General features: G+C 40.0%; 1 protein-coding gene across 2 annotated transcripts; it reads right to left on the bottom strand.

Moving 5' to 3' along the window:
- Window positions 1-22,673: 22,673 nt before the first annotated feature.
- PXYLP1 (2-phosphoxylose phosphatase 1) lies at window positions 22,674-76,803 on the bottom strand. 2 transcript variants are annotated; one of them, XM_082767661.1, is made up of 6 exons: window positions 76,732-76,803; window positions 60,381-60,512; window positions 39,144-39,305; window positions 38,157-38,283; window positions 27,704-27,843; window positions 22,676-25,120 (listed from the first exon to the last, which is right to left on the bottom strand). In XM_082767661.1, exons 2-6 carry the CDS (start codon window positions 60,457-60,459, stop codon window positions 24,189-24,191), a joined length of 1,440 nt encoding a protein of 479 aa, XP_082623787.1. In that variant the 5' UTR covers window positions 60,460-60,512; window positions 76,732-76,803; the 3' UTR covers window positions 22,676-24,188. The 2 variants fall into 2 exon arrangements, with proteins under 2 accessions (XP_082623788.1, XP_082623787.1); XM_082767662.1 differs by lacking the exons at window positions 60,381-60,512; window positions 76,732-76,803 and adding an exon at window positions 44,652-44,966 and having other exon boundaries at window positions 22,674-25,120.
- Between the last annotated feature and the right edge of the window lie 35,386 nt (window positions 76,804-112,189).

The raw sequence follows: 112,189 nt of genomic DNA on the forward strand, positions 1-112,189 counted from the left end.
TCTTCTTGCCCTCTGTTCTGTCACCCTTCTCATTTTTGCAGAGCTCCCCTGCCAGTCTCCTGGGTGCTCTGCAGCCCTGGTTCTCCCAAAGCATCAAACAGTGTGTCATTGTATACCAGCCTGCTCTCAAAACTACCACGAAACATTTCACAGCTAATCATACCTGTAAGTTCAAGTATGTTTTCTACATTCAGAGGTCCTGATTCTGATTTCATTCACATCACAGTAAATTAAGGCAATGCCAGTGGGGATACACAGGTGTAAAATTAGTTTAAGTAAGATGAAAAAGAACTCTATTTTCTACCAATAACATCAGTATTAAAGGGCTAAAAAGGAAGTCGGATAAGTCAAAATCCAGCAACTGATCTTTTGAGAATGAAAGGCCCTGGAAAATTGGAGGATCGTTGTTTTCTTAGCAGAAGCGTCATAAAGAAACACTCCCTGAGCTCATATTATGTAGTCCCAGAGACCGTAATACAATGGGATATGTCTCACTGAGTACAAAAGACATGAGAAAAACATATTAAAAATTTGTACAAAATCCAGTACAAATACAGTTCACTCCCCTGGGACCCCTCTCGAGGTTCACACACAAGCACCCTAACTAATGGAACTAACAGGCAGAAAAAGTGCTTGCAACAAATGTGCGAAGCCATAGAAACAATGAAAAAACAAACGCAGACAACATCAGATACATGCATGGGCCTTGCTCTGTTAGCAGCCATACAAGGCAAGAAAAGGTAAGGCAGATTAGCTTTAAGGCAGGTGGGGAGAAGAGCTCTTGGAGCTGATTTGATGGACAAGGCATCCACAAGATCTAATAGACCAGATGAAGCTTTAACTTGGACCAAAGGAGTCAATGAATGAAATGGTCCAATCTAACGGTCTTCAGCATAGAGATGGTCGTTGGAGAAAGAAAGATCTTGTAAGGGGCAACTAGAGATGTAGCAGGAATGCAAGAAAAGGACAGTCAGGTGATATGGCACAAATGGGACTGATGGCAAATGGAAATCCAAGGAGAAGAACACAGTACCTGCACCCATGGGGTAACAACAGGCAGGAGGAGGACTGAGACATGGGGAGCACAACAGTCTTAGCCTAAGAATGACCGAAGGACAAAACAAGAGAGAGTCTGAGAATTCATTTAGTTCCGATTAACAAATTTAGAAAAGAAGACCAAAAGATCTCGTATTTGTCAAACAAGCAACAAACATAGAAAATACCACACGGTCAGGGGAAGGAGGAGAAAAAAAAAAAAAAAAAAAAAAAAAAGAGAGAGAGATCTAGAGGGAATGTTAACACTACGCAGTCACTTATTATCATTAAGACAAGAGTCTTAACAAGTAAATGGACATTGCAGATCAAATTCCAAAAACTGACCACAACGTTGTGCAGAGGTTCTCTTTCAAAGAGAATGGAGGAAAAAAAAAAAAAAGGAAAGAAAGAAAGAAAGAAAGAAAGAAAGAAAGAAAGAAAGAAAGAAAGAAAGAAAGAAAGAAAGAAAGAAAGAAAGAAAGAAATTACAGTGGTTAATCCATATAAAGAATAGAAAAAAGAAATGAACAAATACAAGGAGAACTGAATGAGCAAAATCAAGACTTCTGACAGACTCAAAGACCTGCCAGAAAATGCTCAAGGAGCCAGCCATTATCACAGAAGAAGAAATAGCATGATTTTGCTTCCACAAATAGCTACCACATCTTGGAGAGCTTGAAATGCATTGAAGTGAAACCCAATGGAGGCCAATGAGAGAGGAAGAGAGGGCAACAGAGGTTATTTGAACCCAGAAATAGGAGTCTTAACTGAGAAGCAGTCATGTTGAGGAAATGTTTTGGAGGTAATGGAATGCAGATTTAAAGATCACCGAAGCAGTAAGGGGCAAATGAGTTCAAAGAGACCTCATTGACTCTGCCATTCATTCTTGACCTCTGAAGTACTTGCAGTTCATGATGAAAGCAGTGACACTAACTTTACCATAGCCTTGTTAATTAACTAATTATCTAAGGCCACAATCATAATGAGCGCTACACAAACAGTATTCAGAACATATTGTCATTTACCAGATCGAGTTACAGTCAAGGAAAACTATTTTTTTGTGGTTTATTTTCTCCCTTTCAGATTACTGCAGAACTATGATGATGTGTTAATGGGTTAAAAGTACCCTTGGCAAGTTGGTACAAGGCTCAGCTTTCACTGATAATCAGCAGCTCCAATGGCCCATAATGACGCTTCAGATTCAGTTCTGAGGGGCTGAGCGCCTTTCCTCTCTCCAGAGCATTCATATGGTTTTGATCTTGTTGCCTTTCCAGAGGAGACTACCAGTGGTTCCTAAGGAAGGGGGAGAAGGGGCTAAGGGTGTCGTTTACATTTCTGGGGGGTACTGTTCTGGACTGAATGTTCTGGAAGCATGGATTTGCCTAATGCACTTCAACATCTGAACAAAAGAGATGTTGGCTCCTTGAGCTTTTGCCCAGAGTGGCTGTAGATGCCCCATCCCTGGAGGTGTTCAAGGCTAGGCTGGATAGGGCCCTGGCAAACCTGATCTAGTGGGCGGCATCCCTGCCTATGGCAGGGGGTTGGAACTGGGTGGTCTTTAAGGTCCCTTCCAACCCAAGCCCTTCTATGATTCTATGAGATGTCTGGATTTTAAGTTAACTGTAACCACACAGCAAGGAAAAAAAAAAAAAAAAAAAAAACAAACAAAAAAAAAAACAAACAAAAAAAAAAAAACCTGTGTACCAGCAGATACCTCCGTTCAGTGTGCATGAGGTTCTAAGAAAACAAACCTGAGGCTGGTTAATGAATAGTAGATACAGAAATACTAAAAATATTACAAATTGCATCAGTTACTGTTAACTTTTACTGTGAAAAGCTCAGTTATGTTCTGATTAACCTATGCAATAACCAGGAATAGAAGTTTTGCAACAACAGTGACGGGCATAACTATAGCTACGAACTGGCTGCTAAAGAAGAAACGAGTGGAGTTACTCAGACCCATCCCTCCGGTGCAGCTGAGCCCTACCACACTGCCAGGCCAAAGCAGGACAAGGCCTGTGGGGTGGGAGGCGCTTCTCCACCAGCACTCTGCCAGCTCCGCTCCACCACACACACAGCACCACAGCCACGGAGCTGAGGCTGTCCTTCTGTACCTGGCAGTCAGAGGCACAGCACACAGCTGGAAAGGTTATGTTCAAATAGGCAGCAAACACCTGCATGCTGAAAGAAATTATGGGGGTGGGGGAGGGGAGAGGGGAATGTGTGCACATCAAAAACAAACAAAAAACCTACCACCTTTCTGAGGGACCCAGGGGACTGCTAGAGGAGTTTTTGCACTTCACAAAACCATTGAAATGAGTTAAACTAAACACAGAAGCAAGAATTTACTTGCAACACCACATGGTGGGTGGGACTGTTCAAAAAAATTTATATATAAGTCCTATAAGTCCTTTGTTTATATTCTGTGTTGGACACTATGACTTTTGTTTATTTAAAAAGTTAAGTATCCTAACCTATGTTGTAACAGAATTTGTTTGTGTGTTATTAGCCTGAAGTCTTTGTTTTGCTTTGGGAAGAGGAGTTTACAAGAGAAGGATCTGGCACTTTTCTCCTAAAGCTCTCGCCAACTTGGGATCCTGTCACTCTCCTTTACAATGCTAACAGACGCCTGCAAGCCCACTCCACAAAGTCTATGGTATTTCATTTTTTTGCTGATATTCTATAAATGATGTCTCATTAAAAATGCTCTTTTGTGCTATATTTCATGGCAGAGGCTAAAGGGGAGACAGTTTTCTGGAATTATGTTTGAAAACCAGTCTCAGATTTCTATTGCTTCATGTGACAGATAGAATAACAGAGATGAAAGGACGCCTTGGAAGATTTGACTAATGAGAACATGAAATGTAGTTAGCTTTTGGAAATACCTTAAAGCAGCAATTCTATATATCACCCTGCGCTCTTTCCTAGTTAAGCACACAGCTTTTATATAGGATTTACTACTGTAGTCCCTCAGCATATCAAGTATGTCATTTCCACAGCATTTTTTTAAAGTACACCTGTTTATTTACGCATGCCCACCTTGGACATGGAAGTGCTCCCAATGTGGAGTCTGACCAGTCCTTCTGAAAAGTCGACAATTATTCAGGGTGTGCTAAGCATTGCTTGCATCTCTCTTCAAGAGACCTGGGTGCTTCCTGGGACACATAGCAAATACAAAACAATGCTAGAAATAAAACTTCAACAGATTTAATGGGAGGCTGGTGTTTTAAGCCCCTGTTTCCTATCATCTTCCCTGACCAATGACTGAAATCAGGCAGTGACAGAAAGAGCTTCCAAGTGGTCTCAGGAGATGATTCACAAGCTATCATGCTGCTGTCACTCTGCATAGCTAAGCAGGCACATTAGCAACATAAATCTATCCAGATCGTAGGCTCTGTTTAGCAAATAACTTGTTTGAGGCAACTCATACTGCCTTGGGAAGAAGGAACAACAATAACAAAACAAAAAAAAAAAGCATGGATATTTTTTTAGCTAACTTTTCAGTGGATGATCAGAATCATTTGATCACCTACAAGTTCTCAATACAGCATTTAAAAATATGTATTTATGTTATTTAACTCACATTAGGCTAGAACTACTGGACTGAGATCCTTTATTTAAATCTTAAGTGGTGCACGTACTGTTCGGTGCATCTGACAACTTTAATTTTCAGTGGCAGCTAACAAACTTATTTTTTGTTGTTCTTCAGAAGATGGCTGGTATTCCCTGGAAGTTAGACTTCTTGAAAGAGCTAAAATATCTTGGCCAGTCAAAATCTTTTGTTTTCTACACTCCTCATCCAAGAACGCTAACATTAAAATTCACATCTCTCCTCATACGGGCCACTGCTTACATGACTATCAGCATGGCAAATAAAACAGAGTGTTTGACAGAGTATAATTCTGAAAAGAAACAAAGCTTTCATCAGTTTTTCTCACACTACTGGTAGAGACTTTTAATGGAATAGGAAAAAAATGTTTCCAAGATGTGAACTCCTTCAGAAAAATCAGCAAAAACATGGACTGTTTGAAGGGAAGAACAAGCTTCTCACTTTATTTCTTTGCTCTTCTACCTGACTTCCAGAATACATCTCATAGCGTGATCATGCTGTTACACTACTAAAAGGGTGCAAGTCACGCGCTTCTTTCATTTCTGAAGGGCAGTACTACACGTCTACACTGTATGACCATGATCAGACACTCTTTCACAACTGGACACCTCTGCTGTAACATCAAATCCTTGCCACACCAATTGAAAACATAAAGACAAAATTATTTTTTAAAGTACCAAGCAGACAAACTGTGATGGAGCATGGTCACAATGTGGATATAATACACCACCAGCTGGTCTCTAAGAATGTTTTTTTCATTCATTCTGTTGTGAAATTTGTATTTTTGTGACTCAACTTCCTTTTCAGACTCAGGACTGCATGTCGTTTGTGCTGAATTTCCAGCTGCCACAGCTCAAACAAAGGCTGTTGCATGTGAGAGTTTGGAATTAAACGTGTAGAATGCAGTGAATGGTTATAATACATCTCTTACGATGAGAATAAAAACATAAATAAGGAAATTAAAAATCCCACATCTAAAGTAAAAATAGCAGTCACCACCACAGAGACTGTATGAGGCAAAATGAGAACTACATTTCAGCAAAACTGCACATACTCCTGTAGCCAGACAAGAAAAACCTTCTTCTTCGCTCAGTGGGATATTAAAGTTTATAGCTTTACCTCTTATTTTTAGATAGTTCTTTGAATGCATAGCTTCTGGCTTCCGTAATTTCTTTTGTATGTATTTTATTTTATTTTATTTTCAAAAAAGAGCTGAACAGACATAAATCAGTCCAAGCTGTGGAGGTCTTAAAAAATGTAACAGTTAAAACTGTAACATTCATAAATATTTTTATTATTCTTTCTAGGCTTGTGGAATGGCTTGACATTCATGTCTTAACTTGGCACAATAACCAGCATAATTTTGGAAGCAAGCAAGCACACTAACACCATCTCATTTCAGGCTGTATAAGCAAGTAGAAGAGCCTATGTACAGTCCTCATGTGGAACAAGTGCTGTTAGTGCCATAAAGTGTGGGTGACATAAAGCAGAAAAGGAATTTCTTACTCTTTCTTTTTTTTTTATATGGATGAATCACAATTGTTAAAGACTGACATGTTGCTGACAGACAATTACTGCACACCTAAATGCAATCTGGTTGCTGCTTCGAAAGAGTACAGGCAAAGCCGGGGAACCTTGCTGAGTGAGTGCTAATGAGCCTTTGGAAGAGACAGCATCACAGTTCTCCATATGAGTCGGCTGATGATCTTTAGTTCCACCTATCAAAGAAATTAAAATGAGTCAGTACAAATACAGGAACTGTGATCCATATCAAGAGTCAAACAAGAGCAGGGAGAATGGCAAGTTTTCTTGAGATCTACATTATACAGCATTATAATCGATGGGTTTGTGTTCAGCTGTGAATGAAGATCAGAGTCACAGCAATTTTGAAGTCAAAGACATTCTCAGAAAACTGCTGCAAAGACCCACCAGAAAATTTCAGTGAGCAGAGCAAAATATTTGTTTCCTTGATGCCATCTTTTCGAACGGACACACACAAGCATAGGGATGAGTTTGATACCACAGACAGTGAGTCTCTCAGCCATGCATTCTATTAAACGTTAAACTTCAGATATATTACAGGCTCATGCTATAAAAATGCATCTAATTTTATTTTTTCAGGTAAGACAATTACCTTTTTATTGTTTCTAAACTAAACATCTCTCTAATTTAATAAAGTTCATTTGGTTTAAATGAATGCCCTGCACTTGTGGGAAAGATCTGAAAGAATTAATAGCTGTTTTGCAGGAATCTCAAAAAATATTCTGCATGGGGTCCTTTGGGACTGTTGCACAGCAAAGGCTGGGAAAAAAAAAAGCACAAAAGAAAAGTCCATGAGGAGCTATACTCAAGCTCACACATGATGCAAGGTGTGTTGGCTATTTCAGGAGACAGGGAGGGCAAAGATCAGCTCTAGGAAACAGAGCTAGAATTAACTGGAGAAAAAAATCCCAAAACTACATATAACATTTGGAGAAGCAACTGAAGCAATTGCCAAGTACAATAATGTAGAAATTGTACATGATACATATCATGCCATCAGCTATCCCTTTAAATCAAAAGATTTGAAGATCTGGGTCTGGATTTGATTGTAGCTACAATTCATGAGCCAAGTCAGGGCTAGAGCTTAGATTCAATCCAATAATACCAACTTCAGTTATTTCCATGACACCTCAGCACCAAAGAACAGAAGTCTTGAGATTATCTGTTCTTTTTTAAATGACTCAATTCAGCACAGAAGACTTCCTTGATTTAGAAGTAGTGTGGATTCCTCTAAAATTAACGTTTACTATCATAAAAAATAATTGTAAATGCCAATAAGGAGGCATAAAACACTTGTGACTATCCCGAGAATGTTTTTGCAATATAATATTGATTATAGTAAGGCTCCTATGACACAAATGGTGTTAGTATTAAAAAAAGACATTCTATAAAAGAATGATATAGAACCAGAAGAAATCAGATTATGGCTCCCACTCTTTGCTGCATTTGCAATTCATGCCAGATATGTTCGCTGTCAAGCTGTCATTTTATATTAGAAGTTCATTTTCTTGCTATCGATTCTCTCTGCTTTTTCTCATTCTTCAGCTGCCAGGATTTGGGAAGAGCAATAACAACAAACTATAACGAAGAAATTGAAGCCCCAAATAAATTTTGCAAACATTTGTTTCACAGCCATCAGCTAGACTGACTCTACAACCTTATGCAAATTGTCATTAAAACTGCCATGCATTTGAATAATGAGCCACTGTTTAAAAAGACGAGCAGAAAGGCACCTTGCTTTCATGTTGTAGAGGAAGGTTAAATTAAACAAAGGTACTTTACTGTGTGTGCCTATATAACATAGCAGTTGCCATTCAGAGCACATCTTGCTTGTGAAAACAAAATCAGACAAGGATAGAAATATGGCCCACAAATCAGGTGTTAGATTTCAGGAAGGAATTAATTAAATACACCAGACTGTTACATAAACAGAAAAAGAAAAAGAATGATGATACGTGCATTCAAGCTAGATCCTATGTTCATTAACAGGCTCTGTAAGTTTGGATAGTCATGAAAGTTAAGTGAAACAGCTATACATACAATATTTTATCTACCTTTTCAAATACATCCTTTCACTAAGATTTGTTGTCTTTGCATTTCTCCAAGCTGTTTTCTGCTGCAACGTAACATTAGGAAAAGCAGAACCCAGAATGCTTAAGCCCTGAGCGTAAGATCTTTCTGGCCAGCAGTGATGGGACACCCTCTCCTGGAGAAAAAGACACACTTTCCCTGCTCCTTCAGTCTGAGAATAGGAAACGTGATATTACTGGTGTATGGAGCCAAACAGCCACAACAAATCTTGACATAATGAAAATAGTTTGGCATTTTTCCCCCTGATACACGAGATTCTTCCCAAGTCTGACAAAAACAGTTAGATACACTAGTCTTCAGAAAATCACTCATTTACATTGAGAGAGAGAGAGAATGAGGGGAAGAGGTGGAGAGAGGGAGGGAGAGAGAAGTTAGGCTATATTAGAATTACTACAGTATAAGGCTCTCTAGATCGGTCATGAAATGAATAGACTCAAAGTGAGATTTTCCACAAGAGAGATCCCACTGGTTGTCCAACTCCCTGCATTTCGAACTAGGTCACTTGGAACCTTACAGCATCACCTGTCAGCTGGTTAGCTCCCCAAACTAAAGAATAAAAAAGCTCAGACAGAAATACATATACAGGGTCATTCCACTTGGCTAAGTCTGAGTCCTAGGCATTTCCTCTTCTCACTTCTTTAAGATGACATGAGTACAAGCCTTTATGGATTATGATCATCTCGTTGATACTTTCATATTTTTGGGAAGCCATATGTAAAATTTATAGAAGTTTGCAAATCTCAAAGCGATGGATGCAAGAGGCAACCTCAAAATAATAATTAATATGCTGCTGCCCTGTGGATGAATTACCTTTTAAAAGAAGACAAATAGAGCAGGGATTTGTGGTGCCAATAACCAGCCCTGTGTACGACAGAATGTAAGAGCCTGAGTGATTACACCATTCAGAAATGAAATAAATCTATAGCAGCAGGCTCCCAGGTGAGCAGCCTGGCCTCCAACATGGCACACTTCCATTGGCAGCAAGATGTACTGTTCCTCCAGTACTGTGGAGCAAACGCCTACGGAATTCGTTGTGTGCGCTGAGATGGCTACCTGGGATGTTGTCTGCAGAAAGACAGATGGCTTTCAGGGGAGTTTCTCACCTGGACACTGCTGATTTGTATCTTCATTAGATGTCACCATGAAAAAAAAAAAAAAAAGAGAATGGAAGGAAGGAGAAGAGTCACAGCTCAGAGTGGTTGCTGACATGAATTTGACATTAGCAATATACTTCTCTCATTTGGAGAACTTCTTACCGCAGCCTTCCTGTGCTATGACATGTTTTTAATAAAGGTACCTCAGTTTGCAGCCCAATGTACAAACAGTCAGCAGAGGTACCGAGCAGGAGCACACTGCCCAGACTGTCTGATCAAAGGGGGGTGATTCCTCACGGCTTGAGGAGTGTTCCATCACCGTTTACCTCAAGGCAGGAATGAACAGCAAGGGCATGGCACTGCAGCTCCTAAGCAGTCCTTGTAGCCCTCATGAAGCCTGCAGAGAAAATGTCTAAGTTGCATTAAACACAAAGGTTCTCACTGCCCAAGGCAAACTGGAAAATGTTCCCTCTCTCAGGTTATTTGAGCATTCAATAGCTGCATGCAGGCTGAACCTGTCTTTTCCCGCTGAGTAGCATCTTGGGGTGTCTGTAGTGCTACTCAAATCAGTTACTGTCCCTCACCACAATGCACACAGTGGTTTCTTATAGAAGGAACAGACACTGAATCTAAGGAAAGAGTGAAAGTTACATGAATGTATAACCTACATTAAAGTTCTGATTAAATTCAGCAGTTGCCTTCCAGTCGCTGTACTGGGTCTGGCTGGAATGTTAACTTTCCCGGCAGCAGCCCATACAGTGCCGTACTCTGTACTTGTAGCTGGAACAGCAGTGTTATCACACCAGTGTTGTGTCTACTGCTGAGCAGCAGTGGCACAGCATTGGGCCTTTCTCTAACCCTCCTAGGGGGTGGGCAAAAAGTGGGGAGAGAAACATCACTAGGGCAGCTGACCTAAACCAATCAAAGGGATATTCCATACCATGTGGTGTCACACTCAGCAATAAAAGGTGGAAACAGGAAGAAGAGGGGAGGGGTGGGCTCTCGTTGAGAAGACGTCGGTCCTCCTCTCGAACACCGGCTGCGTGCGTTGAGGCCTTGCTTCAAGGACGTGGTCAATCATCGCTCATTTGTGGGAAGTAGAGAGTAATTTCTTTCCTCTGCACTTCCATATAGCTTTCATTTATTTTGTTTGTTTGTTTTCCTCCCTTTTCCCCCTTTTCCCTTTTACTTCCCCTTAGTTAAATTGTTTAGTTCATGGTAGTCTTTATTTAATTATTATAATTATTTCCCTTTAATTAAATTATCCTTATCTCAACCCGTGAGTTGTTCTTTGCTTTACTTCTCCCCCTCCTCATCTAAAGGAGGGGGAGTGAGAGAGCGGTTGTGGGGTTTGGCTGCCCAGCACGGTAAAACCACCACAGTCGCTTCAAACAGTTCTACATTCAGTTGTAGCTTGGGGTTTATGAAAGAAGTTCTCAGCGTTTCCATGGCCTAAGCTAAGAATGAATGGTTGGGGCTACAAACAGTCAGAACAGAGCTTAATGAGCTGATCCTGGTGGTGTGAGGCTCAGCGAGGTGAGATGTAAGTTGAACACAACCACCTCAGAGATGGATGGTCCTGTACTGCGCGGTTTGTAGGTGCAGACTGGCATTAGGGAAGCAGCTGAGGTTCTGGTGAGGAACAGCAGCCAAGACTTCTTCCTGTGACTGACTAAAGCACTTGACTGTCTAATTTTGGTGAAAGGGCCATCTCTCACTGAGTAAACACACTGGCATTATGGCAGCAGAATCTAATCTCACTTGGTAGCCTCGTGACTAAAAATACAAATACTTTTAAAGGTGATCATAAGCAGGGAACTCAAATTATCCTGACCATCTGTGATTTGCATTAATGGAGAAGAACCAACACAACAAACCACTATCAGACGAGGGCAATAGCACAATTTCTGAGTTAGATGCAAGAAGTTACTGCAATCTGTAACATTACACATCCAGTACTACAGCCAAAAATCAGGCTACAGATGTCAGAAGCCCTGTACACTGCTGCATTAAGGGTAGTGTTCAACTCGTAAATCATCATGCACAGAACAGTGAAGACTTATTTAAAAAGAAAGCAATCCAAATCTCTTAAATCTTCTGTGCCATAAATCATAAACTGGCTCTGTGAAAAAAAATTCCTCATAAAAACCTGAAGAGTGTCAGCAGTTCACCACGCAGAGCAGCCCTCTTACATCACGACCTACAGAGAGATACTGGGTAATGTCTGCATTTACAAAAATACCCGCTGTGTACACCACAGAGGGATGGCACACACTTGACATCACCCAGCTGCAGATTACCTGGTTTTTGCTGCCTTTTCTCAATATAGATGATTAAAACCCTTTTATTCAAGGTAACAGTACAGTGGGAACACAGTCTTTCAGAGCTCATCTGATCAGTCTAGCAAACAGAAATAAAAAATCACTCCTACATGATTAGAATTGAGATTTTAGTTCACTTACTATGTGATTGAATTATTGATGATGATCTTTTCTAAGAAGTGTTGACCTAAGTTCCTGGACACTGGTCTGATATCCTTTTCAGATGTACAGTGTATTTATATTCTAAGCTTTACCAAAACACACAAGTAACCATAAGGATTTAGCATCCCCCAAAAATTAACTCATTAACCACATTGATGAAAAGTCACTCCTCAAATAGTGCCTCATTTCTGCTGACTATTTTATGCTGAAGAATCTTGAAGGGGCTTTGAAAAATGCACCAAAACATTGCATAAGCTATATACACGATTTTACCTTTTACCTGTCTGATGAACTCCAGCACCTGTTTGACACTGAGCAGCGTAACTGCATGGCAGGCTACAGCTCGAAGCAGAACAGCTTTTTATATTAAAACTGCAGGTGGACTTCAGAGCTAATGTAATTACAGAGTCTGGAATTTCATCAGAACACCAGGGTTAAAATTCTTTTCCCTACTTGTTGTAACAGTCTGTAGAACTTGAATTAATACAGGCTTTCCCTTTAGCCACTCTCTGTTTCAATTGACATTTCTTCACTCATCTGGCAATTTCAGTGGGCAGTAAGGTCACAGAGGAATTTTATTCCCAGTTTGAGCTTCCCGACAGACACTGCACGTTGGAATAAGCTCGGGGCTTTTAACCGAGGTGCAGGTGAGCCTTTTCAAAGGTCTGTTCACAGTTGTGAAGGGGCCCTGCTCATTTACCTACCTTGTTAGTGGCCACCAGGTGGATAGCATGTATCATTTCTTAATGCAAATACCCTGCTGGTGTTTCCACAAAGATTCATTTGAAACTGCCTCTTCTCTTGACACCAAGGAAGCGGAGTCTCATGCCAAAAAGTTTGTTCTTTTGGAACTTACCTGTCTGCCCACACCCTGCGGAGCAGATCAGCAATCTGACAGTATGGGCACAAATCTGGAAATTGCACTGCCTTTATGGATAAATGTCCATTGATGGAGAACAAGAAAAAACCAAGTAGCTCTGGAATCTAAGAAGCTTGGTATCTGTATTTTTTTTTTTTTAATTTATATTTTTACTCTCATCTCTGATCAATTCAATTCCAGTGCCTTCAGAACATGCTCTAACTTTCCCTACAGATGAAACAATCTCTTTCCTCCACCTGGTCACATATTTTCCAAGAATTCATAGAAACTTAGAGACTTTGACCTTCCTGTCAAATGTTGCTGAAATCAAGCCAGATTTAGAAGATACCAAGAGGAGATCTCTCCCCAGACTATTGCAGAGTATGATTCCAAAAATTTCACTTCTGCATTAAAATACTACCAACAGACCAGATTCAGTCAAGCACCAGATTAAAGTACAAAAAAATTATGTTCTTTTCTTCCACCTAGCCAATAAACAGGTGATTTGTGGAGCTGGTCTGCAAGGGTAACAGCAGCCCATTGGCATTTAACCAGGCTGAGGAAAACTCTTCAGTAGGAAAGACAGCTGCTGAAAGTGTTTGATAAAAGGCACCTAACTCCCCTCTGCTGGCAAATTCATTTTCCTTTCCTAGCATCTCAAGAAGGTAACGAGCAGTATCTCTGTCTAGCTTTGTGCAGATAAACTACACACCTCCCGGGAGTTCCAAGGGGAGCTGAAAAGATGAAAGCTGCAGCAGCTTGAAATTTTAGATCAATATTTAACAGGACAGACTGTAATCTCCTCTTGCAGGGAAGTGTTTTCATTACAGAAACTACTTTCCCTACAGGAAACTTTGCTGGAAAAATGCATAAAGAAACTTCGAAAATTCACATTTAGGAGGGCTTCAGCAAAGAGAGCAGTACATGCAGAGCAAAGTGCACTTTGATTCAAGCATGAATCTGCTTTGACAGATTTAGGAACTTGATATAAAGCTTTCTTCCCCCCCCCCCCCCCCCCCCACTGTATACATATTTATGAGAATTCCCTACAAAAAAAAAAAATCATATTTATATACAGACCCATATACAAACATGCATGAACTCACAGAGGTAGCATTTGGATTCTGGGAAAATCAAATTTGCAACCAGTTTAAATAAGAAATTGAAAATAACAATTTCTGAAAATGGTGGATCAGAAATGCAGTAAGTCATACTAAATTCTGTGTCTGGAAAAGAAGACCCTATGCATAGGCCAATATTTTGAAATTACCTGAGCTGTCAGTGATTTAACAGAAAAATATTTCTACTTCTTTAGAAAGGGAGAAAACAGAGAGAAAAAAAAAAATTAATGAAAGGTAGCAGGTTGAGACAGCATAGGTTTTTTGTTTTTTTTTTTTTTTTTTTTTTCCCTGAGGAGGTTTTTGGCAGGAACCCTGGAAAGAAATCTACATTTGCACACTCCTGTGGGAACTGAGAGAAACCCCTGCCCTGCCAAATTCTGTGGCTTGTTTTGATAGATGGAAAGCCATCATATAGCTGTACATGACCTGAAGACTTTGAAGAAGTGCACAACTTCCGAATTCCCAAGTAGTTTGCCAGGAAACTACCACAAATACATCAGCAGTATTTTATGCAGTGAATCTTCAGAACATATTTTCAGAGAATCAAAGAAAAAGGAAAGGATGAAAGAGAGATACAGGAGATAAATTGGTGATTTATCTCCTAGTTGCAAAACAAAATCAACTGATGCTGCCAGGGACATATTTTATTTGTATCCCTGTTCCTGAAGACACTGAAGGTCTGTGACTTCACCATCCCCATCCCACCAATCCATTCCCCCACTTTGCTAGGTTTTCTCCTGCAATTTTTTTCTTCCCAATTTCAATCTTATTTTGTTACAATTATGTCTTGTCCTAACCATAAGGAAAAGATTATTTCCTTCATTTTCAGGGTTACCATTTTTTGCATTTGGTTAAATCCTTCTCCCCTGTCTCTGAAGTCTATCTCACTCCAGGTTGTTCAATCATATTTTTGAGCCTTCCCATTGTTTTTGAGGTTGCAACTCCAAAACTGAATGTGCCGCTTGAGATAATATCTTAGCAATGCTGAGAAAAGTGAAAGGATTACTCCACACGTTTCATAGCCGATACCTTTTCTTTAGCATACCATTCTTTCCTCCCTCATGAGTCTCTCCTGCAGTCCATAGGATTATAATATTACTTGGCTCTGGTTCCCTTTCACAGAATCATTGAATGGTTTGGGTTGGAAGGGACCTTGAAGATCATCTATTCATCCAGTCAGCCAGTCATCCTAAGCACAGAATTTGGCAAAACAGCAGAAGGAGCTACCCTGTAATACCACACCTCAAAAAGGAACACGCTTTGAGCAGAAAATCTTGAGGGGAAGGCTATAAGAGAGTTTCTGGAGTCCCCCATATTAATGAAATTCACCAAAAGACCAATGGCCTAGACTTTTTATTTAATTAAACAATATTTGGGGGGTCAGATTCTGTTTCACCTGCCCTGTTTCATCAGTTTGAAAATATTCTCTTGACATGGAAAGTGGAATAATCACATAGAAATCAAAGGACAGGTATTTATTCATTAGCTGCCCACTTAACCTTGAGCAGTTACTGAGGACTGTTTGTTGTTTTTATTGCTAAATATTTACATTTTGTTTTAATTGGTATAACCTCCATAACACTTACTCTTTAAATTATCCATAGAGTCACTTCTAATAAATGTAGATAGGAAAGAAATCTTCAAAGATTACACCAGTTATTTTGATTACTTCTTTTAACACCGCTTCATATTGATAAAATAACACATTGAAATGTGCTCGAGAGCTTGAGGAGTGAAGAGAAATTCTGACTGTTTCCATGGTAAATTGAAAGCTTAAGAGAATTAGGATAAAGTTATGGCTGTGTTTCATCCTACCTATATTCATCATCTAAAAGCACAGAAGAGTGGGAAAACCTGACCTGGATTCTGTACCGATGAAACAGAATGTAATTTTAAAAAGAAACTAAAGCAACAGTACATCTCCCATTCCAGAGCAGTAAGTAAATGACTCATATTGCACTTAGAGCTGAAAGTATTCACAACAAACCATTTATTAACAAAGCCCACCGCTGCATTTGTGGATTGAAACATCCACAAATTAACCACAAACCAACTTCTTTTTTAAATTTCAAGTGTAACATCCAGAAGTATTCAAATGGATTTCATGACACATTTCAGTTTTGAGCTTTCACATAAAGCGTTCCCTGCACCTGCTGTTTCCAGTTCCCATATTTGACATTTTGCATCTCTCATTTCATTCACATGCTAATGGTAATATTTCTGTTCCCAAAGTCCTCCACACAGCTACCAAAGTACCTTCATGATCACCAAAGTCAGATGAAATATTTATATTTCATATTTATGTGGAAATATTTATATTTCCACATTTATAAGGAAACGTAAATTTTTACAGAAGCTGATGACATTCCATCACAGTGTGCCAGTGCTGGTTTATGCTCTCTACAGATACATAAGAAAAATTCTCAGCTGATCAAAAATCAGTGGGGGTGCAACATCAACACTGGACATGAACTCGACTTGCATCCAGATTTTTTGGAGGAAGCAAAAAGGTTGATTGCGGTGGCAGTCACGTCACAAAGAAGAAATATCTTCTGGGGAGATCTCTCTTCTCTGGGATAAGAGATGCTCTCCAGGAGAAAAATAAATAAATAAATAATAAAACATACTTTTTACCATAAATTATAGCTGCTTAGCTGCTAAGATTTTGTTTATGCTCAGTGAGCAAACAAACACACCAATTCCCTTTGTGAATCCTCAATTTTGTTACTTTCACAACTTAAATGCTGCCAACTTTGTAATGTACTCCATTAAGACATTCTTTTACTATGTGTTTGACACATGAAAATTAAAACCTGGTTGATTGTAGCTTTTTTTTTCTTTTTTCCCCGATTTTGCTTTTTGACAAGACTGTGTCAATCTCTGCAGGGTTACAGTGATGCTGGAAGCCCTGGCAGAGGGGTGGACAGACCTGGACCCCATCAGCCTGCCATCACCCGGCAGCCCATTGGGATCTTGCGGTCCAGCCCAAGGCCAGCTCCTACTTCACTCTCTCAAATGCTGGCAGCTCCCCACGTGCCCTGCAGCTCCTCCGTTCAGGTGACTGTCACCCCATGGCCATTGGAAATGGCGCCGTGGGGTGGGGCTCACGCCAGCGGTATTCAGGCACAAGAGGCCCCTCACAGCACAGGCCCCGTGCTGCCCCTGAGGGAAACCACAGGCCCAATAGCTGAAAGTTTTACAAAAATTAAGGGTGACAAGCAGTCAGTCCTTCATGGAGAGGGAAGTTTCAATCCTATCCTGTGGTTTCACAGAAATAGCAGGACACAGAGGTACTGCAACAACCATTAATTCCCGTTCCCTGCCAGTAAGAACTCCTGCGCGCTGCCAGAAGTACCACAGAGGCACAATAAGCCCTTGCAATTAACGAGCCCTGTCTATCTGCGTGTATTTAAGCTAGCTGCCTTCCTCCCTACAACAACCACTTCAGCATGAACGTCTGGCTGGTTCCATTCCCCTATTAAATGCAAAATATTTTTATCGCTCTTCTGCAAGCTGATGCATTTTAATGTTCTTCCTTACCAAAAACCCAATTACCACATGGCAGACGGAAGGAGAAGTTGTTAATTAACAGGTAAAACTTTCCATAAACCTACTTAACTGTGGGTTAGCATCTAAAGTGTTGGGAACACAGCTGAGAGCACAGTAATTGCTGACAAGTGTCATCTCACACCAGCTCTATTACTGTGTAATAGCCATCATTTAAATGCCTACAAAAGACGTTTCAGCAAAAAGATACCTCTCTGGCGCTTGGGATAGGAATAAGAACACACTCAAGACATTATTGGGGCCCACTTGACAGCCAGTGATGTCAGCGGACATTAATTATCCTTCTGATGCCTGAATTATGCTTGTAGGAATGTAGCAGAAGAGGTACACTGAGGCCTGTTACTTACTAAGGGGTTTTGTTTTCTTTTTTAAAATTAAGGAGACATTGAATTGGTCAAAAGCCTGTTGTAACTAGCATTGTCAAAGGAGAATATTAAATATGCAACCAGTTCAAAATGGAGAGTGAAGTTAGAAACCAGCGGACTGATACCAGTTCATCAGAAACTAGGCCTGGCTGCCTCGCTTTGCTCACCACTTTGAGGCAGACAGACTTGCTCAGGGAAGAAACAATTTTATCACTATTACTGCCATCCTTCCCCTTTTCTAAATCTGCAGAATCACTTTTTAGAACACTCTGGATTCCAAAATTTGAAAGTTTGGACTTGCCAGATTCAGTAGTCCCATAGGAGCGAGACAGCATGCCCTCTGTTTGTCCAGTTGCCGGCCCTGGGCCCTTGAATGTCCCGGTCACCTCACGCCCCATGTGCCTGCGCCCACTCGCAGACCTCTGCTCTCATCAGGAGAAGACACCTCAGGCACGCAGGCCCCTGCGACTTACGGTCCTCATACCAGTTGCCTGGACTGCGTAGGCCTCACGTGCACACAGAATAGAGTCCTCTCATCCAGAAAAAAAAAATGGTTAGAATTGGAGCTTAATACAACGACAGGACATACTGCAGCGATCAGGCACAGGGCACAACCAAACAAGCGTACTGACCACCAAAGTCTTTTCAGGCAACTAACCCTTTTTGTCCCTTTATCCTCTCCTCTATTTTCTCTTGCTCATTCCTCCTCAAATAACCTTGCTTCCTCCTTTTCAACAGCTTTTGTTCCTGCCCTATGCATCCCACAACAGGTTTTGTACAATCCAAAGATGCTTTTCTTCTGCTTGCCTGTACCCTAAGTAGGCAGCGACACCCCTCCGGTAGTGAGGTGCTCTGCAGAGTCTTTTCTGTTGACTTCATGGTTTCACGTCTGGACAATGGGGCTAACCCCTCTCCTGTGCCCGACTTGGGAGTAATCAGTGAACAGTGTGCTGTTTCAGGAGTTGGGGTTCCTCACTGGTTTTATACTCCTCTGTGTTCACAGAGATGAGCCCTTTATCACATAACCTAATAAATATCTTGACTGCAGTGAAAAGGGGATTGGATCTTGGCTCAAGATCCAGATGAACATCTGGAATCTGTAACTTGAAATCCACCTGTTGTCTCCTCCATTCCCTTTCCTCTCTCTATTCACTGAAAGGCTTTGCTTCTTTGGCAATGTTGATGTGAACACTGAGGATCAGTAAAAGCAATATTTAAGCTGGCCTTATACTGAGATGAGATTTTGGTATGCTTAGAACAGCCTCCTGTTGTACCTGCTCTGGTGCAGATTCATGTGAGTGTAACAAGAGAGACTGTATTTTCTATTTCTGCTATTTCTACTTTTATCATGTTTGTCCTGTTGTGGAAGGGCCTTCAGCAGCAACAGCTTCAGCCCTTAAACCCCCCTCTGCTCCCACGTTCCCCAATAACCTTTTTTCAATGACTGACACAAAGATTTAACCCCCCCCCCCCCCAGAAAAAAAAAATAATATATATTAGAATGAAATCTGGACTGTCTTAGATTTCAAATGACATCAACTTTTACTCTTTATTTATTATTATTTCCTGATTTTTTTTTAATATAAAAGTATATGAAGAGCTTTTGACAACGATTTCTCCCCACACACCTCCCCCCCCTCCCCCCCAAAGGGCATCCCAAATGAATAGCTTAAATGTAGGGCTAAATCACTTTTGAAAATGGCTGTCCAGGACTTTTGGAAACAACAGGCTTAATGGTATTTGTGTTCAGTTTGAAGGAACAACATCCCAAGCAATCCTCTCAGTTTCTGTCCTGTGAATGAAGCCCTGGGTGAACAAAAGCCCTGGCAAGGGAGACATGGGATTCTTATGCTAGAAGTGTTTACAGAAATGATCTAAGGTCAATGGTAAGAAGTGCACCTCGATATACTGTACAACCTCTAACAAGAGCCAAGTAACTGAGGCTAGCCAATTGTTTAAATGTCAGTTCTAATATATTTGGCTTTCAGTCAGTGTTTTTAAGAACCTCAGAGGGGGTGTTTCTTCGGAAGTCAACACCTGCCTGGAAATGGCTCAGCAGTGCAACCTGCACTGGTTACTGCCTAGCAGAAGGATAAGAGAAGGATTTTCCCCCTTCTCTTCTCTGCAGCAGTAGCTGACTCTTCTGGCTTCAGAAGTCAGGCTGTGGGCCAGCACAGGACAAGCCTAACTGCATAGACACAATGTGCTGGGCCTGATGCATGATGGATCCCTATGGATGCCAATCTTTCTACTGTATTGTGACACTAGTCACAAATTTCTCAGAAATTGGAGGGGTTGGGGAGGAGGAAAGGATGGCTATTCCCCAATTATCCAAGGGGAAAGTGAGGCTAAAGGGAGAGTCAAGAGCTGAAACACACTGCCATCAATAAATCTATGGGTGGTCTCTAACAAGAAATACACAAATACAAACTAATTGCAATGTGTCAAGGGAAAGACACCACTGATAGGTAAAACATTCACATTCATCCTGCTCCATGGAAGGGAATGCTAACGAAAAACATCTTATCAAAAGTACGAACAATACTTATATTACAGTGCTGGTGACAGTGGAATCAACCACAGAAAGACAGAAAATCCCGGTAAGAAACACAACAATCCATTGCTTACATGCACAACAGACAGCATTTCAGTTGTATGATACTTTCAAGCTTACCACAGAGAGATAGGGGCCACATTGTTTTGATTTGTTCTCATGCTTTAAAGATTATAATGTTAGTTGTGATGTGAGAAAGGGAGAGGGGGAAATGGGGCATTGACTACATGCTAGCTTCTGTTAGAACAACTAGACTGCATGGAAGAAGCAGTCAAAAAGTTCTGTCCCTCAGTGTACTAAGTCTTGTGCCTCAGTTTACCACCTTGGAAACTTAAAAACAAAACAAAACAAAAAAGTAGAATTCATTTACCTGAGATATATGTTCTGAATTGCTGCATCTCATTACATATTTATGCCATAAATAAGATAAAAAAATGAGTAAATAAGATGCCATAAATCCACATTACTGTTCGGTCATAAAAGATCAGAGAGAATCTAACTGGCTCTTCTATTTCTTCCTTTCAATTGTTTTAAACCTAAGTTCTCTGCAGGAAGCGTCCAAATACTGTCAAGAACAGTTGTGCTTCCAAGGCAGTAGTGGAACTGATATTGACTGTGCAATTCAAAGCCTGTCATATCCCACCTACTTGAAAAATGACACAGCACACACACGTGGCATGGCTCCTTTCATGTGGAAAAGGGAAAGAAATCAAACCACAAGGCAACCAAACCACCAGAGACCAAAACAGCAAACTGTCAGGGAAACATTCTGCTTTATAATCCCATACACTATCAGCTTTATTAACTTCAAAACTCACTCTGCTGAAAAGAGTAGGGCTGAATGGAATACACGGGGCAGCGAAGCTGTACTGGCCTGGAGAATACACTTAGGTTCAGCAACATGACCTACTTAAAATAGCTGTCACAGTTATTATTATCCCCACTTCACCCCACAAGGTTTTGAGCATCTTGTATAAATAACTGTCCACTTAAGAGTGGAAAATTGAGGCCTCTTTTCCAGTCTGCAGGATGAAAGCCATCTGCAGCTTACCTGTTGTTAACTCTACTCTTCCACTGTGTTGCAATTTCAGAGCAAATACATTTGCTTTTTTGTTGTTGTTGTTGTTGTTGTTGTTTTGTTTGTTTGTTTGTTCCCCTTGGTTAATTCACATGAAACCACTTTTGTGTAACAGAAACTCCACAAGAGGGCACCCTATTTCTTTCTTTCATCAAATCTCTCCGACAGCATTTTCAGATAACTTTCTCTCTGTGTTACTACTTTGCACCCAAATATTTTGCATTTAGATGCCTTCTCAGACTCTCCTAAATAAAAAATACAAAACATGAGAGCTCAAAGTAAGTAATTTGGCATTCCCAACGTTCAGGGAATATTTAACTGAAGCTTTCGTAACTACCAGAACTGAAACAGAAGGCAAAATACGGGACTGCACATCAGCACTGCACTGAACAATTCCACCTCCTTAAACACAGCAGAATTTTACACGTAACAAAGAAGCAAAGCTGAGAAAGACAGGAATGAGAAATTAAATATCAGTTCTCATTATCCTCCAAGGATAAAGAGAACTCTGGCAAGAGCAAGTGCAATTTTGCTGTCCTGCAGAAAAGCTCAGTATGGAGAACAGCTGCAGTATCCACCAATATCCACCATCTCAGGGCTTCTTTGAGCTCTAAAGTAAGAAATCCATCCAAACTCACGCACACTCCAGCTTACGGCTGCATCTCAAAACCCCTATAACAGACAAAGGGAATTTTTCTGCACAGGGAAATGAAAACAAAGCACTTCTGTGGTCTGTCTTCAGATGATGAAAAGTGATGCTGCTCCTACCTCGGGCTTTTGAAGGTACCAAAACTGGCATCTGCAGAAGCTGTTAAGGATTCAAAACTGCTAAAGAACAGATGTGAAACACCAATAGCATGCCTGTGGTAACATTTTCTGCACTTCAGCATCATTCCTATAAATGGCCACCAAAGAGCATCAGAGTTCCAACAGGTAACACTCTGAAGAGCTAGAGCTGCCTTTTGCAGACAGCTCAAAAATTCTTTGGAGCATTTGATGTTTATTTTAGACAAATGGTCTAGTTAACAATTTATACAGAAGTGAGCTCAAATTTAGTATTTTCTCTTTCTGTTTGCCCTCCAGCACACAATCACAATGATTACAGTCAGTTCCTTATAGACAAAAAGAAAACTTTTTCAGAAGTTATACATTTTAATGAGATAAAGCAGACCCAAATTTGCTATTGTCATTTCTAATTTGATATTGATGAAGTATTCACCTGCTTCTCCTCAGATTGGGAACCGGAACATATGAAGCACTACAGTGAGCCAATGCAGAAGTTATTGGCACTACAAGCAGCTTAACAAAATACACTTAAGCTTGTTATCGCTAACAGCTAAGGAAGTCAGAATAAATATATCACACGAGTATACAAAGAGTCCCCAAATTTTTATTTAAAGAAACGTGTTCAAATACAGCATTGAAAACAGAGAGTGGAATACCAACAGTTAGAGAACCTATGCTTAATTACGCTTTCTTTGATAAACTAGCACCACTGAATCACACGTCACAGACTAAATTATTTCTAGATGTGTAAAAAACCTCCAGAACTATAAAATTTCTATAGCGTCTATTAAAAATTGGTTCTCAACTTACTACTCCTAAAGAGATGAAATTGGTTTGAATACAAGTTTTCATACATACTCGTTGCTCGTTACCCATAAAAGACAGTTTATACTTAAGTCCGCACATCCTGATCAAGGGAAAAAAACATCTAAAAGTCAGCTTTTCACAGCTCTTTACAAACTGAAGTAGTAAGAAAGTTCTACTGTGTTATAAATACACACAGTGCAATATGTACAAGTCTGATCATACAAAATAAGAGCTTCCTAGTCCATAAAAATACTAAGTCAGCTACAAAATTCTTAGTGTTCAGCCAAGCTGTCTTAAGCAGCCACGATATCAAATTCCTAAAACTGTTTTGTTTATAGCGCAGCAGCTTGAGCACGTTCACAATGGGAAAGAGCCCAACACTTCCCTGTAAGACTGATTTATAATGCTAATTTCCCACTCAGATTTAGCAGTAATGTTAGTGTTTGCTATCTACTTCATTGTCACAAGACCTTAACATATTTCTAGATTGTGTTTGAACTATTCAAAGTGCTGAAAGTGCAATCAATAGAGTTTTGCACACATTTTCCAGTACACCCTTCTCTGATACAGGTAACAAAAGTCTCGTATTTGTAGGTCTGTGAGGTCAAAAAGGCACACACTTATTTGTACATGCTCAGGTACGTATGCACAGGTAAAGGTAAACAGTTTGCTTTAAAGACCTGTCCCTAAATATTAAAATGCTTCTATTTGAGTAGGGAGCTTTAAGAATATCTTACAAGGGGTTTAACACAGATGCCTGGAATTTTATAAATATCCTGATACAGCTGCTTAAAATGATTGAAAGTTGATGGTAAAAAAAAAAAAAAATAAAATAAAAAGATTTTTCTTGTTTTTAAACTCACGGTATCCAAGTATTGCTCTGGAATATAGAGAAAATCAGTCTGTGCTCTGTCAGTCTATCAGAGAAAGTCCAAGGCTACAGTAACTCATGTGGTTTATCGGTTCATGACAGTTAACACAGCATATGTGAGCATACACAGACATAGCACTCCCTCAATATTTGTTCTTCTACTGGAGACCACCTACAGTTTGAATGAAAATAAAACTATTTGAAGAAGGTTTCAAGCAACATCCTTTTGTACTTACAGGTACAAGAAACAACAAGACCAAACTGTGCCTCAACCAAAATACAGACTTTCACTTAAACAGAAGTTAAATATTTTCACTTTCCTTGCCTACAGTGGTCTTCTACGACACGCATCATAATAACTAGTGCTGTTAAAAACTAAAAACATATCCCTCTTGACAAAGCTAACAAATTTTTCTAGTGGGCACATAGGCTTGCTGGAACGTTTATAATAATCCTTGCAAAATGAGGTCTGGAATGTGACATCAGCACCATTGTACAGGATGCGGATAAAGTGTTCTTTGGGTCTCTTCCCATCCTGCCACAGCTCAAAAACTAATCTGGCAGCGAATCGTGGAAATCTGGCCTCTGTAATGCCCAAGGCACTAAGAACAGGTGACAACGTGACATCATGTGCAGAGTAAAGAACAAATACTTCTTCTTTCTTGCCTTCTGCAATACGCTGCAGCCGATTAACAGTCTGGTTGAGAAGAGGATGAGTGGCCAATAGTGCATACAGGAAATAAAGTTTCTTTTCCTGTCGTTCTCTCTCATCCTCCAACTGATGTCTTTTGATTACTTTGAAGTGTTCCATACCAATGCAGCCAGTTTTGGTACAGGGAAAACTGACATTGTGGCAAAAATAGCACAAGAGAGAATCTATTGGGTTAGAAGCTCTCAGCTGCCTTGTGGGAATGCCAACTATCTTGGCCATATCCACATATATCTTCTCCAAATCATTGTTCTTCACCCGTAAACTGTACTGCCTGCGCTGTTCCTCTTCTAGGTAGTGGTTTCGCATAGGACAGTCGCAGCTTCCAGAACAAAAAATGGTGCTCCACTGATGCCTCATGTAAATTTTCTTCCAGTCAAAATCTGGCAAAAAACTGTAGAGCAGCGCCAGCGCACTCTGCAGGGTTCGACTCTTTCCCGTTGTCTCCAAGTAGAGCTGTTTTGCTGTCCAGTCGCTCAGAAGCAGTTTATGTTTGTTTATATAAATTTCTCGCAATAGTTGTCCATTTCGCAAGTGCTGTACAACGCCTGAAAGAGAATTTTCATTTTTATTAGTTAAAACACATGATTAGATTCTTCTGAGTTTTAGAGGAAATAAAAATACAGTTATTGTCCTACTGTTAAATGCATGGTTAGTTAAAAAGTTATGAACTGGACTTCACCCGTGCTCGACTACTATGAAAACCACAGGAAATTAGATACATGCTATTCTTTCAGTATCTCTTGGACTCTAGGAGCTAATCTGACATGCAGATAGAAAAAGCTAGTTCCATAAAATTAGCTTAAATCTTTAGCAGTTTAATATTTGTTCTTTGGACTAGAAACACAGGACTAAATGGATGTACCATGACTATAAAAATAGGACAGTTATGACAGTAGATTCAGACTGCACCTGAGTCAGCTTTCCAGACAGGCCATGAATGCTGGGCTCCCTGCGCATTTATAGGAGGCAATGGAAGTACCAGCAGGCAGGAAATGAATACACAGAATGTAAGCCAGCATACAAACTCATAAAACTGTACGGTGAGGTGTGGCAATGACATCAGGCTTCCCCATCTTCCTTCAGGAAGTATGCAAATTGCTTGGGAGTTCTTTATTAATGCTTTGGCTTTCCCCAGCTGGAATGGAGGAGGGCATATATCCTTCTCCTACACCAAAACCTCTACTCCAGAATACACCTTGCTTAGATTATTCTCTCACAGCAGCCAACAAATATATCTGAACCCATTACACACCAGACCATTTGTATAAATTTCTCCAGGCAATAGGAGTCCCAAATGCTACCTCAGTCCAGCTGTGCAGAGTGATGAACCCCGTTTTACATGCAACCTGCTATGTCAGTGGGAGTTATTTAGCAATCTCACAAGACGCCTCCTGAGGTCACTTTGCAAGACTTAACACTGATGCCTAACAGGTATTTCCTCTAGAGGGGCAAGAGAACATGAGGATTTGACAGGCATTTTTTGGACTCAAAAATATAGGGGAATCTCTGAAAGACAACTAGCAAGAGGGAAATGGTAGTAAACCCCAAAATCTTCGACACTGATTTCATTCTGTCTGGTCTCTAGACCTGTTGACTACTCAGATCCATTGCAATATGCTCCTTCAGCCACTGGTACTTAGGAAAAAAAGACTAACAGTTAAGGTGTGGGAAAGACTAACAGCAAGGTGTGGGATCAAACGGAACAGACCAATGTTAAAATTGAAAAGATGCAGGATAAAAGTACCATTAATGCAAAGTTTCACATACATAACAGAAGAGAAAAATCAACATATGATTAACCCTTTTCACAATCACATTTCTGTCCAGTTGTGCAAGAGTTATATTTCTTCATGCTTATGGGCAAGCACTTGTTATTTCTGAAGCACTGGTGAATACATTAAGAAGAAGAAGAGCAGCAACCAAATACACTGACTTTGACTTCTATCATCAGTTCAGCTGGTTATTCTGGGTAGAAAATATGAACAATTCTGAGCTGTGTAACCTCTGCAAATCTGTTTCTTAAGGAGTTATTTCTATACCTCTCTCATGCTTACCTTTTGTTCCCCTCATATTTTCCATCATCTGCTGACAGCAGTCCCAGATCCTTCCCAAATGCCCCTTTTACCACAGCCCTGTTCCCAGTCTGCCTCTCCAGTCCCAGTCCCCTTGTCCCTGTCATTAATCCCAACAGCCCAGCACCACAAAAACCCAAGCTCTTCGCATGCTTCCTTCTATGTGCTCCTCTCCCTGACTGCAGCACTTCCAGTTACCTCCCATCTCCCTGCTCTCTTGGTGTGGACAGACTGCATGAAGCACACATTCACTAGCAGAGGTCAGCAGCCTCTCTCTCAGCAGTATTGAGGAAGTCTCAAAGCTTTAAGTGCTGGCATTTCTACCCTTTCTCCCAATAACTAAGTTCATCAGGAATGACAGATATAAGTGAAAAACTCCATTTTCCTGTGGTAAAAATATACATAAAGAGGCCAGAAACCAGCAGCCCAACAAATATCAGCTCAGCCTCCTTAATGCTCGTGAAACTTTGTATAAAGCTAAGGAGAAAAAAAAAAAGCAAAAGCAAAAAAAGCAAAAAGCACCAGATGTTAGAAATAGTTATTCTCCTTCCCTAATACAACCATCAAATTTGTCTGCTACATCTGAATCTCTTGCAGTGGACACAGTCACATCACAAATGAAAACTGGCAACCAAGTGTTCCAGTGCCCTTCTGACTCACTAACTCATCAGCAGGAGATTACCAGGTCTTCCTCAGGAGGGATGGAGCAATGTCATTTTTCACACGGGTGACAAAGCAATTTTGTGGTGGAGGGCAACATCAATGAAAGTTGCTGTAACTTGTTAAAAATAAAGTTAGAAAAGATGTCAAGGGTGATCAATCTGTAACAGAACGCAGGCAGGCTACACGATAATGTTCAGTTTCTAGAACTGCCACTACTTTTCTGGTAGAGTTTAATACTTTATTCATACCCCAGCAAAACCTAGGCTATGACCAACATGAGGGGCTTCCCACAGAAAAGCATTTATTTCAATATGAAGAAAAATAACAGAGATGGTTTCAAGTGGACTGTATTTACAGAGCAGAGTGAAATGTAAAGCTGATGTGGAAACTTACCCGTCTGCGTAAGCTCTCCCATCTCGCAGAAGGAATGGCTAGGGTAACGAGGCAGGCTGCTGAGGGTACCATCCATTTGGGCTGCAGACCCTTTGGACATGTGTTTGATGAAAGCTTCCAGCTGAGGATGAGAGGGTTTCCTAAAGAGGTAAACCAAAATGTGAAAACTTCCAAAAGCATATGGAAAAACAGCTCAAAGAGTGAAATATTCTAAGAATGTCAGCTCAGAAATTTCATGGTGAGATGTTATTTCCCACTGAGACAACATCTGCTCTTACTCAAGACTTTTGCAAGCATGCAGAAGAAATCTAACCACTTCATACCAAAGAGTTATGGGGAGACACATGTCTTGGCATGTTAAAATTATGATACCTTTCAGAAAATGATTTTTTTTTTTTTTTTTTTTGAAAGAAGTAACACTTTTGTGATTTTTAAAAATTTAAATCCTTGGGGGCAAGAAAGAACAAACATCCAGTTTCTTTAACGACACAGCCAAAAGCACTAACAATCTAAAGGGGTTCAACTGACCAGTACTGTAAGTAGGCGATCTTGTGGGAATTCTCAAGTTTTGTGACATACAATGCTGACTACAATCTCAGACTTCAGGCTTCAAATCGAAAAGCTTGTAGCCTCCTCAATCACACGAAACCTGCAAAGTAGTGTCCAGTGGCACCAACTGAAAATAGAGCCCCCTATTTTGGGGGTTGTACTACTATCCAAGAAGAAAGAGTCCAGCACTGCTGGACACCTTAAGTGGATAAGATTAAATCAAACTAGGTCCTAGGTTAAGAAAAAAATATTTATGGACTACTTAACATAGCTAATTCACACAGCCTCCACGGTTGATAAAACATGATAGAAAATTAGAGATAAAGAGATGAATCTGATGAAACAGCAACACCAAATTGTCCGTTTTATTCAACCTTGTTGAATACATACTACTTCAAAAGCAGTAATTAAAGTTGCCCATATGATCAAACCGCATTCTGCGAATGTAACTCAGACTTCTGACTACAGACGTGAATACCATCTCATTAATGGCAACAAAATTTTTCAAATCCAGTACGCTGCAAGTGCCTGTGCAAGCACTCCATAAGCATCCATTCCATCTCCCCTACTGCCAATGCTGCCTCTGAGCAAAAAAGCACAGCTTAGGCAGAACCACCCCTCTGCACAGCCGTAGCACATAACACAACTTCATTCCTGCATTGTTCCTCAAACACAAGATTTGCTAAAAAGAATGTTATGAGAAAAATATACATACATACATATATATACACACATATATTTGCCTCTTTAAAATGCTTCCTTCACACCTTAAAAGAACAAAACAACAACAACAAAAAACAGTAGTTTGAGCCTTTGCTAATTTGACACTTCAGCAATGACCTAAGGAACCTGGGAACACAGAGTACCAAGAAACCTCTGTACCTGGCCAGTGCCCCAGACAGCATGGCATGTCATTGGCATGGTCCTTGGCAGGACAATGCAGCAATGTGACCACTTTGCCCCTTTTTGCACACGCACAGATAATCATTGCGGAAAGCTGGCTTGCCCAACACAGCTTGATAGAGACTGGGAAGAAAAGGCTATTGCAGAGCTCCATAGCCTTGCCCTGAGAATGCTGGATTTTCACCCCTGTATTTGAGTTTATTGATTTTAATGCAAAAGTAATAACAACAACTGACTGTAAATGCCCCCACAATGCAAGGAAACGATACAATTGGAAAAGAGGATACAAGCAAAAAGTCCAGGTTAACTCACTGAAATAGAATCCAAGCCATTGAAAGCATGTTTAAGACCTCCTGAACTGTTTTGCAGCCTTCAAATACAAGATCGACTCCAGTTTGTTGGTGTATGGTTGTGCTTAAAATGGCATATGCAAAAAATGCTCCAAACAATGCAATCAAGAGGGATTTAAACTGAAAATAATCATAATAAAAAATCTGACCCCACTGTCACAACAGAACTTCACCTAAGCAGTGTTTCATTTGTTAAAAGTCAACACTTAGATTTTACAAATAATTGAAAATGCATGACTTAAGTCCCCAGACAACAATACACATAGCATTGTACTTCAAGACTATCTTTCCCCACCCCAGTTAAACACTATTATTCCTTTTTCACCTCTCCTCTGTGAAGAAATGTTCTGTGTTATCCACACACAGGCAGAGGTACACAGCCACCTCCTTACTCTCGTGTAGAACTAAATCAGAAACAGTACAGCAATCCATTTTTGCCCCAGATGGTTGCCATTTTAATTGGACTTTTATCCTGAACAGTGATCTGTTTGTTTGTTTGTTTTTTGATGTTGCTCACAAGAAAATTGGAAAAAGTATTTTTTTTTTTAATTTCCAAGTAATTTGGAAAAAAAATAAATTTTGTCAAAGAACTTTTACAGCTGTTGGGGCTGTATATTTATTTCTCACATTCACAATTTGATAGAAATATGTTCTGTTTTGATACAAAAGACTCAGATCTAAAGAAACTTCCTGAACTACAGAAACCACAAGAGGGAGCAACACAACTACTAAAGTGTAAGTAAGTGTCTGAATATCTTGGTCCTGACAAATTTTGATTCCATGCTTACATAGAAGAGCCAACAGAGAATCTCTTAAATGAGAAAGGACCTACTACAGAGCTATGCCCACAGCAAGTATATACAGGACATCTCATACAAAACAGTCCTTCATTCAGCAGAAAGGTAGGCCTTTGAAACTATGTCATCTTACCATTTTATAAAATTTGAATTTGCCAGTATTTAATTTACCTTCATGAGAGAGAAGAAAACAACAACAACAACAAAAAAGGACAACTATCAAACTTACAACCTTCTTGAAAAGAAAATGTTATTCTAAATTTTGGTACAACTGCCAGTAAGACAAGGGTTAAACGAACAAAATGAGAGGAAAATATTCAAAAGTTTGGGATTTCTTTAATATTTTTTTTTTTTAAACTTCAAATTAAAAGGAAAACCAGTCAAATTATATTTTAAATTCACAGCTGCTTCTGTATAGTATGATTTTAATAACCCAAAAAAAGATTAATACTTGAGAAGCAGAGCCATGTAAAAGGATTTGTTGCCTTCTGCATCAGTTGAGGCTTCCTATTGTACAAAGCACACATTACAAAGCTTAATCCAGTTTCCAGATGTGAATTTTAAAAACAACTTCTCGGGCATTTTGCTATTTTCACAGCCCAGCAGTGAAAAATGGAAGAATTAAGTTGAGAATATTAAATAAATCCATTAACAAATGGCTTTTTAAGCTTATACAGATACAGCACATCTATGGCTGAACAACAGAAAAGTTTAGATTTTTTAAACTTTTGCACTTCGTATAGCTCTAAACATGAGCAAAATGTCAACCAATTTTCCTTATTGTTTTACCTAATTAGCAAGTTCTGCAAATACGTGCATGAGAAAACAAAACAAAAAACAACACAAAACACAACAAAAACTGCACTATCCATCATTCTGCTTCATTTGCTGCTTAGGTTACAAAAACCTGCATTTTACTGGAACCAGACCTAGACCGATGAAAATCAGCACTCACTTGTGGGAAGGAAGAACAAAAAGAGGGAAGAAAATCATTTATCAGTGCACTGCAAAAAGATCACTCTAAAAAGTGTCAGGCAAGTCCAACGAGTATCCAGAACTTGATAAAATTTACATTCCAATGTATTAATATAGCTTTTCATATATGTATGTAGATGCAAGTTGCTTAACTTCATAGCTTTTATTTATTTATTTATTTAAGTGAGCACAAGTTAAACACATGCTAGCAGAAACAAATTAAAAAATTGACCGTTAGGCACATTTCTGTACACAAAATGAAAGCTTACTACTTGTTAAATATATTTAAGGGAAAAAAAAAAAAAAAATCAGACAACAGAAGTACGAGCCATTCTGCCTGAATGGGACAGACATCTCAGGCTGTAGTACACTTCTGTTCCTAATGTCATTGTCACATCTGCAACACAATTCTGAATACACCAGCAATTCTCCTGATTAACCGCATAAAGCTGAACAAACAATTCTTGCTGTTAAGAAAAATAATTTTTTGTTGTTGTTGCTACACCACTTACTAACTAACAAATGACTCCCCATCCCCACCCCAAAATTTCCCCTTTATCCAGAATACGAATCCTGCTGTTGCACTGGCCAATTTACCGATGCCGCAGGAGACAGAGTATCTAGGCAACACAGCTCAGACTGCTGGGACCGTCTGAGCTGCAAGCAAAGAAAATTACTCAGTTGTATAGTTGAAAAGACTGAAATATCCTTAAAATTGTATTCCCATATAAGTTATAAGAAAATAAAAGTGGATTAAAAAGACACCTACTGTAATTTGCTGGACACTATGACAGTAGATTTCTGCACTTGGGGATGTATGAATACAGTAAGTATTTCAAATTTTGTCAGAACAGGGAATGGCTTATTATTTAACATCACTAGTAATAGCCATACATTTTCCTGGTTTTGAACGTTTATTTCCTATTTTTCACAAATGTTAAATTGCCTTTTAAACATTTTATTATGCAATAATGAAGTATCTGTAACAAAACTGAGGATGTTATTTTTTGCTTGAATATTAAATTCACCTTTTTTTTTTTTTTTTTTCCTTCAAGTAAACACTGGAGAGTAGATCCCAGATTTAACAGTGCAGTTTTCACACACTAGCATTAATGTGGACCAATATTTAAACCCTTATTCAACATTTAAGTATCTTATTTCGTAAAGGACTTAAAAAGCTTTAATATTAAAATATGACATCATCTCCTCATTGCTACACTGGAGCCTGTGTAAGTGAAAAGATAAAGCGGTGCTCGGACTGTTCGAGTGCATGGAAGCCTTTTTTGGTAGAACCATTTCTCCAAGCAAAGGTATCTTTGTTTAATAAGTAAATAAATACAACTTAAAAATATTTTTAAAAAATCAGCATGAAGACAAACGTCTGATTTTCCATCACCTATGCCAGACTGGAGTTAGTTCACTGAGCAAGAAGAAAACAGTCTGTGCTTCTCAGGGCTATTTGTCCCTGGACCACTCAAAAATATATTACCAATGATTTATATTGTCTATTTGTGAAAGTTTTTCATCCATTGTAATCCTTTCACATTCTTTCCTACCAAAGCTATTGGAGCACTAAACCACAGCCTTATTTCTATTGTGTATAATGAAGTACAGTTTAAGCCTTGTTTCAAACATGATGTTCAACAAACCACAGCATTCAATCTGTCCTCTGACTCATTAAGCTTAATACTCCTTTGAACCACCTACAAATTTGAGGCTACAGATCTATGAAAATTGCAAGGTTAATCTAATTAAGATGAAGTACGGTCTTTAAGAAACAGATGTGGAAAGATATTATCTAGAAAAGACCACATGCAACTACAGTTTATTTTTTAATAATTGCACAAAAATAGAAGAGTGGCACAAATAATATAACCTCACCACCATATCAGGTGCTACAGATAGACAAAATACATTTGTCAAGGTTATGATTAAAAGAGAGATTGCAATAGAAGACTAATTATTGAGACCAATTGCTAAACAGTCATTTATTTAAAAGCTAAAATGGAATAGTTAATCCAACAGAAAATGACCAGTTAGCAGATTACGGATGCTTATCAAAATTGAGGAGAGGTAATCTTTTTATTCCTCTTACCTCTGTTACTGCACAGTGCTGTCCTCTGACAGCATTGCGCTCTGGAACTGTGCAGGAGATCTACATGCCTCAGCAAAGAACTTGTGGTCGTGGACATGATTACACTAGAGATAGATTTTTTTTCCCCATAAGAAAATCTCATTTATCTATGCAAATGTCACTTTTTTTTAAAGCAAACATAAAATTTGCAAGAGCTAAGAGGGCCAATCTTCTGACAAAGAGCTGCAGAAACCTCAGCATGTCCGTCACTGGGCAAGTAAAGGGATGCCAGGGACACACCAAGCTTCCGACAAATGAACATCACCTCCCCGTAGTTGTGTCACGCCGGATTGCGTCTGCTAACTGCACCAAAAGCAAATCCATTTGCTCTTCCACTTAAAAGGCAAAAATAATATTTTTGTAACTCCAAACAAAAGCTTTCTGTGAAGTTTTCTGTGCCTTCTGTGAAGGTCAAGTAGCCGAAATAATTCTTAGTCAGAGGACTATACTGTTTCTCTTTTAGAATGTAAGTGAATGAAAAGAGCCACTAAAACTAACAACGGATTACAGTAGTCTGCAGAAGAGATCCTAAAGACAGCATTAGTATTTGGGGGGGGGGGGGGGGGGGGGGGGGGGGGAGGTTTGTTTATTTGTAGAAGTCGTGCAGCTTGTACATCTTTATACCAAACTTTCCAGTGATCTGGTCTACTTCACTCCTCTTCCGAGTCTTTAGAGAAGTCAGAAGAGGCCCTGAGATCTTTATTCACCTGACTGTGGTCTGGTTCATGCTTTAACCTCAATCCACGTAAAATCCGCACCTGCTTTAGCTCACAATATACTACTCGCCTCTCTCATGCTTTCCTCTTTCATTTCTTGCAAGTTTCAAGACATGTTCATATTGAACCTGAAATTCAAGTATTTGTTACTAAAACTCGAAGAACATGACAATTAACCCAGCATACTATTAAGTTATAGCAGTCTTCTGAAATCGTTTTAGCATTTTCAAGAAAACATTTCTCCTCTATCTCAGATAAAAACCTGAGAGAAGACACATAGTGTACCTGTTATTTCTAACACTCAACACGTAAGGTACAAAGGGAAGGGAAGTGGGAGGTTAATTTATTCCCTCAAAATCAAACACCACAGTAAACAGATTTTCACTAACATCATTCTAATACTTTTCTTGGAGGGTGGGGGGAATACATGTATTATTCAGTTCCCCTTGGAAATTTACATCGAGAACAATGGAAATAATATTAATTGAAGTTTTAGGTGGAAGGAATCTCCAAAGCATTTAATCCGTTTGCTTATATTCATTCCACACTTGTATGTCACAATCCATAATTCGCAAAACCCAAGTGTGACCTCAAGGCTATTCTGCATATCCATCAAAAGTCCATGGGGCTGTAGCATAATCTGCTTAATTAATGAATTCCATCAGCTGAATGCCAAGTCGAATAAAGAAGTATGCTGCTCATATTCAGTCCGTTATCTGAAACTAACATACAGAAAGCTTAAACAAGCCAGACTTTTAATCAGACATCTCAACGTAATTATAGAGCATAAAGAAACCTCCAGTTCAAAGGTAGCAATTCTATAGCTTGTAGCACTCTCAATATAAATACATTTACAATCAAGCACCAAATTTACATCATAAAGGAATATAAGCCTAACAGCCAAACACAGCAAATAGTTTCCTGATGTTAAAATAATAAATATTCCATCAAAATAATGATAGAAGCCTTAACAATTGTATCTTTATTCAGAAAGGTCAGCTTTAACCCATCAGGAAACAATGGTACAGAGCCAACTCCTTTAATCTTTCTGCTGTCCTTTCAAAGTCAGCCAGGAGATTCATAAACTTTGTTCTCAAGGAGACAAAGTCTTTTTGTTCTCTACTCATTTTTACTGGTGGCGCATGGTAGTGGATATATGATTTGTACATTGATCTTCTCATGCTTCATAAATTAGTAACAGCCAGGGTCATCTATACTGCTGGCCTCCGCACATCCTGAGGCTGTGCCCTCTTAACTGCATTACTTGGCCGCTCTTGTTGGCAGTGGCAGAAGCTACACTACTGCCTTGCCCTTTTGTGGATAGTTGTCCTGATTGCATGGCTTTCACGCTGTTGTTGCCTGAAACTGCAGAAATACCTATAAAAGCTTTTCCAGCAAAAACAAAAACGAGGTCTCATGTGGCACTGTAATACTGAGAAACACCGCAACTCATCCAATGTTGTCACACCTCTGCAATAAAGATTTCTCACACACATTCTAACATGACAGATACCGAGTAAGATCAGAGGATCAGAGCCTTTAAGAACTCCAAAAGGAACCTGGATCATACCACTTAACTTTGTGCTTTATTCTGAAAATAATCTCACCCCTCAGAGGAGGATCATTAAAAATGTTACCACAGCTATTAACAAATTGTTCATTTTCCATCTTGTTAAATAAATTAGTTGGGCACACGACTCTATGGCTCAGATGTCTGTCTGCAAACTTGGTGTGGCGTGCTGCATCTCAGGCAGGCAGCGAGCTTGCAGCGGATGCAGAGCACTGCTGGGGTTGGGCACCTCTCAGATCAATTCAAACTTCTCTTGGAGGATGTTTGAGAATGCCAATTCTTGACAGAACAAATATTTGGTGGAAGTTGAAGTATGAATAAAGAAGAAGAGTCAACATAAAAGTAGGTGAAAGGTCTTTAAAAAAAAATGAACTACATTACAAGTGACTTGGGTCTTTATACATGTAAAACTTTTTCAATAACAGGAAAAAAAAAGTCCTTTATATTTGTGTTCATGACAGGCACTGGAAAAGTACTCTTTTCTAAAGACTTTGATACTTGCTTTAAACAGTAGATAATATGAGTACGTATATACACTAAAAATAACAAAATTAGAAGCTATTTTTATCTTCTCAATTCCAGTGCCATGTTTGCTATAAAAAGCAGATTTCTTCTGTCTACTTTTCCATGCCATTTTAATCTTAAGAAGTATTTATTTGTATATATTATATACAGAAGTGTATATTCATGGAATATTGTATAAGACTAAGAACAAACATAAAACATGTAAGATTTTTTTATTTAAAAGCACAGCTCTTCAATAGAGGCTTAATTTCACTAACAGAATGGAGAAGAGTATTACAGTTCAGGTGCAACTGAAACTTTGCATCTCTGTATGTGCACACACACGGGTTAGAACTGCTCAGCTTTCAAGCTTTTGTAGGGTCACCCCCCAGCCACAACAGTAGCTTGGTCAGCAATACGGCTATTTCTCAATTACACGTGCCAGGATAACATTAGAACACTGACAACAACTGAAGACAGCACTGCAACCTTGCAAATTTCAGGATCTTTATTCACAAAGGCAATTTCTTTTATCTTTACCTTTTTAAAGATAAAATCACAAGCGCTCTCGATGATAGGAGGCTACTGAAATTCTAAGGAAAATGGCCCATTAATTTATCAAGACAAGAAGTACGTACTTGATATATCTAATACTCAGAAAAGCACTTTCAGCGTGCCATTACATTTTCAGCTTGACAGAGCAAAGCTACTTCTGAATAATTCTACAAAAGAAAAGCAAGAACATCATCTCTCTTTAAAGAAAGAGATTCCATGCTTTTCTGGGAAAAAAGGTATTTATGGTAATATCAGCACTGCTTTGTATAGCAGTAGATCAGGAGGCCCACTATGCTCTCTCCCTTAGTAGTGCATGCAGGTACACAAATTGGATGCAACTCCCAGTCATGGAAAGCTGCACACCTGATGCTGTTGAGTGAGCAGCAGTATAAAGTTGCCAAGAGATTTTATTAATGTCTGATAGTTTTTCTTGATGTTTTTCCTTCAACTGTAAACATTCAGTAGGTTCACTGGATAGTCCTCTATTGGGACAAAAGTAATGAAAATACCACATATCCTACTTAAAAAGAGAAAAACACATGTAATCAAGCAACCTAGGATGACTCAAGCTGCCAATCTTGGTCCTGTTGCTTTCTACTGCTCTGCTCTACATCTTTACCAATGAAAAGCTCTAAACAAGAGAGAGAGGTTCTTCTAGAAGAAGCTCAAACTGATTCAGGTATCAAGACAAGCATCAGCAAACTACAAAGATATGATGTTGGACAGAAGCATGATACACTGAAACAGAAAGGTAAGTGACATTTTAATGACAAACAAGTATCAGATGTGTGACAGTGTGAGAATGTTAGCTACAGTACACCTGCAGTTTTCAAGTAGCAAGCAGTTTACTTTGTTTAACTTGCATTTTTATCATTAAATTTTTGTTTCACACTTCCCTAGGGGAAGTTTGAGACAAATCATTAATTTAAGAGGAAACTCTGAAAACCTATATTTATATTACTTTTTCTTTTACTTATCAGAAAACACAAATATCAATTTTCCTGTGGTAGTGACCCAGACATTTTTGTGTTCACACAAAAGGAGACGTATAGCTGAAATGGAAGAGATATTTTCAAACAATGCAATAACATTTTGGAAGTGTCTAGAAGCTTATCTAAGAAGAATGGTAACCTAAATAATTAAGTAGCTTTGGCTTTTTAATAGAAATTTATGGAATTTATTCTGATCAGACTTGGTAATAATTAACAGTTCCTGTTTCACAGGAAGTACCATACACCAGTCACACAACTTCCCTCCCTGTGCCAACTTTCATCCACCACAATACACAAACATCAGAAGCCACACCGTGCTTTAAGCTGCAGAAATTGTTTCTTGGAGATGAACAAAATAATTATCAAGCAAACCATGCATTAAGTAATGGTATAAGCCAGAAATTTTACCTGCTAGGCTGCAATGTACAGTCAATATCTGGTCTTTTTGTCTTGGGAATGGCATATAGTGGATACCTATCTCCATGTCGAATCAACACTTGAACTGATACTAGTTTAAAATAATGAGGTGCATGACCTGAAGCACAAAAAAAAATATATATATATATAAGAAAAAACGTAGATATAATTAGTGTTACAATGAACGAAAAACCCCAGAAGGGATGATGAGTTCTTGTCACAGGAAAAATTATACAAGACTTAGGTACTCAGCACATTCTCCATACTACATCCAAAGTCCCAAAGCCATACAAGAAATTATTCAAGCACTGGTCTAGTGCTTGAATAGCAAGCACTAGATTATTCAATTACTCAAGCACTGGTCTAGTAAGGCTACTCCACTTCTATGATGCCTCTTTCCATACCCTTAATTGTAACGATGCATTTTGCAGCACACTTAATTTGGAGCTTTTTGATATATTAGTTTGTGATTTTATGTTAGTGGGCTATGCACATGAGGGAACTCATGCTGCAACCACCATGAAGTAAAGAACACAAATGTGCCTTCAAGGTGACTATGTCTAATGGTTTGGAGTTCCAACATGAATACATTCTTTTTGTTTGGGATTTGTGGTTGGTTTTGTCCTTTTTTTTTTTTTTAATTTTAAGTTAATTGTTTTTCAGACATTAATAGTAAAATTTGCCGTGCAGCTCACATGTAATAAACATTATTAGTTCAAACATTAAATACCTCTATCACTCCCACCCCTTCCAATTTTCCAATTTTAGAATTCCAGTTGACCATTGACTGGAAACAGAAACCACTTCCAAAAATCAAGTTATCAAAGGGGATATTAAAAAAAGGACAGTGCATTTTGAATGTGTTAGCATAATTCATTGACCAGCTGGCATTTGCTGTACCTTGCTTCAAGCACTGAAGAACTGACGATGCACAGTCATCATTTCCACTAAATTATCATTTGCACGCAGAAAGCTTACCTTCCATGCTGCGTTCAGCAATGGTAGGAATATTGCAGTAAACACGAGCTTCGTAAACAGGATCTATTGCAGGAGGTTCAGTTAACAAGTCAGGCATTATTCTTTTTCGGCTCTTAGGATTCAACCCATCTTCCTTGATAGGGTTGACCGGGATTAAATGTACTGAAAGACACAAAACATGCACAATTTACCCTTAAGGACATATAGAACTATGCCTTTAAACAAACAAACAAAACAAAGTAATTATTCACAATGCCTACAGTTTCCATGAAAGGATTCCACCCTAAAATATAGATTTTTTGTTTTGAATTTTTCATGTTTTTACATAATCAAGAAGGCAACCCCAGAGAACTCTTTAGCAACTTCGATCTTGGTTAAGACCACAGAAATCTATCTGGCTGCAGAAAAACTCCACCTTTTGCACTCATGAAGATGCTTTTTCAGTCAGTCTCTCACTAAGCACTAGGAGAATGACAGAAAGAAAAGTACCATAACAGGCCCATAATTTTCACTTAAAAACTGATTTGAAGGACATCAAGCAAAAGACACAGCACAGTTATGATGATGATATTGCAAACCACCTGGAAAACAAAGTAATGGAAATTCTCTGACTATGAGATCAAAGGGACTAGATTGCCTACCATTTTCTCTACCGATTCCTCCCCCTCATTTGGCTACCCTTCCCAGTCTTAAGTAGCCCGACTTATCTAAAGAAATGTATTTATTAAAATGCAACTGAAACTACCATAACAAATTTCATTAGAAAGAAACGCAGTTAATGCTCAGACAAAGCAGGGAAATTAACAGCAATATCACTGCTACCATACAGACATGTAGAAGCATGCTTCTATAACATCTGAACATAAATTTGGAGTTCTATTGACAAAGCTTCTTTAGCTTGTTCTGATGTGAAAGCATTAGTTAATTTACAAGCCTTTCAAAATTATACTTGTGATAATGAGCATGCCCCTGCCCTCCCCCCCAACACACCTTTCCCCCCCCCCTCTTACTACTACCATTTTCTGCTATTTGAACAAGGATAGATTTATAGGTGAGAATGAGGAGGGAATTTTTTTTAATTGTTTTTTACCACTATTCATCTTCTTTGGAGAGAGAAAAATTAAATAAAGGAAAGAAAAAAGATGAGAGAACAGATTTCAAAGCAGAATTTCACTAATTCTTCTGGCTCAGTTTCTCAGTTGCATCTTGACTCCCAGTCCTTATTCTAGAAGTGAATTTGTTCTACGGTGGAGTTGTGTGCACAAAGAAAACCAAAGACAGCAGTAAACTGAAGTGAAATACATACACATTTAAGAGCACGTAGCTGTTAATATAACACAGACTCTTCATTCTTACACTACAATATGCTAGTTTAATGTGATTACTCTTTGCCTGCCAAAACCAGAATTCAAGCATTTTTCCATACCCTTGCTAGTGTTGTTGACATGGTTAATACCCACAAGCACAGTGACTTCAAACTTTTCCTTCAGCTGCTCCACATTTTGCATATAATTGCCTACAGGACTGTGCTTGGCAAGAATATTAAGCTGCAGTTTTGACTTTGGACATTGAGCTGTAGGGCTCAGCTGTCATTCCAACATTCATTTATTTATCAGATTCTTTTTTTTTTTTTTTTTTTTTTTTTAAGTTCTCCCACAGAGAACTTAAGACTGGTGTAAATTATTGCAAGTCATTGCAAACCACCGCTGAAAGAAACTCTAGTAGCAACACAGAACCTTGGCAATAGCCATTAGAGGTCGATGACTATGGCTTGAAGGGTGCTTGCAGCAAATTTATAAATCCCAACCCTAAGAATGCACTACAACAGCTGCTGGCCTCTGCAAATAGACAGCATTACAATACATTGCCTAAAGAGTATAAATGGGGAATTACAGCAGTTATGTTATATTGGTCAACTTTCCTAGCCAGAAAAGGTTATAAGCAAGAACTTCCAGCTTTGTATTAACAATTTTCTCAATAGCAACCCACAACATTGCTACTCCTCACTTAATGTCACAAAAACACAGAGCTGGCTTTAGCGCCCATGGGCTTAATATAGCTCAGCTTTGACCCAAGATTGTTTTAGAAGACAGAAAACAACATACCCAAAAGCAACAGCTTGGAACTCTAGGGCTAAAATTCAGTTTGGAGATTTAAAAGCAAAATAATGAACTTAATTTTTGATCAAAGACAAATACAAGTACCAGAGCAGACCACATTTTTGCATTGAAACTATTAACTACAGCACAGACGTACATATTTTCTTATTAGGATCAACTGCCTAGGATTGATGCCACAGAATGCTTTATTCACAGATAGCAAGTCTTATTTCTAATCAACCTAGTCAAAGAAATACTTTAACTCTGCCAGACAAATTTAAGAACAAGCACTGAATCTAACAGAAAATAAACAAATCGTTAAAATTGCACATTCAAAATAGCACCTACATGAATATCACGACACATTTTTAGTTCACAAAACCACTGACAAAACATCCTAAAAGGACACTGAAGTCAAACCAGACATTTGTGATGCAACATTAACACTAGCTTGTGGACTGGAAACAGTCTTAGAGATTAGGAGTAACAATAGTTGTGTAATTAGGGGAAAAAAAAAAAAAAAAAAAGGTACCTACCCCTAAATTTCTAAATGCTGCTACTAACTGCATTTATTACTTCATAATATGTGGTAAAGATTGCCCTTATTTCTTAGAGAATAAGCTTGGATTATACCAGGGAGGAAGAAGGGACACAAGATTTGCAACCCCAAGTACCACCACTCGGTCCACTTCCAAGTACCTGACACAGGGTCCAGGACAAAGGAGTTTCTAACTCTGAACCTACCTGTGGCACAACCATGTGGTCTTCCTTTCTGAACATGCTTGACTTAAATGATTCAAATTATTTACAGGTTTCTCAAAGAAAATTATCAATGACCAAAAAGCTCCAGACACCTAAACAACCACTTCCATTGCATGTTGTATTTACTTTCAAGAGACATGGAATAACATATAATGGAAGAAATCATCCAAACTACCTGCAAATACCTGGGTCTTCTATTTAGCTGTTAAATTTAACAATGTTAAACACAAAAAATATCTCAAAATCTGGGCACCAGTCTAAGCAGTCCACTGGAAATCTCCACCAAATGTATCCATATAAAAATGACTATTATTTCAGAAGGGACGAAAAAAGATCAAGGAGATGAATTCTGGTCGGAAAGCTGCTTTCTGTTGGCTCAGTTTCGACATGGTGACCCCAAAGAGCCCACCTGGCAAGATTGTTCCTCATTTCACCTTGTTAAATTAGCTCCTCACAAGCTCTAACAATCCTGTAGTTTCAGTGCTTTGGAAGGAGGGCCCGAAGTAACAGAGCCCCAGTTTGTACTTCTGCTTGTTCCAGATAATGACAGAGGTATTGCTGCTATCCTGGCAGCTAACGTCTCAGATGCATCTTGTTTTCTCACCTTTCACTATTCCCTGAACACTGTTCGCATCTTTCATATTTATGATGTCTTCTCCTTTCTCCCTCCCTTTTCATTTCAGGTCCTTGGGCTTTGTGCTCCCTTGCTGTCTTCGTTTATCTCCTAGCTGCCAAATTCTTCTTTGCACACCTGCCTCCGGCTCCCTACTGCACTGGAAGTTCGGTTTGTGCTCTTGTTCTGGTAGCCCTTACACCACATGGAGCAGCTATGTAAAGCTCCTCGAAGACCAGATGATCTCCCCTGTATCCCAGTATCTCCTTACTGACAGCTCCTCTGCCCTGTCAGTCCCACCTCCGTCTCCCCAGTGGGGTGGGGGCCCTGGTCCCTGCCTAACCAACACATTACACACCTCCAGGTAACGCTGCACTGACGCAGCTCAGGGCAGGAAAAAAAATGCCACTCCTATGAAGCTGAAATTCATTTTTTTTTCCAATCTCTGTTCTTTCAGCTGTAAATCATTATAAGATCAGTATTCAATTACGTAGCTTTACACGACTTTTTATTACTTAGCACTAGTTTATACGACTTGTTCTGTTAGCTCAACGTGCACTTGCTCAAAACAGAAGTCTGCTGATGTATCTATAATCATACTTAAATCTTTGATTAAGGGAGCTTTTGAACAAGATCTTTACACTGCTCTGCCTTTCAAAACTCATGTTTTACTATAACAGGAATGCAACAATGTAAAACAGAGATTAAACACATGATTTTGATCTATGTGCATTTCCCACACCCAGGGCAGTTAATGAAGTACATCTGAAACATATCAAATCAGCTATCTGGAAGCTTTGCCAACACTGAAGCTATAAAGAACACGTACATATTTTTATAGAGGTTGTTTGACAACAAGAAAATGTATTTTACTACCCAATAACCTTTTTAGAAAAAACTAAAGTTAAAGTTAAAAAACTAAAGAAGCTACAAAAAAACTACTTCAGAACATTACATCTGAAAAAGCTATATCTAGGAGAAAAAGCCAAAAGGCTTGCAGAAACAATAAAAAAGACCTCAATGTAACTCTGATTGGCGTACCAAGTTAAAATTGTTTAAAACATGAAATAAATTAAACACATTGACTGGTACCAGACACAAGTAAGGCTTGACAGAACAAACTGCAAATGGAGTCCTGTGAGAGACAGACGGGCACTGCTCACCCAGCCAAATAGCTCCATACTGCTGCAGAACCTCTCCTTCAGGAATCTGTACATCTCCAAGTTCAATTACAGTTTTCTTTCTTAAAGTTAAAATTAAGAGGAAATAAAATCTAAACTTTGATATGAAGCCAATGGAGCAACCAGTCTTTAAATAAGTCGGTCTTCATTTTCCTCTCTCCTAATTTATTAAGAATGCACAGTTTAATTAAACAGAAAATGTCCAGTAATTTATTTTTAAAATCAGTTACCCTACAGAGCCTGAAAATGAAAATAAAATTTTAAACAAAGTTAACTGTTTGACTAAGAAATGTATTTATGAACAAAACCAGCAGCGTCAAAAAATTACAACATATGGTTTTATTTTCAATGTACATTAAGTATGACCTATTTTTAAAAGTAAGCAGCTAATTTGTCTATTTCCAGACACCCAATTTCTGAATGCCAGAATATACATCAAAAAATGCAAATATTGGAAAAGTTGTTGCTAAACAACTAAGAGAATCATTCAAAGGTAATTTCAGTACAATGAGCAGAACAGCCTCTGCGTAGCAGCTAGTCCCCTGTGGAAGAATGTCAAGTTTATCAAATCAACTATTGTATTCAGCGGACCACGCAGGGAGCCAGTCTGATGTGAACTAGGGATACAAAGCTGACATGAATTTGATAGAATTTAGTACAGCAGAAAAACACACAAGCCAAAACACAACTCACGTAGAAGAAACACCAAATTAAATGCTAAATCACTCCAGTACCAGCTTCTCTCCCTCCTGCAGTCCTGGTTTCAGTTTAAAAGGCACAAAAGGTATCACCACTGTTTATCCAGAACAAATTCATCCATGAAAAAGAAAAAAAAAATCACTTTAACATTTACCTAATATCAGAAAGATAGGGAATAAAATCATTCTCCACTTCTGTTTTCCTTTATAACTCCAAGCCGTCTGAGAAGCAGCACCACAAGCAGCCATCTTAGCCTCAAGTTTTCCCTGACTAAACAGGGACCTGGAGTTTTCATCTGTTTTAAGACAGAAGGCTCTTTCAGGTCCATGCAAACATACTATTTAAAACAGTCACATGAAAATGAAGCCACGTGGCAGAAATGCAAAAACTACCCACTGTAGGTAACCTTATGCTAACGGGTAAGGAAAAGCAAATGTGCATGACAGAGAATACAAAACGTTATTTATTCCTCTTCTACCTTCCCCTCCCCTCCCCATTCCGCTCCTACCAGGGCACCAGCAAGGCCCAGCAGAGAGGAGAACGAACACGCTCCAGCTCCTGGGATTCTGGTGATGGATGGAGACGTTTCTTTCAGCTGCAGTAAAGAACAACCAGAAAAGGTAGGAATGCTCCAAAACAAGTGAGATGGGGAGAAAAGGTGAAGATGTGTACAGCGACAAAAATGATCTGGCAAAATGGCTTAGATGCTCATGGGCTGAAGAGCTCGACCCAAGGCACGCAGCGGACTCCTGCCTGAGCTGCCCCATGGGGCTGGGTCCTGCCACCTGCCCTCATGCCTGAGGAGCACATCCCCAGGGCCACTTGCAGAGGTTTTGGCTACAAGCACGTCTGAACATCAATGAAGTTCAAACACACCTGCGTGACACACCACCCACCCGTCTCATTTCATCCCTTGGCACAGTCAATACAGGTTTTGCACCTCTCTGTTGTAAGATCTGCGTTAACAGTCAGCGCCTTGATCCACAGGGCACAAACACCGAGGTGCTGCATTTGAATGGCCAATCACACAAACTAAAAAGGCTTCTTAGCTACACAGCGGTCATACTATCAAGTACTATTAAGAAAAAGAAGCATAAATATCTCTAAAAAGGCTTGTTAAGCCTGTGAACACACAGCCTAGAAGCAGAAAATAGCATGTATTATCGGTCCTCCTCTGAAGAAGAGCCAGTCCTCAGTATCTGCCCATTAACCATCCCCATCTGAACCTTTTTACTTCCCACATCTCTGCTTCCTCCAGCAGTTACCCTCTCATTTTCTCCATTTCTGCTGCCTTCTGCCTGCTCCGAGCCGAGGGCCCCCGAAGCACAGATGTTTTCTCTGCAGAAAGCCCCCTGTGAAAGCGCTGCCCTTTCTATCATCACATGGGCTCCGAGCTTCAAGGCTTCCTTCCCACAGTGCTGCTAATGTCTCTGCGCACCCCTCCAAAGCAAAAAGAGGGAAGGGAGCTATGGGGGAGGTGGGGAGCAGGAAGAAGAACAGCAGGGGAGGTGGGGAGAAATCTAAATTCATCCTAGAGCAGCAACAACAAAAAGCTCTTCTGTGACAAATTCCTGACAAGCTAAAGGAGGTTACCTGGAGTGTAATTTATCCCCAATAATTCCACCTAGCAATAGGATATTTTTCAATGTCACACAGGCACAGCTTTCAGCTTGCAAGAGTATCTGGGCAGCAGAGATAAGCGCTTCCCTTCTAATACACTGAAAAAGGCCATGAAAACAAAAAGGTCTGGAAGTAGACGTACAAACTCCTCAACCTTACCACAGATGCAGGCAGGAATTTCTAACCTCACGGTATCCACAGAACAGTCAAATGGGAGCAAACAGCCAACACAGACAACAGATCTTTTCTTCCAAGTTTCCAAGAATTTGCAAACATTCAGCACTAGTGGAGAGTTAATTTTGGACTGAGATGTGCTCAGACACATACACCTACTTGACATACATTCAGTTTCTGGATTGCTGCTGCTCTTCCTCCTTCTGTAAGGGAGATCACGGTAATTTAGGCGATTTTCATGCAGTCTGTTGATTTACAGCACAACCTTATTGCCAGCAACCTACATTTCATGTTCAAAGAAAGACTATGTCAAAAATATTCAGGAAAAGTATTTAGAAGTGCAGCAACCAAGTAGTAGCTACTGAGGTATCATTGAATAAACATTCTTTTCAAGTCAGTGCCTAATCAAAAGTGCTGAAAAAATCTTTGCTATGGCAACCTTGAACACATGCATTTCGTTCTGCAGAAACACAGATTTCTGCGATAACCTTCACTACACCATATTTTGACCTACTAAAATAGTTCTATTGATCCAATCAGGTAAACACACATACCCCTTCTACAGGGAAGCATCAATTTTTGGTTTTGAAGGCAATGAGGGATGCTACAGCAGACTCGTGAAAGAGAAAAATATTCTCATTTCTTACATATAATTATTAACCTCACAAACTCTGTCCCCCTTGCCTCCCAAATTTTGACGCACTGGTTCTTGTAAATATCTGCATTACCTGAATGAATATTGGAAATGCACTGCTTTTTAAAATCCTGTTTTCCATTGCTGCGTTGGAATTTCCTCATGTTCCTCAAACTGCATCTTCTGTTTCCAAGTGACTACACAGAAGTTTCCCTTTTTCTTCCCAAATTATTACTTATGATTTAATAAAGACAAGGTGGATGTCCCTTTTCCTTTGCTCTTGCAGGCCCAGACGCCACAGAGCCAGAGGCAGCCGCTCGCTCCCTGCTCTCTCCTCACCTGCAGAGCTCAGCCATGGCCAGACACCACCAACACTTCTTGGTTTCCCTCCTCCACTTTCTCAGACATCCCATTTAACTTGCAGAATACCACCTGTTGAAGGCTGAGAGGAACATATCCATTGGAAACATTAAATCTAACAAAATGCTACCTAAAGGTGTTTTTTTCCTTTGTATTTCATGGTTCCTTCAGCTTTGATTATTATTTTTTTTTCAGTAACTTGTCTAGGTAATTTTCTCCTTAGAGACCTAAACCACTTTTAATTACCCAAGTAAATAAAAAAGCTGCTTTTGTTTTTAAAGCAGAGGAAAGATCACTTTTCAGAAGCATCCTGCATATCAGACGCTTACTCAGAGGAAATGGACACTTAGCAGGGCTGCTGGGCTACAGGAGAAAAAACAAAACAAACAAACAAACAAACAAAAAACACTAAAAACTTCACCAAAATCTCCCACCATGCATAAGCTCAAACGTAAGGTAAGCTAAATTTCAGCTGAACGCAATGGCAATCTACACACATGCCCCAGTACCAGTTTTCACAACAGAGCCTCGTCTCTTTCCCCTATAACAGCACTAATATGATTGTGGCTACAACTTGTATCTTTGCTAATCACTATTTACGTAATTTTGCTGCATGCAATGGAACTGAGAGCTTATTTTTCAGTCTAATTCCAGAAGAGTTTTCAGCCTCCTTGGTTTTCAGATCCCTCAAGTTTTCCACTGGAGGTGCAAATCTCCACATGGACAATTTATAACTACTGTAAATCGGCTATTTTCTTAGCTGCTTTTCACAGGCTTGCTCAGAAATAGTCCGAATTACCTGTTTCTTTCCAGGAATGGGTCAAAACCTATTTATCAGCCTATTTTCTGGATCACAGGTTAGGAACTTCCTTAAAGCTTTTCCTCGTCTCAGGAGAATTGCCAAAAATCAGCCTTCTGCCCATCATCAGGCAGACACTGACTCTGGGCCTTATTCCTCTTTAGACTCGGTGGAAAAGGCCGGAGTGGCTTGTCCACATATTCACGATCAAAACAAAACAGCTACACACAACCAGCATAAGTGGCAGCTTTACCAGCCTGAAACAACTCGCTCCAGTATTGTTGATGAGACATTTCTTATTTCTACCCACATTAGCTGCATATTTTGCTGATTTTTCACACAGGGTCCCTATCTGACTTGCACAAAGAAAATAAATATGGTAAGAAAATCAATCTTGCATCAAAACAAAACATGGCAGACCTACTAGTGTTATGTTTTTGAGGCCAAATTCAATCAGACATTAAATTTCACAATGGGCGCTTGCGTTTTTATTCAGTCCAGATGGGGTTCTGAAAAGAGCTTTACAGTTTCAGTTCCCCCCACCCCAATTTGTTTCTCAATTGACAATTCAGGAGGGCATATGGCATTGCTTAAACAGCATCCAGGATTTTCAGCTTGACAGCAGTAACGCAGCCCTGCTGACTGCAAGCTCCAGCCTTTTCAAATTCCAGAGACGACAGTCATTTTCCACTGCTCCTACCAAAGTGAAAACCTACCCTGTATATTTTATTTTCCTACTATGCTGAAACACTGAGGTTTTATAACATGGAAAAGATTTATATTTCCATCAATTACTTGCCCTCTTTTCTTGTATGTGTGTGTATATATATATATATATATGCATAATGAAGCTTCTCCTTGCAAACTTCTCACTAATTACCTCACTGCTTGGCTTCGCAGTCCAATTGAAGGAGAGTGGGAGGAGGTTCCTGCTAGACATCTAGACAGATTTCCTGCCCTTTAAATGTTTCACTCAAGTCAGATACTGCTCACACTCCAGGTTATTTAGTGACAAGATAAAAAAAGCCCGACCGCTGCTTATGATTAAACTGTTCTGTTCATCCCCAGCACACCAGGGGCTTGCTCAGGACACACATGAGAAGCATTGCATAAACACGATGCTAAAATGAAGTCATTCCTACCAACACATCTGCATAGCTGCCGTGTCTCACCAGGCCGAGATCACTTGATGAAATCCGTGTCCTGAAGACTACCGGTTAAGTAAACAAAGGCTAGAGAGGTTTTATGCTGAAAGCATGGCTTTATAAATACAGCAGATGCAGCCATTATTACTTATCTGAAAAGATTCATGAGCACACCAATAAGATGTTAAAGCTCTGTCCTGCTTCTGTCTACAGAACCCAGCAACTGGTAAATTAACTAATCGAGTTGAATTATCCTGGAACAGATTTTCAAAACAGCTTCTATCAGCTGTATTCAGATTGTTATCAGCTGTTCCCATTTCCATACTATTGTCTCAAAATAAAGGTCAACATGAAAAGGTAGCTCCAGGACACAAAACGCTGAACGCTACTGCCGTAATTCGCCTGTGGGTGGTGACCTTTGTTTCAAGTTAAAGACACTCGTTTCTTTTTCTCCTGTATATTTAATGGATCTGACAAAAACTGGAGCAGGAAGCTGTGCAGCACTGATTACATAATGACTGAAGGAAAAAAAAATGCTTGGCAGATTCTGCATGAGAACTGTGCACAGAGGCCAACTACACAAAGTATTCAGCACAACAGAAGAAAATATGTATTTTCTCAAGAACATGGACTGCAAATCCTCTGTCTTCAGCATTCTTTTCATCTACAGCAGCTGAAAATTACACAAAATGTGGCCCATACAGAAGAGTTCATGTCAGTTCAGCAGCTGCTCCTGCTCTACCTGCAGTACATTGCTAATGCTCTACAATTTTGGCAGGGTCTCTCTGCTGTTGAAACATGCATACCCTCTGGCTTATTCTCTAAGGAATTTGCTAACTCTGGCTACTAAGCTCACATTCTTCAAATGGATAAGAACTGGAAGTGTGCAGTATTGCTTATCATCCTAGATAAAGTGCTTTTCCCCTCCCTTTGAAGACCAAGCAATAGGAGCACAGAGCAATTTAGAGCTTCAAGAGCAGGTGGCTGCCTCTTTTCCTTAGCACCCTCCTTAAATGCCATCCCAAAAACTCAGAATGACTTCTTGAGTCAACTTTTATTCTTTTATTAAAGCATACACTAGAACATCTAGATACTGAAAGAGAAAAGCAAAAATATGTAGGCAAAACAAACCAACAGAAATAAAAGGGCTCAGAAGCACAGCTTTGCCTGCCCACTACGCCCTTACAAGCATCGCTCCCTCAGTTTCAGACAGCACATCAGCAGCTGTTGCGGCTGCAGCAAGTTCTGTCCATCAGCTCCCCAGACCAAGCATTTTGTCACCTCCCAACAGAGCTGCTTGCTGCGGTTCTCAGCGGCATCTCCATTTCTTCACACCTGCGGCAGTTACAGTAATCTCCCTTTCTCCCAAAGGACTACCACCCGAAAGTCAAGATAAAACAGAAAGCCTGCGGTTCAGCCACAGCCTTTGCAAAGGCTCAGGATGCAAACTGTTTAATATGTTAATGTCATCAGTCAAACACAATCCACAGACATCTGGTGCTTCCCTTCATTGGTGTCCTTCAAAGACACAGAGCCTTACAAATTCAAATCAATATTTTAACTACCGCATTAAATTAGCACCTTTCTGTTTCACATCTAATCCCAACTGTTTTCTGTCCACAAGGCGACCTGCTCAAGGAAGTGATCTCAACACCATATGCCACTGCAGATCCACGCCAAGCCAGCTCACTTGTTTGTCCAGAGAGCTGCCACAGCCCGGCTAGCAGGAAACCCCACCACAGCAGATTTAACGCAGTAGTGCCTGATAGATTTTTGTGCTGGGGAACCTTGTAATGAAAGACGCAGTCATCAGTCTTAGGAACTCGGAACAGCTCCCTCTGGAACAGAATTATCGATGTCTGTAGCTGTAAACCAGGTTGGAGGAAGCCGGTGAATCATATTTCTTGTCTTCATCCAGTATTAATGTGCACAGTTGGTAAACCCAAATTACACCATGGACCTAGGGCTTCCAGCTCTTTTAATCCAACCATCTCCCAAAAATCATAAACGGAGATCACTTCTATTTTCCAAGATTTCGTATTTCCCTGCAGCAAGTCCACAAAAGCCTCAGCCTTGTAAACCCCCCACCTCATTAGCAAGCAAACCACAATGCTATTTAGTATGTGTAAGCACTGCTCTTCTCCCAGTGAGCTTCAAAACCTTACAAGGGAAGTAACTTTGGGAACAGAAATTACATGCTTCTCAAAAGTCTTCATGGTCAAATGACGAGACACTTTGGATCAAAAAAGCCACTCTGTCATTCAAAAATGAAAGCCCGGCAAAAACAGAGATGAAAGGCCAAAACCACCAGCAGACAAATTGCAAGAGGAAAATTAGGAGGACTAAAGACAAACATGAACAACCATCTGAAGAACATTAACAACTGAAGACCGTTAAGTGTATCTCAAACAAAGGGCAGCGAGCAGTTACTGTATGAGGAATCTGCCCACAATTAATAGATAGCATTTTAATAAAAGCTCTGATAAAAGCAAGTAAGAGGGCTAATGCCACTGCAAATGATTTGATTGTGAACTCTCAGGAAACTGATCTCACATTGGAGTGGTCAGCAGAAATTAACAGAGGGCTTGTACTAAAACAAAGCAGCGTGACAAGGCTGTCATTACCTTAAGTGTAACGTCATAGCTTAAGACACTCAGGTTTTGCTTTGATCACATCATCTTTGTAAAACACGATAAAAACAAATGTACAAAGGAAGACAGCATACAGCAAGGGAACAAACAGCTGACAAACTGTACCTGGAAAAGAAAAAGCCTTCAGGGATGAGAACCACTTTCCGTTGCCTAGCCAGCAGAACAGAAAGGCTCACCAGGGATGGAAAAAGAATGGCACAACCAGGTGCCAGCAGTCTCTGTGGTCCCCAGCTTGCCCACAGGCAAGAAAAGACCAAAGCTGCACAAAGCGCATCTCCCAGGCAGCCTGGAGCAGGCAGCGGCATGGGGGTTGCATCCATGCAGCTGCCACCACACTGAAATCCGAAATCTTGAAAACACCGAGGCAGAGCTAGAATCCAAACTCTGCATGGAGGGGGCCGTACCCTTATGAGAAGTAAGGGCTTATATAAGGCAGACTTCACCTACTTGAAGTAAACCTGAAACACCAAACCAAGTGTAAAGAATTTAACAGCTACAAACAGAAACAAAACTATCCCACACTATTTATCAGTAAGGCCCCACAACTCGGGATCAAAGACCATAAAAGAATGAAGAGCAGAGAACTGCACTGGCTGGCAAGTGAGTGTTTCCTTCAGTTGATCAGGGTAACGCTCCTGAAATTATAAACAACAAAGAAACAAGGTATTCATGCAAAAAAAAAAAAAAAAATCAAAAAATCTATCTGATCTACTGCTACTAATATTTTAGGTTTTAATGGACCTCTGCAGGTCACCTGGTTCACTCAAAGTAGGGCTAAATCAAATCTGGCTGCTCAGGGCATTGCCCAGTGAAGTTCAGCTACAAACAGCTCAAAAGTTACCCGGTGGGCTAAAGCAGCCTGCCACTGGGAATGACAGCAGACAGACAGCCCTAAGGCCTGGTTATGAGTGAGCAGCCTGTAAAGGAAAAAAGTTCTGATTTCTTTGCTGTCCCACATCTTAGTTCAAATTATTCTTCATCAAACTGATAAGAATTAAAATACAAGTACCCTCATTGGAAAAAATATAGAAGTCAGTTACAAACTGCTGGCCTGTACAAACTGGATGAAAGCTAAAAAAAAAAAAAAGCATAAGAACAAGAAATGCACTCCATACATATAAAAATAAAAAACAGCCAGCACTTCTGACAGCACCACAGAAAATCTGAGCTACTTATTCTGTGTACTGCCTGAGCTACTTATTCTGTGTACTCCATCTCAGATTGTCTGCAACTGCAGTGATGTCACTACAGCCCCGTGCAGTGATTCCCCAAACCCCCACCGAACTCAGAACAGACTAACACAATGCATACAAGCTCACAGACCTGTAAATCAATTACATACCTAAAGAGGTATGGCAAAGAAAACTGCAAGTCACCAGCAGAAAACACTGTGCAGTCATCCTCTCCCGGCTTTCCCCAAAGCCTACTACACCTCCCCATAGAAGTGTGCACGGGCAGGAGCTGTGCAGAGGGCTGCTTCAGCATTTGGTCTAAGACTTCAGTGGCAACAGAGCTTGCAGCATTTACACTGGCACAACACCGATTTAAAAAAAAAAAAAAAAAAAAGGAGCCCAGTTCACTTAAGAATAAACCTATTCCCCTCCTATTATTAAAGTTCATTTTCCTTCGCTGTTTTACCATTCATGTGAAATTCAAATAATTGAGCACAGGAACATACTTTTGGGACTGTCCTTAAACTTCCTTAATTTCATAGTAAAATTTAAAAAAATGCAATGTTTACTAATTATTAAAATATTTAAGAAATTTCAACGCTTCTAAACTTTCTTGCAGATATTGGAACCATGATTCAAGTTGGATTTTGAGTAAAAAGATGCTAGATGGTTTTATTATTTTCCAGTCTTATTTCCTTCCCTGTAGGATTTAACCCATTACCGTAGTAAGGTTTTGTAGAAGCCTAACTATTGACTTGCAGTTAGTTCTTGTGAAGTTTGGGCTTTATATACAGGAGCCTTCAACCAAACACTTTAATGGCTCCTATTAATCTGTGTACATACGGCTCAACTAACTGTCATGGATGGAGCCAAAACATACATTTAATTAAGATTTATGAAGTTCCATAGCCTGCCAAGTAACTTCTACTGGTCAAATCCCATCTGAAGCAACTTAACCTCACCTATACTTAAAGCAGGTGTTTTAAAATGATTTTTCTGTTTTTGTGGGAGAAAAATCAAGACTGTCCCACAGTATCGTTCTGATGTATTCATTGTGTCTCATCCCCCTCCAAGTGAGATATACTGCAAAATGCAAACATGCACCCTGATTCCAAAACAACACATTACAGAGCTTTTTAAGTATCACCAAAAAAGCAGCTACACTTCATTTAAATCTCCAGTTACAACATAAAAAACTATCTTTAACAAAAAAAAAAAAAGCAAAACATGCTTATGAGTAGATTTCTTCATTCACTACTAAAACGTACACAGCCTTGGATATATTATTTGTGCATTGCCTTTCCCTTAAATCTTAAATATAAATTAGTACTTAAAAAAAAAAAAAAAAAAAAAAAAAAAAAAACACAAAAAACCACCAGTCTTATTAGTGGAAAGTCTGTCATGCTTCTGAGCTTGAAGGCAAAATTCAGGAAGGGAGATACTGGTCTCCTTTTAATTCAGTATGCTGGCAGCACATGACAAAAACCAAGATGTCTGCTTCAAGACTTCCTATGTTGCAATTTGTTAGATATGGTTCATTGTAATAAATAAGAAGAATGTGACACTCTTCTTACATTGGACCTATTTTAAGTACATAATATGTTCAAAGTGCAACACAACTCCAGCTTCCTGAGCTGAGGAAGCACACCCTGCTCTGCCAGTGGAAAGGCTCGATAGGGGCACTACGCCCCTCGGTTTCCAAATCTATTCCCATCCTCAAGTCCCTGCTGGGTCCCCCTTTCTCAGACCTGCTGAGCACCCACCACACCACAGCTTCCCTGCAGCAGGAGCTGGAGTGAGCAGAGATGCTGAGCTAAGCTCCAGCTGCTTCCACCTGACTCTTGCACAGATGTATCTGGCCACAAAGCAGGCATGCACACAGCAGCAGTCACGCCAGAAGGTTTGGGATTATTAAAGTGAACAGGCTTCCAAAAGGGGCTGTGCAGCAGCACAGCGATCTCCTACAGGCAACCACCTGATGGGATCGCATATGGTGCTCTTCACCGGTCCTCAGAAAATACGAGATGCCCGTAGCACCCAGGCCAATAAAAAAACCTCACTACCTTTCGTGGTGGAGAATCCTGTCTTCTGTTTCATATAACTCATATATACAATCAAAATCTCCAGTGCAAAACCAGGCAACAGGAAGTACAATGAAATAAAATTTATTGGAAAAAAATAAAAGTCACATCCAGATGGGCAGAAAACACCAACACTCGAGACCATCAAGGCAGATTGAGCCCTTAAATAAACGAGGCTCCCCACGCTGTATGTAAGAGCTAACCAGGTTAGCAGCTGACATTTTAGAAAGCAGTGGCAAATACTGAATTTTTTTTCTATAGAAAGACAGGCCTGAGACTGGCCAAAGTATCATGGTACTGAGGGAAACAAGTGTCAAGTAGAGGATCCACATATGCAGGCTCTGCCTGAGAGCCAGAGCCTTAACAACTTCGCAAGCGCCTGTAGCAGGCTCAAAGGAAAGTTTATAATTTACGGCCACCACAAGGGTGAAGAGCTAGTAGAAAGAGATGCTTTCCCAGTGTAGTTTTAGTCCTTTTGTATTGAATTTTTTCTTTAAATACATTTGCTTTATTAAAAAATATATTTACAAGCATTTGACTAAAAAATAAAAATCCATAGTAATTGTCAAGTCAACTTTATAGAGATCACGTACTGTATCATAACAGCTCACTTATAAATTTCCTTTTAGTTTGGTTTATTCAAAGTAATTTCAAATATACGTAACTCATTGAAAAATTCTGTAGAGATCCACCTTCAGGCTGCTGCAGTCAGTCTCAGATGTTTTAATTTACTGTAAGGTTTGTGCATGCCCTGTAATTGGGTCCTTATGTACTACACCAATCTTAAGGGGTGAAAAAAGAAAGATAATGTCCTGTTCCTGTGCTGATCTGAGCTCTAACCAACATAATTGATGTTGACAGGGTCCTAATGGATGCCTTTCCCCCCCTGTGAGGCTGCATGACCACAGCCTGACTGACACAACCCTGACCTCAAACCCGAATCTAGCTGAGTTGCCATCCTGTTTTGGTACTGTAGGAACCCCTCCAGCCACTGCATTTGCAGTCTCTTTGCACTGCTCTTGTCGTTTTACCAAGCACAAAGTAGGAATGAAGACCTAAATCACTGCAACCTTCTCCTCTAGTGGAAAAAGAAGCACAAAGTATCACAACTTGCATTCACTCTGTATGGAAATAAAATACCCAGTGTTGGTCAACGTAATTACAACCACAATTTAGAGAGACAAAAAGGACAGTCCACTATCTAGGACAGGTCATTTCTCCATTCTGCAGTTTTTCTGACAATGCAAAACCAGTAAGTTTTTAGTTGTGCCACCAGGACATTAGGAGAGCAATATTCCAGCACCCGATGGAATGGCATTCGATCCAACAAGCCAACCCAGCACATGTTTGACAAACGTGAGCTGCCTGCTCCACAGAGCTGCCTTCCACACCACTGGTACCACCGTATTCCAGACACAAAGCAGAGGACAGCTTCTGCTCTGGTAATAGGGGGCACTGACAACTGGTTCGTGTCAATCCACTGCAACTATTACAGGGGCAAAACACCAACAGCACTCAGAACCGTTGGCTACTCTCAAAACAGATTTGGAGGAAGCTTTCTCAATGGTCTACCCTGTAAGTTAAGCACCAGTAGAGAGCATGCTCTAACTGCATAGAGCACCAGCCATGGGAAAACCACAGGAAAGAAGATTAGTTTAGACCAGAACTCAGAAACCACTGTACAAAAGAAATGGTCTAGAAACAAACATGAAAACAGGAAGCAAAGTGACCTGGGTCTGCCCCAGCCTACCAGTATTGAAGGCTCTGATGTCCAGTATCAGTTGTTTTCCCTGCTGTTTGTCTTCCTTCTGTATAAACTTCAGATGTGACAACCATTAGCCCTGAAACAACTGCCTTGGGACTTGCTCTTACAAGGACGGATGGACTTGCATTAAGACTCTTGACATGTATGACACCCATCATCTCCACTTCATCGTGGCTGCAGAAATCGCTGCTTATGAAGCAGCTCCAGACCTTCTGCAACACAGTCTATTAAAGTAAACCAGCATCAATTTTCACCTGACCTGAAGTACTGGGCTGCCAAGTGCCGCAAGCAATGCCTGAACCCTTTCAGCTCAAGCAGATAGTAATCTTGTCAGACATCCCCACGTGCTCTGTGTGTGACACTGAGTGGGAACCTATGGAAAACCCTCTGAACCTGGGCATTCCCTGCTTGCTTCAGTGCAGAATCAGCCACAAATCACAGGGCTGGCTTCAAATTGCTTCAGTTCTAGGTATGGACAAGAAGGAAAAGGTATCATGTTTATACAGGAGCTAGGCTCTGCCCTACAGCAGAAGGTAAAAAAAAAAAAAATAAGGAAGATATGTCCCACTTATGCAATCATGCATTTATGTTACTGTTTCACTTTTCTAAACAAAGTTAGGATGTGGAAGAAGAAACACTTTCAACACTCTCTTCTTAGGAAAGCAGTAGCATGTTTTAAGACAACCAGCCCTCTTCGTCAAACCTGTGTGCTGCTTGCTAACAGAGAATCACAAGCTCACAATAGCCTAGAACATTCGTTCCCATACCAAATGCTTCAAGAGACAGCTCCCATCATCCATGGGTGGGGCATTTCCAAAGTCTAAATGTATGAACTCTCATTTTCATATTATATGCATATGAAAATTATATACACATAATGAAAATGAAATGTATATTACATATACATATCTACACATTATATACACATATCATAGCCATTCTATGCTGATTCATTTTCATTCCATGATCTGACTCAAATTACGAAGCAACATCACCAAAATTTGCATCAGGAAGCTTGGAGGGGATCAGAATTTGGAAACTCAATTCTACAGTCTGATGAAAAAGAAAATAAGCACATTGCTTTCAGAAAATAACTTTCTACATGAAACAAGACTACATTACTACCACACTGCGTAACAGGGAGAATCAACAAACTTCTGAAATTTGCGTTATCTTAGGGTAACAGATTCAGTGCAAGGGAAGATGTTCAATAGGAAGGACCTCACAATAGCTAAGAAGAAGAAAAATAGTAAATACAGATCTACTAAGTATGTAGTGACACAACAAGTAGTTTGAATTTAAAGCAGCCGTAAGTTTTCTTAACAACGTTCTGAAATTTCTCAGGTAGTGATTACTGCTTTGTTGAGTCAGCATGTGGGTTATGTTCTAGTACTTGGGTCACTTTTATCAAAGCATCAGTTTTACATACTGGTATCAGTCATACTGACTTCTGCTGTGAGGCAGAACTGAAACCATGCTTGCACTGACAATGTATTACAAGTATTTCCTTAAATATTTGCATTTCTGTTTCATCAAAAGCTCTAGTTCAGAATCAAGTATCTCTTCAGTTTAATACTATTTGGGAATAATTTATTCATATTTATTTATATTTATATATTATTTAGGAATAATAAATTAGAGGAGTATAAAAATTTACAGCTATAATTTATTTGAAAGCAGATCATGACGAACTCACAGAATCTGAACAATTTTGTTGGTGGTTGTGATAGAAGAGAATTTTGCCTTGGCTTTGGAGATGGCCTTTGTGACAAGCTTAAATTAACATCTCTACAAGCTGAAGTTGGCAGGAGTTAAAATATTAGGCTACTTAAACTACCTGGTCCCTGCTGGCCTGCACTGCAGCTCTCATTTTGTAAAAATTTCTATATGCATTTTGGTATTGGCCCTAAGCTTTGCAATGCCTGCTTGCTGTAGCTTAAGTGCTTTTTAAAGCACTCCTCCAACTTCTTTAGCTCCTGGAATCCCTCTTGCACAAATGTTATCTCCTAATTAATTGGAAAATTAACTTGCTCTTTCAATAAAAAGTAATTTACTCTCCTGTATACCTACTTCTCTAAAAAAAAGCTCATTTTGGTGAAAAAGTCAGTTTCATATTTCAGCTGAAGTTCCTCCAAGACCTTAGCTCTACACACAATTCTTATCAAGCATACAATATCAGGCTTTAGCTATAAAGAGCCTAAACTGATTGCAGCAAAACAAGCTACACTCAGACCCAAAGGCATGTACTCACAGGAGGCTGAAAAAGCCATTTGGAGCCACAGGTTTCTGTATTACATGCAAACGAGTTTAAAGACAAAAAAAAAGATAGTAACAAAATCAAAGTTTTCTTTGTTGTTGTTGTTTTGTTCCTTTTTCAGTATTTAAATAGGAAGAAAGAAAAAGAAACTGTTCAATATACACAGAAGAAACTAAATCATAAGTAATCTCTTTTTTTTAGCCACAAGCCAGGAAATTACTCACTCTATGCAAACTGAAAAAAATATATACATCTATATATAGATCGGTAGAAGGCTCACAGAGCTTTAAAATATTCTTACATTAAAATCAGATAATTAAGCCATAAAATGGTCTGGATTAGAAAGGACATTAAAGATCATCTCGTTCCAAACCCCTGCCCTGGGCAGGGCCCTCCCCCCAGCCCACGCTGCCCCCAGCCCCATCCAGCCTGGCCTTGGCACTGCCAGGGATGGGGCAGCCTGGGCCAGGGCCAGGGCCTCACCACCCTCTGAGGAAAGAATTTCCTCCCAGCATCTAATCTAAAGCTACCCTCTTTTAGTTTAAGGCGATTCCCCCTTGTACTATCACCGCACTCCCTCCCCAGCTCTCTTTTTTCTCTTCAGCCCCCTTTAGGTATGGGAAGGCCGCTGTAAGATCTCCCCGGAGCCTTCTCTCCTCCAGGCCAAACAAGCCCAACTCCCTCAGCCTCTCCATAGGAGAGGTGCCCCAGCCCTCTTATCAGCAAATGACCACCCTCTGGATTGATCTATGATTAATTCATGTGAAGCAGAGACCATGATTTATCTTTTCTTAAATAAACCTACGGATAAGCCAATTCAACTGTTAAAAGTTTCCCAATGCAAGGGCACAAATAAGGAGAAGTTCCAACCTCTTTCACAGCAGTTTTCTCAATCCTGTCTAGGCTGATGCAATATAAAATATAAATTGCAGCAAGTTTTACCCAAATGTGTTTGGTTTTATTTCATGGAAGGACTAAGACACTTTCAATTACTTAATTGCACTACAGAACTAAGAATTTCTGAAATAGCCTTATTTGAAAAGATTCTAGGTTGTATGGATCCCTACATGGCACACAAAACTGTTTTAATTCTTACATTTGCTTTCCTATTTTTGAAAACAAGTATTTAAATACACAAAAAAATGCTTGAGTGACATGTAAGCATGGCTACTTTTTAAAACACATCCACAGAGAGATGCAGACAAGACAAGGAGGACACACTTACAGAACTGTAGACTGAGGCTCAAAAAGGCAAGTAAGGCTGCCAAAGCCAGCAAGAACAGAAAACGGTTTCGGAAAAGCATTATTATTCGTTCTGCTTTCTCTTCATGGTTTCATCTTCACGTGTCAACAATTTCTGCAAACAACAAACAACAAAACATTGGCAAATATACTTCAGATGTGGGAGTATCAGCTAAATCAAAGCAAATTCAAATAGCCTTTTGACGGCATCAAGTTACTTCTTAAAGGCAAACACGAGCCAATTCAAACTGCGAACAACAGCATCAAGAAGTTGTCTTGACCCAGTTATGAAATTACATTTCCACAATGCAAAACTTCCAAGTAAATAAAACTCTGCCTTTTCCCATCAGATTCTTTTCTCTTGCTAACACAGGGTTAATGCTCATATCAGAACATTGGCAACAATTAACAGAAGCCTCTTACCCCTAAAGAGAGCAATTCACAACAAGAACATTTCTACCTAAGGGCTGTCAAGAGAAGTTTTGTTAAATTATTGCAAGGGAAAACAAAACATACAAAAAAAACCATAACATTAAAAAGTTACATCCCTTCTCCCTTTTAAATAAAGGTTAAAAAATAGGTTCTCTAACTGGCAGCCCTTTTACAAAGTTCACAATTCTTATTTAATAGAATAAAAACTAAGAAAAAACTGCCAGTAGCACTACACAGAGAATAGAAAAGTATATCAATTTAGGAATAACACCTTCAGTAATTCTGGAATATTTTTAAATAGCTGTTTTGATGAAGATCAGAATAATATATTTCATATCAATAGATATTTAGGCACACTTCAAAACTCAACTAACTTGTTGCAAATGTTAAAACAAACAAACAAAATAAAACACCCTCTCCTGAAAATATCCAAATATGTCAAGCGCACAGAATTTGCTGAGGTGCTCTATTTTGACATGCACATATTTTCTATTGGAAAATGGTCCCATATAAGGAAGAGGGGGGTGCTGGGGTTCTCCTCTTCCTCTTTGTCTTAAGGGAAGGAAAAAAAAAAGGGATGTGAGATGCTCTTATGTGTGAAAGATGCCTTTTCCTAATACTGACAGCATGTTCATGAAATCTGAGATTCTGGGGTCCTTTGAATTGAGTTGTTTATGACAGCACATCCAAATCAGTTGACAGAAAATAACTTTTTACTTTACTCCAAAGATTTTTCTCATTAGTATTTGAAAATGTCTCCTGAATGACTGAATTTCTTGTTTTATCTATTGTGGTTAGTCCTAAGAAGAATTATTGATCTATGCATTGAGCCAAAGCAATACCTTAGTATTAAGCAATTATTATTACCTTAGTATTAAGCAATAGGACCCAGAGTGTAAGCAGTGATCTTTCAGAAATGAAAGAAGTGGCACTAGTGGTGAGATGTTACAGACATGTACATTTTACTGGATTGAGGTCCCTGTCTCATTTTACTTGGAGAACTATCTTCACAGCTTTTGCAAACTGGAAAAACTGAAAGAACTGGAGGTTCTGAGATGAGAAGTAAGAAACCAGATCTATTACAGTATTTTTCCAAAATGCCAAGAGCGCCATAGTTGGCATGTGCAAGCCGTAATAAAAGAAAAGTCAAAAAAGAGACAGAAGGAATGACTTTAGCAGTGTCAGTTTCACTAAATCATAGCTCATCGGGGAACATCTCAGTGAAAGGTATGCTGAATCTAAACTGCACTAAGCCACTGAAACTAAACAAAGCTGTGAAGGGTGGAAGGTATAAGGGGCTTGGTGAATACAGAACACTAGGAGAGAATGAAGCAGTTAAAACAAACAGATGGGAGAACAGAAGGGGAACCACGGGAAAAGGCAAAATTAGACTTAGACAGGAGGAGAAGGTAAAACATTAAAAAGCTCTCACGAACAAGGGCTCTTGTGCACAGTCCACGCACAGGAACACAGCCGCTGCACAAACAGAACTTCCATAAAAGGGGAAGATCACAAATCAGGAGGAAAAGGGGTAACACCTCTAATTGCCAAAACAGTTTAAGTGTTTAATTAGTTTTCAGTCTAGTCACAAGATCAGAAGTTTCAAAACGTTTAGTTTTAATGCAATTAAGAACTGCATTAAAATGCAATATTTTGCATTATATTGCAATAATATAATTATTATTATAATTGTGTAATAATGCAATAGTTAAGACATTATTAACAAGGTAGAAAGATTTTCCTTTTAAATATATTTGGCCTGCTAAGTTAGAAGATGCTGTGTTACAATTCATTAGGAGAAGGAACAGTTGCTGTTGAGTGACTGTTAAATAAGAGCCTGTCAATACAACTTGTCATCAGCTGTCACTTGGTAACATCAAACTGCCAGGAATAAGGTGAGCGTACAGAAGGCTGAGACCTGAAGCCTCTGCTCCTCAGTGCTGGCACCCGAGGAGCTCCCAGGTAAAACAGGACAGCAAATGCTAAGAGTGAAGACAGCACAGCAGGCATTTCACCCAGTGATGGGAGCATTTGGAAGCATATCATAAGAGGGAAGATAAGATTAAAAAAATAAATAAATAAAGCCTGAAGGGGAGAAAAAAAAGAACCAATCTTACCTCCCCAAAAAACCTCTTTTCCTACACAGACTGATCACAAAAGAAGCCACACAGCAGACCACATTTTGGGTCTTCACAGAACATACTAGCACATAACCAGAGGCTTGTGTGTTGCAGAGCATCTGCTGCGAACATGACATTTGGAAAACATTGATCTATTTACTCTGCACACAGGCCAGAGTGCAGGTCGTGCCCCGGTCTCGCCATGTCCCCTTGTGAGCTCTCGGTACTCAAAGGTCAGTTTTATCAGCATCTGACAGCTCCACGTTCCTGCTCCCAGCTATGGGCCGTGGCTCTTTTGGCAGAGCTAAGCAAGCAGCTGCTGCTTTCAGGGGTGGCTGCACCACGCTGCTGCAACTGGCAGAGCTCTGCACCTGGAGGACAACCCGGGCAGTGGCTTCTGCAACATGCCAGGAAAGCACTGATTGATAATCACCTCTGGCGAGGATCTTCTGCTCAAGAGAGAATGCAGGTCTGGATAAAGAAGCCCTACAGAAGCCAGAGCTTATTTAGACAACGCTAATTGTAAGCATGACATACATAAGCAGCCTAGATATTCTGAGGAGTAGTTGTTCAGAAAACACCCTATAACTAAAGGCAGATAATTGCTACTTCTGAGGCCCCTTTTGCAGTAAACCTACCTACCTGCAGGACTTTCTTTGCTTTTCAACTTATTCCAAAAGTCTCAGCTTACCACAGCACGCCAGGATGACTCACAGCGTTTAGAGCACCCTCAACCCTTACCTACTTTCACAAGACTACGCCAAACCTGTTCTAATGTAAGGCTCTAGCTGCTGCACACTCAAACAGGGACAAAAACAGCCTTTCAATTAAAGGCCAGGCCTCGACTAACCCGCAGCTCCCCAGTCCAGCAGCTGCCATCCCACTTAGCTTGGTACCAGCAGGGCGCTGCCCCGTGGTGCTCCACATGCAACCTCCCACCCCGGCACCGCCTTGGCTGCAAAGCAGAGAGACTTTTTTTTTTTCAGGGTTAATTAGCCAAGCTCTCTCTTTTGATTATTTTCGGTCAAGCTCTGAAAACACTTATAAGATTAATGCTTTCAAAGCTCATGTGAAGTCTGATGTGACACTAAACCACTGCTCCTGAACTCCCATACCAATGTACTGATACTATTATGTCCTCTAAATTATCTGTATCCATCTAGAACGCAAACCTACTACATGGCATGAAGTGCAAGCACATTATTACACTGAATCACCATGACAGCTTAAAAAATTGATTTGATTAAAATAGCATGTCTCCATAAATAATCAATAGCACTCTTCAAAGCCTGCCCCAATAGAATCACTTTATTTATGTGATATGGCACATCAAAATGACACACCCCTGAAATACAAGCAAACAAAAGTGGTCGCAATGAAACAGCAAAGAGAAATAATGCTGTCTTCCTTTTCTGGAGTCACTAAGTCTGAACCTAACTATACACTGAAGACAGATACAAGTGTATTTTGTTGCACACTTATACAGCCTACCAGGGAAAGCAGAAAGCCTACAGACATAAAGTTGATTTGGAGTAACATTCATAGATAGCTTCAGAAAAACTCATGGAAGAACACAGGGACCCACTTAGTAGTATGATGCCTCCATACTGCAGAAGACTACAATCAACTTGAGAGTTTTTTATATTGTAATTGTTTTTTAATGCATCTTTTATCTTTCTTCTACATCTGCAATTTATTTTCCAACACAAGCCCTGTTTTGAAGGAATCCAAAATGAAGGTGACAGCTCCAGACACAATTATAATGAAGACTGCTGCCTTTATTTTCACATTAATGAGTGATGTTCCATCAATTATTCCCCAGTCATTTGGCAGCTGACTACCAGGCAGTATATTTGTCATCTACTAATTGCCTGAACATTGGATTTCTGGTTCATTCAGACAGCTGAAGAACTTCATGCTCTTAAATAAGAAGCTGCAAAAAATACCTGAGTAAGCAAGTGGCACAAGCCAAACCTTTTCTTTGGTGATTCAGAGGACTATTTTCTGTTGCTTTTGGTTTTTCATTTTGTCCTGGAGAAATGAAAAATAGTGGCTGGTATCTTGTGGTTATGACCAAATCCACCACTGCTACAAATATCTAGGAAAAGCAATAGAGGAGAGAAGGAACAGGACACTCAGCAGAACCAATGCTGAGGTCAGCACAGCCTGCTTAGCTTTTCGTGCTTGTAATGGTCACATTGAGGAAACCCTCACAAAATCCCTGCAGCTGACTGTAACTTCAGCAATTTAAACTGGACTTACTATTCCTGCACCACTGACATTGCATTTTGCACAGCATCATGAAGGAACAAAGCTAGCACCTGCAATATTGTTAATCATAATCCTTCAATTCCTACCAGGAAAAACAACAACAACAAAGCAGGTATTCAAGTTTTTAAAAGCATTTATGAGAAATTGGTTGCATCATTTATCATTAATAAAATTAACTAAAACCTGCTTGGTAACGTTACTCATGTTAGCCCACCTCATGACTTAAACTGGAAGTAAGCAACCACAGAAAACACAGAACTTGCTGGAGAGTACAAACAGGTCAGCAGCCTGCTGAGCCCTAATAGAAAATAAAAGAGAAGGAAAGACAGGATAACAAAAACACAACATGTACTACTCCAAAACAGAAAGGAGTGTATTGAACACAGCCACATTTTAATATGTGCAGAGTAATTGTTACCTATGAAATGTTTTCAAAATTTTATTTTTGAGCTGCTTAACATTTTAGCTACTGTTTCAGTTACTCAAGTTTAACATTTTCTGGTATTTAGAAAATTAAAATATCTACATCTAAAGTTCTCTTTTCTCCTATTCCAAGCGTCTTCCTTAACTATTCAGTTCTAAAATTCTCCTGCTGACACATCTGGTCGTGAGACTCTTGAAAGCTATTGAAAAAGGCACAGCGGCACTGCCCAGTCTGTCAGAGCAGCCAACACAAGCTCTCACTTCATTAAAGCGAAAGGATCAAACAGAGCTCTTACTCTAATAAGTTTTGTCCCTCTATACAGAACTCATTATTTTCACTGTGTAAGTAAATCTGCGTCAGTTTCAAAGCCTTCCCTTTGCTGTAGAGCCGAGATACAGGTGGTCCACTGAAAAACTCCATCACTTCAAGCATCTAAAAGCTCAGCTGGAAGAGATTTAGAACTAACAGAGCAGTAGCAAGCATCTGAAAACAAGAAGCAGGTGGTAGGTCAGCCCAAGGAATCGAGATTTCAAGTCTCCAAAATCCTAGGTGTGATAAACTACTTCCACTGCTCAGCTCCAAGGGTTGAAAGACTGAAGGAAGCTGGGACTGCCACAATAACTATGTTTGATGAGGCTGAAAATACTGCTTCGAAGGTCTCTCTCCCAGTAGTTCAACTGGTATTAACGAGTTAGAGGGAAAGCTTGAGGGGTGAGGGAAAGGCAGAAGAATGATGCTTTTCTGAGGGGAAGAAATCGCTTTAACTGGTTAATGAGAGATACAGTTATCTTCGTGCACAAATTTGTTTATAAAAAATAATTTGTCTACTGTGTTTTAAGCATTAAAAAAGTGGGGAAGGAGAGAAGGAAGGATGGAACAATAAGTAACTAAGAGACAATCCATCATCACCATAAGGAAATATCCCAGGAAACCCCAGGCTGTCTCACATCAAAAAGAACCTGTAGGCTAATGAAGCAACATTTTAAGATGAAGAGACTGCTCCGTATGCTCCTACATGAACGTGATCTTTTGTCTGTCTAAAGTCACCCCAAAGCCACTCCTCAAAACCTTCTCCCTCAGGGTTTTCTGTTTCAGGGTAAACCCGTTGGCAGAGCTGGGGCTGAGAACAAAGTTATTCACCACATATATACCATTCACCATATATATATATGTGGTTATTCACCATATATATGGCCGTATTCATATATATTCACCATATATATATATGGCTGGATTCTCCATTCCTTCCAATTGGGGCTGGAAGAAAGAAACAGGGGGCTGGGGAGTGGGATGCAGGATGAAAAAGTGGGAAGAAAATAGAACAGATTTCTTTCTTTAAAGAAAAAACATATATATGTTTTTTTGGCTGATTTCCTACACTGCACATTCTTCCCCTTCAAAATAACCACCACTTAGCCAGTAACTTTGAGAACCAAACATTCAGGCTGAACCAATATCAACTTCAAATACCAAGGTTTTGTTTTGTTTTTCAATAGAATACTCAAGGTTATATATAAAAAAAAAAAAAAAAAAAAAAAAAAAAGCTGGATTGGGGGAGAAAAAAAGATGCTGTAACAGGACTGGCTAAGAAGTGAAAGAGACATAAAACTAATTTTTGTTGCAAGTTTCAGAAAGTTCACCAGACATGGTGTCACAATATCCCAACTAGTGATGGAGCAACAGGAGACATCAAGCTGTAGGCAGGCAGGTTTCAGCAGTTCTGGTTCCCACAGAAGCATTTATCATGAAGTATCTTAATATTTTTATGAAGCCACGGAACCACATAAACATAATTAACTCATCATTGGTACAATGCCAGCATAAAGGGTAGTTTGTTAGACAGAAAAGCATATTCCCAAAAGCTGTTTATGTCAAAAAAAAAAAAAAAAAAAAAAAAAAAAAGTCACAGACTTCAAAGACACCCTGTATGCCACTCGATTTTATAATCGAGAAGAGCTGCTTTGCATTCAAAGTGATGAAGGGACTACTGCTCGTACTGCAATTTGATTATACCTTGTAGATTATATCCTGCTCTCAAAATAAAAGGTCCACTGGACTCTCAAATCTTAGCTTTTAAACGCCAAGGTACACAAGCATGTAACAACGAACATTTTATATAGCATCTCCAAACCTGTCTCAAAACTTTCAGACTGGAGCAGGACTGTCATACAGTTTTCTACCACTAATTCTGGGAATGCAGTTTTTGGGTTACAGCCAGAGTACATCCTTGAAAGGGTGGTTTCCAGCCTTTCAGTTCTGTCCTACTCAAATCACCAGCGTGAGTTCCCTACAGGTGCAAGCAGAACAAGTTTTCCGTACAGTTTAACTTTGCATTTAATTTCTGATGGTCCAAGTCCTTTAGAATTCATTTGTTTTATTTAAACTTGAGCCTCCAAGTTGATGAAAATTTTAAAACTGAATATAAACACAGCCATGCAGAGACTTCTACATTCAAGTTCTGTTTAGCACGTGAATGTTGCAGCTAACGTAATGTTCTCTTAGAACAACTATCTTTTATGGGTTTCCCAGCACTGGAAGTTGACTTATTTTGCAGACAGGGATCTCCTTGTTTCTGGAGGCTTAGACTTCTATCAGCTTTCTGATGAAATCATGCCCACGTTTTCTTGAACAAAGTTAAACTGAAAAATGTGTGGGAACTGTTAAAGAGCACAAAAAGATGATTAAGTATTTGATTATTTTATCTTTTTCACACTTCCACAGAACAGTTTAGATGTATTCATTTACCTCCCCTGTACTCTGACCACTACCCATCCTACAAGGGATCACTTCTAAAAGTAAATGCCTTTGACAATCCAAACAAGGCATTTTTGAAGAAATGTGATCTGCATGACTTTTAAATACATCCCTTCTATTCAGCAATGCTTCAAAATTGCACCTTAAAACACTTGAACACTGAAAGTGTTTTGTAAGACCTAACACAATCATTTCTGACATGTGGTCATTAAAGAATATCAGCACTGCAATTACTTCTGCGCAATCACTAGCACTATTACTAAGAGAAAGCAAGTAAACACATGAGCTAACATAAAGATGAAGGGAAGCAGAGTGCAACAATACTACCTTTTCCTTCTCCGATCTCTCTGCTATTCCTAAAATGCTCAGTAAATATATCAAAGAAGTTCTGAAGAGCTGCAACTGAGATGTCATCTCAACATGTTCTTCCCACAAAATATACATATGTATATATATGTTAGTCTCCTTTCCCCTCTTTCCAGACCACTTCCCCTTGTAACAACCCAACACAGAGACAGCTCGCTGCCTTCGTGCCCTGGCCCTAGCAGCATACTGACAGCAGGGGCTTTTCCTCCTACCAGCTTTGCTACTCTCTCTGTAAAGAACATCGCTTGCTCCCATCAGCCGTGACACAGAGATGACGTGCACATGCCTGGAGGAACTTATTAGAGTCTAAATTAGCTCTGGCAGTAAACAAATGAGAAAAACAGGATTGCTCGTAGAGTGCATTACACATTCTGTAAGTGTTTCTGTCTGTAGGCTCCTTTATGTCTCCTTACTTTGTGCCAGATTTAGACATCCGCATAGATCACAGGATGAAGCAATGGTCACCATCAAAATTTATGCTTGCCAGCTCATTTATTTTCCCATTTTCCATGAGTGCTTTTAGTTACTCGTGTTAGTCCCTGATGCTCAGCCCTCCCACCTCCCTCCAGGGCGCCGAGAGCCAGCAGGATTTCGCTGTGGAGCTCCGCACAAAGGGGAGCAGGCAGGTAGGGGGGACACGGCACCCCTGGGAGCTCCTTCAGCAGAGATGCACACACGTGGACAATGACCAAGCACTGACTTCTCCAGTGATCACTGCCTGCCCCTCCCCAGCTGTCATGCTGATCACATATTTCATCAGGCGTGCAGAGGAGCCCCTTGGCTTTTACTTGGTGCTGTGCAGTTCTTCCCGTCGGGGCTGTCTTCCAGAGGCCCTCGTTTTGTCACGCACCACTGCAACCCAGGTCTGCTCCCTCCAGTCTGGTCCCTTTACAACACCTGGACAGCCAGGTATTTCCAAGTCCCACCCGACTGATCCCGACTGATTACTTTTTCACCCTTGCTAGTTGGCTTTGGGCAACCTCAAGCCTGTCAGTATGTGTATGTTCCAGGGACCACCTACCATGGTTCATATATACAGCACGTCCCTGTACCCAAGGCAGATGTAACACTTCTTGCACAGTATTTCTCTTTTCTTGGTTATTTGAAAAAAAAAAAAAAAAAAAAGTACGTGCAAAATTAGGAAACAGATCCCAAGAGATTACTTAAACTCTTGTGGTCAGCAAAACATTTTTATTTAAGGCAGTCCTTATGTCACTGCTTGCGAGCACTAAGTATGACCCAAGCTTTAAATAGGGGCAAATGCTATGATGCCACACAACATACCTATGTTATCTTGCTGGCCTTCTTTCTAAACTAGTCCTCTACCAAGGCAGACACCAAAACACAGGGACGAAAACATGCTGGAGAGGATTACTACTGTTTTTATTTCTGCTTCACAGTTTACAAAGACCAGGCTAAAGCCAAACATGCCCTCATTACAGCCCTTGTTACAATCAAGTTGCACTGCTGCGTTTTTGTTTTTTAAGTTGTAGTGGCTGTATTATCAATTTCTACTAACATGAGAAGAAAAAAAAAAATCACACTCCCTCAGGCTTTAACACCTATGCACTTGAACAGAAAAAAATGCAACTGAACTCAATAGGACGTATACGTTAGCTTGTTATAATAATGAACACAAAATACAGATTTGCTACATTCCTATCAGGTAAAATAAAGAACAAAGCCTACCAAATAACAGGAAAAAGCATCACAGAAAGCTCATTAATGACATACCCTTCCACAGCAAATCAGAGACATTCAGAAAACACACTGTTTTCTTTCCAGCTACACAGAGGAACTGCACACCAGTAAAAAAAAAAAAAAAATCACATTCTCCAAGCCACACTAGTCTTCCTTTGACCACTGCTTTGAGGACAGGCTTTATAAAGAAACATATTTGTAGCAGACTGATTCTCTGCTATAGATAAAAGATTTTCAGAACATATTCTTCGCATCAAACCATAAGGAAAAAAACGTTCTCTATTAATGGCATTAAAACAAACACATGCTGCTGCCATCTGCATTTCTTTTCTAAACACTTCAAAGAACCAAAATCTCTTGCATTCTGTTCCCAAACCCTCTTTCCCTCAACTTATCAGGACTATCCATTTTTATGCTGTGCCAGCTACAAACCTGTCCAAATGATTAATAATAATAGAAACCAACCGAACAAAAAACAAACAACAACAACACACAAGGCCCCTAGTTCTCAGGAATCTACACATTTTTGATTGCCAAAATGATGGCAGAGAAAGATCACTTCATTCAAAAGGAAAAAACACCCCTATCTCCCACATTGCTCAGAATGCACCAAATAACATGAAGATGGATAAGATTTTGCATTTAGGATGCAGATTTTAAGCTACGTTTTGAACATGATATATAGCATGGGCTACTTTCTTTCAAATCAGAGAAGCCTCGCTGTTGTGTTAAAAATCTATCTATATAATCCAGTCTAAAACCAAATCTGCCAAATGAAAAAGCATTAAACAGTATTTAAATAACTTTGGAACATAAATCATTCCTCCTTTTACAAATCAGACTTGATAGCTCACCCAAATCATCAGTAATTAAAACACTACATCAATTCCCCTGCTAGCTTAACATCTCTTCTCTCATTTGCACATTCCTTTCAGGAACCATTGAGTTTCCTCACTTTGGTTTTCCATTAGGTCTCATTCGGTTTCCTTGTTTCAAAAGCAAATATATGAGAGCATGAAATATTTCCAGGATGAGGTGTCCTTGACTTTTTGTTTTTCTTTGACCCGTTTAAAACCTTAGTTGGAGAGATCCTTCCATTCAGGCAAACTTCTCTATACATGCTTTGACCTGGCCTTGACTAGCTCTTTTTGCTTGGAAACTAAGTCACTGTCCTACCACTTAACAAAATTTTAATACCTCAGAAAACCTGTCATAAGCCCAACTCTTAGACAACCTCCTCAGCAGTATCACCACATGCCTATTCCTTTTCCCATCAAGCAATAGGTCACGCACTTCTGCTTTGCTGAACTGCAGGGAAAGTAAAAACAAAAACAAAGGAAGTGTTTGTGCTTCCTTAAAGGAAACCGAGCAACTCTTTTTCAACATTATTATAGAACTTGAAAGAAACCTTACGATTTTGATGGCTCCAAGCCAGAACTGAATCCTAATTGGCAGCAAAACCATTCCAGAACATACACAATTAAATAAGTCTTAAAAAATAGCACCAGAATTTAATGATTTTTAATTTTAAAGTGGTATACCATATGCTCATAATTGTATGAGCATAGATCGTAATCAGACACAGATCACAGCCAGTGGCTGATCAGATAACCCTACAGCTCCAAAAAGCACACAGAGGCAAAGCAGTTAACATACTTTGTTATCCATTTTATTTTATTTTTTTAGTTAATATTTTATCGTTCACAGCTTTAATTGTTTGAGCAACTCTCCTGCCTACTGTAATGCTGCCCTCTGCGTGCATTTCCAATACGAACCATCAAACGCTCTGGACACGAACCCACCTCCCCCTGGCAGGGTTTGTAAGCTGCTGCAGAAACCTCTTCCTGGCCCTAACTTTGAGAGAAAACATTGTGGGGATACACTCAATGCTAATTGCAATCAACCAGTGAGGTCAGGTTGAATAAATAGATCAGATAAGAGATTTAGATTGGGAAGCTCCTAAGTGGAGGATGCAGTTTATGTTGCCACATCAGGTCTGATTCATCCTACCCCACATTTGAGATATTTGTATGAAGGAAAGTACCTTCCTCTGCATATCTGCCCTGCCGCTCAAGTTAGATCTGAGGATAAGACCCGAGCTCCCAAGTCTCTCCTTATTCTTTTCTTTCCAGATGATCTTATATTGGGCCTGGTTTCAACCTGGGTCTGTTTCAGCTCATACTGACAGAAAAGGACTAGGACTTTATTCAGCAATTTAGTCATTTTCCTGCAACCTAACCCCAGAATGGTTATCAGACATGCATTAGTGGACACTCAATATTTCCTGCTCCTCTTCTTCCCCACAACACTCCATATAACTGCCAACTCGCCTGGGTGCTGAGCAGATGAATGAGGAACAACGCAGGCATCATCCTGGGAGCGCTGCCGTGCTGCTTTGCAAGGTGGGACGGGACACCCGTTCTTTCCCCGGTCCTCATGGCAGCAGCACAAATTAACCCTGAGATCACGTCATCTTACAGTTAGAGACAGCCTGAGCACAACGGTGTGGGCAGGCTGGTTATTCCTTCAAAAGGAAACATAAAAATAGACTTAGGTAAACAGTGCTGGCGTTAAACGTTACGTCCCAGCATTTCATTTGGAAGTCTGATCGCAAACACTTTTGTTGCTTAGCTCCAGGAAGTTTATTTCAGAATGTATTGGCCCATCAGAAGCTTCTCACGAAGGTAACCCAAAGTCTTCACAGGCAGAAATGCCTGCCTGCGCTACCTCCAGAGCAATTAGCTAGTCAGCACAACAGCCAGAAATGTGAGGAAGATGAACAAAGCATAAAAAAATATAGAGAGGTAGAGTGTCAATATTGCTTGTCCTTTTAAAGTAACCTTTGACAACATAATACACATGATATTCACAGGATCTCTTTTTTTAAAATCACTTCAGAGTATCAACCAACGAAAACAGTACAGTTTATTCCACTGCATAAGTGTGGAATTTCTTATAGGGGACGTGGAGTCAAAGTTATGGTGTTTTGTTTTTTCCCCTCAACGGAAGACATTTATCATTTGACAGCTTTCTGGGGGAAACTGACTTCATTCTTGTCACATGAAAAGTTTCATGGTGTCATAAGAACTATGGATGAAACAGCTGGAAAACACTTACTGAATACTATGTCTGAACAGCATTTCTGAGCAAGTCTTTATCAAGCAGCGAAAAAAAATAAGCCTAATTATTTCAGCTTCCAAAAATCTGTTATGTGCAAGAAATACGCCAATTCTGTAGCTTTTCAGTGCCCAGTTTATCTCTTTTTAATCAATACGAAGCAGCCTGTCAATCTTGCTCTGAAACTGTTCCCTACCATCAGCACCATTCAGTGATAATCACACATTTATCACCCACCTTTGTAGCCCTCCTGACGAAGGCTCCTATTTCATTATAGCACTGCACAATACAACAATGCTTTTTTTTTTTTTTGGCTCTTCACGACCAACCATTACATTTTATGACTCAGGCATTGACTGGGAACACTAAAAATGACGTTATCTGATTAAAAAAAAAAAAAATCATACAGAAATGGTGATTCTAACAGCACCCTTTCCCACTCTGTTTCTTCAATGAGAAAATCTCACCCAGCTGTAACCAGAGACCCCTCCAGTACCTTCCAGACAAACAAGTGCATTTAATTTGAATGCTAAAATACACCCAATGCCACAAAGCAAGCTATGTGGTCAAAGCTCACATGTTCCCGTAGAGATATAAAACCCATATATATCTTTCAGTAGGAAATTTTATTGTTAAAAAATTAAAAACTTCCTGCCCTGAATGATTTACAAAACCAAACGCTTGCTTAAGGGGACTCCATTCAGATTTCATCAAAGCACAGCCTGAATTTAACAGAACATGAAGCATGTCACAGTCTGTATCACATTTCTGATATCTTTCTGGAAAGTTCGACATAAACCTTCAGCCATCATCATCCAATACGGAGCTTTACAATCAACTGTTTCCATTTATATTTATACTTCTGTGCAATTTATACCATACTAGAGTCTGCATTTATCATAGAAGGCGTTCTGAAAATCATTTCAAAAGACAAAGTGTGTTTTACAGCACAATCTTTGTACATTATTTTAGTACAATTCCAGTTAAATTACCACAAACCTAAAAATCATGCAAGTAGAAATCCTGTATGGAATTTACTTTTCTAGCCTCCTCCCAGGCATTTGTCATTCCTTCTCATTTTTCAACACAATTTAAGCTTTTATTTTCAAACTCAAGCTAGCTTATTTCTAAATACAACCTTCTAAGCACGAATCAATGCACTGCTCGCTTACTGACTCTTCTCACAGCGAGTCAAGACTACAGCTACACTCAAACACTGTTCCAATCTAACCTCCTGCCTAAACAGTTTTGAAACAAACCCCACTGAACCACTGACATCCTCTTTAAACAAATCCTTCCTCACCTTCAAGGCTGCCGTCTTGCAGCACTTCTCTGTGCTGGTCAAGACCCTGCCAACACAGCTGAGCTTCCAGGCTCCTCCTGACCCTTTTGAACAACCAAAGCACCACCACCTCCTCTGTAGCATCTGACATAAACCCTAAGTCAAATCATACCTAAATCATGAAGCACATGTTAGTAGGTGGCTTAGCATTTCATTCCTATACTTCTGTGATGCATGTTTGTCAGCAACATGCATGTCACAGTGGAGGTTTCTTGCATGCTAACTGCAAGTGTTTTTTGTATTAGAATAAAAACCTTGGGAAGAGGAAGAGAATATGCAACCAGACCTGAACATAAATCCAGATATAAGCCACTCTTAGTACTACATGAATCTGTCATTCATCTACTGAGCAATAAAATGCAGATACACTTAAGATACAAGCATTTTATAAATTAAAAAAGGCCTTTTAAGAACAACAACAAAATCTGCAACTTCAGCAAGAAAAGCATCCCAAAGAAGTCAACCTAATTTCAAAGCTCTCATACGAGGTTATGAGAAGGAACAAAGACCTACATTAGAAATCTCACAGGATGCTCATGGTTTCCTTTGTCTAAGGAGGTCACGAGGGAGAAGTAGCAAGAACACAGCCCCTAGTGCAAAGCCACTGGAGAAAGCAAACTTCACGGGAGTCAGTAATCTTGCACACCTTGAAGCACTGGTTGTGTGTTTGCTCATTCCAAGATGCCCACTTTTTAAGCTAATAAAAGCATGATAGAAATAAGAATGTGGTTACTGAAAGGCGAGGTCATAACTACAAAACTGAAACAACGTAACTAAGTGCAAAAAGTCTAAGCAGGCTGGAGACCACTGCACAAAGGTCCCTACCGCCACCGCTGTCAGCCCCTCACGAGAGCAGGCTCCTGCTGAACAGGGGGAGCTGTTTTAGTGCATAGTGAATCTTATAAAAATTCATGTTTCAGCACTGCTAAGTTTACATAAAATATTTAAAAGACTACAATTAAAAGCCACTAGTGAGAGGAACATATGTGCTTTAACTGCGCGCGCTACTTTTAGTTACCTTTCTGAGAAGATTAAAATTAAGCAGCTTTACTTTCATCCCACTCACACCCTCCCACTACAAAGTCTGCCTGAGCAAATCCTCCGTCTACAGACGTCAAAACAGGGCATAAGCATTACAGCGACTTATTGCCAAAACGCGTTGGTTTAATATCCCATTATTATCGTAATACTGGCACAATAACTTATTGTATGTGACAGCTTTTGCAGTTAGTCAGGGACAGATCCTCTTACTCTGGAGTTTCTTCATGAACACAGACTGGTATTTGCGGAACGTGCAGCACAGCAGATGTCGGGGCTGAGGGCGATGAGATGCTCACCGCAGGCCCCAGCGCCAGACACAACCGAGTGTGAGCGGGGCAGCGCTCACAGCCTCCTGCCGTGCCCCAGCCCTTACCTGGAGCAACCGGGCCAGCAATTCAGGTCACGGGATTACAGCACACGCCGCTGAGCCACTTACTTTCTATCATTTCCGACTAAACACTTTCACAGACATGTTTTTTTTTAGCGCGAGGGCCGAGGAGCCCCCGGTGTGGGAGCACAACACGCGGAGCCCGCCCGTGCCCCGGGGCTGGGGACTGCCCCCGGGAGCAGCCGTGCTGGGGCTAAGGCACGTCCGAGGGCAAGGCTCGCTGCCGAGCACACTGAACACAACCAGCGTGGGAAAGAAAGAAAGAAAAAAAAAAAAGAGAGAGAGAGAGAGAGAGAGAGAAACCCGCACAAGTTGCTCAGCCCCCTCCCCGGCACAGCGGAGCCGCCCGGGCTCCCCGTCCCGCAGCCTCCCCCTGACCTGCCCGCGCTGCCACCTCCTCTTCCTCGTCCTCGTCCCGGGGCCGGGGCCGCTGCCCGCCGCCACGCCACGGCTGGGGCTGGGGCTGTGCAGCCCGCCCCGCGCCCCGGCTCCGCCGAGCACCGCCCTCCGCGGGGCTGCCCCCGGCCCTCCCCCGGCCCGGCCCTCCCCGCTCCGCCAGGCCCGGCGCTGAGGGGCGCCCCCGGCCGGGCCCGAGGCAGGCGGCGAAATGGCTGCTGCCGGCGGGGACCCGTGTGGCCGGCAGTGAGGAGATGGACGAGGGAGAGCGAGGGAAGGCTCCTCGGAACTCACCCGGTGCTCACTGCCAGCGAAGGCAGCTCCCGGCTCATCAGGCTTTCCCCCTCCCCGACGCGGATTGTCCGCCAGGAGGGGTGCTCATGTAGTCCTACAGGCTGAGCGCCTTTCCAATACACCGATTTTTCATCCGTCCCTACCACAGATTCTGAAACGCATGGTAGAGATGCAGGGAGTGCCCCAAGTCCCTTCATGCTCCCCCCGACACATAGACGCAGAACCACGTTGCTGTGGGTTTTTGTTGTATGCCATGGCGAGCAGGAGGGCCACACGCTGCCCAGTGCCCCCAGTACCACCGCCAGCTTCCCACCGCTTACCCACCTGCCCTCCGCTCCTGGGTCACAGCGACCTGTGGTCACGGCCCTGTCCACACAGGCACCGTGCCAGATTTGCTCTTTGACACCGCGCACCTACGGCCAACGTGCCTACCAAGGAGACCGGGCACGTTTTTTCCAGCTGGACTGGTACATCTGCCACTGGTGTGACTGCAGCTGGCTGTGCGCCGAGGTTCTCCACCCTCCTGCTTTCTAGGAAAGGACATAGGAATTCAGGGAGTTTTGACCAACAGATTGCACAGCATTGCAGAAACTGACCTGCAGCTGGACGGCCACAAGACCCGAGCCTTTCCCTCCTGCCACCCTTTATAAACCATACGCAGAGCCATGCAGCAGCAAGGCAGTGGCCTGCTAACCAGCAGGTGCTCAGCACGTACACAGAAGCTGCTGTTCTTTCCAGCCAGCAGCATCACACCAGTTTAGAGCTAATCCATCATCATGGCTTTTTTTTTTTTTTTTTTTTGAATAAAATAAGTGCCAACAATCTGAACAAAACTGTTTCACGGAGGAGAAGAAGAGAAATCATGGGACCCTAGCTGCAGAGCAGTAAGATTTCCAACTACCATTCACTAGATCACTGTAGGGCATTGCAGGATTGCAAAATGCCCAATATTACCACAAAGAAATTTGGCCTTCTTTACCCAGAAAGCAGACTACATGCTTTACAGAAAAATCATCTCCATATGGAAACAATGATTTATGATGACAGCAAATGCTTGCCCCTACAGTTGTACATGTATTTCCACCACCACCCAGAACAAAGTGCAATTCACAAAGGATTTGAAATCTAGAAACTGTCAATCTGTTTTCCTTGCGACAAAAGGATTTCATTTTCTTCACAGAACATTTTTGCTTTGAAGAATAAAATACAGTTGTCTATATATACAAAATAAATTAACTTTGCCAGATATTATGTTTTAATTTAATATTATTTATTATATAAAAGACTATATGTACTCAAAGTTGCTAATATCTTGAAAGTTTCTCTGCAGAAATGTCGTACACGTGGATTTTATGAGGATTAAAGTAGAGGAGGAATTGAATACTCACAGGACAGAGCAACTGCGACTGCTATCTTTGGAGTAGGCTTGGAGTTATGCACAGTCCTGCTGTATCACTTCACCTGGTATTCTGGTCTACTGGATCTACTTTCTCTATACATACTATTATAAATCCATATCTTCGAATAGTGCAAATAGTATTTCGTATCATCAGAATTTGCTCTTTTGCAAATATCTTAAGGCACCCTTACAGTAGAGTGAATTAACTATGAATTAACAAACAAACAAACAAAAAAAAAGGTGCATTAACCAAACTGCAGCTGTGAGCATGTATGGACACAAACTGCGAGCTCACTAACATCCACGACTGTGTGTGGTCAAAACATGGCAGTGGCACTCTCTGACCTCAACCCCAAGAGGTAAATTGACAGCCTGAATTACAGAGGATAGGTCACAGTGAAATGCAGTCCCATCATCTAAGGGGACAGTACTAATTTTATGGTTTACTTAAATTTTAAAGCTCCTGATCCTAATTTTCCTAAAATACTGCAGGATTAAGTATATTCCAACTATTTTGTTTGCCTATGGCCCATGTCCCCTTATTCTCTATTTCATGAGCTTCTCTTTTTGTCCATGTTACCACCAGAGACAAGGATTAGAAACAGGCATGGGAAAACAGACCCCTTTTCCACAGATACAAATACAATTGCGAACAATCTACTGCATATAAAGAATTTAGCAATGCATACAAAAATTAAAAGGAAGTCTGTTGAGAGGTTAAAAAAAGCACCCCTTCCCCACCCACCCCAAATAGGATTATCAGGCTTTTTTACACCGATTACAGGTGTTTCCAGCCTCTTCCCAAGATGGAATTCACAAAGAACTCTGTTGAAAAATACCTCTTCAGTCTTCTAGCAAGGGCTTCGGAAGAGGAGATAAGCATGAGGATTGCTACGCCAGTAAACTTTTTGTATTACAGTGCTGATTTTCAGTGGATATCCAAAAGAAGAGATGAAGAGAAAACTAATAGCTGCATCTCAGCTTGAAATCTGTCCCTATAGCTTCATCATCTTAGCTGTCCTTAGGAAAGATACCTCTGTAGATAACATTTTAGCACGTTAAGACAGGGTGATCACAGTACACTCGAATTTTAGCAGTATATAAATAAATGACATTTTAAGAGTGCAACACTGAATTTCATGCTATTTTAAAAGGAAAGCGTAAGTGATACTCATCTCAGAATCATTTTACTGTAACTGCGTGTTTAAAGCATACCAGATTGGAAACTTTTTCTGATGTACCTCACATCCAAGATTTGTGTTTTAGGTTTCCTAGCATGATGCAAAGAACACTGCAAATTAAATAACAAAGTTTAATGAGAAATGACTGATTCATGGCACTGATCTAATTAAAATCACAAACAGGAAGTTGGCTTGTTCTTAGAAATCACTCAAGCAATTGTACTTGTCCTAAACTTTCATTCTGTGTGTCACTCACTTTAGGTCTGCGATGCAGGCACAGTTTAGTGGTGCCCCTTGATAATGATTAGCAAGAAACCTGACATGAAGCTTATAAATATCCAGTATTTATTTCTAATACAGAAACCAGGTAAACTAAGAAAGAAAGAAATAGAGAAAAAATGTCCCTCACGTGCCAACATTGGTTGTTCTAGCAACAAGTTTCAAAGCAAAATACTTTAAGTCTTACAGGATTATGAACTTTATAGCTTGTGTTTGGTTTTGTTGTTTTGCCTTTTTTTTTTTTTTTTTTTTTTTTTAAAAAAACCATTAATCACCTCTACCTTCATTCATCCCTGGGCATTTCTGACCTATCATTAAATTACCATTCATATATTAAATTTGTTGGGATAGAATCTTTAAAACAAACAAACAAACAAACAAGAAAGCTTTCATTCCTTCTTGGAACCAGAATCCTCCCTGCTACAGCTATCCCCATTCTTCCCATCTAGACACTGCTGGCATGCTAGTGCTTTTCACATTCATGTGATTGTAACAGGAGTTCAGTTTGTGTCCTGTGTTTGTGCCCCCTACCATAATGTTTCATAAGGTACCTTCACCTAGAGATCTGCTAGGACTGAATTCAGCCAGTAACATCTACCAGAGGCAGAGTGTATTAAAACTTCAGTTTTGGTCTCACATCCTGACAGCACCAAAGTGCAGGTGAGTGGGAAGAGAGAGAGGCATGCCTCCGCTCCACAGACAAGTTTACAGTCAGTTTTGCTCATAAAAGAGGGTTTCTGCCACTTCTAAGCTACAGTACATTTGAACTGTGAGAGAATATTTTATCTGAAGTAATATTTGAATAGGGTATTTCAATTCAACTTCTGCACTGTAGTGGTTCGAGGCTCTAGACTTCAAAAAAAAAAATAAAATAAAATGAACAAACACAAGAGTTTCAGCAGTCTGAATCTTTCCTTCAGTTCCATTGTTTGACTATGGCTGTGGCTGCATTTCTCAGCTACATTCCTGAATACTTTACAAAGTTCTTACTCTCCATCTAGCAAAAGGTCGCTTCTGACAATACCCAGTTCTTTAAGGAAGTACAATTCTCAGTTTGCTAATTACAGACTGAGATGCCTTGTGTCTCATTCCTACTGCTCTTAAGTATTTTAAGAAACTGTTGGCAGTTCTGGGAAGAAACCCATTTGAAAACAGTTGTTTATGCCTGCTTTTTGCTACCACATATCTGAAATCTGATGTCATCTTTTTCAGTTTCTTTGTGCGTGTTTCTGCATCATTTCAAGCGCCACATGACATATCCACCCCGTGCCTGAACAAACTTATCCCTGGTTTTACAGTTCTGAATGCCTTGATGACTCACGTATATTTTGACGTTTTATTTCTATAACCTCCCAGGGATGCCAGCATTCTTACCCATTAAATTACCTCAGTCTGTCTCATCAGATCTTTAGGAATCTTTTAATCATGTCGTAACCATTGGTCTGGATACGGTGCCAAAGTGACTCACCCACATTCCTGTAACTGCTCTATTGCATTACAGCAGCTTTGGTTTTCTTTAGAGACTGCCTATTATCTTATTCCTCAGCATTTCTACATATATGGCTTTACAGCGTGTAAATTATCTCTGCAGGGGGTCACTCGATTCAGGAATCAAACATGCCGTTTGGCAGTATATTGTGCTCATGTTAAATGTAATGTTTTCATCTCTTACTCTCAGGCTTAACTTCCTGATAAAAACATCACACTCAGCCTCATCAGTTTCAGCAGTAATCAAGCAATCAGAAATTACAGTACATACTAGGAATATTACCATGCATTGCATTATTCATTCTTCTAGTCTTTAACTGGTTGACTAAATTTCAAATAATAATTACAAATTCTACATCTTTTCTAGGTGGTGTTAAACAGACACAGCAGAAGATTCCTTATCTGGCTGTACTTGACAATATTCTCCTTTCCTCTGGATAGCATCATAACGAAAGCATTTTTTATTATTTTTCAGAGTGAATGGAAGTCTGCTGTTTGCACATGGCTCTAACCTCCTGGAGTATCAACATATACATAATATATACTAGCAAATGACTAAGTGGATTTAGTCCAGATGACTTAGTTGCAGGATTTTCAAAAACAGATCAGGACCTCTGAACAAATACAACTTCAACAGTTATTTTGGCCCATTACATTACTCTTTCTTCCTTTTCTATTCCCCACTGCCATGCAGCTGTGCACGTACCAATCATGGGATTAAAATATAAGCATTTTGTCCCAGCAGGTTTGCATCTTATCTCAGTAGGACCCTATGTGGTCACAAGAGGTTGTCAGGGCGTGTCAAAGTAACATTGACCATTTAATCAAGTCTTGACAACAATACAGTCTGCTACCTACCAGAGATAGTTTTGGTGCTCAATATCACCAAACGGCAATATTGCACATCATATCCCAATTGTGCTTTTGCTAAGTGTGAAAACATGGTGTCATATTTTGAAGAAAAAAGTTTCTTGACATTTCTTTATGGAGAAAATTCTGCAAGCAGCAGAAACCACAACTTGTATGTGGGGCTGAACTTCTTAAAAGAGGAAGTTCTCATGGGACCACACTCATGGAAGAATGTGCACAATATAAATAGACTGTAAGTACATTAAGAAAACACACACATTATGCATTGCTGATTTCTCCTCCCAAAACAAAACACCTGTTTCCACTTTGCAGACGTTCGGCAATCTTCTTTGTAGCCAAATTGTTTCAGCATTGACACGTTAGCAAAAGACACAGCATGAGAATGACATCTCGTTTCACTCAGTGCCACTAGAAAGAAACCTAAAATGACTTTTTTGTTGTTGGGTTTTCGGTGGTTTTTGTTTGTTTGTTTTTGGCATAATATCTTATGGCACATCATACATCAGTTCAGATCAAAGAGCTCCCAATCATAATTCATTTTGAAGTAGTTTTAAATAAGAGCTTACACTCATCTGAGAGCAAAAACAAGTGACACAAACTCTAGTTTTTGCTATAATCTAAAATCTCATTAAAGAGTATTGATTACAATGATAACCAGTTTTTCTTTTAATGAAAAAGTGTTATTCTGAATACCTATCTTAAATTTGAATATCCCATGAGACTTGACAGACAACTTCTTGCAGAACAGCTTTAAAGCAAAATTAAATGTTAAGAACCTTTGCTCCTAAATCACCCTGCTCTGCCTCGTGGATTAGTAACCAGCAATGTAGGGCTGTGAGACAGAAGCAGCCTCAGAGACAGCACCCACCTCTGCCATTCTGGTACATCTGCTGTTTGGTTGGCTCATCATTTCACCTATTTAAAGCTCCATTTGGTAATTTTCCACCAGGATTAGCTTCTGAAAAGAAAGAGCTTAGAATAGTCCTCCAGAACACAGGTCTCATATCATCTGAATATGTATCATTGGTTTTATTTGCATTTCAAACAGCTCAGATGAAACTACAAATGCCCAAAAAGGCAGCAGGTGCATAGATAAAGCAAAGGCCTCAAGAAACAACCCTTAAAATAACTGCATACATACACAACTACTCTCCAGTGTCATTTCTGATCCCAAACAGCTCTTTCTGTCTCTCTGGAATAAGGCAAGCCATTATTACAGCACTTAATTGGTTCTGTGGGTAACCAAGTCCAGCTGCTCTGTCTAGCAAAGCAGCACAGCTGCCTTCTCTCAGTCCAGAGGAGCTGGAGGCTGGGGGTGGGGGGGGAACACGAGAAGAGAAGAAAAAAAAAAAAAAAAAAAAAAAAAGGCAAGCACACACCACTTCAAGAGCTCCATTCCCAGGGTCTCACAAACCTGACTAGAATCTGGATTGGAATTTTAAACAGATCCCCTAGGAGCAGCCATCGGCTTCCTAGGCAACCAGGGTGGCCACATCCACACGCTGTTTACATGGAGATAGAAGGAAGGGCTGGGAGGGGAATATATGTGAAATTGCCCTTACACACTCACGGGAGGGTTTCCTGGTTCATAAATATTCCTGCTGCAAGATGTGATTTTAGTTAAATTCAGACTCAACTTGCCAAAGTGGTGAGCAGTAAAGTTATTCAGAGTGACAGCTTTTAGCTTTCTGCTGCTGGGTGAGTTGGGACCAGATGCCAGCAAAACTGTTTTTAAGTATCTGAGTGCTTTCCCATGCCTGAGGAACTCCCAAATACCTTGCTGGTAAAGATTTCTGACACTTCTGGTAGGCAGAACTAAAGAATTAATCCACAAAGCTAGGTGAATTTTTAGCATATTATGTTATTTCTTCGTTGCATTTAGTTCACAGGGAAATTGCTAACTTCAAAAGTCTAATTGGGGAAGTCCACCCAGGGAAAAAAAGAAAAAAAAAAAAGCCCTCTGTATTGAAATTATCATTATCAACTTCTCTATTACCGTATTCACTCATAGGATTCACATCTGCTCATGAGGGGCCCCACCCAGGGGTGAGAAGGAATGGCTGTGCCAAGTCATTTTCTTGTTCAAACCAACCCCAGGAATGAACAAATAGTAAATATCTATGTCCCATATTGCCGTGTTTTTTTAACCAGGAAAAAAAAAAAAAAAAAAAAAAAAGGAAATGCCATGGAATGGATAGACATACACAAGCTCATCATGACATACAAATATTATTCATACTGTACTCTTTTTCACCATGGAGGCAAAAAATTCCTACCTAACAGGATGCATCAGTGTCCTCAGCCTGTAACCAGTAACACCGGTCTGCTTTAAAGCCAGCAGGTAAAGCTGCGCTTGCCATACTGACCTGGTGCTCCATCAGGAAAGAATATACATAAAAATTCAGCTAATAGGGATGGGTGTAGTTGAAACAACTTACAAATAAAAATATTAAGACAGTGTTACATTAAATATGAACCTAATAATTTTGAGAATTGAGTAGTTTATCTTCATATTTCTGTGAACAAATCAATTGGCTGAGAATGCAAGGAAGACATGTATAGGCTGGACCTGTCTCCTTGTTTAAGTAAAGATAAATGGGACTGTAAGGCCCACCTTTCCAAACTGTTAATCCTTGCATCTTAAAATTAACACTGACTGATATATTTTGAATCAGCAGAAGGCTTCTCCCACACAAATACATGCACATACTACTGTGTCATATGAGCTTTCAGTAGGAACACATACAGTTGCTCTAAGGCAGGAATAGTAATGCACTAAGCAGATATAAAGCCAGTTGCTTCAATATAATTTATTTCTAACTGTATTTAACATTCATGTCACAAATACACCTCATTTTTAGGGCTCAATTCTACAGACAGATCATGCACGTTTATGCTAGAGTCTCCTTTGCTATTAATGCATAGAAGACACTTCCCCCAGTGTTGTAGGAGTAAATAAGAAATTGGACAGAATGGAGGAAGTGAGTGACTTGTGTGGTGTTGTCTCTGAACAGCAGAGGAAAAACAGTCAGCATGGCTAAGCTAGGCTTCCCCATTTCTATTTGCATATAGCACGAGTATTTCAAGTATTCATTTTCTCCTCACTACTTTAAGTCTGCCAAGTGAACAAAACCAGTACTAACCTCAAGAGTAGCTCCAGCCCTAGGAGAACTTGCTTTCGGATGAAGAAACGCTGTATTTTAGCATTTGATTCAACCTGGATTACAGGTTACACAGCCCCCAATGTGAACAATGATAAACAGGCAAAAGACTGTATTCTGTGATCTAGGTAAGGAAATTGCAATTGCAACGCTGCCTCATTCCTTTCAGGTCATTCAAGCAACTCCTGTTCTTACAGATCTTCACCTGGTACACTCTGGAAAGAAAACAAAACACACACAAAAACATTCTCTTCCTTACCTACAGACTCTTTAGCCAATTAGTTTCTAATCCTTCCTTTGCCTTTTTCCCCCCTAGGGACCAGAGTATTTTGCTTTTCTGCATACAGTTCTCAGATAATACACAGCTGAAGCATCAGTAATTGAAGCCAGAGCTCCATCAGAATCAGGTTTTGATAATATAATTGAAACAGAACAGAAAGTGTGAAATAAATAACAGCTGAAAATAACCATGCACATAGGTGCATGAACTTCTAGCAAAGAATTTCTAGATCACAATAAGCTTACTTACTTAGACCAGAGTGATCTGCACCATGCAGGCAGTTCTCAATGTCTGTGAAATTATGAAGAGGGGCCCTCTGAAAATATGATTTGGTAGCGCGTATTAGATCTAATAAGTGGGGAGGGGGTGGGGGGTTAGTTCCACTACCTTCAGTAGAGTTACTGAAGATTTAAAGCTATAGAAATATCAAACTTACCCTACACTTTTAAAATGCTAGAGTCAGGTACCTCTGATACTGACAGCTTTATTTGGTGCATGCCCTATTCATACTGCTGCTAAACTGCAGGTGCCTGCTGCTGGGCAGGAAGCAGTAACAGCCAGGGGCATCCCCAGAGTACCTGAGCAATAGAAGAAGCACAGAGCCAGACATGGGGACCAGGACTGAATAACAGCTCAAACCCTCATGCTAAGGAGGCAGGTCTTATGCTTGGGTGGGGACACAAGGTGAGGCTGGTCAGGATCATTAAGGTCTGCTAGTGGCCTCATGGCCCTAACACGTTTCCTTCCTGTATGAACCTCTGGAAATGTCCCTTGTCTGCAGTCATGTCTAGTGGTACCTTCCTCAGTGATAAGGACTTTGTATTAATCAGTCCTTTAAATATTCTACAAATACAATTGCTGGCTCTCAACAGTCAGCTCTTAGGAGATTTCCACCTTTAGTTCAGATATGTGTGAAGAACAGCAAACGTAAAAGGTCAGAATAGTATGCTGAAATGCTCTAGTGTGTCAAAAGAACGTCTTCCCACAGCTGAGGATCCAGTATATGGAATAGGGTGGCGATAAAATCTACCTCAGTGTGTCTGAGGAAGGCTTGATAAAACCTGTAAGTTTTGAAGTGCTCTGTAAAATGATAGATGCTAAAAATGCCATTTGGAGATTACCCTTTGTTGCATATATCATAAGGGGAAATGTAATACTTTCATTTTTAGTATACTAAAGGCTGCATATATTTTTTAGGTTAAAAGAATGAATAACAGGCCAAATGATGGTCCTAGAGGTCAACAATATCTAGCATGAATACTGAGTGTGTCAGCATTTAGTGCTCATGAAGAATGACTGTCTGTATAAATCATTTGTCATTGTTGCTCCAGGAACTCATATATTTTCAGAAAAAAAGTGACTTCTTTGTCTTGTTAGTTTTTGCATACAGCTAACTGGCATGTTTCAAGGACAGGACAAGATCAAGAAAAGATGGGAGAGTACTGAGATAGGAATGCAAGAGAGACAAATGAGTTGTGTGCTGTTTGATGATAAAAAAAGACCATTTGATAATAGTCACCACAGAGAACAGCCAAATAACGCAAATTGTATGCATGAGCATCGTATTGCCCATAATGAAAAGAACCAACCAAGCTATGGTCCAAATGCTTATTAGCTCAAATATGTGTCTGAAAGCAAACATTCATATGAATGGAGCTGTCAGTAACAAACTGATTAATCCCTCAGTCCCAAATGAAGAGTGACGCAGCTGCAGCAGCCTTTGTAGCTTCATCTACAGATAAAGGAGAGACAGCAATAATGTCACCGCTGCTATCTGGAAAAAGCTGCAGGCTACCTTAAATGTGAGTTAAGAATCATACCTGAAGGATCCCAGGTCCTGCCTAGGCATCAAGGCCCGAGGGATCCCAAAAACTGCTGATGTACATGTAGCTCTCCACAGAATGCGTGCCATGGAGCTTACCAACCAGCCAGCCAGGCAGAGCATGGTGCTCTCACGCTGTCATCACTTGTTCAAAGGTCTACAAACAGCTTCAAACTCAGAACCTCCTCTTCGTGTCTGTGCTGTGACACAACTGGGATTCAGATCTGTATCCTGGCACTGAACATTTATACACATTGTGAGCTGCAGCTCGAGCACAGAGAAAATAGAGCAACTCGCATCTCTCTCACTGACAGCCATTACAGCGAGTTCTCAGGGCTTTTACAGCTGCAGGAAACCAGGGGGCTATTTTCCTGACAGCTTTCCAGTGAATTGAGTTTTCTATTTTGAGACTTTCATTACCCTTGCCCATTTCCAATAGTTTGATATTCCTCTCCAAAAGCTTGAAAATAGTATCAGCTTCTGAAATTTGTCCTTCATTTTTTGTCAAAAACTGATGTTCTAAAATTGAATTTGAAATTGAAATGACATTTAAGTCATTTTTTTCTCTGTATGCTATGACAGTCTTAGTAGATTCTCAGAGCATTTAAAGTAGCATATATTGGTTGTGCTTATTTTTCAGGCTTACAGTAAGCACTCTGCCATCTCTCCAGTGACCTCAGTGGCTTTATTTCGGGTTTACATCAGCAGAAGGGAATTACCCCTTTTTAGACGTCAGATAGCAAGGAATGCATCCCACGGCCAAGCGCAAGCTCTGAATGAGGAAAGCATTCTTACATTTAATACATACTTGATTTCCACTGTACTGCTGCAAATGTTAGGTATGTGATTAAAGACTATTTACAAAACAAATTTCCTCTAAATTGGCACAGATAAAAAGCACGCAGGCTCTTCAGTTCTGCTCTCAGCTACACTGGTATCGGATTTACTCCACATCTGTGCATGAGAAGTAAAACCACGCCTAAATGGGAACTATAAAGATGAGCAGAAATATCCCAAAGGAACAACTGCGAACAGACAGGCTGACCATGTCAGGTTACTCAGGTAAATCCTGTTAAGGCTTAATGACCCTTTAGGGGGTAATCGTGTGCAACTGGCAAAAAGGACAACTAAAACCAGACCTACACAGGATGTGGTATGAAATACAAATTCTTTTTGTTTTCCTGGCTTAAAAAGTAAAACCATTGCATAGGTCTCAGACAGGCTTATGGGTTAAACATTCTGTAAGGGGAGACTATGCCGTTTGTATGTGCTTGTTTATTGAACATTTTGCACATGAGAAGCAATGCTTGTTTCTTAACAGATTATAGGACAACCTGTGTTTCTCTAAGGGTACTGTTTCTAATTCTTGAAGGCCCCTATTTATAATGCATTGAAAGTACTTTTTCTCTTGGATTTTTCTACTCTGTCAAATCAGAAATGTCCTGCAGAGGAAAAAAATATTTGATTGCAGGCTTTTAGTAAGCCTTCAGACTCTTACAGTGAATAATTTGCTGATTAAATGTAGTCACCTTCAGCCTCCTAATGGCTGTCTCACTGAAGATAGTAACTAGGTAGAAGAAATCAGTAAAATATGTGTTTTCTGTAAAAATCTACAACCAGCCGTCTTGGGCATATTGTTTCCCCTCTCTCATGTACATAATTACTTACTCTTATAACAAATGTGCAGTTCTTAGTCCAGTCAGCATAAGGTTTGGTGGACTTGGGCCTTGTGATACTGGCCCTGATAATGTAATGGTTTAAAATCTAACTTACCACAACACAGCAGGCGTTACTGCAGTAAGGCCTGTTTTGTTCTCAGCCAATGGATGGGTGGGGTATTAAAGCACATATAGATGAGAAAGCTAATTTAACACTGGATGCTTAAACAAATAAGCTTATTAAAAGAGACAAGCAATTTCACGTACTTTTCCTGCTGCTGAGAAATGCAAAATGCCAGTTTTCCTCTCTTGTAGTTTAGTTTAAAGCTAAACATTTCAGTTCTGAACAAAAGGAGGTGGGTAAACAAGTGCCTTTGAGGACAGGAGGAAAACATTGCTATTCTTCGCAATGAATGTCCCAAAGATCAAAAGCAGAATACTCTGCATTGTATCTATGGTACCGGTGTCTCTGTAATGCACAAAGGGATGGCACATGGGCTCACACAAGTTTGACTGTAGCAAAATAGCAGGGATCCCGGGGGCGTTCCCATGGAGCTTCCATTAGAAATGAAGACTCATGGTGTATTTAATTTCATCCCCTGAAAGACTTTGCTATGTGTCAGTTGAGAGCAGTACATAAAGACTAGAACAGCAGTCTGGCAAAGTGGGTTTAAAGTTGCACAGTTTAGTGTAAACCAGTATTTTACAACCCCCACCCCACCAAAAGAAAAACAAAACAACAACAACAAAAAAAAAAAAAAAACTAAGAAATGTAGAAGAAAAATCTGACTTCAATCCACCAAATATAAAGAATCTGAACTGTGATTTCTCTGCTTTTCTGCAGTGTCTCATTGTTATTACAGGACCAGCTCCAGTTAGAATTGCAGTCCATATGTCAGGTGTGATTTGTACTCTTTTTGCCCTTGAAGTCAACTGAATGTAGGCACAAAGGAATTCATTAGTGAGCACCCTGATAAAACAGGGATGAAACTTCAAACTGAAATAAGCTAAAAGAGTTGTTGTATATTGAGGAATTTCTTCCCTGAAGATGAAGAGACAGCTTCATTGCTGGTCTGCTGTAAAAAGTCTGAAAATGCTCAGGTCAGACAGATCTGCCCACAAGGTAATTGCTCTATGCTGTATGATCCCAGGTAATGCTTCTGAAACATGTCCTTTTCTTTCAAAAAAGCAGTGTAACAAAAGACTGCACTTAGTATCTCAACCTTACCTCTAATTATTTCAGTTTCTTGTTGCACGTTTCTTTCTTTTGATATAGGTTACATGTATAGCTGAGAAATGTTTATGTTAATCAGAAGCCCTATGGGGTTAGCAAACTCCCCATACCTATGACCTCTTGTAGAGCTTTATCTTCAGGTAACTGGTGACGAGATAAAGAGCAGAAATGCCAGTCAACATCAAATATGGACCAATTTGACTACTTTAGGTTAAAGAGTTGTATAAGAAAAGAATCATTTCCTTCATTTTTCAAACTTAAACTTTTAACACATTACTTTGCCTGGTGCAATACAGACTTTTAACTTGAGGCTTTTCATATACAAGTGATGGAAAACTTCAGCTGTAATAATTGCTTTCTCTTCTTTGCTAAAACTAGTGACAGAAGTCCCATACACAATAATGCTTATATTAAAATGCAGTGTAAATTATATTTTTTTCTTTCAGGCAAGTGATTCTTGTTAGTCTGGCAAGCAAATATTTCAGCATCAGCCAGTTATTCTGGCTGTGAGAATAACTCTTAAAAGTTCCTTAAGTGTTTACAATGGCGTAAAATTCTCTGCTTTCAGTTTTACTTCTTACTTTTTGCCTTTTGTTTTCCTTCATGAGACAGTGGTTTAAAGGTTCAGTTATTATTACTGATTAGAACAATATTTTGTTTTGAGTCCACTGCTGCATTTTATTTTGATAGCCTTTTCAATTATCTCCAGATGGATTCTGTTAAAATGTTTTCAATTGTACACACTGTTTAAAAAACATAAATGTGTGGAGTATGAGAAATCATTATTAGAAAGAGTTCCGTATCTTTTTCTTCCTGGGATTTTTTTCACTCTCTAATATAACACTTCACATTTAACTGTCCTGGGTTTTGTTTGTTTTGTTTTCCACATATTAAAGTTCCTGTTAAAGTACCTCCTTTCTTCTAACTTTGTGGAGTGGATTATGAGCCCAATCAAGTAAAACTTGATTGCAAAACCGTTCCCCCCTCAAATAACTGAATTTACTGTTAGCAGAGAATAGAGTACAACATAATTTGGTGGTGACTTATTTTATTTTTTCCCAGTATAAAGATTTTCCTGGAGCTTTAGCAACAATTGTCCTCTGCTTTGGATTTTCTTCATCTAGTTTCGGTAGTAGTCTATAAAATTCAGATATTTACAGAAACAGAGCCTTCATATAGAGCCAATAATATCATGTTGCTTAAAACATTAAATTAACTAAGTGGTAGGTTTATTTATTTTTTTATTCAGTGCAGTGACTACTAAAACTGTTCCAGTCCTAGATCACTAGCCTGGACAGAATATCTTACTTGGGCAGCAAATTTCATCCTTGGACCTCCGCTAACATCTCTTCATGATGCTGCAATGCCCACCCTTCAATGTTTTGCCAAGTTTGTTGTCTATACAGTTATCACTACACATGTAACCGTGAGAGTACAGAATGCTTCAGTTTTTGTATTAGTACCACTACAGGAAACACCAGCTGAGCCCAGACACTTTAGCCTCTGAGCAATCTTCGTGGGATGTATTTCTTAAGCATCAAAAACTGAGTTGCACATTCACAAAAAAGGGCAGCAAGCTAACTTGGGAAATAAACATCCATGTCCTACAGTGAAATACAGGGAATAAGAGAGCCTCCTCACAATGAAGTATAGGAAACTATACTGATTTTATTGAAATCCAAGGGTTGACTGTCATGTAAACAGTGATATGATGTGCTACCATGAACAGCATTAGCTCCTTGATGGCTATAACTGCCCATGCTGCTTGCAGGTCATTCTTTCAAAATGGCAAAACCTTCATGGCACTAAATATGCTTCTTCTTGAAAAAGTTCAATTGTGCCAGAAAAATAGGTAACTTCATCAGCAGCTGTCAGGTTTCAGTAGCCATTTGTTTCATTAGTTCTGAGAACAATAGAGGAACTCCTGTGTCCTACTTCCCAAAAGTGGCAAAAGACAACGTAAAGCCCCTTAAAATCAGACATGCATCAGCTGGCTGCAGTTGAACTGCTTAACATCAAAACTGAAGCAGCCAAGCTATGTGTGTACTGCAAAATAGGGCACATTGGCACTTACCTTTCTGCCTTTGCTAATGCCTGCCATGAAGATGTGGCAGCCAGCTCTGAGAATAGCAAGCTTTAATGTGGCTGCTGTTCTGTGCTGGAGAGAATACCACCAAACCTCTGCTGCCTTCTTACTGCTGCTAGCTAAATTAAAGTTATCACAGATACAGCAATCACACTGTCATCACTGCAATGCTTTATTACACCCTGAGAGTAGGTGCAGAGAGAAATGACTCAGTATAAACAGCACCTATATACTGAATACCATTGTGAACTAGATTTTCCAAAACATGAGCCGAATGCTTTGGGTATTTGGAAATTATTTGGAAAAAAAAATACACATTAATATCACCTCAGCTTTCAGTAATTTCTATAATAAAAGACACAGAGGAAAAGATAAGATCAATTAGAAGTCCTCTCTGGTAACTGCCAGTTTACACATCTGAGGCAGGACCAACTCAAATTGCTCAAAGCACATGCAGGGCTTTGATAGTATCTATTTATGCGAAGTATACCTGGCAGTCAGTAACTACTGGTGTTCCTCAGGGATCATTGCTGGGATCGGTACTGCTTAATGTCTTCATTAATGATTTGTATGATGGGACAGAGTGCACTATCAACAAATTTGCAGACAACGCAGAATTGGGAAGAGCAGTCAACATGCTGAATGTCAGGTCTGCTCTTCAGAGGGACCTGAATGAGCTAAAGAAAAGGACTGATGGGAACTTCATGGAAAATGACAAAAGCAAATGCAAATTCCTACATCTGGGATGGAACAAACCCATGCAGCCCAGATGGGCTGGGGCCAACTGTCTGGGAAGAAGCTCTGCAGAATAAGATCTGAAGACCCATGTAAACATGTTCATACAAATCAGCAGGGTGCCCTGGGATCAAAGAAGGCTAGCTGCATCCTGGGCTGTATCTGTGTAGCCAGCAGGTCAAGGGAAGTGATCATTCCCTCTATTTGGCACTTGTGATACCTCTCTGGAATACTATATCCAGTATTGGGCTCTCCAGTACGAGAAAGATATTGACATACTGAAGTGAGTCCAGTGGACAGCCACCAAGATGGTTGGGGGCTGGTGAACATGATGTAAGAGGAGAGGCAGAGAAAAGTGCCTTAAGGCAGAAAAAGACTGAAGGCAGAAAAGACTTTAGGCAGAAAAGACCACTAGAAAAGCCCTGAGGAATCCTTAATCCCCTCTGCAGCTGCCTGATCAGAGGACAGAGAGATGGAGCCAGACTCTTCTCAAAGGTGCACAGGATGACAGACAACAGACACAAGTTGGAACATAGGAAATACTGTTTAGATGTAGAGAAAAAAAAAATACCATAGGAGTGATCAAATGCTGGAGCAGGCTGCCCAGGAGGTTGTGGGATCTCCCTCCTCGGAGGTATTTCAGACTTGACTGGACAAGCACAGGCACAATCTAACCTCATTACACCTGCTTTGAACAGGGAGTTGGACTAGATGACCTCCAGAGGTCCCATCCAACCCAAATTATTCCATGATGCTATGATTCCTAGATATAGAAAGAAATACTACAGGGAGCTGCTGACAGCTAACCTGTTTATGTCTAGAGAATAACGGGATGAAAAGCCATCTGAGCAACTACAAACCTGTTGGTCACAGAATCACAGAATGTTTAAGGCTGGAAGGGACCTCCAGAGGCCATCTGGTCCAGCCTCCCTGCTCAATCAGGGACACCTTAAGCAGGTTGCTCAGGACCATATCTAGACAACTTTTGAAGATCTCTAAGGGGGAAGGCTTCACAACCCCTCTGGGCAACCTGATCCAGTGCTTCGCCACCTACGCAAGGAAGAAGTGCTTCCTGATTGTTCAGATGGAACCTACTGTGTTCCGATTTGTGCCAACTGCCTCTTGTCCTGGCACTGGGCACCACTGAGCAGAGCCTGGCTCCATTCTCTTTGCACCCTCCCTTCAGGTATTTATAGACATTGATGAGATCCCTCCGAGCCTCCAGGCTGAGCAGTCCCAGCCCCCTCAGCCTCTCCCCACAGCAGAGTTGCTCCAGGCCCTTGTTTGCCTTGGTGGCCCTCTGCTGGACTCCTTCCAGCATGTCCAGGTCTTTCTTGTACCGGGGAACCCAGAACGGGACACAGTGCTATAGATGCGGCCTCACCACTGCTGAGAAGAGGGGGGTCTATCTTCAACAGGTTGAAAAACTTCTGGACGCATCTTAAAGGCAAGAAATACAGAAGACCAAATGATGAATGGACACTGAGATAATGTCCCATATCAGATTATCAGCAGCAAGTCTTTCAGATCATCCTCATATCTTCTTTGATGAGAAATTCTTGGTAGTTGAGACCTGCTGTTTTTAAAAAGCACTTTGTGTTGGAAGTTTTTCAGTCTGATGAAAACATTTAGTGAAATAAGTATAACCCAACTAGGGATCTGATGAAACTAAGGAACTGATAATTTGTGCCAAAAAAAGAAGGCTGAAAATTGGATCTTTGCTGGTCTTTTCAAGGCCTGCAATTGGGACTACTTGTCTCTTTAATACTTACTTTTGCCAGTGCCATTAAAAAGATGTGGGAGGTAATATTTGTCAAAGACAGGCACTGTTACCAATAATCAGAGAGGACTGAAATAACCTACAGAATGAAATGAAAGATCTTTGGGGTGACAGCACAGAAGCTCGGTTATGTTTAATTGCACAGCATGCAAAGCCATGTATTTAAGGACTTGCAGCCAGCTGGAAATGACTAAGGGAAAAGATCTGGACAGGCTGGCAAATCACAGGCACTGTGTGGTGAGTCAAAAGGGTATGATGCAGCTGTGCAAGAAATACTACTCAACAAAAGGCTGTAATTTTTAGTGACTCTTTTGACATTTCTAGATCTCCTACCAAGAGAGACACCATGAATATTGCACAGTTTTTCAGAACCAGCTTTTGTGTTTCTAGAAACCTTTTCATTTCCCATAGAAAGAGCAGCAAATGAAAAATGTGTGTGCACACAGAGGGAGAGCAATGGAAAAAGACAGGGGAAACACCACAGAAGAAAACATAATTTTAGAGGGTGTTATTTTCTGTTTGAATAAAAAGCCATTAATTCCAGAAATATATCCAAAGATTGCTTTTGAAAGTTTTTGGCAATGTCAGTTCCACTAAGTAAAGTACTGCTGCAGTAAATGATTTTAGAAGGTATGAACATAGGGATAGCAGGTGACGTCTTTCCAGCTTCTCTTTCAGCAATGTTATTTCTATACTAGACCTACAGCAGAAATTCTGCGTGCTTGAAATATTCAGACAATGTTGTTCATAGGCCACAAAAGCCAGAAGTAACAATTTTCTTAAACTGAATCCTATTAATAAGTTCTATTATTCTACACTGATAGTTTCTTATTTTATTATTATATACATTATCAACTATGCTAGCAGCAGGATATAACAAATGCAAAATACTTGTTCAGGAACACTGCTGTTTTCAGCGGGGAATAATTAAGAATACATTTCAATAACATTTAGGATTCTAATGAATAAAAGATAACTCACGCAGGCAACTCAGAGGCCTGTGTAATTTTCTCCAAGGAGGTCAAAATGCATGATGAGTGCCTAATTCATAATGAAGCACTTTTGGGTCATATATTTTGATAGTAGACAAGATGTGATGAAGGTTCAGGTAACATACAGGTTTGAAATGTCATCTTTCCTGCAGGAAGCCTTCAAAAGGATGTCAGGATTCTTCAGCATAATTCACCTGAAAAGCAGAAAATTCCTCTGGGAGTGTTCCAGCACTCTGTGAACAGAATGTGTATCAAAAGCAAAAACTTTACCTCTTATTCACAGAAGTACTGATTGCATTTTCCCAGCTGGATCTGAGTTGGTAAACAAGCGCTCAGCACAACTGTGCTCTCATCTCCATAGCAGCAACGTAATGAAAGCAGTAAAGAATATGACCATCCAACTGACTTTCTTTCAGACCCTCCACCACACCTCTGATTCTCATGATTGCCAGATGCAGCTATTTAGTTTTTGTTTTCCCAAATTGCCTTCATTTTATTTTTACTAGAAAAATAACAAAGATGGTGAAAATCTGTTTATGTGGCTCAGCCCATTCAGGCCTGCCTGTCTAGTTTGGTTTAAACTCCGCTAACTGCGGCAAGCGTGGGCTCGAGCTGCACCATCTCAATCCTCTTGGAATCCACACCACAATACGGATGCAGCCCAGCTAGAAATGACTCCCTACCTCTGTTTTACTCCTCATTTCAGCTGGGATTCTACATACCTTTGTGCAGCAGGGGGTAGAAACAAGACAGTAAGGAGAGGAAATATCAAAGAAAGTGCAAGGGCTGTGATTGTACAAAACAGAGGCTTTAAACAGCCAAGGTTGAAGAGAAGGGCATTTGTACCTGGATCCACACACAGTGATGACCTTAAAACTATGGATCTCAAAATTATCAGTAATTTCTAACAAATAAGATTTGTTTGTAGGTCTGGGAGATTTTAAATGCCTGCCTTCCAGTCTTTTTGTCTGCTAAAAGTAAATGTCAAAGTTCAGTTACTTTCTTTGTACTCTCTTGACATAGCCTCCTTCCCATTCCCTTACACGACTCCAGCTCAGCAGCTTTTCAACATTTTCAAAAATTGCTCTTAAAGCTTGAACCAAACCCAGAGAATATCATCTGTTTGGACAGGATACAACTGCCCTTCCCTACCAAGCGAGCAGAGAGTAGCTCACACTCCCTGTGAGGCACTCCAAGGGTTTCAGACTGATGGGAGCACCTGGGAAGTACCTGGGGGACCGGGCAGTGCCAGGCCTCTGATGCACACAGACACTGCTCAGGGCCAATACAAGGCCTGCAGAGGAAATAGGCAGCTTTGTGTGGCCCATTTTATTGCCCACAGAAAGAAAATTAGGATTTTTTTCTGCCTCTTTTTGTTTGTGTTCTGCAAAATGCTTTTCAACTCACAAATCTGCCCTCCTGGTTGGAGGGCAGACCAAGCCTGCTTGGTCTGTATACACCCAGAGATTGCAACTAACTAGTTTTGTTTCTGCTCCAAATTTTAATAAGCTACAACAAATTTAAGTAAGCTACAACAGAGCTACACTTAAGGCAGCTTTATCCTTCTACCTCTGTGCTGTTGCCAGGACTACAGAAGACAGACTGGTGTTTGGCTCGGTTGGTTCCTTTACAGATGGGCATAAGGAAGGCTCTTCTGCCCCTCTGGACACTTCTTTCCCCACCAACACAGCTCCCCTCTTAGAGCAAACCCTTTCCCTCAGCCCACTGTCATGTCATACATACATGGTCTGTTTTCCTTTGTTGTATACTCGCCATCCCATTTCTTTCTCCCTTTTTTTAAGAGGGAGACTGAATTTCTATTTCTGCAAGCTGTATCAGAAAGGTGATGACTATTTCATCCATGGGCAGCATTGTGAATTTAAGCTGATGATTTCCTGGCTCCTGGGGCCTCCAAACTTCTGGGCTAGGTGATGCATTTATAAACTTTTCAAGCTTTCATGCATTTGGAGAAAAACCTGGAAACCCTGTCAGAGCAAATCCTATGCTTAACAGCCCAAAAGCAAGCCAAAGTGGACCTGTATGCATTAGTCTTTCAAACTCTCAACTGGCATATTTTTTAAAGTAATTGCTCTAGATGCTGCTCGGACTTGGGAGATGTAATTAAAATAGCATTTGTAAAAGGAAAACAATCCTAGAAGTTGGCTTCCCTTACTAACATTCATATTCATAAATCACATAGTTAATACAATTTAACTTAAGGAATATGTGGTTGCACTTTTATATCAGAGCTTTTGAGGCTGGTTTGGCGTTTGCTTATTTATTTATTTTTCACAGCTTGCATGTGGTGGAGGCTATCAGGCAATTTACGTTGCAATATTGTCTGATTGTCTGATCTCCACCAGGCAGCCTCCACAACCAGCAGCACAGAACAGGGCAGCAGCTGGCAGCTCCAAGTTCATATTCAAAAGGCTGAGGTACATTTTGCAAGCCATCTGTGACCTCGTCTCCGAGGGTCAGAAAGCACACTGGAGTGCTTTGAATTCTAATGCATGCATTGACTTCTCAGTGCCCTCTGCACTGGCACCCCATTTCCCTTCTCAAAGTCATTTACCTCACACTTGCAAATATAGCTACGGCTCTGTGCTAAGTCATCACGGTACGGCTGAGGCTCAGTGCTTTGTGATAGTTGGCTGTATATCTGCAATTCTCTCTTTTCCTCCCATTCTCTCAGCAGATATTTTCTTTCTTAGAAATAAGAATCTAATGAGAAAGGATGAGGAAAAAGCCTCTTTGCTGAAAGTGGAGTTAGGTAGGCTCCAGAAAATATTCCCTGTGGTTCTGAGAGATGCTATACTAGCACAGATCTCGGGACATGAGATACCAGAGGCCAAGCATTATCTTACTTGATTTTTCATTAACCAGTCTAGGGAAATCACATGAGATATGCCACTCACTGGCCATTTCCTGGAGACATTTTCATGGGAAATTGTTACTGTTCCTGACAAATGTTCAGCAAATCAAAAATGAGGAGTGGATGGTGAAAGAAAAGGGGTCCAGTGCAAGCACAATAACTACTTCAAACTTCCTGTGGTGTAAACAAAGTCAGAATTTGGCCCTAAGCCTCTGTTTTAAGGGTATATGTCTAAATGTCTTTCTGAAAACAGCAGTTACAGTACTCTCCAGCAAATCAGGCAACATTCCAGAGGTCTACTTGGTTTTCCTGGAAACGATCCTTTAACTCACAGTAAATGAAGGACTAAAAATTATGATCAAGTCAAGAGACAGAAGGTCTGAGGTGCATTTGTGCACTTCAGAATATGGATCAATAGTCAGAAAATTTCAAAATAGACTCCTAGCTAAGTGTCGGTACATATTTTCCTCATGAAATGAATAAAGTGCTGCTCTATTGGCAACCTCATTATTCACTACTTAGCAAATTCAGTAATGACTTTAGGCAAATGTGAATATTGAACCGGAAAGGTATTAGTACGACGAGCAGGAAATGAGCATGAACGACAGCTGTGTTGTGCCAAAGCCCCTCAGAGGACCCACAGAATAGAAAACAGGAACTCAACATTTGACCAAATTATTCTTCTAAAGCAGAACTTCTCTGCAAGCAGGGGGTGGAAAGTGAGGTGGAAACCCCCCTGGTGAAGTTCCTTGGCTTGTTTGTCATGTCTTTCTTTGAGAGAGTAAGGGCCCGCAAACACGACACATTTCTAGTAACGCGCACTGGTGGACGGATCATGTAGACTCCTCCTTCCCTTCTACACCACTGGTGGGGAAAAACATGAACCAGAGCTTCCACCATAGAAATGCAAAGCATGGAGTAGAGTATGGGAAATATGCAGAGGAAGTCTGCATGAAACATGGCGCTGTATATAAATGCAGATAATATTTCATCCTGTGATGACCCCTTTTTTGTTTAAAAACAAAAGCTGTGTTGGTCCAAGAGACAATGTGGTGCCCACTTTGGTTCTGACTGTTCAGAGTGGGTTCAAAGCTCCCCAGAAGTACAGATTGGATTAAATTTTGCTGGCTGAAAACCCTTTCAAGCAGCAAAACCTCAGTGCAGGTTTGGGGTGACAGAGAGCCAATGGTACTTTGTGGAACAGAAATGGTTGGTAGGGTTTAAGAGGAAAGGTGCTGCAAGGAGTCACGTGCAGTCTTGGGAGAACAGAAGAGTCAGTGAAGTTTCAGATGAGAGCTGTCACATCAGTAGGCATTGTAGAAGCCTAAAGAAATCATGCTAGGAGGAAGACAACTTCCCATTTCCCAAAGTCCCCTCTCCCTCAGCACAGGCAAGGATCGTCTCTTCAGTCACTTCAGTCTCCTTCAGCGGAGGCAATCTCCTACAAGCATACACTGCCAGCTTCTTGGCTAGTGCTTCAAACTGTTAATGTGGTAAATTGCACAGTCTGATAACCTCACCTCAGGAGTGGAAACCACTCTGCTGCGTTTTCAGTTTCAACCAAGAAGAAAGTTTCTCAGAAAGATGAGAATGTAAGTAATATTTTTTCTCAAGACCAGGTGAAGGAGGGAGCAGGGTCTTTGTGAATAAACTGGCCCTGCAAGACAGATGTAGAAATATCCCATTTCTACACAAGATGTATCACGTGTATAAAAGTTGCCAGAATAAATTAGATGCGGTTATCCTGATATATATATACATATATATATATATATATATATTAATTTTAAGAAAAAAGGTACAAAGTCACAATTGTCCTTTTCCTCAGAGAGGAAAAGGAACAGAAAAAGTGATAACTTCCACATAATTGATGTCTCACTGCAACAAGGTGCAGTCTCTGTTTAAAATATTATATACACTGTGCTTTTTCCTGCTCCAGAAAGCTTATAAAAGCTGATGAAATTATAGGATGTTATGAAGTTCAGGAATGTAACAGCTATTGTCAGTGCTACTGCTGTTATTTAAAGTGCATGTATATGATTAAAAACAACTCAGAGCATTTAGATCCTCATATCTCTGCATGGTAAATTGATCATGAGCGAGCAGTAGTCTGCTGTCACAAAGAATTGTCTGAAGCAGTTACTCAGGGAGCCAGTTCAATCAATTCCTTAAAGATGGATATTTACAAAGAATTTATAGCTTACTGGATATGGTGCCTAGTGCAGGCTGCACTGTAACAAGAGAGCAGGTTGCAATTAACGGGTGTTTCTTGTGGTTCCTTGGACCCCAACAAGACTTGACACCATTCTTTCAGAAGATCATCTGGGGGTCCTTAAAGTTCTAATACTATCTGGGTTTCATAGATCCCTGTGTCACCTTAGAAATGAACGTGATTGAAAGAAATTGAGATCTATCTCATTATTTGTTGTATTTGTCATCTGCCCTCTGCATACTCCACAAAGAGCTGGATGAAAGGAGAACGTAGTAGGCCAATCTCTTCCTTAATGAGACCAGTTTGCATAGCTAGGAACGTAGAAAAGGAAGTAAGAATTGGAACTCTGTCTGTTTTCCTCACCATTTCATTTCTCCGAAGAAGAAAAATAGCTTTTTTTTTTTTTTTTTTTTTTTTTTTTTAAATGGGTTGGTACATTTAATGGTTAGGTGCTACAGGCACCTAACAGAATTCATGGTCATCAGGCAAGGAAAGGTGAGAATAAACTATATTTTCTGAGGTCCTCAGTCCTTTTATTGCAGTCAAAGAAAAGTGTTATTCACAAAACAAAATTTTATGCTCAATGCTGTAAGCAAAAGTAGCTGAGAAGAAGCATTTCTAGCATAAAATGATGCAGCATGGAAAGTCTTAAAATGACTATTTACTATATTTACTACAAACATGGCACCTGATGTAGTGTCACGAGAGGAGTGTGTTGCAGATCTTGGCCTGCAATCAATTTAAAACAGGAAACACAAGGACTATAATTAATCTAAGGCAAAGCTCAGTAACCTGTAATTCCCAAAAACAGTTGGTATTTTTGTGGCATGGGGGGATGGCCTTGCTGTTTGCTCCAAGCCTACTGAGCAGTCAGTTTCAACAAAAAAACAAAAAGGAGGAGGAACTCCCTCCATCTTCCAGCTCCCTTTGCAACTAGCTCTCCTTGCATGTAAATTTTAAATGCCTTATTGAAGGTCGTGGCATGGAAAGTACTGATCGTGAGTTCTTCTGTGGTCTCCTGAAAGCCACAGAGCACAGCATCACTGTCTCAGCTGTCATTTCCTTTGCACACCAGCTACTGCATGTGAAAAAAGAGATGAAACAACCCAACTCATCCCATGCTTTTGGTGACCACAGGTCTCTGACCACTTGCTTATACCTTTTTCCAGCGTCCTTCTTAAATGGACAAGCAAAATATGCCGTTAATCAGAGCAGGGGCACCCATTAGTGGCTTTAAGCCCAGAAACACCTAGCATCTTGAAAAGCCTCCCCGGGGACCTGAAGTGAGCCCTGCCGCCCCATGACCAGGGCCCACCTTCGCCCTTGGTGGGGCTCAGGAGCCCCCAGCACCTTTACACCTTGGCTAGTGCTCAGCTGTGCACAAACACTGCCACCTCTCCCCATGCTGACATGGCCGTGAAGAGGGCTTGGGTGGGAGACAGCTGGCCAGCAGCTCTACAGCCCATTTCTCTGTCTTGTTCGAACCTGAAAATATTTTGGAATAAGCAAAAGGGAACCTCATGTGCTCTGGAAGCCAGAAGTGTCATCAGTGGCAAACCAACTTGTCAGCAATCCTGGGGCTTCTCTACAGCCTCTCTGACTGCAAATAGATAAATGCCAAGAAATAAGTCTGACTGTAGCATAAATCAGCTGAGCCCTGAATTTGACCAACAGAATTAAAAATATTTGTATTGAACACATTAATCTCAGAGAGTAAGGCTTTAAAAAGCACCTTTTATAAGTCTCTTGGCTAGAATTTTCTAAACTTTTCTTTTTCCCATCTAAAGCCTGATTACAATAGTGATGTAGTATGCTTGTTGGCTTTCCAGAATAGGTTAAAGGGCATTTGTTACGATTAACCTCTTTGTTTTACAACAAAGAAGACTTTACCCAAATTATTATTAATATTCAAACACTTAGCTTGGAGACTTTAGAGCACTTTTCATTACGTGCATGAAATAATCACTTGTATAAAAGAACATTTTCAAAACTCATTAATTCTGCTGGCTCACTGACCCTTGAAGCATAGCTCGCATCCAGGGTGATGCTCTGTGCAGTTGATTTTTCACTGTGTAAATACTGCAGATTGGTTTTAATTCCTTTTTAATCAGATTTTAGTCTGCATCTAGTCTTGCTTTTCTTTACCACTAGAGGGCAAGATGTTCCCATGTAACTGCTTGACAAAAGACTAAAAAAAACGTACCCAAAACATCAATTTTAGAAGTATATAAACTTTCCTGAAAACAACACGATTACACAAATATGAGAATCAAAGGATAAATATAGCCTCTGGAACTTAGACAAAACTAAATAAATTGTAGTGGCACAAAAACAAAACAAAACAAAACAAAAAAAAAAAAAACAGAAAAGGAAATGATCTTGGGAAAGCATATAACCTCTTTAGCCTGTGATCCTGCAATCTGCATTTTTCATTGATTCCACAGTTATCAAACTAGAACAAAATTGTTCTAACCTATGGATAAATAACAGTGTCCCATGGGATGTATGTTTGTGTCTGAACTCCAGGAAAAGAGTTTAATATACTCTATTGTTCTTTGCCAATGAATTAATGACCAAATTTAAATAGATCACGAATATAGAGATCTCTATGCATCATCCCCTACCTGCAAGTGCAGAGTAATGAGTCTAAATCAGGTTTGCAGAAATGTAAGGAGAATTTTTCCCCTCAATGTTTTTTTTTTTTTTTTTTTTTTAAATAAGGTTTTTGCTCAAAGGCCAGGCTAAAGGAAGAATGTTGTGTTTTGTTTTGTTTTTTCCCCTCCATTTTTTCCCCCAAGTTTGTGGACAACCTGACTTTCACCAAGCTTCAACTTCAAGGATTCTCTTCCACCACAATCTGAGAACATCTGTCCCCTGAACAAGCACTTTGAGGTTCTAACACTTTGTGAATGTCATATTGGTTTTGATATTTGGACACAATTTGATGGACCTGTACTGACATCGCTTTATTTATTCTATAATATAGTGCAGTCTTCTCCACATAGGAGTTATCAGCCAGCTACTGCTGTGAGGCACAAATATCATGAGAAAAGCCACTTTCAATCTTTCTCAGGAACAATTTTTGAGTGGATTGCCATTTCAAACTGCAATTAAAGCACTCTTCCAGCAGACCCCCAGAGGAACAGCAAGCAGTAGGACTGTCACACACAGGTCCAAAGTCCTCTCGAGCCCAAAGTGCAACGTGAAGCCAAGAGGTACAGTTAGCACTGTGGGATGCAGTCTGTTGTTAGACATGCCTTCCTCTTGCATTGATGATCTTTCCCAGATGGAAATTTTATAAAGGATTATAATCCCATTTTTGAGAATTAATCATGCATACAGTTCCTAGGGAAAACTGCTACCTATTTCATAACATTCTAGGTAAATACCAGCTGGCAATCAAAATTGTTGCAAGACTCTTTCAAAACCAAGAACCATTTGCTTACACAGCAATATCATTCTTGGTCAGAGTGAGATGATCTTTAAGGTCCCTTCCAACCCAAGCCATTCTATGATTGAACAGCTCTTCTACAATTTCACAGGAGCACAATGAAACAGGATTTTTGCGTTGCATTACATTACCTCCAGTGATGACTAGTTTTGATAAAAAATAAAAAATAACAGTATTTCTCTTTCTAGGAGGACTTTACCATAATTTCCTAGAAATTGTTATTCTAGTCCCAGGATGACAGGGCTATAGAGATTATAGCCAGGAGCACAGTCTGAGATCTGCAGTAGAACAGGGAAATCTGAAACACTTAATAATACTGACAAGACTCAGTGGTTAATCTACCATCTAGCTAAGAAGTCTGCTTTATGTAAAAGAAAAACAGTTGGTTTCTATCATTCGTTTGTACACTTCACCTAAGTTTATGTGTTAACATGAATTCTGAAGCAGAAGATGAGAATGAAGACTGAGAAGTAACATAAAATATAAGGATCTAAGGGGGAATCCTCAAATAAAACAATTCAAAATAAATGAGAAAAGTTAGAAGTGCCACTCTCAAACAGTTTATAATCTGTTTAGTAAAGAAGTTAAATCAAGGGAACACTTCAGTATTCTGCATAAGTGCTCGAGGACCTAGTTAAGATATTGAAATATGAGCACATGCTCCTTACCCCATTTGTCTAGCCTGTAGAAAACCAAATCATATGGGCTTTCTGCATAGGATGAGCTATACCATTAGTATAGATGGTACAACTGGGAGCAGACACTGTATTGGAGAAATGACAAGGAAAGACACACCAAAGAGTGGAAAGAATGTTTTTCCTGCCTTGACATTCAGTGACCTGTGACAGCATTTTCCTGAAATTAACAGTGGAGCTGAGAGCTTGGCAAGGAGCTCTGAAGATCAGTGATAAGTGGAGGAGGAACGATGCATAAGGATACCACAGCCAAAACACTTGTCAGCCTTGATATCGCTCTTCCATCAAGGTGATAAAAACTTTCATCATTTCTAACTCATCCACAAGTCATCTTGGATTCAGTGTACTTTTAGCAGTCAGAGGTATCTACCACAATTCAGAGTAAAAAATATTATTTAATTTGTTCAGAAATAACACCTGAAGGCAGAAGAAATTATTGCAAATATCATCTGTTTTCAAACAGGTTTGCTTTATGAATTCATGTTAACAGAAGCCTCAAACACACACACAGATTTATAGACTCAAATATGGCAAAATCTTGTAAACCTTTTGTAATTAAAAAGTTTGGCTGTCCTAATTAAAATAAATTGATACAGAAAATGAGACAATTAGCTGTGGAACACACGGAGCAGTGATTTCAAAATGTTTCATCTGCAAATGCATCTCCACAAACTCAAAACACCTTTCATAAGGCTGCCTTCTTCCTGTAATCTGTATGCACACATCACTGGTGACGAGGAAATACACCTCCTCAGTGCAAGTTTATTATAATAGGAAAGCAGCATGCAACACCTTGTTGCTGCACTCTGTAGCCACCTACTGGCTACACACGTATAAGAAGGCATACTGCACACTTCTTCATAGATGGAAAAAACAGCAAAAGAAACAATAACAAACAAGCTTTAAACTGTAAAAGGTGCATGCAGTAAATAATATTCAGACCTGATTGCGAAGGCCACAATGTTCTCGATCATTTTGTAGGTAACTCAGAAAACAAAGAGAATAGCAGGAGCTCTTCTCATGACATATCCCAAAAGGCACAAACCTTTCTAGGCCAGTCCACACGAACCATGTAAGGAGGCTGAAGTCACCTGGCTCACCACGAGGCACTGTGCCTCCAAGAAGTGCACTTTTTGCTTTTAATTCTGCTGGACTGGAGTGAATTCACACCAACTCAAATCACTGCTGCAAATATTGCTATTGAAGGAAGTAAAAAGAAGCATGTTACAAGTAATTACCATACAGACAGATTGAGAGTTCATATTTCTAGAATTTGTTTTCACAATCTGAATGTAACTTGTTTTCTGGCTTTAGTTTGTTTCTGGCTGTGGCTTACTTTGGCGTTGGTTTGTTTAACTTGTCATGCTTGAGTTCACCAGTCTGTAAGGCTGGTTCTACCACGCATCACAGTGAGGCAGCAAGCCTTTTCAGGGTTTGTTAAGCACTCGGCTACTTCAAGAAAAGCTTGCCGCGTTAATTAAAAGTAGTGTTCTTATGTACATCTTGAGATATTTGAAGGGTCCATTATTTCACATATTTTCTACCACTATGATAGGAAAGAGAGAGCTGAAACAATTACAATAACATTTTCAAATAATATTGAAAATCAGAATTATGAAGTGTGGAGCTGATGCTGAGACCTGGATCAACTCATTTACATTCCCAGCCCAATTTTCAGGAAACAAATCATCTCCACTGCATTACTGTGTGACATTTTGGCAATACCAAAAGATAGACAAATGCTTGAATGGACATGGGAATTCTTCTGGATTTTTGCCTCAAAAAGAGTTGTTCCAAGGTGAAGACACTACAGTAATTACTTATGTATAGAAGTGAAATAGTGATAAGTTGGTGGCACAGTTGGTAACTTAAGACCACCTCAGTTTCCACTTATTCTGGAAATTTTTCATCTGGTGCTGCCTTAAAATACTTTTCGTGGTCTTAACGCTTGGGTCCTCAGTGAGTAGTTTCTTCATTTCTTTTCTCTGATCAGTGTAAAAACAATGTGGCAATTGTAGTTATTACTCTGAATTTCCTGTCTTAAGCTTTTGATTTCTCATGTCCCTACATGAAGTTCTACATAGACTTTAAATATATAAGACTAGATCCAGAGCTGTAAATTAAGTATGATCTTTCTCTATTCTCAGTACATTCTATCCTGCAAGCTGGGGAAAACACAGCAGGAGGAGTTAACTTGAATAAATAAATAGCATCAGAAAAAAAAAAAAGTTACAATTGTGAACACACAACAGAAAAACAAACAAACAAACAAAAAACAACAAACAAACACAACACCCTGTGTATAGTAGTCATTGGAAGGACTATTGTAGGACCAAAGATAATGAAATATCTACAGATTTATTCAGCCAGGCTGTACCACTGTTTTTTCAAGTAAAACTTTGAACATCCTTTCAAAGAAAATGTTGCTGCAGAAAAATCTCAGTGAATCACTGATCTGTACTTGTGGAATCATAACTGGAATCCGTGTAGACAGAATGGAGACATACCTTAAACCCTGAGAGACTAAGATAGCCATGATTAATATCATCATGTGGAACCTGTATCTTTGGAAAGTAGGAAGAGAAACAAGGATCAGTCTTCTGGATTAGCATCAAGAATTTGGAAGTGAAGCTAGACTTTATTTAATGGAGAAATGCCATGATCTCTGTTCACCAGAAAGCAGCCTTGAACAGATACAAACACTCCCTTGTGTCTTCGCTAGGCAGTCAACTTGTGTAAAAGGGGAATATGGACTGGTGAGAGTTCAGGAAAAAATAAAAATAAAAAAAAAAAATCAGAAAGAACCTACTCTTAAAGGTGAAAGGGACAGATATCACAGAAGGAATATAGAATAAACTGTAAAAAATAAGGAGAACCTGAAAAATGCTAGAATAAAATACGAAGTGTGTTCAAACAGACATTAGGTGGAAGATAGAAAGTAATAAGAAGGCTCACAATATGTATGACCTACATTTTCTGGAAGGGAAAGCAGGAGAGTAGTCAAAGGATTAGTGAATATGAAGTAGCACATTTTTAGCCATACCAATGACAAAGGTAAATCAAATACCTGAAAAATACAGCACTTCGATGAGAAAAACCAAATGTCTTTCTGCTTATTGCAGGGATTTATTATACTAGACAAAGCAGTCCCTTTGAGGCTGAAAGTTTTTCTAGGTTTTAGATGTACCAGGAATTTTTCTACATGACTGCAGGGGGAGCAGGAAGGAAGGACGCCTTGTGCTAGGGGTAATGACGTGAGCATGCCAGAATGCTGCGATGGATCAATGAACAGAAGAGGAGCAGAAGCCTTCCTGCATGATGGCAAGAGAAGGTAGAAACATAGTTGTTATTCTGTGCTGTCGCAGCCTTCCAGACCATTGGATAAGACAGGGTTGGCTCTACATGTTCATAAGTTTGGCAGTGAGTCATTTCTTTAAGTCTTTAAAGCATAAGGTGGATGTGTCTAATATAATTCACTGTCTGCACAGGAAAATAAATTTTGTCCTCCAGACTCTCTCTTTTCCTCAATGGTGTTGGTTTCTAGTGAAGGTTTTGTATTCCTAGAGTACAAAAGGGGTATTTTCCCTGTTTTGGTTATAAGAGATTCTCCGTCACACAGTCCACCTATTGGTGTTAAAGTCCAAAGTATGCAATGAAAATGCCTGGCAGAAGATGTTTTAATTATGAATTAGCATGAAGTTTTAAGATCCTTAGTCTTAAAGACTGTGAAACTGAGTCAGAGAGGGAATACAAAGGTGTTCAAAGAATCAGAACATAACGACTTTGTGCATTATACCAAGCCCTTCCATTTAGACCTCATGTGAACATCGAAAGGAGATGCTGTTCCAAAACTGGTGCTGGCAGAGCAGACAGAACTGTGCTGCAGACAGAAGATACCACACTGAGATCTTCAGAAAGATTGAAGTATAAGCCCAACAAAAACTTGCTTCCCTGAGAAATCAAGATTATGACAAGACAAACAAGCTTATGTCAATAGCTCAGGATTAAGAAAAATCACAAAACTTCAAATTAAGAATATTTTTTTTCTAATGTTCTGTTTGAAGAAGACACGGGAAAGATATTTTACAGAAGACTGGAATAAACAAACCTGATTTTACTCTAGCATCTAATGATGAGGAAATCAGACTCCAGAGATTGCAGAGCTCCGGAATAAAGCTAAGGACTGCTGGTGAATTCGAATGAAGTTTTAGGCACAGGCAATACATATAGAAGAATGACTGGATTGAGATGAAATCCTATTTAATCCTACTTAGTAAAGTTTTCCATTTAAATTGCTTTCCTTTAACAATGGTAAAGGAAAAACAAAACAACCATGACAATAAGATATACATTACCCCTTTGAAAGGGTTCAACATTTTTCAGAAGCTGCTAAACAACAGGCCCTGCATTAGTAAGAATAAATGGGATTATTTTTTTTGTCTTTAAAAAGCAGTTCCCAAAATAATTCCTCTACCAGTGTTTTTTGAGTGGTACTCTGAACAAACTGGTCTTAACAGGCTTTCACTCGTTCAGATAGCCTGCCTCAAGCTTCTCTGGCTATGAGATGGAATAAATCTTTTAATTAAACATTTCTGTTGTTGTTGTTTTGTTTTTATAATTCAGACAGATTTCTCAGTAACTGAGGGTAACAAGCCCTTTCTTGTATCTTATTTATACCTTGATCAGAGAGATTATTGATCCTCACCCCCATCAAGAGGGACTGTGCAAACAGGGATGACTTACAGCTTTAATTGTCCAGAGTACAGTTCTTTGCCATGAGAGCTGGATGCTACTGCAACACCACAAAACAGCCATAAAAGTAAATTTCCTGTTTACATGGGATACTTTCACCAAATAGCATCTATTATTTTTCAGACACCTTGTCAGATGCATGTCTTGAAAGCAAACAGTGAGACAGAAGACATCTCACCACTACCACTCAAGGAATAAGACACTTCAAGAACAGCTGCTATTTCATCTCCTCCTGCCAATTACTGATGTAAGGGGCTATGATACAAGAGGCATAACTGCTGTCTAATTCAATCTGAGTAAATCATTACTGCATCTGAAGTGCATTTTTACTTCCTGTATCTGAATCAAAGGAAAAAAAGCTGTGCAAATAACTGCTTTTCTAGGACTGATTTTGAAATGGAATATAAAGGGAGATAAGATGCAAAGTGTGTTTTTTGTTTTGTTTTGTTTTGTTTTTTTTTTTTTTTTAAATAAGAGAACCACCTGAAAAGTATCATTTTGCTGCTACATGAATCCTTGTTTTGCCCACATCTTAAGTACAATATTGCAGTTCTGATGTCTGCATCTCAAAGACATAAGGAAATAAAAAGGAAATCCAATATTGGTTGGATTTTTAAGGGATTAGGCAGGGATGTATGCACTGATATCCCCAATGAAGCAACTGTGGCTGCTGAAGGCATACAAGGGCATGGCTTGCAGCAAGTGGATGGGCTGGTGTGGTCTCCCTAAAAAGGATCTCTTTGCTCCACAGTGAGACAGAAAGCACTGGGCTACATGGACCAGTAAAGTCCAGTTAGTCTGACCAAGCAGGGCATTCTCCTATATTTTTAAGTGTTTTGTTACAGTTAAACAACAGTGACAGGAGTGCTGGCTTATCACACTTCCTAACACTGTGAAACATTCAAAATACGTAGCATTTGAAAATACCAGAATGACATCCTTTAGTCCTCGATCTTCAGATTTCTTCCTTCCTGGATCAGAGTCTGGAAATTCAATACAGCAGCAGATTTACCAGCAGAGTTGGATATTGCCTAGATACGTCTGAGACGGTTGCAAGGCCTTCCCAGCGCCTCACGCTTGCATCACTGCCAGCTGCTGTTCCCATTCTTCCACACTGCACACAAGAAGTATGGCTCTTCTCAGAGCTGGCATGAACCCTTCACTGATGAATATTTTCAAAGAAGGGATTGGTTTTGCTGAAGTTCCAACCTTTCTTAAAAATCTATTTCACTATAAGAAATTACAAGAAAGTTTCTGAGATCCACAGGCCAGGTAGCTTCTGCAGGTGATGCAGCTGACTTTCCTCAGGCAGAAGTGATGACTACAATAAATTATCTAAAGTTTTGAGGACTGTACCGATGCAACACGAAAACAAAATGTTGGAAAGCTGCCGTGTGAGTTGTCCAGAGATTCTCCAGCCAGGACTGCATTTATGAACAGCAGAGGAAATTCACCTGTCCCTTAGGCAACAGCTCAAGTGCAAGAAGTGAGATATGAAATCTAATTACCCTGAGCTTGCAGGCCCCATAGCATTAGTCATGAAATTATCCTGCTTTTTGAATATTCATCCTCCTAACTGGATTAATTCCAGTGACCTCACTTTTAAGTTGCTTGTTCAACAGTAACCCAAATTCATATGTACAACTAATGTATTAAATAAGTACGCCAAATTCACCCCTGTGAATTGGGCATCACTCTTTGAAAGTTAGGGGAGATCTACGACTGCTGAAAACAGCTCAAACAGCTCACTTAACCTCCCCCCCTCCCCCCCCCCCCCCCCCCCCAATGTTAGCTAGCTTCCTTGCTCTTTCTCCTCTTTATGCAAAGAGGTTCAACAGCGACCTTTGAGATGGAAGTGTTTCCATACAAAGAACTGGGCACCACACCTCAATTAAGCAATAACTCCAATGAGCATCACTGCACAGAGTGCTGAATGGACACTGGCTACTCGGCTGCTCTGGTGTAGCATTCAGCACTAAGCCACTGAGCCACAACTCTGCTAACAGGACTTCACTGCTTCTGATACCCACATTGACTTGCTATCTGCCAAGAGCTGCTATACACACTTATCCAAAACCATAGCATAGGCTACCTTCATTTATTTTTTTTCTCAGTTTCTCAACAGAAATTTCAAAAAAAAATATCTAATTAGCAGTACCCTGAAATCAATTTCAGCACGGTAGCAGAACATCCCACCCT

Source organism: Aythya marila, assembly GCF_965140915.1.
Source record: "Aythya marila genome assembly, chromosome: 9".
Classification (NCBI taxonomy): Eukaryota; Metazoa; Chordata; class Aves; order Anseriformes; family Anatidae; genus Aythya; species Aythya marila.

What these genes read in the sequence shown, in the direction of transcription:
- PXYLP1 (XM_082767662.1), bottom strand. Translation starts at nt 44,745, where the DNA reads ATGGCTGCTTGTGGTGCTGCTTCTCAGACGGCTTGGAGTTATAAAGGA. An exon ending in TGCTGAACGCAGCATGGAAG is followed by an intron (nt 38,284 to 39,143) that starts GTAAGCTTTCTG and finishes TTTGTGCTTCAG; the next exon opens with GTCATGCACCTCATTATTTT. An exon ending in TGTACATTGCAGCCTAGCAG is followed by an intron (nt 27,844 to 38,156) that starts GTAAAATTTCTG and finishes TTACCTCTTTAG; the next exon opens with GAAACCCTCTCATCCTCAGC.